Source organism: Drosophila elegans, unplaced genomic scaffold (assembly GCF_018152505.1).
Source record: "Drosophila elegans isolate 14027-0461.03 unplaced genomic scaffold, ASM1815250v1 contig_402, whole genome shotgun sequence".
Taxonomy (NCBI): domain Eukaryota; kingdom Metazoa; phylum Arthropoda; class Insecta; order Diptera; family Drosophilidae; genus Drosophila; species Drosophila elegans.
In genome coordinates this window covers 177998-322176 of record NW_024545789.1, presented here as the reverse complement: position 1 = coordinate 322176, position 144179 = coordinate 177998, and the positions used below count along the sequence as shown (strand labels likewise).

Sequence of the window (144179 nt, the reverse complement as noted above, 5' to 3'; positions counted from 1 at the left end):
TGTTTTGCAGCGGACAGTCTCTGAGAGCTGTTCTTCTGATGTTGTAGTCTACCAGTTTTTCCAGCGTTTTAAGACAAAACGAAGTTAAGCTGATAGGTCTGAAGGACTATGGGCTGGTGATGTCTTTCTTCCCGATCTTGGGGATGAAGACCACCCTAGCGCTGCACCATGCACTTGGGATATACCCAAGGGCTAGGCTGCTCACCATTAGTCTTCTTAGGCGGGTTAGGAGTAGTTCCTGCCCCTGCTGTAAGAAAGCTGGAGAGATCATGTCTAATCCCGGTGATTTAAATGGTTGGAAGGTTCCAATAGCCCATTTGAGTTTCTCGGGCGTAACTATAGATTTGGCTGTTGCCCAGTCACTGGCTACTGTCCTAGGGGTTCTATGTTGATCACGCCTTGCGTTTCCCATAGTGGGAGTATTCCCCGGGAAATGCGTGTCAAATAGCAATTCTAATTTCTCCCGATCCGTGGAGGTGAAGGTGTTATTCCCTTTCCTCAGGGCTAAATTACTATCCGCTGCACTTTTAGCCATTGCTTTTTGCAGTCTCGCGCCCTCGTTGACGTTACTTATTGCCTCACAGAAGTTCCTATAGTTTTTCCGTTTGGCGTTCCTGATCTCTTTGTTGTATAGTTCCCAGTTTCTATCAGTTTTTGGTTTGTTGAAAAGCTTCCGAGTGGTTACTCGTAGTCGTTCAAGACTAGCATTCCACCATGGTGCGTCTGTTTCCCGCCTCTGTCTACCTAGAGGACAACTGTCTTCAAAGGCATTTACTATCTTGTGGCCCAGGTTGTCTACCGCTCTGTCTAATTCCAAGGGATGTCTAGGGTATCCTGACGGTTCGTTGGAAAGATTGAGCTCTAGAGTTGACCTGAATTTGTCCCAGTTTGTTTTTCTGGGGTTTCTTTTAGGGTTACATCTTTTTGTTTTGAAGGCTACTTCAAACAAAATTGTCCTGTGGTCTGACATTGATTCTTCTGGTGACACATGCCAGTTCTTAATGTGGGGTTTAAAAGAATTGGTTACTAGAGTTATGTCTAGCACCTCTTCTCGTACCATAGTAACAAATGTCGGCCTGGCGCCGACATTACAGATCTCTAGGTTATTGTTTAAAATAAATTCTAGTAATTGCTCACCTCTGTTGTTGACATCCGTGCTACCCCAGATCACGTGATGTGCGTTGGCATCACATCCTATGATGAGGGGGGATCTTGTTCGTCCGGCAGTGGTCTACTAGCCCGGGTATTCCTGGCGGTGGACAGGCCTCCTCCCCGGCAAAGTAGGCGGAGGCCACTGCTAGTTTCGGGGCAGCTTCTGTGCCGTTGATGGTTACGGCGACGCAGTCTCTGCTCATGAACTCTGAAAAGATACTATAATTGATATCTTTCCTTATAACGATGCATGATCTGGGAGGTGATCCTCCTGGATCGCATATTACCTTAGTGTCCTTCGTGTACAGGCCTTTTATGCCATGGTGCCACCATGGCTCCTGTACAAGGGCTAGCCCGAGGTGTTGGGAGGTGAACATCCTCGCCAAGACAGCAGATGCTGCTTTGGCCCGATGGATGTTTACCTGGGCTAGCCGAGTGCTGCTTGTTGCAGCCATCACTCCGAGGTTTGATGCTCCGTGAGGTCTGGTGAAGAGAGAGAGCAAGTCTCTCCACCACCGGCTATCACGGTAACCTCGACTTCTTCGCAGCTTTCGTCCAGGAGGAGCTCCTGGGCCAGCTCTTGGGATGACATAGGGTGTCCATCCCCTTGGTCGTCCCCAATGTCCATGCTGGTGATGGATTGTTCATCCTGTTCACCACGCTGTGACTTTGGCTCCACATTCGGATGTTCGAGGGTATCCTCGACAGCCTTGCATGTGCCGTCATTGGGCGTCTCTTCCGGAGCTCTCTTGGTCTTTTTCAGACCGCTCACGGTGACGTGGCCAAACCGGAAGTTGAGTTTGTGGTCACGCTCCACTATCTCATCCCTTCCGGTCTGGTCCATCCCTACGACCAGGAGTGCACCAGCTCCGTCGTTCTTCCTGGAGATGACCTTCCAGGCGTCCGTCTCGACCCGGTTTTGGAAACCAATGAAGGCCAATATTTCCTCATTGGTCCGGTCGGAGCTCCTCGGGCAGAACAACGTGGCGTTGCATGCTGCCGGGATGTCTGCTCCCGTGCGGGTCTCTAGGGGTACTCCCTTCCACGTCCGCAGCTGAGGTACGGCAATCTTGAGCCACTCAGCTGAGCCTTCATCCAGGCAGTCGATAATCAGGTAACCCACCCTGAAGTGGATTCCCCTGAACACGACGGGACCGCTCCACGCTGACGTGAGCATCTCGTCCATGACCGACTCCTGAAGCCCGGATAGTTCCTCTGCGGTCAGGCTGGCCGCCGGGAAACCCTCCGGGAGTATAGCCACCCTGATGAGGGTGGCTTTCTTGGCAGCCTCCGCGTAAGACGGACGGGGTCCGATGACCGGCGGTGCCGAGCTAGAGGGTCTTCCTCCAGCGGTTGTCGGCTTCTGGTTTTGATGGGGCTGGGAAGGTATCTTCCTGGCCCGCACTTTTGCCTTTTCTGCCGCTGCTGCTGATGTGCTAGGCCCCTCTTGCTCAGGGACCCGTGAGGACGTCTCACTAGCCCCCCGGGCCGTGCCTAGACCTTTTGGGGGTGTCCGTCGTTGGTGTGCGGCTGGTGTTCAGCCGTTTACCAACCGGTGCTGTCCCCAATGCCGGCTGCTCCCTCGGCTCCTTTGCCTTCTTCAAGTCCTCCTCTGGTGTCATGCCCTGCATGAGGTACCTCAGGTACCACTTTACCTTTGACCCTGGCAGGCCACGCCTGTTGGGGTCGTCCAGTCCTCCGGGCTGTCCCAGGGCTGGAAGAGCGTCCTGCTTCTTCAGCTGCCTGATAGAGGTTGGCCTATCAGATGCGAGAGGTGGGCGTGCTGGCAGAGTAGCTCCTGCTGGCACCCCACGCTCCCTGGCTGGGAATGTCTGGGCTGCTGGTGTAGTCCTAGGCGGGTGCGCTGCCGCCTGGGGTCTGTCGCCTTCGAGGAATCTTTCCTCAAAGTGTCTTGCGACACCGGTTGCAGGGATATCCTGCGGGATTTTTATTGCTTTGTTTCTTTTCATTAGGTCCCACGAGCTGCGGAGAAGTATGTGGTCCGCCCGGGCAGAGATCCGCTGTACCCGGGTAAGGCGTACTTAGGACAGACGGTCGCCACTTGCCTGAACCCTCCGTTTGCGACTGGGCTATTTGTTAACTCGGGCCCCCAGCCAGGCTGACTATCGGCACGGGTCGAATGACACCTTAGTCCGGCACCGAGGTGAGATGTGGGGGGATAGGATGGAGGTAGGTAGTCGTGAGGGAGGGGGCGTGTAAGGCTACGGTGTTAAGACGGCCAAACAAGCGTCTTGTCGGTATACCTCCATCGGTATACCCGCTGTTTGTCCGGGGTTGCTTATTTGCTTACGCTTATTCGCAACTAACCTTCCCAGAAGGTCGTTCGCTATCCGCAACCTGCGACCCACCTGGTGGCCTCAGCTAAGCCTCCCTTCGAACCATCCCACTAGTTCTTGAGGACCAAGAAGAGATCCAATTTAGAAAAGAACAGTGAATACCAATTTTAAAAAGTTTTGCATGCAAGGCAAAGTGAGAAACCTTGTCAAAAGCCTTGGCGAAATCAGTATGAGCTGTGTCCACTTGCGAATGTAACTCAAAGGCTTGTATGCAATGTTTCCAGAAAATAGCTAAATTCGAGGTCGTAGAACGACCGGGCATGAACACGTGCTGATTGGGGTCAATATAAGTACGTATCAGGAAGGATAATTTTTTAACTACAATTCTCTCGAATAGCTTTGCATTATTGCTTATTTTAGCAATAGGCCTGTAATTAGAAACCTCAGACTTGATTCCGCCTTTATGAACCGGTAGATATTTGGCAATTTTCCTGAGAAAGCGAGGAAGAGAAGATCATCTTAAGGGGTTGAAGAAGACTATGATAACATTTTTCAAGAAAAAATTAAGAAACTCCATCAATGTCGTCAAAATGAGATATAGCTCATCATTTCGAGGGAACCAATATTACATATTTCTGGAATATTATATAGAATTTGCTGGTCATTCCAGTCACAAGCAGGCTCAAAATTGGCCGAAAAAAGGAAGCAAATAAGTTTACAATATTTGTCCCAGAATTAACGGTAATATTGTTATATGACATAGTTAACTGTTTGGAAGAATAAGATTTCTTTGAATTAATAAAACGTCATGACTTTAACCTTTTTTCAATGTCTGAAATGTATTGATTATATAGAAATTTTTTAAGAAACTCAAATTCCCGCTTATGTTGTCTATATCTATCACCAACCACTGGATTACGCCATCTAATAAACCCTTTGTAGAACTTGTTTCTTAGATGTATATATTTCTGGAGACCTTTAGTATACCAAGGATACCTAAAGGAACCCCGTGCCTTGGTTGAACAAGTGCTGTCAAGAGTATTTTTTAAAGCGACAAGAAAGTTATTGTAGTTGGTCCCAATGCAAGCATTTGATAGCAAGGGAACCCAATCTATAGACGTGAGGCAATCACTTACGCCAACCAATCTGGCATGATCATAATTATACATAGGAATTAAGTTAAGAACTGGTAAGAAATTATAAAATTCATTATTAAAGCATAAGGGCTTATGATTAACATCACAAATAGAAATATTAAATTCAGCAAGGCCGAGGAATGAACAATAGAATTGCTGAATATTAAATCTAGTATTCTATACAAATCATTAAAAAAATAATTTATCTGGGTGAGGCCCATACTTTAATCATCAATGACAATAATTTCATGTGGCTGGTATACACTGCCAGGCACCAAAGAATGGGATTGCGGATCCCATGACCATACAAAAGATACCAAATTAAAATCTCCTGCCACAACGAGACCAACAGAGTCATCTATGCTGACATGTAAGCTGGCAATGTTATTCATATGCGCCTAATAAAGCGTAAAGTCACTTCCAGGGGGAATACATACATATAGATTTACAGTATGGAGCGGTGGAACTTTGCACGCTCGAGCTGTTTTTATTTTAAAATTTTTCACTGGCTAAAAAGCAATTAAAAAGTTGAAGTGTTGAAATATTAATTGGGGGCCTGCAAGTAAAAAATTTTAATACTTTGAGCCCCTTGTTTCAATATAAGTATGCCTTCAGGATTGGTTTTTGGCAAAATTCAATGCGAATAATGTTATTGAAGAGACTAAAAATCAAAACCAACTCTTAACCCGGCTCGGAAGTTGCAACGTATTGTTTTCGATCACGCACAAGTGACCTGGACTTCAGAGTTACGTGCTGTCTTTTCGTACGAAAAAAAGTTTAGTTTGGGTGGCCCCGATGTCTACAGCTACTATTTTCATGATCTTTGAAAAGAACCACACCCTCTTGATAAGTTGCACAGCTGTGCTGTTGGTATTTTTTGGGGGGCTAAATATTATTTTGGCACCTGTGAGCTTAAATTTGTTCCAACCACCATGAATGCGTTGTGCTATAATGTTATAAGAGACCTTTCCAAAATCTTTTTGGAAATCTAAAATCTAAATTTAATATACCTACGGCACGGATTGTTAAATCGTATATAGCGAGCGAAAGCGTGGAGGTATTAAACTGGTCACCCTATCACCGGACTTTATGTACATACATATATAGATATTCGAGCGTTCCTGAACTAATTGCAGCTACCAAATCAGCATGAAGCTTGATTTCGTTGAAATATTTGACAAAATTGGGTGCATCCCTTCGAAATGTTTAAAGTTTTGGAGAAAAAAGGTCGCTATACACTATAAAAAAATATACGGGAAACAATATCCGTATGCTTTATCTGTCACCGACTTTGTGAATAGCGAAATCAGTAGAATGTTAAAGGAAGAAATTAAAAGGCCTAGCCGAAACCCTTACAACTCGCCAGTTCTGGTAGTCCCAAAGGAAGGAGAGAATCAAGACGGAAGCCGTAAGTTAAGACTCGTTATTGACTATATAAAATTAAATGAAAGTACCATACCTGACAGGTTCCAAATGCAAGACCCATCAGTAATACTATCTTATTTGGGGAAAGCAAAATATTTTTCAACAATAGATTTAGAATCAGGTTTTCATCAGATATTAATGAATGAAAAAACATCTTTTTCAATAAATAATGGAATAATGGAAATATTCTCAAATTCGATTGAACAACATAATGAAGACTTAAAACAAAATTATAAATATATTATTAAATGCAAGCATGAAAATTTCTTTAGACAAACGCGAAACCAGTTTTCTAGGATACATCGTATCTTATAACGTCATTGAGACAGACCCAAAAAAAATGGACACCATTACTTAATATCCGCTTCCAAAAAATATTTGGGAGCTAAGAAGTTTCCTAGGCCTTACGGGCTATTATAGAACATTTTTTTTAAACTACGCCTTTATAGCCAAACCTCTAACAAAATACCTTGGCGGTCATAATGGCAAAATTTCAAAAAGAATGTCAACAAAATGTTAAATCAGCTGGATGACCCAGCTATTAAAGCTTTTGACGAGCGGAAATAAAATCTCATTGCTCAAATAGAACTAGTTCTACCGGACTATAATGAAAAATGTACCCTAACCACAGACGCAATTGGTGAAGTTTAACCTCAAAAAGGTAATCGATTACTTTTATTTCAAAAACCCTATCTAAACCAGAACAATTTTGTGGAACTAATAAGAAAGCACTTTTAGCTATAGTATTGGCCCTTAAAAATCTCAGAAATTACTTATACGGAGTGATTGGAATTGAAATTCAAACCGATCATCAACCATTATCTTTCGCAATCTCTGATAAGAATCCTAGTATAGAAATGAAACGCTGGTATTCCTTCATAGAAAGTTTTACTCCAAAAGTCATATATAAACCAGGTACAACTAATGTAGTTGCAGACGCCTTATCAAGGATGCAGATTAACAACTTAACTATAAGTAACGAATTGGTCTCAGATCAAAACTCTCAGCATTAAGTAGAGAGTAGAGAATGTTATACAAGAAACCCGAAAACCCTTAAACCAGTTTAAGCAACAATTGCTAATAGCAACGGGGAGGTACACAATACATGAGTCGATTACAATATTCGAAAACACCAGACATATAGTACAATTTGACACTCCCGAAAATTTGATATCAATCTTAAGTGAATACATTCCTTCTAATATAACAGTAGGTATTCATTGTACTTTAGAGGACTTTTATAAAATTCAAAAACCACTTAAGGAAAGTTTTATGAATACATTTTTGTATAGAAGAATATTTGTCCAAGATGTGGACAATTCTGAAGACAGAGCACTTATAATCGAAGAAACACATTGTAGAGCACACAAGGGACTTGACGAAAATTATAATCAAATCAATAGATTGTATTTTTGGCCAAACTGGACAAAGACATCCAATTAAAATTCTAATTGAAGAAGCCCCAATCACAAGTAAAGAAGGGAAAATTTACACATTGACATATAATACGCGCAAAGTCTCACTTTCATAACTTGCATTGACGCTTACTCAAAATTTCTAGTAGTATCGAAAACAAAGTAATGGAAATACTACAGCAATTTCCACAAGCCAATGTAATAATGACCGATAATGAACCGAGCTTTACCTCGGCCCAATTTAAATCTTTTGCACAAAGATGCGGTTTAACTTTACTTTACGCCGACCCAAGGCACAGTACCTCAAACGGACAAGTTGAAAGGGCACATTCTACCTTAACAGAATTAGCTAGGTGCGTATAAGAAGAATTTAATTTTACCTCAAGAATATAATCAGAGCATTCTACAACGAAGCAAATACCTTTTGACGTACTTTATAATAAAATAGATCACGATAACATTCCTCAAATTTTAAAAAATACACAATTGAAAATGTTAGAAACACATAATGAAAACAGAAAAGAAAAAGTATATCATGTAGGACAGGTAGTTTATGAAAAAACACGGAGAAAGAAATAAACTTAAAACTAGATATAAAAAACAAGTAATTAAGTAAAATTTACCTAACAAAATAATAATCAACAGTATAAATAAAATTATTCACAAAGATAATATAAAATTCTAAATATTAATATATATTACCTATTTTTTTCCCATTCCAGAACATTTTTTATCAGGTGCTCACCTTATTTTATTTCCCAAATCAGAAATAATTGACTTTACAAGTCGCGAGTACCTTGTATTCAAGGACAATAAAGACGTATTGACGTATGATTCATACGCAGACTTATTCCACGTAACTAACTTAAGTTTTTATAAAGAAATAATAAAATTGGAATCAGATAATATAAAAAGTGAAATTAAATATGATTTAGAAGTAATCGAATTAATTTGATCACAATTAATTTCAATTAGTTCAAAAAAAGGAATAAATGAGTAAGGCACTGTGTGGAAATGGTTACCTGGAACTCTGGATCATGATGATTTTATTAAAGTTCAGAATAAAATCAATGAATTAATTGAAAATAATAATAAGCAATCTAATATCAATTCCGAATTGTTCAAAGAAATATAATCCCTTTCTGATGATTTTAAATTTGTTTTTATTGATCAATATTTACCACTGCGAAAACATCGCTTACGATTATTAACATTTGATCTGCAAAATTTAATTGACACAATCACACTTCCGAAAATTTACGTTTTTAATACCAACATTTTAAACAATGATGACATCAAGGAAATATTAAAACACAAACAAAAACCAGTAATTATCACTGACCTAATGGACATCTCTGTTTTTAAAATCGCACTTCATAAAGAACTTTTAATTATTTATATAAAATACCCAATAAAAAATAAACAGATGAAAAATATATCACGCCAGAGCGAATTCTCATATCGATGGGAAACTAGTATTAAGCAATCAAGTCGCAAAATGCGCAAATATGTTTTATGAAATGTCTAACCTTAAGAACGAACTTTTGAATAATTATTGCACTTTAATTAAGGAAAAAAAATTGTTTTAGCCGATTATTAAATGGAGAGAAATCCAAGATGGTGCCATTCTTATACATGGTGACAATATTGTTAACAACTTCCATTTAAACAGGTCATATTTAATAACATTTAATGTTACAACCAAAATTAATGTCTCGTATACCAATTTGGAAAAAAAAAATTCTCTTCAAAAATTATGAAATATCCGATTACATTTTATCAAATAACTCGGAACTATATTTAGATAATATAAATATCTTAAATCCTTTATTTTAAATAAATAATACTAAAATATCATTTACCTTTATATTATTAATTTTAATCATTATAATTTGATTTTTTTACTTATAAAATACATATATTTATATATTATTTGTAACCAAAAAACAATGGCCAGAAGCAGAAAAATTTATTTACCAAGAAAATGTTTTAAGAATTTAGAGATCAATTAAATGAATTTCATATTGAATCGGGACGATCCATTTTAGAAGGGGGAGAGTTATCCAACCCGTGAAACCAGGCCATTTATGGCTTTTATAAACAATAATTTCAATCTCTGCATTTGCCTTTGGCTTTGAGGTCCGATCTTGGTTCCCCAGCTCAGTTAAACAAATCAAATTTGAAGTAAACATCAGTTTCCATTCGAAGCCAAATCAATTGCGCCTTTTGTGTTGCCAGTGCCCACCAAATTGCATCGGTCAGCATAATTGAATTTCACAATGAGATGCGACATTTTCATCTTAAGCTTTTAATCTAAACATAATGTGAAGCTCTGAAGTTTAAAAGGAAAAGCTCCTGGCCGAGGTTCATTGGATTTGATTTAAGATTGGAGAGTCAGTCTTATTTTGATCGAGACCGCGATCGGTAAAGAAATATTACAAAATAATTTGTGTTTAATAATTTTATCAATAAAGGTTTAACATCATAAAATATTTGAAAATAAAATTTATATTTTTTTCTTAAAAATTTTTTTAAAAAAGAAAAAAAAATGTATATTTTTTTCTTAAAAATTTTCTTAAAAAAGAAAATTAATTTTCATGGTGTGCATGGAAAGTTTTGAGAAAGTTTCAACGAAATTTGTGAAGATAAGTGTATTTGCGCACGAACTCTACAGCAGTGGACGGCACACATACTGCAACATTTTTGCGCTTCTTTGTGTGAGTAATTTGGTCGACGGAACTTAGCAGTGCGTTATGCCTCAAGACGTGGAGAAACATCGATGTTTTCAAAACATCGGTAACATCGATGATGCACAAGTTGAGGTAGTGGAGTGGAGGCATAGACAAATATCTGAAACATAAGTAATATTGATATCAAAGCTTGTGAAATGTTGCGTTTATATGTGCAAATTAAATTTATCACTAGTAATATTGTTAAAATAATATATTTTTTATTTTTTGTAACTTGGTGTTAAACCTTTTTATTTAATTTCACAAGTACAATACACTTTGTTTTTCACAATCGAATTTCTTACTTCCGAACTGTTTCTTGATCAAAGATGGACTGCCGGAATTTATTTTAAGCGCTCTCTTAGTTTTGAAAAAAAAACATTCGTCGTGGATTGTATCTTTCCCTTTAAAAGTTTCTTCGTGGTTTGTATTTTCTTCTATTAAAATTTCTTCTTGGTTTGTACCGATTTCTAGTTCTAGCCGTTGTTTTTTGGTTACAAAAATTTATGTATATTATGTAAAGTAATAATATTAAAAATATAATGATAAAAATTAATAATATAAAGGAAACTGATATTTTGGTATTATTAATTTTTACAAATGGATTGATAATGTTTATATTCTCAAGAGTTAGCTCCGAATTATTTGAAGCAATATATTCGGAAATGTCATAATTTATGAATTTATGCTGAGCTATATAGTTTAATATTTTGTTTTCACTGTTAATGTAGGTGCTGTTATTAATGATAATTGAGTCATTGAACAAAATTAAATATGAACCTTTTGATTGAGTGTTGTCTACTATATTTGTTCCTGTTATTAAAATGGCACCATCCTGTAAGATATCTATTTTATTATTAATTTCCATTATCTTAGAGCGAAAAACGCCGTTTAATAATTTTATAAAACAATTAGTTTCAAAACTTAATTTACAATACGATAAACATTTATTTCTTAAAATTAGTCATTAGGTTATATTTGTTTTTGCAATTGGCAACTTCATTATTTATTAATATTTTTCCATCGGATTTTGCAATAGCTATTGTTTTGTAAAGGTCACATTTACTGTTAATCATGGGATATTTTATGTAAACTACAAGTAAACCATTATTTAATAAAATTTTAAAAGTTGATATGTCCATTAGGTAAGATAAAACTACAGATTGTTTTTCATGATTGTAAATTTCTTTAATTTCTTTAAAACGAGAAGTTTAAAATTTTTGTATTAAAATTTTTTGCTTTTGCTAAGATAATGGTATCTAATAAATTTTGTAAGTCAAATGTGAGTAACCGCAAACGATGTTTTCGTAAAATTGTTTCCTCGTTGAAAACTACATTTTTTAAACTTTCAGTAAATAATTTTGAATTTATTGTGAATTGCTTGTTGTTGTTTTCAATTAGGCTGTCTATTTTGTTCTGAACCGTTATGAAATCATCATGATCAGGATTACCTGCTATCCATTTCCATAAAGTTCCTGTTTCATTAATTCCTCTTTTTTGTCTTTTTGGCATTATTTCTGATAAAGTTAATTTAATGAGTTCCAAGGCCATTGAAATTCCCATTCTATGTCTGTTTTTGATGTTTTTGTCAAAGATCTGGTTTCCGTGTTAATTATTTCTTCATAAAAACTTAAATTAGTTATGTGAAATAAATCTGCGTATGAATCGTACGTCAATACGTCTTTATTGTCCTTAAATAATAAAACTTCGTGACTTGTATAGTCAATTATTTCAGAACTTGTTAAAAGTAATAGGTTGAGTATAAGTACTGAAAAAAACATTTTTCTGAAAAAAAAAAAATAAAATATTGTTGTTTATATTAGAATTTAATATTATCTTTATGAATAATCCTATTTCTATTGTTGAATATTATTTTGTTAGACCAAATTTCCTTTACAACTTGTTTTTTATATCTGGATTTAAGTTTGTTTCGTTCCCCATGTTTTTTTTCATAAACAACTTTGTCCTACATGATAATCTTTTTCTTTTCTGTTCTCATTATGTGTTTCTAACATTCTAGATTGTGTATTCTTCAAGATAATGGGAATATTATCATGATCAATTTTATTATAAAGGATATCAAATGGTTTTTCGTTTGTTGTGGAATGAATGCTCTGATTATAGTTTTGAGCGGTTTGTATAACTATTAGTTAAATTAAACTTCTCTTTTATGCAGCGAGCTATTTCTATTAATGTCGAGTGTGCTCTTTCTACTTGTCCGTTTGAAGTACTGTGTTTTGGGTCTGCGTAATGCAAAGTAATTCCACACCTTTGTGCAAATGATTTAAGTTGGGCTGAGGTAAAACTAGGTTCGTTATCGGTCATAATTACTTTTGCTTGGGAAAATTGTTGAAGTAGTTCCATTACCTTAATTTCAATGTTTAACTTATTTTGAATTTCTTTTACTTCAAGGTATTTTGAATACGCGTTTATACAAGTAACAAATGTTAAATTGTGCGCGTAGTATATATCTATATGTAAATTTTCTCCTTCTTTAGTTGGAATAGGGGCTTCCCCGATTGGAATTTTTATTGGGTGCCTGTTATATTTATTTTCATTACAAATCAGACAATTTTTATATATTCTTTTAATTTTTTAAATAAGTTTGGCCAATAATATAACCTACTGATTTGTTTATAATTTTCATCTAGACCCCTATGAGCTCGACTGTGTGTTTCTTCTATAATTATGGCTTTATCTTCATCGTTTTCTATGTCTTGAAGAAAGATTCTCGTAAAAAGAAATGGGTTAGTGAAATTATTTTGTAAGGGTAATTGAATGTGATATAAGTCCTCTAATGTACAATGAATTCCTACCGTAATGTTTGGTGGAATATACTCTTTTAATATAGTTATTAAATTTTCCGGTGTATCGTATTCAATTATGTGTCGTGTCCTGCCAAAAACTTCCAGTGACTCATCATGTATTGTAAACCTTTCCGTTGTTAATAACAGTTGTTGCTTAAACTGATTTAACGGTTTACGGGTCTCTTGTATTACATTTTCAAAACTACTGTCAGCAGAATGCTGTGTGTTTTGATCTGAGTCTGACTGTTTTGTTTGTTCTAAATCACTGTTTGTAATGTTATTTATTTGTATTCGGGATAATGCATCGGCTACAACATTTGTTGTACCGGGTTTTGAATATCAATTACCGCTCCTATTTTTTTTTTAAAGATTAAAACCTAAAAGTAAGTCGGACTCTAACCCTTCTATTTCATAAAATACTTGTTTTGTGTTAAATATCGTTATTAAATGATAATATTTTATTATTGTAAGCCCATTAATGGTTGAAATTCTTTTGTAAATTCCCCTTTTTATGTAACAAGATGTTGCTCCTGTGTCAATTAAAACTTTTAATTCCTTTTCGATTTTTTTGTTATTTTCATTAAGTAGGGTAATCCTACTTCGGATTCTGATCTAAAAAATGATCCTCTTCTATGTTATTTACTCTCATAATTTTTTGAGCAGGCTGATTAATTGAACCAGTTGGTTCCCGCTTTAACTGTGGATGTGATTCAAATGGTTTGTTTTGAGTGGCGCTTATATTTGTTTTTTGCGCTTGGTTTTGATTATAATTATTTCTTGGATAACAATTATTATAATTTTTTCTGTTATTATTACCCCTGATAAAATTATTATTAGGACGAATTTGATACTGAATTGATTCATCTATCTCCATGGGTTCAGGAGCAGGCTGTACCTGATTGTTATTAAAGTTACAATTATTATTTTGTCCCCACTGATTATTATTACTCTGACTCTGATTCCATTGATTATTTTTAACTTGTTGTGGAGATCTTTGATTGTATCTCAAATAGTTTGAATTATTGTAATTAGTGGTCTTTTGATTAAAAGAATTATTATTTTGTTCTGGGCCATTAGTATAATTTGAGTTATAATTGCGAGCGAATTACTTTCCATCTCCTTTACAAACGCCATTGCATTAGGCAAGTCAGTTGGATTCATGGAATAAAGAGTCGATGATATTGGGCCGTTAAGGCCAGCTATGAAAACTCTTAGTGCACTCTGTCTATGTCTATCATTAATTTCTGAAGTGATTAGCTTATTACGACCATATGTCATTATAGTTTTGTTAGTCAGTAATGTTAGTTTCCTGTACACTTGGTTATAATAGTCCATTACACTTAGTTTTCCTTGTGTAAGAATACTTAGTTCTTGTTCGATAATGTGTAGCGGTCTTCTATCGCTAAAAACGAAATCTAATCTGGCTAAAATAGCATCAAAATTTAGGACTGTTCCGTGGATGGTTAGAGCATCGTTTGCTTTTCCTTAATATTGATAGTGCTGCGAAATATCGCTTACTTTTTCGAATATACCGACTCATAGCGTTTTCTGCTGCTTCCCTCCAACTCACATAATTTTCAAGTTCCCCCGTAAATTCTGGAACTGATTTAATGATTTCATAGGATTCTTCACATTTTACCGAATTGTCAACTTCTTAAATTTTATAATCTTCTACTTTATTGACATTCGTTTGAAGTTCTGCTTTCAGTGTTTCTATTTCGTTTTTTAAAGAATTTACCTCTGTTGAATCAATCAGTTTTATTAATTCTTTGGTCAAAAAGGCTTGCTTTTCTAATTCTTGATTCGCCATTTTACTTGTGCTTGGCGCACTAATTTATTAAATAGATTCAAAAAATCTTCTAGATCTTCCAGGATGTATTAAATAATTTATCTTTCAAATTAAATTTTTACTTAAATATAATTGTTCATAATTCTTACGATATTTTAATTTTGAAGCTTATCTTCTTTGATGATGGCAAGGGAATGCCCTTCAGCTTCCTTCCTTCTTTGTTATTTTGGTTGTAGTCGTGTTGAATATTGGCGAGGGAATGCCCTTCAGCTTCCTTCCTTCTTTGTTATTTTGGTTGTAGTCGTGTTGAATTTTGGCGAGGGAATGCCCTTCAGCCCTTCCTTCCTTCCTTCTTTGTTTAAATGAAATATTTCTGTTTTTATTCTTCTTTCCCAGTTGATATATTTGTGTTTTTATTTAACTTTCTTTATTAATTGTGTTTTTGTTTATTATTCTTGATTTATTATTTTTGATTTATTGTTCTTTATTTATTTGCTTTTTGTTGTGTGTTCTTGTACTGTGAATTAATTTTTTCGGGCCACCTTTATTATATATTAGCAGCTATTTAAATGGATTATTTCATTAATTGATTTCAATTTAAATTTTTTAATCACGATCACTTTCACAATGTTGGGTGTCGTTGGTTTGTTGTGGATGTTTTAATTTTTCCACTAAAAATGGTTGGGTTTTTGCGGCGTAAGTTCCTTTTTAATATTAACTTGTTATAATTAGTAATTTTTTTAGAACTTTTTTATCACCGCCCCACGTTGGGCGCCAATTAAATTTATCACAAGTAATATTGTTAAAAAAATATATTTTTTATTTTTTGTAACTTGGTGTTAAACCTTTTTATTTAATTTCACAAGTACAATACACTTTATTTTTCACAATCGAATTTCTTACTTCTGAACTGTTTCTTGATTAAAGATGGACTGCCGGCTTAATTCTAAAATCTTATCCAACGAACCTCGGCCAGAAGCTTTTCTTTGAGCTTCTAGAACTTTTCCTTTTGTTTAGAATATAAGCTTAGGATGAAATCATGCCATCCTGTTGTGAAATTCAAATATGCTGACCGATGCAATTTGTTTGGGCTTGGATCGCAATAGTTTGAACTAAGAACGCAATTGATTGGACTTCGAGTGGAAACTTATGTTTACTTTAAGATTTGTTTGTTTATCTTGGTAGGGAAACCAAGAGCGGACCCCAAAGCCAAGGGCATGGGCAAAGACAAAGGCAAATGCAAAGGCATAGACAAAGATTGTTTAAATTGAATTTTGAAAAAATTGTTTATTAATTCCATAAACGGCCCGGTTTCACGGGTTGGTTAACTTGCATATGTGTATGATTGCACGAAAGGTCATGGTGTTTGTATGAAAATATTATTTTTTTAGGAACATCAAATTCAGAGGAATTTGTGGAGGAGCCAGCTCCGAAAAAGAAGCGCGAAACTTCAGTTGCTTGAGATCATTTTTTATAATTAAACAAAAACAAACGTTTGAACAAACTGTGATAAACAAAAACATTTTTTTTCCTAAACATCGATGTTTTTTGTGAAAACATCGCAAACATCGTTGTTTCTCCACCCCTAAATGTCTCCCTTACTACGTTGCAAGCTTTTGACTAAATGTTTTATTAGCTCCTGTGGGGGCCAGAATTTATAGGAAAATAAATTTCAATAAATTTAGCGAAATATATTTTGCCCTTCAAATTCGTATATTTCTCAAGCCACAAGTAGTGTATATCGCTGACATGATCGAATATCGCTTTCTTTTTCTCTCAGAACAGTAGCTTGCGTAGGCAGAGAATAAGCGAAAGAAGGAAAATTCCATTAAAGTTTGGCAACGTTGCGTTAAGCAGGCAGACGAGCGTCAGCTAGTCGCATCGTTCTCTCGTGTTGATGGAGTCGCATAGCGCAAATCCAAGAACAAAAACCTGGAAGGATTCCGTTATTTTAAGTTTCGCAACCTTGCTTAGTGCAGACAGCAGCGCGTGCCAGAATTTTCGTTCACTTCATTCCAAATCGTAAAACAATACACACGTCTACGCTGCGATCGCAGTTTTGAAAGTGAATAAAAATTGTAACGCCACGTGTAACTTGTGTAAAGTGTTTAATACCGGCGAGTCAGCCAATATTAAGTTATAGTGCTATACGTTGATTGAAAAACTACAGAAGGTAATTGTGGATAAGATAGGCAGGTCAGTAAGTGATAGTGTTATTTTGTTGCAGCAGGCCAATATCGTCGTGTTAGTAAAAGCCGGTCAGGAAGTACCGAGCTTGCTACAATCGCGCTCGATTACTGGTCGGCGGACAACTTGAGGATCAGCATTGTGAGGCAGCGTTAAATTCTTGTGTCCACATCGCTCGTTTACGTCACCGGAACACCGCACGCCACGTGCGGCTTGATCATATACATCTTGTGCTCATAAAAGACGCCCAAAAGGAGACTGAGCCAGCAAAAATATCTGGCCTCAAAACTTCTGCAACTAGCCCGCCAAACGGATACGACTCCTGACCGCAGCATGCCAAGTGCTGCGTGGTGATTATCAATATTACATATGTGTGGCCGAAAATAAAAACCGTCTACAAAACTATACACTGCGCTGACACCGCTACGCACAGCATGCCACGTGCGGCCACCATGATCTAGGATCACTCCAACATTGTGGAAGGCGTTGAGGCAGTCATTTGACTGCAGCTTCATAACCTCACCGGCACGAGCCACGCGCGGCATGAATAAAGTATAACTGACGAAACCCCGGGATTTAGCAAGTTGCCCAAGGACTAAGGATTGCTGGAAGATGTTGTTAATGTAAAAATGTGACGAACAGTCGAGTTTTTCTTTTGTTTTGTAAATATAGTTTAGATTCTTAAAAGCTCTTGTATTTTAGGTTTTTGATCATAGCCGCTTATTTAGAATCCATTTATACGAGATAATTATGTTATAAACCCCAGCCGTGCAAATCACACACATAGGCTTGAACGTGTATATATATATATGTATACATAATTTACTTTGTATTATGATCTGCTATGGAATAATGATAATGTTAAGGAAAAATATCCCGTTAATAACTGATCGTTAATAAGCTAAAGCTTATAGAATGAAAAGCACCGGACGCGTATATAATATTTTATATTATATTAAATCGAAAATTTTGATTAATTTGGTTAAATTTGTGAATTTATAAATAAAATCATATAAGGGATAACCGCCAAATTTCTCACGTGGTAGGGAGGGTACAGAACGGGGAGTGAATATCACCTAGCTACCCCGAACTCTTGATTAATCTTGATCTACTTAGTCTACATCGTCCGTCAGTTTATCAAAAAGTCTGTTTACATCACTATTTGTTTGGAACCTGTTAGATTACCGCTTAGCGCACTTAAAACTTTTTTTTGTTTTGTGTGACAGTGTTTATCATATAGAGGACGAGGAAAGAACCACCCCCCATCCGGCGAGTTTAGTACCGAGCAATGCTAGAAGTGCACGACTCCGACTCCTCTATACACTAGATGGAATATTTTTCGAACATCTAGTGCTGTCTACTACTGTACACTACACAAATAGGAAAATGGCGCCCAACGTGGGACAGCCAGAAGCTTAATGTTAGTCAAAAAGTATATTGGAAACCCTAGAAACCCTAGGAACCGAAACCACCGAGAAGTCTCTGTATTTCAAAGTGCACGACGCTAGGAGAAGCTTTTGCTTCACGGTATTGCTTTACTATTTTTGTTATTTTTTTTGGTAGATTCAGCTTAAGCTTAGTTTCATTTCTCAGTTGTTTGAGGCTTACTATAGATTTGTTGTTTGGAGACGCGGCCACAGTCCGAGAGCTTACGAATTGGGACGACCACACAAATCTAGGAACCAGCGCAATCTGCAGAAATCGGAATTAACATGAATCATAAATTTTCTGTGAATTAAGGTAAAGAGAACTACATAGGTCTCTAGGAATCGCGATTATATTTCGAGTTCTTACGGAATAGTCGACCAGAACCAACAGTTACTTTATACCTTGTTTTCAGCAATTTTTCGTTAAACTAGTTTCAAAAAGCTGATAGTCTATGCTTGGAAATGCAGAGTATAGGAGAGACTTCGATCTCTGACCAGTGTAGGAAACGTCACTTGAGAGGCAAGAATACAAAAGAATTTTGATTTAATTGGACAAGTGATCAAGATATAACTAGGAGTGTTTTATGTAACAAGCAGGCAGTTGTAAAAACAAACACGGACCAGAGTAAATCAATATTTTTGTAGCCAGACTTGAAAATTTTGTCGAAAAAGTCTGTACGTCACAGTAATCTCGATTTGTCACTCGCGGTGGACGCTGAGATAACATCCTGTACAATTTGTACACAACCATTGATCGCGAACGATTTAACAGCATCTACGCCGTGTCATACATTCCACCTGTGCTTGAGGCGAGTGGATGTCCAGTTTGCAATCGTGAGTGCACGGTGCAACAATTATCTTTGTCAAACAACAACCTATTAGCAGAATTGTCAGCTGCTGATAGAAGGACAGGAGGAGTTAATGCGACAAACAATATTTTACCGGCCGGCAGAAACGCAAGTAGAGATAGAGCAGCCGGTAGAAGAGGTAGAAATGCAGGACATCAGAGAGGTACAGCACTACGTGCTGAATGACACTTAGGTCGAACCGAAACCAGCTAGAGGATCGCCATGAACGAAGTTTAGACACAGACTCAGTGGTAGATGTTTCTAGAGCGGAAAATTTGGAGGATATAGAGAGCGTAGTTTGCACTGCTATGCAAGCACAGCAGCAAAGCTTTAGACAAGAGCTGTATGAGCTAATTAGAACGCAAATAGCGAGTCTACAGATTGGTAGTTCAGTTCAAACTCCGAATAGGAGGGTGGCCGATAATCAAGGACGACCAGCGGAAGCAAATTTTGAAGGAACTGTGTATCAGGATATTCGTCTGAATACTCAGCGTGTCGGTAGGTCAATTTCTTCGATTCAGCCAGATAAGGTGCCGAATATTATTCAGAGCTGGCACATCAAGTTTGATGGATCCAAGGCAGGTTAACAGGCTGAGGAATTTCTTTATCGAGTGCAAGCATTAGCTAGACAGAATTTAAATGGAGATCGTCAACTGTGCGATAATTTGCATTTATTTTTCGTCGGCAAGGCTAGTGAATGGTACTGGAGATTTCACCGGACGTATCATCAATTCAATTGGATAGAATTTTGTAGGGAGTTCCGTAATAAGTTTAAAGAGAGTGGTACAGATATGGATATTTGGGAATCAATAAATAGCAGACGTCAAACAGATAAAGAGCCATTTGAAGAATATCAATTACAAGTGGAAAAGCTTGTAGCTCGTTTGAGTAACCCAATCTCAGAAGAATCCTTGGTAAGACTTCTTATACGGCATTCTAAGCCTTCTCTTCAGTATGAACTTATGCATTTACGCATAAACACTTTAGCTAGTCTTAGAGAAGAAATCAGGACTCATGAGCAGTTTTGCAAGCAAATAAAAGCTCAACCAGCGAAGAGTAGTCTTCAGCAACGCTCGTTTGTCTCTCAGATAGAACAAGATTTTGGCGGTAGCGAAATAGCAGCGATACGCAAGCAATTTAAATGTTGGAATTGTGAGCAACTTGGACATCGTTTTGACGATTTTCTTGAAGTTCGCACTATCTTTTGCTATGGATGTGGGGCAAAGAACACGTACAAGCCCAAATGCCAAAAGTGCAACCCTGCGGAAAACTATCTGATGGATGCGCCGGTCAAAAACCCCGCGTCGCATCCAAGGCAGTAAAATCCGATAGTGGTACCCAGACATAACGATATATTGAATTAAGCACGGATATATCTAATAAACAACCGGACAGAACATTACCAGCTATCGTTCAATACCCCCCAGCCATATCATAATAGAATAGCGAAATACGCAGCAGCAAGAAAACGAATCTTTGGAGACGTTAGCTCTTGCAATCTTATTGAGAAAACCAGGCGTTCAACCAGTCGAATGCGCAGTTTCTGGAAAAAGGTTTGAGGAAGCCGAAAGAAATTGATCTCCGCAATTTTTATGAACTCTGACAATCGACTTTATACTGATATAAGCATAGCTAATCATCAATATGTAGCTTTATTGGACTCAGGTGCGTCCATAAGTTGTATAGGTGGTGCAGTAGCTAAAGAATTAGGCCAACAACCAAAAGTGAGTAAGCGTTCAGGCAGAATCCGAACGGCAAACAACGCCGAATGTTCAGTTACAGGAAAACTAACAGTTGAAATCAGTTATCGCGAGCTTACCAAGCCGGTAGAGTTCTTTATAATAACAGACCTCAAACAAGATATTTATCTTGGGATTTATTTTTGGCGAGACTTCGGTTTACTCAACAAATTAGTCGATGACAAACAAGCCGTCTTGGCGTTAGACGTAGGACGAGAAGACGATGTTATGGTTATGGCAAACGTGCATTTTCTGTCAGCAGGACAAAAAGAAAAACTAGAAGCAGTTATAACTAAGTTACCTTCTCAAGAAAAAAAATGGTCTTGGTAGAACTCATTTAATGGAGCATGTTATCGATGTAGCTGACGCGAAACCAGTTAAGCAACGCCACTGACCAATCTCGCCAGCCAAAGAGAATCTGATGTTGATTAGAAAATATGTTAGCGTTAGGCGTGATTGAAGAATCTAAAAGTCCATGGAGCAGCACCTGTGTTCTCGTTAAGAAAGGAACAAAAGTTCGCTTATGTCTCGATTCGAGAGAGGTGAATAAGTTAACTGTAAAAGACGCTTATCCACTACCTCATATAGACGGGATACGAAATCGACTACCTCCTGCGCGCTTTATCACTGGTCTTGATATGAAACACGCTTTCTGGCAAATACCGCTTAAGGAGAAGTCCAGACAATATAAAGCTTTTAGTATACCAAACAGGCCTCTATACCAGCACAAGGTGATGCCTTTTGATCTTTGTAATGCAGCTCAATCCTTGTGTAGACTTATGGATGTAGTTATACCTGATAAGTTGCGTACTAGAGTGTTCGTATACTTAGACGACCTTTTGATTTTGTCAGATGATTTCGAGTCACATATGGAACTTTTAGAAGAAGTCGCTTCGTACCTTCGCAGCGCAAATCTTGCAATCAGCATAGCCAAGTCGAAGTTCTGTATGAGTGAAATTAAGTATCTAGGTTTCGTCATAGGACACGGTAAACTGAAAGTTGACCCAGGCTAAGTAAGCGCGATTGAACAATTCCAAATACCAACCACCGTCAAACAGCTACGTTGATTTCTAGGTTTAGCGGGCTGGTACAGGCGTTTTGTGGATAACTATGCCACGATTGCCGTTCCTTTGACACACCTGTTGAAGAATAACAAAGTTCTTATTTGGTCTAAAGAAGCAAATGAGGCGTTTACTCAGCTAAAAGCCAAATTAATTTCATCTCCGGATTTCAAGAAGGCATTTATATTACTTTGTGATGCGAGCTTATACGGTCTAGGTTGCGTTTTAGCTCAAGAAAATGAAGATGGAGTCGAATTGCCTTTAGCATATATGTCGGAAAAGCTAACGAAACCGCAGCGAAATTACTCAGTCAGTGAATTAGAGTGCTTAGCAGTTATAAAGGGAATTAGCAAGTTCAGAGCGTATATCGAAGGACATGATTACTGATCATTCAGTATTGGCTGATGAGACAGAAAGACCGGACAGGACGTTTAGCGAGATGGTCGATTCATCTGCAGGGTTTCTTGTTCACGATCAAGCATATGTGGTTGCGGACGCATTGTCGCGTCGCGAAGAGGAATTAATTTCTGAGATAAATGATGGAGGACCTGTGATTGATCTGGCTTCAAAGGAGTTTCAGTCAGAACAGTATAATGAAATAAGGAAACAAATTCAAAGTAACCAATCACGCCTTCCTGATCTCAGGGTCGTGGATGATTTTGTGTATAAAAGGACCGAACCATCCAAGTGAAATTTATTGCAAAACGAGGAGTCATGGAAACTCTGGGTTCCCATGAACCTTGTAGGCGAAGTTTTAGCCCGAGCACATAACGCACCCGATGCTGCACATATCGGCATGAGCAAGATGATCGATAAGATCAGACGGTATCTATTCTGGCCAGGAATGGTAACGCAAATACGCAATTATGTGTCAGAATGTTCCGTTTGCAAGTCAACAAAGAGCTCAAACCGAGTTCTTAGACCACCCATGGGCAGTCCAGTAAATTCTGATCGACCTTTTCAGAAGCTTTATATGGATCTTCTTGGTCCATGTCCGAGGTCCAAGAAAGGAAATATAGGTCTACTAATAGTCCTTGATCATAATACAAAGTTTCATTTCTTGCAACCGTTACGGAAATTTACTTCTGATACTGAATTCTGATTTACTTCATGATATTTTAGAGCATTCCATAATCGATTTGGAGTAAAACACGTTTGTACAGCTATCTATTCGCCACAAGCCAACGCGAGTGAGCGAGTAAATAAATCCGTTTTAGCAGCAATTAGAGCATACGTAGGTGCTGACCATACGAGTTGGGATTCAAACATCGACGTGATAAGCGCTTCGTTAATATCGAGCGTACATAGGAGTACAGGATTTTTTTCGTATTTTCTTTGTTTTGGACAGAACATGATAATCAACGGGCGGGACTATGAGTGGCATTAAAGTCTGCCGACATGTTGCAAATAGCGCGCAAAACAGACTAAAAAGAAAATCTCGGAATCTCATTCAGCAAATGCTAGGCTATATAATTTGCGGAGTCGATCGATACATCTGAAAGTTGGAGACTGTATTCACTCGCAGTTTCGCTCAAAGCGAATATTATTTAAAATATATAAGGACGTGATATATTCGAGAGATAATGCACAATGCCCTTTTTCAGTTAACCCCTCGGCGAGATGTTACTCTGACTGAGTTAACTGTGGTTGTGGGGGCCAGAATTGATAGGAAAATAAATTTCAATAAATTTAGCGAAATATATTTTGCCCTTCAAATTCGTATATTCCTCAAGCCACAAGTAGTGTATATCGCTGACATGATTGAATAGCGCTCTCTCTTTCTCTCAGAACAGTAGCTTGCGTAGGCAAAGAATAAGCGAAAGAAGGAAAATTCCATTAAAGTTTGGCAACGTTGCGTTAAGCAGGCAGAAGAGCGTCAGCTAGTCGCATCGTTCTCTCGTGTTGCATAGCGCGATCTCTCGCGCGTCAGCAAAAGCGCGTAGGAGCTAAAAACAAGAAAAAAAACCTGTAAGGATTCCGTTATGTTAAGTTTCGCAACCTTGCTCAGTGCAGACAACAGCGCGTCACACGTCTACGCTGCGAGCGCAGTTTTGAAAGTGAATAAAAATTTTAACGCCACGTGTAACGTGTGAAAAGTGTTTAATACCGGCGAGTCAGCCAATATTAAGTTATAGTGCTATACATTGATTGAAAAACTACAGAAGGTAATTGTGAATAAGATAGGCAGGTCAGTAAGTGATAGTGTTATTTTGTTGCAGCAGGCCAATATCGTCGTGTTAGTAAAAGCCGGCCAGGAAGTACCGAGCTTGCTACAATTGCGCTCGATTACTGGTCGGCGGACAACTTGAGGATCAGCATTGTGAGGCAGCGTTAAATTCTTGTGTCCACATCGCTCGTTTACGTCACCGGAACATCGCACGCCACGTGCGGCTTGATCATATACATCTTGTACTCATAAAGACGCCCAAAAGGAGACTGAGCCAGCAAAAATATCTGGCCTCAAAACTTCTGCAACTAGCCCGCCAAACGGATACGACTCCTGACCGCAGCATGCCAAGTGCTGCGTGGTGATTATCAATATTACATATGTGTGGCCGAAAATAAAAACCGTCTACAAAACTATACACTGCGCTGACACCGCTACGCACAGCATGCCACGTGCGGCCACCATGATCTAGGATCACTCCAACATTGTGGAAGGCGTTGAGGCAGTCATTTGACTGCAGCTTCATAACCTCACCAGCACGCGCCACGCGCGGGGTGAATAAAGTATAACTGACGAAACCCCGGGATTTAGCAAGTTGCCCAAGGACTAAGGATTGCTGGAAGATGTTGTTAATGTAAAAATGTGACGAACAGTCGAGTTTTTCTTTTGTTTTGTAAATATAGTTTAGATTCTTAAAAGCTCTTGTATTTTAGGTTTTTGATCATAGCCGCTTATTTAGAATCCATTTATACGAGATAATTATGTTATAAGCCCCAGCCGTGCAAATCACACACATGTTCAGCCCACTGTAAAAACCAATTTTCCTGATAACTTTACATAATGTAGGTTGCTGCAGCATCTTCGATGGGCCCAACGAAACTGCGTCAACGGATATGTACGTAAGTCAACGAAAACCTTATATTGCATTTCATGAATATAATATTTTTGGGGATTTGATTGTGTGTCGTTTAATCGGATAGGCTTGAACGTATATATATATATATGTATACATAATTTACTTTGTATTATGATCTGCTATGGAATAATGATAATGTTAAGGAAAAATATCCCGTTAATAACTGATCGTTAATAAGCTAAAGCTTATGAAATGAAAAGCACCGGACGCGTATATAATATTTTGTTTAATAATATTGATTTGGATTTAAAATCGAAAATTTTGATTAATTTGGACCACATAAGTCCGTGTTTGAAATACAATGCTGCTTTTACATGAATTAAATTTGTGAATTTATAAATAAAATCAAATAAGGGATAACCGCCAAATTTCTCACGTTTTATCAAGGTAGGGAGGGTACAGAACGGGGAGTGAATATCACCTAGCTACCCCGAACTCTTGATTAATCTTGATCTACTTAGTCTACATCGTCCGTCAGCTTATCAAAAAGTCTGTTTACATCACTATTTGTTTGGAACCTGTTAGATTTCCGCTTAGCGCACTTAAAACTTTTTTTTTTTTGTGTGACAGTGTTTACATATAGAGGACGAGGAAAGAACCACCTCCCATCCGGCGAGTTTAGTACCGAGCAATGCTAGAAGTGCACGACTCCGACTCCTCTATACACTAGATAGAATATTTTCCGAACTTCTAGTGCTGTCTAAATAATAACGGCGCGCCAGCGAGCGGCGCGCTGTACACTACACTCCGCAATGGTATAAAAGAATAGAATTTAGTTCAGAGGAGCAATTATTTTCCTGTATTTGTAGATTTTAAATTTATATGATTTTACTTCATCTTCGCCGACAGGTTTAAATTGAGGAGTTGATTATTACATCAAATTACATTTGTGAGCTCGCCATAAGAACAACTTTTCCGAACTTTTCCGGCAGCTCTCTAATACAAACTGGTCTTCTTCATGATTCGCAGAAACTCCTCCTGGTTAACCTCGCCGTCGTTGTCCAAATCGGCCTCGTCGATCATTTCGCGCAACTCCTCGTCGGTAAGCGTTTCGCCCAGTTCGCGCGCCACCCTCTTTAGGTTTTTGAAGGAAATCTTTCCAGTCTCGTCATCGTCAAATAGCCGAAAAGCTTTAAGTATTTCTTCCCTAGTGTCCTTCTCGGCCATCTTCATAGTCATCAGGTGTAGAAAGTCGTTAAACGAAATCCGTCCACTGCAGTCCTTTTCTATCTCTGCGATCATCCGTTTGATCTCTTCCTTTTTCGGCTCGAAACCCAAAGCCCTGATGGCCACCTTAAGTTCCTTGACCTCGATGAAACCAGTGCATTCGTTATCAAATAAGTCAAAGGCCTCTTTAATGTCTGATTTCTGAGCCTCGGACAGTTCGAACTTGGGTCCAGACTTCTTGCGGCCCTGTTGCGTAGCCCGCTTTGAGTTAACGGGAACTGTCGAAGCATTGGCTACGTTGGCCACAGCAGTGGTGGTCTCCATTTCTGCAACTAATAGGGTAACCTTCTTAAACAAATCCGGAGGTTTCTCCGATATTAAGACTTCTTAATTTCATAACTCACGCAAATTTGGACTCTAGCAGCGTCGTAGTTTTACTTCACGTTGTTTATGACTAAGCGCACCTGAATTTGACTTGATGCGGTCAACCAACGAAGCTCTGCCTCTGTCGTGAGTTGTAGTGGAGGGTTGATGCGCGACCCTTGCTGCCTTGTTCAGCAGCTGTAACTAACGAGCAGCACTTCAAATTTCCGCTACAGAACCGTTTTGTTACTAGTGGTTACATTCAAATTGATTGCTTGCCGTTAACAGGCATTAGGTTACTAAGGTTTCAGCTCTTCCCATTAAACACAATTTCCATCGTTTAAAGAGAACAAATCGCTATTGGCGGCTAAGAAAGGACGAACAAATTTAAACGATAAAATACTAACAAAGTACACTATTCCGGACCATCGATTAATCTTTCACCATGTACCAAAATTCTATGTACGTCAAGATAGCGTCGGTGATTTAGCGGCGATTGGGGAATTGTGAAAACCGGTCGGTTTTTTTGTTTTTATATTCTCAGTATTAGCACACGTAATTTAAAAATTTTAATATTAAAATAAATTAATTATCTAACGACCTATATGTGATTTCAGAATATTAGAAGTCTTCAAGTGTTTAACACCTGCATTTGAAAAATCGGGTCAATATGTATGATAATAGCTTATTAGGCTCCGTCTACCGTTTACCTTTTATCGTCTACCGTCAATTTACCGTCAAAATATTCCACCGTCAACTTCTGGTGTTCCTATTGTTTGCCGTATCACCCAGTACATTTAGTATATTATGATCCCATCATCCGACTGCTCAAAACAAAATTAAATTCAACCAAATCTAGTAAATTCGTCAGTGCCCTGCACTACATTGTGCTGCTGCTGCTGATGCTCGGCGGCATTTAAAAAAAAGCCACAACCAATATAATTTCCATTTTTTTTTACTAATTGTTGGCTGAATTCGCTCTTCTTTGAGCACTCGGAAGAAGAAGACGTTGACGGTCTTCTCAACGTTCCTCCAAAAAATACTGTTATTTGAAATAACTAAAAACCACACTATTAGTTCAAGCTTCTTGTCAGAAAGTTTATTAATAGGAAACCGACAGCCAAAAAAAATGGCTCCAGAAAGCTTTTAAAACCCATTGTAGGTAATTAACTAGCGGATAAACAAATAAAAAAAAAAAAATGAAAATATTTTTTCAAATCTTAATTTGTTTTTTATTGAGTTCAAAAAAATGTTTGTTGGTGCAATATGTTATATAGAAATAAATGCAACAGAAATGAAGCAACTTTAGCCGAAGATACAAAATTTTATTCAAAGGGTATTTTATGCTATGCGTGGTATTTATCAAAATTTTGTGCTGTTCTAACTAAAAATTAATTTCTTTGTTATAAAACTCTGGTACACGTGTTTACTTCTTTGTATATGCGAAAAAAAATTTTCAGGCAAATCAGATAAGTGAAAATTAATTTTTTTTTCAAAATGTGACATACTAAAAATTTTGTTATGTGGCGTTCTTGAGCCCGGGTTGTTAAAATATTCCACTTTTTTAGCAAAGTTTAAAGACGCGTCTAATAACACATAAGTTGCTTAGATCGGATGCTCCGTTTAAAACGTATTAAAAAAATCCTTTTTTGTTAACCTTTTTAAACATTTCGCCCTTAAGATTCCTGAACTTTTTCTTTATAACAGTTTTTTCTGCATAAATGTTTTCGAAAGTTATTAAGCAAAAAAAACTGCACCTTTTTTCTCAGTTCAGAGCAGTTAATGAGATAAATGAAATAAAAAAATGGTTTCAGGTTAAACGACAAAAAACCTTTTTCTCTAAATATTTATTAAATTGTAATTATTTTCCTAATTTCTAATTTCCTAATCCTATTCCTAATTTAAGCAAACGTATATTAAATTAAATATTAAACACATATCCAACCCTAGCATCATCACTAGGAGAGACAAACTAGCTATATATATCCGTCTGTTTGGCCAATCAGTTTTGAAGCTATTAGTAGAAGTTAAAACGAGTAGGATCGGACGACTATATGATACAGCTCCCGAAGGAAAGACCTAGAAAATATATTCTTTGAAAGGGGAATAATAAATTTGAAACCTTAACTATTTTAATTCATTCATTTGCAACTGAAGAGAGCGGACTTGTTGAAGAATGTGGATGTTTTTAAGACAAATGAAATAAAATATAAAAAATAAACTGGTGTACTACAAAATAAGCGAAAAGACGGTAAGACAGAAAACTAGTTATCAACTCAAAAAATCTGTGATATGATTAAAACAAGTGCATAAGTATTTTATATTAGTGCTACGCTTTAAAAAAAGCTCAAGCACGATCTTACTCACCCTCTCTATTTACCCTCAGTGTAAAACCACCCACCATCAGTTCCGTCCACTGGCGCACCAACAACATGCAGCGATATCGTCGACTACAGCGCCAAACACAACGGCAATAAAAGCTTTGACAACTAAACCTAACCGAAAAAATATTCAACAAGCGGGCCTGGTCATACAGACTGGTATGGATCGCTACATCCAAATTAAGCGTAAACTACATCGCTACATCCAAATTAAGCGTAAGTTTAGACCGTAAAACACCTCGTTTGGTAACAAAACACAATAACCCGTGTCCAAAGAGACAATGAATTACGCGGGAGATCTAACGACAACAGATTTGCCCTCCTAGCTGAAAATGAACCAAAGCCCTCACCAATTTACTTTAGGCAGGATAGCTCAGCAAAATTGTTGCGCTGGTCGCGGACGGAAATTTTCGTGTTGTTCCGCTCACTAAATGGAATATTTACGAAACCAAACTTCATACCAAATCAGAAAAACATTTCCGAGCTGTGTTCAAATACCTTGAGGAAGCTAAGAAAAACGACTATACGTACCAACTAAAAAGCATCAAGGGCTTGCAGGCTGTATTAAAAGGAATCGAATCTTAAGTAACCCGCAATGAAGTTGTCGATGCCCTCAACGAAAGTAATGTAGAATTATAGATATTGCACAATCACCACCAAGTATTAAAGACACATTATTTGTACAGAATATTTAAGATTTTCTTTGTTGAATTTAAAAAACACTTATAGGTCTCGTTCAAGTCATGCCTATTTTTTTCTTGCAAATGATTCTTAATTCTTTTACATATATGATTATTTCCTAAGACCGCGAAGCTGCGTTGTCGGCTAAGCCAGCAGTGGAGCGGTCAGCGCCTATGTATCTATGTATATAAGTCAGCGGCGCCGGACGTTCGCTGCCGCAGAGAGGATGTGTTATGTTCAATTGATGAAAGAGCAGTCGCGCATCCCAGACATGCCGATCCAGCTTTTCCAGGCCCCACCCATACATTTATGTAAGGTCACATGGCCTGGCACTTATTGATGAATAATTTGTATGTATTTGACCAGATTGTTTCATTTAATTTATTCAGGTTTTTTGCACTAATATTGTTCAAACAGGAAGACACCTAGGGCCCCTACTGTTTGGAATTTTCATAAATGACTTGCCTCAAGTAGTTCTCTCTTTTCAAGTTATGATGTATGCTGACGACGTATAACTTGGTTTGCCGTTATAGAACCCCAATTCCCATGAAATTTGCTGTTTTTAAACAACTCGAAATGTAGCTTTATGTCCTTTTATCGGAAGAGGCTTCTCCTCACTTCATGTTCTATTGGGTCGAATGATCTTGAACGCATAAATTTCGTAACAGACCTTGGAGTGTTATTCAACCACAACTTATACTTCTCTGATCACATTGGCATTATAGTTAGTAAGGAATTTGAGGACCCCTATACCACGAAACACTTATATATTTCCTTGGAGAGTGTTTGGTCTGTGTTTGGTCTTCTTAATATACCAATTATCAGGACCTTATAAAATCGGTACAGAAACAGTTCCTTTTGTATGCTCTACGTGGTTTAAACTGGGATAATCGTCACCTACCATCTTACGTAGATAGACTGCGTCTACTGAACCTGCCCTCCCTCAAGGATCGTCGCACCTCCCATGGTGTCATGTTCCTTCACAAATTAATAACTGGACTTCTTCATTCAAGCTAACTACTGGGTCAAATACGGTTTTCCATCCCTGTAAGGTCTACTCTTCGCTTTCGACCTATTGCCCTCGATATTTGTAAGAGGAATTTCGAGGTACATGATCCATTTCGCGTTTTATATTCGCAATATAATGAACTGTATTTTTTGATATTTTCTGAATGCTCTGATAATTTAATTGTAACAAGCATCCTAACTCACCTGTCCTTGCACCCTCCCACTTGATGTGAGTCGGGTACTATGTTTATGTTGGCAGATATTTGCTAACTTTAATGTAATAAAAAAAAACAAATTAAGTATATGAGCTGAACATAGCAGCCACTTGAGTCAAACAAAATATATATACACATAACATGTGAAATGACCTCCTGCGAGTGGTTATAGAATGTCTTTGACCAAAAGTGATATCAGGGTAGTTGTGATCTCCCTTGTCGCATTTAAGAATGTTTTCCCAAGTTAGGGATAAACAAGCCACTTCGTGGGATATTAGAAATAAGATAATAAGCCCGATTATAAGATTTTATGAGCTCGTTGCATGTCATTTTTTCAATTAATAATTAGTAATTAGTAATTAGTTAACATTCTTGAGATAATACTGCACCAATTGCGACGTCTGCAACTAATACGAAGGAACTTTTAGCCATACGACTTTTATATAACTCAAAAATCACTTAAAGATAATTTTATGAATAAATTTGTATACACAAGAATATTTGTCCAAGATGTGAAAATTCTGATGGCAAATCACTTTTAATCGAAGAAACACATTGTAGAGCACACCGGGGACTTGAGGACTTGGCCAAACATACTAACAAAACGAAGAGAATACATTTTTATACCCTTGCAGAGGGTATTATAATTTCAGTCAGAAGTTTGCAACGCAGTGAAGGAGACATCTCCGACCCTAGCCAAAGTAATAATGACCGATAATGAACTGAGCTTTACTTCGGCCCAATTCAAATCTTTTACATTACGCAGACTCGACACACTACACCAAAAGTACCAGTTGAAAGGGCACATTCTACATTAACAGAATTAGCTCGATGCATTAAAGAAGAATTTAATTTCACTGACTATTCCGAAATAGTAATAAGAGCCGCTCAAGAATATAATCAGAGCATTCTACAACGAAGCAAATACCTTTTGACGTACTATAAGTTAAAACAGGCAGTTCCCAAGAGAAGAAACTGCCGAGTTGCGGACCATATCCGGTGGCCTGCACGCGCAGCGAGAAAACCGCTGACCGCGCGTTCCGGGTGCAAGTGCCCGGAGTCAGACTAAAGCACTCGCGGAGCGAGTGATCGCCACGGGCCGGGACAAAACGCTGACCCGGCACCTTGGTGACACCGCTGCAGTCAGGCAAAGGCCTGAAGCTGCAGTTGGATAGGTTCTTTAGTTTAGTCAAAAATTGTACTCCAGAGAAATAACTCTGCATGGCGTATGGAAATAAATAAAAATATACAATAAATACTTAACGGTTTTATAATTGTCGCCCAACTCAACGAGACTCACGTGATCCAAGTGCAACAAATTGCATGTGAAAGTAAAAAGTAAAATTAAAATCAACGACTCAAGCGATCCAGTGCAATAATGTGCAAGTGAAAATATAAAAGTGCGGTCAAGAACTGGCAGATGAAAAATACAAAAATCAAACCATATTATTTCCTAAAACTTTTAACAAAGTGAAGGAAAACTGAAAAAAATTCCTCTAAGCAAGAGGAAGAAAACCCAAAATCTGCAACTCAAAATCTAAGTTCTTGAGATAATACTGCACCAATTGCGACGTCTGAAGCGTTGGCGGTCAGGGTAAATTTTTTCATAGTCCGGTTGAACTAGTTATACTTGAGCAATGAGATTTTCTTTCTCTCCTTGGTGTCAATTTTTTATAAGATACGATTTATCCTAGAAAACAAAACATTGATTTTTCTTAAAAGATTTTCATGTTTGCCCTTAATAATATATTTATAATTTTGTTGAAGTCTATATAATGTTGTTCAATTAAATAAGAGAATTTTATAATGTCGTCCATGTAAACATAAAATGTTTTCCCATTTTGTTCTGTTAGGATGTCGTCCGTTGCTCTCTAAAAAATTCTTTGTGCATTTGTTAGTCCGAATGGCATTCTTAAAAATTCGTATTTCCAATTATTTATTGAAAATTATTTTTTTTCGACATCAGATTTTATTAATATCTGATGAAATCTGATTCTAAATCTATTGTTGAAAAATATCTTGCTTTTCCCAAATTAGATAGAATGATGGGTCTTGCATTATTATCAGGTATGGTACATTCATTTAATTTTGTGTAGTCAATGACAAGTCTTAATTTACGGCTTCCGTCTTGATTTTCTCCCTTCTTTAGGACTACCAGAACTGGTGAGCTGCAAGGGCTTCGGCTAGGCCTTATAATTTCTTCTGCTAACATTCCACTAAATCACTATTCACAAAGTCGGTGATAAATTTAAAGCATACCGATATTGTTTCTCGTATTGGCCTGTCGTGAATAAAATTTATTTCCCCCTTGATGTCTGTCCTAAAAGGAATTTGCATATTTATCTTTGAATGCTCTTTTTCAATATAGTGAACTATTTTTTTCTTAAGTCCGTCTAATTGAACAGTACATATATTATTTATCTGTTGCTTGTCGGATAACTCAACGACGGCGGGCTTTAAATCTTTACATTTCAAACGACTTTTATTTATTCGATTTTTGACGGTATTTATTTCGTAGGCACTCTCGGGTTTTTTAATTCCCAAGATATTTGTACTTTTATTGACGGATATTTCTACTTCGGCGCTCTCAGGATTTTTAATTCCCAAGATATTTGTATTTTTATTGACAGATATTTCTACGTCGGCTCTCTCAGAATTTTTAATTCCAAAGATATTTGTATTTTTATTGACGGATATTTCTACTTCAGCGCTCTCAGGATTTTCGAATCCCAAGCTTTTCTCACTATTTTTCACAAATAATAAATCTGTGTTTTTGCTACTTTTATCAGCAAAATATTGTTTTATAATAAATTCTTTTAACGGAAGAGTATTATTTTCTTTAATTAAACTTTTATATAACATATATTTGCGGACGGGCCCTTAAATTATTTTGTACTGGCTAAAGTTAAGCAGTAAGATATATAAAACCTTTGTACCTCAGCAATTTGGTAGAAGAAGATACAAACGAGTAAGTGAATTTCATGACTCAAGCAAACCTTAATATTATTCTCTTGTTGGACGACGTTATTACGAGCAACAGCTTGGTGACAATCTAAAAAGTAATAAAGAAATTCGACCTTCGGGCGAACTTACAGCTAAATAATTAATACAGAAAGATGCAATCGGATTCCTTTCGGAGCTATGATTGTCAGTGTACAAAGAGGAGAATCAGTATGGAATTCAAGTAGTCAAATATCATTGCTTTTACATTTTACAAGTGACGGGTGCTTACACTGAAAGGTAGATTAGAAAATTTGAATGACATAAAGTATGACATGAACGCTAATAACCCGATCCTACTGAGTAACGACCATCCAATAACAACGCTACTGATATATTTTTATCCCCAAGAAAATTATCACATTTTCATTTCCAATCTTCGAATGAAATATTAGATAGTTAGATGTAGCAAAACATAAAATGAAAGAAAATAATTCGTAATCCACAAACTGCTGTAATGGCACAGAGTTGAACCCACAGAAAAAGCTTTCCTGAAAGTTTTAACTGATTAATTTGGTCCGATCGAGGTTTTGGAGTCATGCTTAACGATATGGGGTAATTTTCACTTGTATGGCCACCCTGGCTGTTCATTTAGAAACAGCAGAGGACATGACTTGCAATGCGTTTATGAATGTATTCCGTGTATAACAGGACTGACTTTAAACGAGCAAGTGAAGATTTCAAGGTGATTACGGACAATTGGTGATCATGTTCATTCAATCCACCATTGTCGCCTCGCATGGGAGGAGCTTGTGAGAGGTGTTACGAACTGAATTTTTCCCTGTGGCAGTGCCGCCAGCTCAACAGGACTTGGCACTGCCGTTTCTGCCTTGTCGTTAGGTCCACCGGGTAAATGTTCACCACAAATCACAAAGGTTAACTTAAATAGGGTCCCCGGTGGGGCTAAGCTTTTAATAAACAAAAAAAGTTTAAGTGAAACGGCGGTTATCCTCAAATCGACCGCTCGGCTCTAATTTCCCTATCCCTATTCCCGCCATCGTTTTCTAAAACTCTCTCAGCGATCTAAGTCAGTGGCGAAATCCATGGCAGCCTTTCGGGTATTCTGGGGATATTTTTGAGTAAAGCCAAGTACTCAGATCGACGAAAACCGTTCGCCGCGAGAGGCAAATAACCGGCGAACACTTTAAATAAAAACAAGCCCAGCTGATTGACAGTATGACCGAGGCACACGTACTTGGTTGAACTCTAAAAACTTCGGTCTCACTGGAAAGAATAAAGTTCTTTTGCTGGCGAAACTGTTCGTCGATCTGAGTACTTGCGCCCTATTTTCGACTTCAACCGCAACAGCAGTTCATGAAAAAAATGTTTTTATTTACTTAAGGAGTATACTGTTAAAACATTGTTTTGTGAAATGGAATTCATGATAAATTGTCGTCCACTATTGTTTGTTCCGTCTGATTTACCTGAAACAGAGTTATTTATGCCAAATGATTTATTAATGGCCCAAAGTTTTCACTGTGATGTATCAGATAATGAATTACAATTTTTAAGCATGTGGAAGGCTTCTCAGAGACTTGCGGGTATTATTTGGTTTAAGTGTAGAAAAGAATACAGACAATTTATTTTGTAATGTCGTAAGTGGGTTAAGAAGTTTAGTAATTTAAAAGAGCGCGATATTGTTTTGTTCATGAATGCAGATTTACCCAAATGTCCAGCTAAAGATAGATCTGCTCGGGTTGTAGACGGTATGATTAAAGTCTTAAGCAATTGTTTTTTACTTAACAATTTTATAATGCAATACTTAAGAGTGAACCGAAATAATGCATCGACAACGGAACGTCCACTGAAATTGAGCCTGCGTGTTATTTTTGTCTTTCAAACCAGATATTAAATATTACAGCACCCAGTTAAGCCCCAACAGAAACTGTGAGAAAAGCGATCGAACAATCTTTCGACAATTTTCATTTCGGACCGCCGCTTAATTTTAAAAGAGGTCAAAGCGGTAACCTTTTGGAAATTATTCAACTTCAGATATGATTATCAAAATGATTGGCCAGATTGGCCCGGTGTTCAAACATGAACACGTCTTAATATAAGTATTGTAAGGATGCTCTCTGGCCGGGGTACAGATCTCAGTCAGATCCAGGAGTCCTTTACAAGAAATTTGTAAATCACCGAAACACCGGACTAGAGAGTATCACTTAAGTCACGTAAGTCACTTTCCACGGGCCGTAGGCCAAAATTTCACCGGGCAGGTCCTTGGGGCGAGGCCAAGCCAGACGAACGGTTTCACGAGTATGGAGATGCCGGGTAGTCCCGCTGATCACTTCCGCGATTGGGACACGTAAGTCGCTTTCCGCGTGTCGCAGGCCAAAAATTCACCGGGTTGGACCTTCCGACGAGGCCAAGCTAGGATACTATTTCGCGAGAGTAGGTCCGGGGGGGGGGGGTGTTGCGTCGCGCGCAAGTCCTTCTCGACTTATCGGATGCCAAAAATCCACCGGGCTGGACCTTCGGGCGAGGCCGAGCCGGATAGGATTTGTCGGACACGAGGGGGGATTGGAGGAGAAAAGATGGCGGTACGACCGCCATCCGAACGGGATGGGTGTCCACGTCGGGTCTCAAATGCTACGATGTGGGGAACCAAGATACTGGACCAGACGGGCCGGGTGTCCACGTACAGGTCCCAAATACTACGGGGAGGGAGGTTAGGATACTAGACCGGACGGGACGGATGTCCACGTACAGGCCCCATGCACTACGAGGGGGGAGGTTAGGGTACTAGACCAGACGGGACGGATGTCCACGTACAGGCCACATGCACTACGAGGAAGGGAGCTAGGATACTAGACCGGACGGGACGGATGTCCACGTACAGGCCCCATGCACTACGAGGGGGAGGGTAGGGTACTAGACCAGACGGGACGGATGTCCACGTACAGGCCACATGCACTACGAGGAAGGGAGCTAGGATACTATAAATAAAAAGAATCACGATCATGGAATTCAATCATTTACTTTGTTTTATTATTTTATTTTATTTTATTATTATTATTATTATCTTTTTATTTATCTACTGTCTTCCTACGAGTCCGCTACACCGTCTTTGCTTGACGGATAGGAATTTTGCATACACTAACCTCGAAAACACTCACTAGTCCACTTCTTCACTAACCGCGTGCCTTCGCGCGGTCGAGGCGTAACTCGGATTATCCGGCAAGCAAGTTAAGGGAGGCGCGTCCGCTCCGTTCTACTTTTCCGGCACGAGAGCCCCTTATTCATTTGTCGTCGCGCGGTCGAAGCGTTACTCGAATTACACGGAAAATTACTGCGGGAGACACGTCCGCCCCGTCTTACCATTCCGACACAAGAGACCGCCTGCTCGATCGGTGTGAGACCACCTTCCCCACGCTCCCTTTTTCCCGCTTTCGGGATTTCTAGTATATTTCTTAATTTCTAGTATTTTCTTTACTCACTAAATATCGGCTGGCGTTGCTTACTACTGCTTAATGTTCAGTTTCAACTTAATATGTATTATTCATTATGTGTCACTTACACCTATAACTTACATACTACTAACTTAATATTTAATATTCACGATCAGTCGCTTACACCTATAACCTTACATATTACTATTCAAAAATTGTATCGTACACCTAAGTGTGTACGTTACACCCCCCCCCTTTCTTCCCGTGGCGCGATAAAAAGGCGCCCGTCGCCGGTAAACTAACCTTCGAGTTCCCTACGTGACGGCGTAGCTAACAAAGGACTCGGTCTTAATCTATTATAATGGTTATACAATGGTTACTCGACTGGTTATACAATGGTTATGCAGTGGTTATACAGTGGTTATACAGTGGTTATACAATGGTTATACAATGGTTATCAGACTAGTTGTTATACTATTCTGCGGCTGTATGCCGCTTACTGTATCGGGTCGTTCGGTCCGGCAATACTATCGTCGTTCCTATCCGGAGTGACTTCTGCGTAGTACGGTTTGAGGTGCGATATGTTGGCGATCCGTCGCCGTCGATCTCCGGGACGTTGCAGGCGTACCAAGTTCGGAGATGTGAACTTCGTAACGGTATAAGGGCCGTCATACTTGGGAGCAAGTTTGGCGGCGAATCCCTCGGCTGCTTTCGATAAGGGATGCTGTCGCAGCCAAACTTGACCGCCGAGAGTGGGTCTCCATTCTCGCCTTCGTAGGTTATAATGTCTCGCTTGGTCTTGAGACGCTCGCTGGAGATTCGCTCGTACGATGTCGAAGATTCCTTTGAGGTGAGACGTCTTGTCTTCAGGACCTGTATGCACGACCGCCGATCAGGGGGTGAGTTCATCATACAGCATCGCAGGCAAGCGTGGTTCCCGTCCCTGAGTTAGGAACGCGGGACTATACCCCGTCGAATCCGATACACTGCTATTGATCGCGAGGGATATCTCTGGCAGCATATTATCCCACGAACTCTGGTCGCCTTCCGACAGCTGGGATATCAGCGTCTTCACAGTGCGGTTGGTCCTTTCTGTGGAATTCTCTTGTGGACAATATGGAGCCGTGTACTGGACTTCTACGCCGAGCTTGGTGAAATAGTCTTTTAGAACCCGGCTTGTGAATTGGGTCCCATTGTCGCATACGAACTTCCAAGGAATGCCCGCTCGTGCAAGTATGCGTTCCCGAAACGCTTTCTGCACTTGAGCTGCGGTGGCCTTCCGGAGTGGTATCAGTTCTATCCATTTCGAAAATACGTCGTGAAACACCAGAAGCATGGTATTTCCTTGTTTTGACCGGGGTAGCGGGCCTACAAAATCCGCGCAGAGAATGTCGAAAGGTTCGCTGACGACCCGGGTTAGCATCTTACCTGCCGCTTTGGTTTGTTCCGTCTTAAACTTTTGACAAGATTCACAATGGCGAACATGGCGTTTCGCGTCGCGATACATACCGGGCCAGAAATACCTCTGGGTCAGACGCGTGATCGTTTTTCGGACTCCCAAGTGTCCTGCGGTCGGGGAATCGTGACATTCATGTAAGACGCGGCTTCTACGGGAAGTTGGCACACAGAGCTTCCACGGGAAGTAGTCCTCGTTTTCGATCATGTAGTCAGCGAATTTCTCGGGTTCTTCCTGTATTTGGTCCTTCATCTTTTTGATCCAGTCGCAGTGGTCCTCGAGTTCGACAGCACCCTGCAGTATCTCACAAGGCTGTCGAGAAAGTGCGTCGGCCACGACGTTCAATTTACCTCGTCGATAGCGTACGTCGAATTGGAATTGCTGCAATTCTAGCGCCCAACGCGCTATTCGGCCAGAAGGGCTCTCAATAGAATTTAGCCACTTGAGAGCTAGATGGTCAGTAACGACCTCGAATCGGTACCCTTCCAGGTAGCACCGCTTCTTCCTGATTGCCCAGATAATGGCCAGACACTCTTTCTCCGTGGTAGTGTAATTCTGTTCCGCGGGAGTTAATCGGCGGCTAGCGTATGCGATGACCTTTTCTTGACTTTTGGAGCCCTGTGATAAAACTACGCCCAAGCCGACGTCACTCGCGTCTGTTTGCAAAATAAACTTCTGGTCGAAATCCGGACAGCCTAATACGGGAGCAGTAGTCAGGCATCTTTTAATTTCTTCTTCTTCTTCGGTTTGCTGTTCTGGTCCCCAGGTCCACTTCCGTCCTTTCTTTAGTAGCGCGGTCATCGGTTGCACGATAGTCGCGAAGCTAGGGATAAATCGCCGATACCACGAGGCCATCCCGATCCATTGGCGGAGTTCCTTTAAGTTAGAGGGGGCCTTCAACCCGTTGATCGCAGATACCTTCTCGGGATCAGTCTGAATTCCGTCACTGCTGATGACGTGGCCGAGGTAGACGAGTTTCTGCTTGAAGAAGCAACACTTCTTTGGATTTATCCTTAAATTCGCAGCCCGCAATCTGCGGAAAACTTCCGAGAGATGAGTAAAGTGCTGTTCTTCTGTCGCGCTTATGATAATAATATCGTCTAGGTAAGCGAAGGCGACCGGTTCCATTTCCACGCCGATTACACTATCCAGAGCGCGTTGAAACGTGGCGCTGGCAGAATGCAACCCGAAGGGCATGACCTTCCATTGATACAATCCTCTCCCAGGGACCGTGAACGCTGTATATTGGCGACTATCCCTAGCCATGGGAATTTGCCAATAGCCATGCTTCAAGTCCAACGTGGAGATATATCGGGCGTGGCGTAATTTCTCCAGAATGTGATTGATTTTCGGGACTGGGTAGGCGTCGGGCACTGAGTGTGCGTTTAACTGACGGTAATCTATACACATGCGCCAATCGCCAGTTTTCTTCTTGACCAATACGATGGGAGCGCTGTGAGGGCTTCTGGAGGGTTCGATGGCCCCGTCACGGAGCAGTTCGTCTACTTGGGCATCGATGACATGTTGCATCGCGGGGTTCCGGGGATAATATCTTTGTTTTACGGGCTTGTCGTCGCGCATGACGATGGTGTGCTCGGCGACGTGAGACACCCCGTGCAGTTTCTCGAATAAGGCCAGTTCCCGATCGACGAAGCTTTGTTGCACCGGACTCAATAATGTGCTCTGTCGCTGTTCTTCGTCTTCTACCGTCCCCATCCTAATGGGCGCACCGGCATTGATGTTCGGGGTTATAGTTCGCGTAGGAATAGGACTGGGTATCTCTGCTTCTTCTGGCCTGGCAGTTCCCAAATGGGCACCAACCGCAACAGGGTGTACCGTTTTCTCCTGGTTGCCCCGCGCCTTTACAAGTACTGGCTGTAAAAAATGGTCTCCCGCCGCTTGGGCTTCATTTTGCAAGTCGAGGGTAGCTCGACCACATCGCACCTGAGTTCCCGCTACTTTGAGGAAGTCCTTTCCAAGTATTATACGATCTAACATGGTGGGCATTACTAACATGGGTAAGAGCACCGTAGTGCCGGCCAACGTAACCGAGGTTCGCCAGAGCTTTGTCACATCCAGACATGACCGATCGGCCAACGCTATTCTAGTGACAACATCCTGTAACTCGTCTGCACGCGCGGCCAGTCGAGAAAAACTTTCACTGACGAAACTCCTCGATGCCCCTGTATCGATGGTGGCGTCCACACGTTGTCCTCCGACTTCTATCGCTGCTGTGATGAGCCCGCCGTGTAATCTCAACGGGGGTTTTACTGGGGTCGGGTTGCTGCTCCGTTCGTCTCCGCCGCACCCGGGTTCCGGCGGAGGCGTTCTCCGTTTCCCGACACATTTCGACGGCAACATTCTATCGTTAAAACTCCTGGTCGCCCACAGCCCCAACAGAAATCCCGACGTGGATTGGGGCAGTTCCTTTGGAGATGTCCGTTCTCTCCACAGCGATTACAAGCCCGCCTTATGTCTACTCGAGAGGTTCCTTGACCGATCATCTGATGGGTCACGTGTCCTGTCTGCGTTGAATTCACCGGATTCCGGAATGGGTTCGGCGATCGGCGAAGTTGAGGTTCTTCTTGGTTCCTGTCCGTGGTTACTTTTGGCTCGCGTCGAGTCGTCTCGAGTTGTTTGACACTCTCATATTCTGTGGCCATATGGGTCAATTGTGTCAAAGTCGCGAATTCACTGCGTTTAATATACAGTCGGTATTCTGGAGCCATGTTTTCATATGCCCGGTACAATTCTTCCTCTTCTCGATAACCGGCTTGCTGCATCTTGGTTCTGAGCTCGATCAAGTAGGTCTTGAAAGGCTCTCCTCTCCGCTGCACGTGGGTCCGTATCTCATCTTCCAACCGCTCGAAATATCGAGGTGGTAGGAAGAAGTCGAGGAATTCCCTCCTGAAAGTTCCCCATGAGGCCGACTGTAGGTGGCTCGTGCGAAACCACCGTGCCGCCGGGCCCTCCAAGATCTCGGACATAACGCGGGGTACCTCCTCTGGATTTATCCTGTAAGTCGTCATCTTTTCCTCGAGCGCGGCGATGAGAGTCAACGGATCTGAACTCCCATTGAACCGTAAATTCCATTTGTGCATCTTCTCGGGGAGCAGATGTTGAGTTGGAGCCGTGCTGCTCCGTGTGTCTTATGCTTGTAGGTCGGCGGGAAAGCGGGCGTCTACCGGTGGCATCCAGGTACCGTGCGTCGATCCTGGGTGGATCCCCCGATGGCGGGCTGGAGTCCCGATCGATGTAGCTCCGGACGTCATGGGAATGGTGAGGGATTCTGCAAACTGTCCCGTCTCACCGTTCCTGCCTGGAGGGTTCGGACTTGGGGCCCGGCTACTATATTGCTCCTGCAACTGAGCCAGTCGGTCCCACACACTTTGTGGGAACGACCCTGTGTTGACGAGGTTGGCGAATGCCTTCCTGGTCTCCTCGACGGTTCCGTCGGCTTTAAAACCAAACTCCAGGGCGAGAGAGCTGAGTTCGTCTTTTCGACGAGCGTATATCCAGCGGACTCCTATACCTGGATTCTTAACAAAATCGGCTTCTTCGTACTCACCGTCAGATTCCTTAGGGTTACTCATCATTGGTTATCCTCTTCGATTTAGTTTGGCGTGAACTTCCTTCTCAAGTCTTCTAGATCCTTCCGGAGATCGGTTCGGGTGACTCTACCCTTCTTTTTCTTCAGTGGGTCTTTAAGCCACTTGGGTGATTCTCTAGCTAGTCTCGGTGTCCTTGCTCGGGCGCCACTTGTAAGGATGCTCTCTGGCCGGGGTACAGATCTCAGTCAGATCCAGGAGTCCTTTACAAGAAATTTGTAAATCACCGAAACACCGGACTAGACAGTATCATTCAACGAGTGAATGAGTCGTTTGGGGAGTCACACCGAAGATTTTCATAGACGCCGGGAGAGAGAGAGTTGGTGTCGGAGTTGGTCGCGCCGTACCTTGTTCCTTGGTTAAAAATTCCACGGGCTGGACCTTGGGGCGAGGCCAAGCCAGGCAAACAGTTTTCGCGAATATGGGGAAGCCGGATAGTCCCGCTGATCACTTCCGCGATTGGGACACGTAAGTCACTTTCCACGTGCCGTAGGCCAAAATTTCACCGGGCTGGTCCTTGGGGCGAGGCCAAGCCAGACGAACGGTTTCACGAGTATAGAGATGCCGGGTAGTCCCGCTGATCACTTCCGCGATTGGGACACGTAAGTCGCTTTCCGCGTGTCGCAGGCCAAAAATTCACCGGGTTGGACCTTCCGACGAGGCCAAGCTAGGATACTATTTCGCGAGAGTAGTGCCGGGGGGAGGGGGGGGTTGCGTCGCGCGCAAGTCGTTCTCGACTTATCGGATGCCAAAAATCCACCGGGCTGGACCTTCGGGCGAGGCCAAGCCGGATAGGATTTGTCGGACACGAGGGGGGATTGGAGGAGAAAAGATGGCGGTACGATTGACCAGTCGGGAATGATGTCCGCGCGCAGGTCACACGCACTACGAAGAGAAAGCTATTGTACTAGACCAGACGGGCCGGGTGTCCACGTGCCGGTCGCATGCGCTACGAGGAGGAAAGCTAGGGTACTAGACCAGACGGGCCGGGCGTCCGCGTGTCGGTCGCATGCGCTACGAGGAGGAAAGCTAGGGTACTAGACCAGACGGGCCGGGTGTCCGCGTGTCGGTCGCATGCGCTACGAGGAGGAAAGCTAGGGTACTAGACCAGACGGGCCGGGTGTCCACGTACAGGTCACATGCACTACGAGGAGGGGAATCTAAGGTACTAGACCGAACGGGATGGGTGTCCACGTCGGGTCTCAAATGCTACGATGTGGGGAACCAAGATACTGGACCAGACGGGCCGGGTGTCCACGTACAGGTCCCAAATACTACGGGGAGGGAGGTTAGGATACTAGACCGGACGGGACGGATGTCCACGTACAGGCCCCATGCACTACGAGGGGGGAGGTTAGGGTACTAGACCAGACGGGACGGATGTCCACGTACAGGCCACATGCACTACGAGGAAGGGAGCTAGGATACTAGACCGGACGGGACGGATGTCCACGTACAGGCCCCATGCACTACGAGGGGGGAGGTTAGGGTACTAGACCAGACGGGACGGATGTCCACGTACAGGCCACATGCACTACGAGGAAGGGAGCTAGGATACTATAAATAAAAAGAATCACGATCATGGAATTCAATCATTTACTTTGTTTTATTATTTTATTTTATTTTATTATTATTATTATTATCTTTTTATTTATCTACTGTCTTCCTACGAGTCCGCTACACCGTCTTTGCTTGACGGATAGGAATTTTGCATACACTAACCTCGAAAACACTCACTAGTCCACTTCTTCACTAACCGCGTGCCTTCGCGCGGTCGAGGCGTAACTCGGATTATCCGGCAAGCAAGTTAAGGGAGGCGCGTCCGCTCCGTTCTACTTTTCCGGCACGAGAGCCCCTTATTCATTTGTCGTCGCGCGGTCGAGGCGTTACTCGAATTACACGGAAAATTACTGCGGGAGACACGTCCGCCCCGTCTTACCATTCCGACACAAGAGACCGCCTGCTCGATCGGTGTGAGACCACCTTCCCCACGCTCCCTTTTTCCCGCTTTCGGGATTTCTAGTATATTTCTTAATTTCTAGTATTTTCTTTACTCACTAAATATCGGCTGGCGTTGCCACTCGGGTTTGGAACTTAACTTAACTACTGCTTAATATTCAGTTTCAACTTAATATGTATTATTCATTATGTGTCACTTACACCTATAACTTACATACTACTAACTTAATATTTAATATTCACGATCAGTCGCTTACACCTATAACCTTACATATTACTATTCAAAAATTGTATCGTACACCTAAGTGTGTACGTTACAGTATGAACATATAAGCTGAACGGAGCAGCCACTTGACCTCCTGTGAGCGGTCACAGAATATTTTAGTTACAAGTGCTATCAGGGTAGTTGTGATCTCCCTTATCGCACTTTAGAATGTTTTCACAGTTTAGGGATAAACAAGTCACTCCATGGGTTATTCGAAATAAGATAATGACTTTAAATATAAGATTTTATGAGTTCTGTGCATGTCACTTGTCAATTGAGCCAGAGCCATAAATTACGATCTGTTACTTAAAATCCAAGGGAACATTTGTTTGCACTTGTAATCTGTACGTGCAGGCCATTTGAGCCTCTAAATATTATCACTTGAAATGTTTCCCACACTACACAAAGGACTTGAGCGGGGGTCAAAATATAGCTCTCCCGCTCAAGGCAAACATATGCGGTCTCTGCGTAGGCCAAAAGAATAAAATACGAATCACACCAATGTTACTTGCTAAGAAACTTTATAAAATAAAAACAGTTAGAAATGATAACTCAGTAATTGTAGACATGTCATTATTTGGGCGTTATTTTCAAACATTCTTGCCTCAATAAAGGAACCGACAAGAATCTTAGCATGTTATTTTGATGTATCTTTCTGTACTAATCTTTTCTGGCTTACGCGTTTGTAAGACTAATCGAAAGTTTCTCTTAATTTACGGATAAGGATAGTTGTTTGCTCCCACTCCACACTAAGATTTTGTCAATGTGTTTTATTTATTTGAAATTTTTAATATAAATATTTGTCCTAACATTGGGTGTGTTTATTTCCGAGAATATTTTGTTGTTGTACCTATCAATATGTTCATATTCAAAATCGACAATTGAAAGTGGCTCTTCAATATTTCGGATTATCGAAAATACCCTATTCTCAAAATCTGGGTTTTTATCTAACGTAATTCTTTTACACTCATTTGTGTCTATGTTTATTTATTTTTAATTATACTTATTTAATTAAAAAAAAATTAAATTAAATTAAAATGAATTAATTTAAAAAATTTTCTACTTGATAATCAAAATCTGGTTTATTTTTATTTATTTTATTTTTGAAAGATTTTCATTACACAATCAATTTAATTATCTTAAATAATTATTTCTTTGTGTACAGGTGAACATTCACTGTATCTATGAGAGATTTAATGTGTCGTAAAGCCGAGTCTAATATCTGCCTCATATGTGACCGAGGGAAATGTTCTTCCATTTCTTCCGTATCCTTACTATCTCCGAATACATTGTTAAATTGGTCGAATGTTTTAGGTACTGGAAGTCTTTCCCAATGGTCACGTCTCCGTCTATGATTGGTATGTAATTTGAGGCCGTGTAATCGGTGATATTGGCTGTTATTGATACGGCGATGTACTGTGAAGCGGCGGTGCATTAACGATTTGAACGTTAAATCGGTTGCTTAAAAGAGACCTAATTGTTTCGGATTTTATAGAGGGCTCATTATCGCAATATATTGTTTTCGGTCGCCGGTAGAAATTAATAAGCTGTAAAATCGCGGTTTGCTCTTCTGCAATGGTTCTGGAAGCGATTGGTTGGACAAATGAAAATTTTGAAATTTTGTCTACGCTAGTTAAAAAGTATTTTTTGTCTGTTGAAAATATGTCAATGTATATGATTTCGCTTGTGTACGAGGAAATGGTTGTTTCTCCGAGAATCTGTTTCTGAGGGTGTCTATCGTGTTTTGCCTTCTGGCATATTTTACAATTTGCGACCACCTTATTTGCCATATGAAAAAATAGTCTTTTTTGACCACATCGCATACTCTCTGTATAAGTGTTTCTCTATCCGAGAAATATAAGGGATGTTGAATTTTTTCACCAAACATAATGACCGTTCTTACTGAATCAGTTCTGATTTCTTCTATGGTTATCTGGTTCCGAAAGCGGTTGACCGGTTAGTCTGTGTTTTCAGTAGTGTAGGTGAGTGATAGCTCGCTATGTATTATGGCAATATCTGATTGGGCATCCTCCTCTAGCGCGTGGATGTGCTGTCGGGACAGTGCGTCAGCGACGTAGCTCTCTTTTCCTGGCTTATAAAAAATTTGGGCTTTGTGCTCGTCAATGAATGCTTTTCAGCGGTTAATGAGATGGCGAAAGTGAGTGGTCAGTAAAAATGTTTAAATTTTTACGCTGTATAGATAATTCCTGAGGCTTTTTAAGGCCCATACTATTGCTAATAACTCCTTTTCGTTAGTTGAAATATTTAGTTCCCTGTCCTTTAAAGTTCGTGATATCATGGTTATGGGTTTTTCGTCCAGTGACAAGACTGCTACAAAACCAAAAGACGAATAGCATTTTTAAATGCCTGTCGTTGATTTTCGTCGAAGCTAACAGGTATATTCTTTGATTGTCCTGCACTAACCTTGCCATTTTCTCCTTTTAGGATGCCACTTATAGGTTTTGCAATGATGCAAAGTCTTTAATAAAACACCTATAGTAACTATCTAGTCCGAGAAATGACCTGACATTAAATAGTGTGGTCGGTTGTTCGTAGTTACGGATTGCGTCTACTTTGTTAGAGCATGTTCTTATGCCTCCGCGTGAAACCACGAAACCTAAATACTCTACTTTCATGTTGGCCTCATATAATTTGTCTAAGACCCATGCTATGTGTTTCACATGCTCGTGCATATTTTCTGAAAAAAATAATTACGTCGTCAACGTAGACATAGCATGATTTCCCTATTTGTTCCCTGAGTACATCGTCAATGGCTCTCTGAAAAATGCTGCTGAAGAATTCTTCAATCCAAAGGGTAGTCTACAGAACTCATATTTTCCATTTCCTACTGAAAAACCCGTTTATTCTCTGTTGTTTTCGGCGAGTAGTATCTGGTGAAAACAAGACTTTAAATATAATGTGGTAAAATTGCCTTTCCTAAATTTGCCAAGATAAAACTACGTTCGGGATAGGGTATTTGTCATCTATTGTCTTCAAATTAAGCTTTCTGAAGTCTATTACTAGGCGTTTTTTTGTGTTTCCTTGTTCATCGGTCCCTTTTTTATCTACAATCCAAACAGGGTTGTTATATGGAGACCGAGATGGACGGACTATGCCGTCTCGTAAAAAACGCTTGTGTTTCTGTATTTACAAAGTCGGACACGCCCATTGGGTAAGGGTACAATTTTGAATATATCGGATCTTCATTTTCTGTCCGGATAGTACCAATAATGTTAGTATTGTACGGCAGCGCTTCGTTTGGCTCTGCAAATACACCCGTACGGTTTCCTAACATTTCCTGAAGTTTTTCCAATATTTCCTGTGGTACCACCATATCCTCAACTTTTATAAAATTAACATCTGCACACTTCAAAATTTTAATTTCCTCAGAGCTGCTATTAGTTATTAACTTTTTTTCTCTTAGATCAAGTACGACGTCAGTTTTTTTTATGTAGGTCCAGTCCAATTATTCCATTAATCGTTGTTAAGTTTGGTAGCAAGAATAATGTTGTATTTGCATTAAAAAAGTGTATTATATAATAAATTATTTTGTTTAATGTGTTGTGACCATGGATTGATTTTATAGAGAATGGTTTATTTAAGAAAATAACGTTTTTTAATTCTTTCATAGGTTTGATGTAATTCTTGGAAGCCTGCGATATCCCTTTCTATGAATGGGAGCAGGGAGTTATGCCTAACAAATTTATTTCATCATATTCTACTAGGTCATCGTCGATGTTCTCACATTCCTCCTAGGCTACTGCCGGGTATTCATCATTTGGTGGGTCGTTTTCTACAGCCAGATGGTTTATCCTCTAGTGCTTTGGTCCTTTATATCTAGCGCTACTACTATTGGGCCTTTTAATCGTCTGCCCCTGATTATTGTTACCGTTGGGTTGATTATTTTGGGATTTTGAATTTGCCTTGAAAACGGTCCACTTTGTTGGTTTTGGGTTGGTTGTCTAAAACGGGATAATGAGGGATCAACTTCCATTGGCTGTGTCGGATCCTGTCTGGGTGGTTGTCTTGGTGGTATTCTATTAAAGTGGGGATTTTTACCATTTGGGTTAAACTTAGCTTCTGTCTTTGCACTTCTTTGTTCAGCCCTTTGTTGTTTTTCCTCCGTGCTACGTGCAAAACTACTTGCGAACATGTATCGCTTATGATTAGCGTCTACTTCTTGGGCGGAAGGAAGATCGGTTGGTCTTGTCGAAAAAAGAACGTCGCTAAGCGATTTCCTTGTGCCCGAAATAAATACTCGTAGCGCGTCTGTTTTGTATTTTTCGTTCAGTGAGGCAGCTACGGTGTTGTCGAAGGTCATAATTGTTTTGTTTATTAGCAGAGTCAGTTTTTTCTCTAGTCATAGTACCGCAGAAGTGTCATGTTTCCTTGACGGAGTGTTGACATCTCCTGTTCTATTAAATATATCGGTTTGTCCGCGTATGTAAAGTCAAGCCTGTTAGTAATAACTTTAAAATTTAAAGGCGTGTCGAACGACGAAAAAACCATATCGGCTGAGCCTTTTATTTTGTTTCGGAGAATGCCTAAGCTTGGTAGTGTTTGAAACTACCATCATATTTTTCGAATACTTTATAGGCGGTATGCGCCGCTTTCCTCCAAGGGACGTATGTCTCATTCTTTCCCTCAAAGTCCGGCAGGAACTTCATAATATCTAACGTTTCGCAGCACGCAATACCTATTATGATTTCGGCATCCTTATACGTTCCTACTTCTGGTGTGCCGATATTTACACCACCTAATCGCTTCTGAACTTCTTGTAATTTTTTTTTTGTTTTGTTTTTGGTGATAAGCTGGGACTGACATTTGGGGATTTTCCGTTGGCCTTCGATTTTGGGCTCTTGTTACAAGGGTGTATAATTCTAGGGTAGTATAGGGTATATTGTGGATGCGTTAAGCAATGGGTATATTCAGAGTGTTATGGGACTGTGTATGTGTCGCTTAAATATATGCAGAGTCTTATAGGAATACTATATGTCCATGTCACTATATATACATATATATATTTTTATATTTTTATGAAAATTGTTTGTGCGTTTATTAAATTAGATCTGACCTAGATCGTAAGTTTGGTCTAATGACCTTTTTATTATCTCTCACCTTTCTTATATGTTTCTGATTTGCTTATTGCATCACTGTTCATCAAAATATATTGGTTACAACATTTTTTTGGTTAATTTTTTTTTTTATGTTTACAAATTATAAGCCTATCTTTAAAAAAATAGTCTTTTCGGGCCGTTCTCATGTACAGCTGAAAATTACAATGTTTTAATCTTATAGCTTCGAAGACTTCCTTCTTGGTGTCGCCGTTGTTGTCCGTGGCTCATATTTTCGCGGTGGCGGTGCCGGTGCAGGCTTCGCACAGGCAGGAACATTTATTCTAAGGATGTCTGGTGCTCACCTTGACGCAGTGATTATTGGGATATCAGCATTGTGGCGAAGTGCTAAAACGTGTTTATATTATTTAAGCATAACACTAAGTACAGTGTGCATTCGCTATGTGAACATTCATCTTGAAGAAGAAGAAAGAAAGCAAACTTCGGCAAGCCGAAGTTCATATACCCTTGCAGCTATTGCATGAATTAAATACTTTTGAAAACATTTAAATTATGATTTACTTGAGTATATGCTGAAAAACATTGAAACAATGATGATTTGCAGATCAATTATTAGATAGTAATTTTATATATTTTTATTATTTCTATGGGAGCTATATGATATAGACGTCAGATTTTGATCAAATTTAAACCATAATTCTGAAATAATTAAGCATTGTTATATGTCGAAGAACTAAACAAAAAATTTAAAAAACAGAAAAGTTATAATTCTTTTTCATTAAAAAATTAAAAAACAGCAAAGTTATAATTTTTTTTCATTTATTTTTCCGATTGTTCCTATGGGAGCTATATGCTATAATCGTCCGATCCGGCTCGTTCCGACTTATATACTACCTGCAATAGAAAGACAACTTTTGGGAAAGTTTCATGCAGATAGCTTTTAAACTGAGAGACTAGTTTGCATATAAACGGACGGACAGACGGACAGACGGACAGACGGACATGGCTAGATCGACTCTACTAGTGATGCTGATCAAGAATATATATACTTTATAGGGTCGGAAACGTCTCCTTCACTGCGTTGCAATCTTCTGACTGAAATTATAATACCCTCTGCAAGAGTATAAAAATTAAGTGCATCCTTTCTATAACCTGCAATACCTATTGCACCAAAGAATTACGGTGGAAGAGCCACATAAAAGGAACGGCCCAGTGCAATGCACAAATTGAAAGGAGTATGGACACACCAGGACATACTGCACACACAGTCTGTGTAGTTTGTGGAGACTTTCACAATTCCGGAAACTGCCCTGCCAGCAAGGAAGACCCCGAATGAAGAAATGTGGAAACTGCGAAGGAAATTACACGGCTAACTACAGGGGCTGCGGAAGAGCCAATAAAAGGAACAGCTCAGTGAACTTCCGTGGTGTAACTAAGCTTGGTGTTATTCAAAAATTGTTTGTGAAATTTATTATTTGTCAGTTGCAGCATCAATGTCGGTCTCTTGCCTCACCTTGTCCACATTACTTAACCAGGTGCCGATCCACTACCACAAATCGTGGTTTTCTAAATAAACAACAAACTAATGTTATCTATACCGATTTTAAGAAAGCTTTTGACTCGGTATACCACTCAGTACTAACTAAAAAACTAATATTAATCGCTTTCCTTCCGATGTTGTTATTGTGGAAATAATACTATCTCTCTAAACGTTTTTGAAAAGTAAAATTTAATAATACAATTTACAAAACTATCCAAGTTACTTCTGGAGTTTCTCAAGGAAGCCATCTGGATCCTTATTATCTACCACAAATTATTAATTGCGCAACTTTTTTGATGATTGCAGATGATGTTAAGCTTTGTGTGCCCATTTCATTGCCAGATTCTTTACCTCGCTTTCATCTTGACCATTTTCAAATTTTGGGTAAACTTAATGATTTATGTCTTAACTTTGCTAAATGCAACTTCATGACTTTTTATCATAGCAATCCGTTCTCAATTGATAACAATGTCCTTCAACGTATTTCCACAGTTCATGACCTAGGTGTTTTATTTGACCATTAACTTTGTTTTAACGATCATATTTCGACGATTTCCTACAAAGCTAGGAGCCTGTTGGCTTATATGAAACGTTGGTTAAAGGAGTTTGACGACCCTTACACAACTTTTATACGTTTCCATTCTCCGGTCATCGTTAGAGTATTGTTCGTGCACATGGCCTCCGCAGACTGTCACTTATCAAAATATGATAGAACAAAAGCAGTTTTTGTTATTTGCTCTAAGAGTTTTTAACTGGCACATTGACCGTCGGTTGCCATCTTATAGTGGCAGGTTACGTTTGATTGATTTTCCCCCCCTGAGCAATCGTAGAACTTGTCATGGTGTAATGTTCTCGCACAAATTAACCAATGGTTATGTCGACTCCTTTCTTAAGAGTTCGCTTTACTGGAATGTACCATGCAGATCAATTCGTCGTTTGCGGACTTTGTCTCTGCCATTGTGCAATTCCAACTATGCCCTTTATGACCTATTCCGTGCCTTGTTGTTTGGAGTTTCTTGAGCGTGTAATTATAAAAATGGTTAATTTTTGTCATATTCTGATTTGTGATTCTATGGTAGGCACCACTTGTTGTGAGCAGGGGCATATCGTTAAATAGTTCCCCGTATTGTGGCTTAGCTTCATAGAATTATATGAATTATAGCACTTCATTGCTAACAATAATAAAAACTAACCAATAAAATCAAACCTAACCCTGAACATTGTCGAGACAAATTTGTGGAAAATATTTATTCATCTGAGGGAAAACATTACATCAGATGCATTGACATTTATTCTAAATTTACCACACTTGAACAAATTAAAACAAATGACTGGATATAATGCAGGACTGCGCTAATTCGCATTTTTAATCAGTTAGTTAAACCCAAAATACCAAAGACAGGCTTGACTCTAAAGCGATGGCTTGATGCAGAAGGAATTGAATTAAAACTCAATACGGCAAAAAACGGTGCAGCATACGTCGAAATCTTATAATAAATTCATCCATTGATGAACAATTATGCAAGATAGATAAACATGACACCACTGGACAAACACCTGCTCAAATATTCCGCACTCAAAAAAATCAAATAGCCAACCCAGATTCCGAACTACCGGTAGTGTATAAACATCACTGTCTCAGAATTAATTTAACGGAAATCAATATCATTACTAAATCTTTTAGTAACAAAATCACAGACTCGCCCAGTATGAAGTATTTGTACAATAAACTATTAAAAGAATTAAATGGTATAACTATTCATCCAAAGGCACTATTTGACATTATAGGTTCAGCTTTTAAATATCTTTTTGGCACACTTAATGAAAACAATAGGGAAAGATCTAATTGCAGAAAATTCATTCAACTTTATAAATTAAAAGTGTAAGGTTTGTGAATAAAGGAATGCAGAAACTTACTCACTACGAAAATAACCGCAATAGCTTTGACATCCAAAATGTATTTTTAATTAAAACATCAACTTGGATTGCCCACAAAAATAATGAATTACTACTTATGTCACATATCCCTTTTAACCACAAAATCATTATAACCATTAAAACTAATTGTATTTTGAAGATGAAAATAAAATTTATAATCAAGACAATAAAGAAGTTAATGATAAATGCATTAACAATATAATTAGGCGCACGAACCCAACTAGTAATTTTATACCAACCATCTTAAATGAAATGATTCAACACGTTGAACCAAATATTATATTTACATGGAATCTAACTGAAACTACAATCTCACAAAATTGTCAAGAATTAAATGGTGATATACTATAAATGGAAGCAAAATTATAAGAATAAAACAATATAGAGTTAAAATTGAAAATGTTATTTTAAGCGAAAATTCGTTAAGTCCAGAATTGGATTTAAAACCATTTTATTCCCCGATTAATGTATCTAAGATAAAGATGGTAGAACACAATAACGGCTTAAAATTAATTTCAAAAAATTATTATATTTTTCTTAATATTTTTCTTGTCCTATCAACATTTTTTACACTAAATACACTTACCTTTTTATATACAAAATTTAGAAAACAAGCAATAAATAATAAAGAACCTCAACAAGAAATAAAGCCCTGAAATGGCAGCCCAGGCATGGGCAACCCTATTTAAGGGGAGGGAAGTGACATATTCACATATTCAGTTATGTGCCAAGAAATGAGAACATGCAGTGTAGGCGATCCCACGCTGAAACAATGTCAACAATCCACATACGGAGCAGACGACGCAGCTCTTCAATAATATAAATAATTCTTGCAATCACTAAGTGCCCTGAGTGGTACTCTTACTCTCAAGTTATTGTATACAATCAATATCCCAAACGGGCGATCTCGCTCCCAAACTTATGCAAACAAAGGGCTGCTCAAGTAAGATTTTTGTCACAAGAAATTAGTCTTAAGCTGAGATCAATCGAATAAACCCTTAAAACTTATTCTTCATTAATTTATTATCCTTATCGTTGTCCTTAGTCAAGTGACGGGGCATTAGTTCAACTCTATTAATAAATATTAAATGTTTTACCATATGTATGAAATTAAATAAGAATTGAAATCTTATAGTCCGCTCGCTACACCTCGATTAAAATTAATATCGTATATATATTTGTGGAGTCATTGTAAGATAAATGTAAAACATAAATATTATATATAAAATCGAATAAAATGGAATTAAGTAATATGAAATAATATGATAATGCTTTTATGAGTCGTGTTAGGCTATTTTTATTTCATTCTACTCAGCTACATTCAAACAGGAACGAAAAAAATTGTATTTACTACTATTTTCATAAATAAGTGTGAATAATTGATTATATTGCTTTAAAAAATAAAAATATAATTATTTATGTTATTGTTATTCTTATTCTTATTAGTATTATAATTATTATTACTTTTACTTTTCTTTATTTTTTATATGTTAAATTAATAATCTTTGTTTTTTTATTTCACTTTTTATTGTGATAGTTTAAAGATTTCGTTCGTAAAAGTAAGTGTGTTTTTTTATGTTTTTGGAAGCCTTTTTTATAGACGAATAGCCGACACGAAGAATTGACGTTCAGAAACTAGGCAAATAATAATGTTCGTTCGTCGAGAAAAAGTTAAGTTTATATTTTCTATCAAATATATTTCTCTTATGTTACAATTATTTTTTAGAAAGAAATTTTTTAGAAAAAACAACAAAACAAAATAGCGTTAAGAACAATCAAAACAAAAAATATATGTCAACTACATACGTCCCGGCATTATCCGAACGTGTAGCGAAATCGGAATGCTACGACAAAGAAAACATAAGTATCGCACATAAGCCGGACCACATATTAAAATCTATATACAACAGAACAAAATCAAAGATAAATGAAATAGACAAAAAAGACGTGATATATAAAATACCGTGCAACGGCAACAACAACGAAATATGCAACATGATATATATAGGAACAACAAAATCGAAACTAAAAACTAGACGAGCACTGCATAAATCGGACTTCGAAGCTAGACACCATACGAACGCGCAAAAAGCAGCACTCTTGTCCTACTGTGCCAAGAATAATAACTCTCCGAACTTCGAAGAGGCGAGTATCTTATCACTAGAACAACACTATGCCAAACGATTCACCATAGAAATGCTACATATCATAAAAACACCTACAGACACTGATAATTGCGCTCATTTATATAGACATTTACTAGGGAAAGAAAAATTAGTTAACAACTCCACGTCACCGGATGCAGACGTGTAAATTAAATGTATGTCAAATGTAAATTGTTTTCTGTTTGTTAAGAATATTAATATCGTTGTTATAATTTTATAGTTGTCCTGAAGCGGTTGCCGAAGAGCATCCGAAATATATTGACAAATAAACAAAATTAAAAAAATTGTGTTATTTTTTCAACATCCTGACCTCGAGCCGGCTAACAATTAATATGAAAGAAATTAGAGTTCGAAAAACTAACCATTTCGAAAGACTTATATAATTTATTGTACTTGTACTTGTATTCTAATGATGCTTATGAGAACACATGTTTTGCCAGTTGCTTTAATTATGTGATTGTTCCATGCCAGTGTGTTTTTGAACGAAGTACCTAATTTTTTGCGTTGTAAACAAATTCAATTGTCACTTAATAAGGCAATAATTCTAAATTCAATCAATTTCTTGAAGATAACAAGAGAATTACATATGCTAAGATTAAGACTGAGGCAGTTATCACTGTAGCATTTCAAAATATTGGAATTATTTTCCAGGCCCTTGGAAATACTGATGTTGTAAAGGCAGTGTTAAACAGGTCAGGTCGCAGGTAATGGTGACTCCGAATCCGTTTCCATTATCTCAACGTGGCAGTGGTTCAATATTTGTTTTGAGCTTGGGTCATTAATAGAAAATAAATATATTAATGGACCTTGATCAGTTTTAAGACTTTAGTTCAGACTTTTAAAAATATGATCCTTTAATAATTTTTCAAAATTCCTAAACATTTAACGCGTTTTTCTCGAAACTATTTTTGTTAAGGTGGTTGACATGATATTTCAAGTTCTACTGAAACGATTCCTTTGAAATTTGGTATATATCTTGTTTATACAACTCGCGTCTGCCTATAAGCAATTTTTTTTGCAAGGCACAAGGGTGGTTCCACCCATAGGCAAAAATTCAATAAACACAATCAAATTTTTTAATTCCATGTGCACAATTTGACTTGAAAATGTCTTTTTATTTCCAAACCGGGCTTTGCTGGAAATCTAACGCTACTTTCCAACACTAGAATCAAAAGCATGAAGAAATGTTAATTTCCGAAACACAGCTGTTCTTTGCTGAATTATTGCGGTTTAGTTATTGTTCATGTTCAAAACTTAAATTTATTTTTAATCGATTTTGTAGCTACAAATATTTTCTTTATCTTGTGTAATAATTTGTTGTATATGTAAAATTTATGTTTTGTGTAACCAGGATTTTTGTGCCTTTTTGTGCGTCTTCAATTTGTTTACCTAAGGTTTTACTTGTGTTCCCCCCAAAATCCCCTAATATTTCATCACAATATATTTATTAGAGATTTACGTTGAAAAGTTAAGTTTAGCTGCGGAAAGTTGCTGACTTATTTGTTATCGACAATATACTAACATGCCTTCCTATTTTTTAATGTGAAATTTGCCCTGGAAAGCCTCTGTGGCGTCTGTTATTTATGTTGTGTCATTGCCGAAAACAATGTTGTCTTCCTGATGGTTTGCAGTTTTCAGTTATCATTTATTTAATTCTTATTATTATTGCATTTCTGGTTTTATAACAGGCAATTCAAAAATTTTAAAATTGAGAAGTGTTACGTCGGTCTATTAGTGTCCAGTCCAAAGTACTTGGGCCGAGGGAGTTGCGTCCTGGGTAGGCACACTGGGTGCCGATTAATTATGTTAATTGAATTAATTATGTTAAGAAAAAAAAACTCGCGATGATTGACGGTAGCACTTCTAGCAGTAGATTTTCCTGGTGGTTCCAATTACATATAAAAACTTTGGTCTTTTGCTTGTATTTAATTGTTCATTTATTATTGATGAGTGTTGTTGATTGTTCAGGCGAGTTTTATAGTGCCGAAATTGAAATAATTAGTAATAAAGTAATTGTTATTTGTGCTCGGGTTGATATTTTAGTGCTGTCCTCCTTGTGATCTACAATTTCGACGTCGTTTACCACGTTTGTGGACCTAACGCGGAAGTGGACCTAACACGGTTCCGCGGTCGTTTCTGTTTCGACTCCCGATTCTCAATAATCCTGGACTGTCTTCTCGATCCTAAGGTGGGGGATCTTTTATACCGGTGGTATTGCTTCCGAGTCGTCTAAGTGTTCCCACGTAGGTACAGCATTTCCCCGTTTTCTGACTTAATAGACAACTTCTCGATTCTGCTAAGTTTCGTATTAATTGCTGCTCACACCCATTGCCTCCCTTATGTTCTTGTGAATGGCTTACTCTGATCAATTCGTTGCTGGTTACTGTATTGGCCGATTTCGGTGTTTCGCCACCTGCACTTCACAGTGTCTTCTGTATCTGGTTATTTTATTTGTTACTTTTTTTTGTATTCCTTAACACGTATTCCGTAACATGCTCGAGGGTCGGCGATGCTGATTCAGCATGGAATGCACTCGAAAAAAACTACGAAGAGCAATTGCAATTATGTTGTTATTGCCCTTACGTGTGGCTCGACCCATACCCCTGGAGTTAGAGGTCTCACGCTCTATTGTCTGAGATAGCCGGGCTATTGCAGGTCCCGCTATGTAGCGTCCCTCAGCCGTACTAGTTCGTTAAGCCGTACGTAGTCGGCCTTTATCCTCGCCATGGTCTTTTCGTTTTCTCGCTGCGTTGACCGCAGCGTATCTTCTAGGGCAATATCCGTCCACGCGAGTCTCTCCCGATCGTCCACTGCTTTTGTCCACTTTTCTTTTGCTTTGTCACACGGGCACAAAATGTTCCTCCTTCTCTGGGTAGTACAATTGCACTGATCGCTGGTAGTTTTTAACCGGCTTCAAACAGTGAATAGGTCTTTGGCGTTTAGTTCGAAGAACTAAACAAAAAATTAAAAAATAGCAAAGTTATAATTTTTTTTTCATTTATTTTTCCGATTGTTCCTAAGGGAGATATATGCTATAGTCGTCCGATTTTGATGAAATTTAAAACGTAAATCGGAAATATTTGACCATTACTATATGTCGAAGAACTAAACAAAAAATTAAAAAACAGCAAAGTTATAATTTTTTTTCATTTATTTTTCCGATTGTTCCTATGGGAGCTATATGCTATAGTCGTCCGATCCGGCTCGTTCCGACTTATATCCTACCTGCAATAGAAAGACAACTTTTGGGAAAGTTTCATGCAGATAGCTTTTAAACTGAGAGACTAGTTTGCATATAAACGGACGGACAGACGGACAGACGGACAGACGGACATGGCTAGATCGACTCTACTAGTGATGCTGATCAAGAATATATATACTTTATAGGGTCGGAAACGTCTCCTTCACTGCGTTGCAATCTTCTGACTGAAATTATAATACCCTCTGCAAGGGTATAAAAATTAAGTGCATCCTTTCTATAACCTGCAATACCTATTGCACCAAAGAATTACGGTGGAAGAGCCACATAAAAGGAACGGCCCAGTGCAATGCACAAATTGAAAGGAGTATGGACACACCAGGACATACTGCACACACAGTCTGTGTAGTTTGTGGAGACTTTCACAATTCCGGAAACTGCCCTGCCAGCAAGGAAGACCCCGAATGAAGAAATGTGGAAACTGCGAAGGAAATTACACGGCTAACTACAGGGGCTGCGGAAGAGCCAATAAAAGGAACAGCTCAGTGAACTTCCGTGGTGTAACTAAGCTTGGTGTTATTCAAAAATTGTTTGTGAAATTTATTATTTGTCAGTTGCAGCATCAATGTCGGTCTCTTGCCTCACCTTGTCCACATTACTTAACCAGGTGCCGATCCACTACCACAAATCGTGGTTTTCTAAATAAACAACAAACTAATGTTATCTATACCGATTTAAAGAAAGCTTTTGACTCGGTATACCACTCAGTACTAACTAAAAAACTAATATTAATCGCTTTCCTTCCGATGTTGTTATTGTGGAAATAATACTATCTCTCTAAACGTTTTTGAAAAGTAAAATTTAATAATACAATTTACAAAACTATCCAAGTTACTTCTGGAGTTTCTCAAGGAAGCCATCTGGATCCTTATTATCTACCACAAATTATTAATTGCGCAACTTGTTTGATGATTGCAGATGATGTTAAGCTTTGTGTGCCCATTTCATTGCCTGATTCTTTACCTCGCTTTCATCTTGACCATTTTCAAATTTTGGGTAAACTTAATGATTTATGTCTTAACTTTGCTAAATGCAACTTCATGACTTTTTATCATAGCAATCCGTTCTCAATTGATAACAATGTCCTTCAACGTATTTCCACAGTTCATGACCTAGGTGTTTTATTTGACCATTAACTTTGTTTTAACGATCATATTTCGACGATTTCCTACAAAGCTAGGAGCCTGTTGGCTTATATGAAACGTTGGTTAAAGGAGTTTGACGACCCTTACACAACTTTTATACGTTTCCATTCTCCGGTCATCGTTAGAGTATTGTTCGTGCACATGGCCTCCGCAGACTGTCACTTATCAAAATATGATAGAACAAAAGCAGTTTTTGTTATTTGCTCTAAGAGTTTTTAACTGGCACATTGACCGTCGGTTGCCATCTTATAGTGGCAGGTTACGTTTGATTGATTTTCCCCCCCTGAGCAATCGTAGAACTTGTCATGGTGTAATGTTCTCGCACAAATTAACCAATGGTTATGTCGACTCCTTTCTTAAGAGTTCGCTTTACTGGAATGTACCATGCAGATCAATTCGTCGTTTGCGGACTTTGTCTCTGCCATTGTGCAATTCCAACTATGCCCTTTATGACCTATTCCGTGCCTTGTTGTTTGGAGTTTCTTGAGCGTGTAATAAAAATGGTTAATTTTTGTCATATTCTGATTTGTGATTCTATGGTAGGCACCACTTGTTGTGAGCAGGGGCATATCGTTAAATAGTTCCCCGTATTGTGGCTTAGCTTCATAGAATTATATGAATTATAGCACTTCATTGCTAACAATAATAAAAACTAACCAATATAACCCTGAACATTGTCGAGACAAATTTGTGGAAAATATTTATTCATCTGAGGGAAAACATTACATCAGATGCATTGACATTTATTCTAAATTTACCACACTTGAACAAATTAAAACAAAAGACTGGATATAATGCAGGACTGCGCTAATTCGCATTTTTAATCAGTTAGTTAAACCCAAAATACCAAAGGCAGGCTTGACTCTAAAGCGATGGCTTGATGCAGAAGGGATTGAATTAAAACTCAATACGGCAAAAAACGGTGTAGCATACGTCGAAATCTTATAATAAATTCATCCATTGATGAACAATTATGCAAGATAGATAAACATGACACCACTGGACAAACACCTGCTCAAATATTCCGCACTCAAAAAAATCAAATAGCAAACCCAGATTCCGAACTACCGGTAGTGTATAAACATCACTGTCTCAGAATTAATTTAACGGAAATCAATATCATTACTAAATCTTTTAGTAACAAAATCACAGACTCGCCCAGTATGAAGTATTTGTACAATAAACTATTAAAAGAATTAAATGGTATAACTATTCATCCAAAGGGACTATTTGACATTATAGGTTTAGCTTTTAAATATCTTTTTGGCACACTTAATGAAAACGATAGGGAAAGATCTAATTGCAGAAAATTCATTCAACTTTATAAATTAAAAGTGTAAGGTTTGTGAATAAAGGAATGCAGAAACTTACTAACTACGAAAATAACCGCAATAGCTTTGACATCCAAAATGTATTTTTAATTAAAACATCAACTTGGAATGCCCACAAAAATAATGAATTACTACTTATGTCACATATCCCTTTTAACCACAAAATCATTATAACCATTAAAACTAATTGTATTTTGAAGATGAAAATAAAATTTATAATCAAGACAATAAAGAAGTTAATGATAAATGCATTAACAATATAATTAGGCGCACGAACCCAACTAGTAATTTTATACCAACCATCTTAAAAGAAATGATTCAACACGTTGAACCAAATATTATATTTACATGGAATCTAACTGAAACTACAATCTCACAATATTGTCAAGAATTAAATGGTGATATACTATAAATGGAAGCAAAATTATAAGAATAAAACAATATAGAGTTAAAATTGAAAAAGTTATTTTAAGCGAAAATTCGTTAAGTCCAGAATTGGATTTAAAACCATTTTATTCCCCGATTAATGTATCTAAGATAAAGATGGTAGAACACAATAACGGCTGAAAATTAATTTCAGAAAATTAATTATTAATTAATTATTATTAATTAATTAATTCTAATAATGGTAGTTATTATATTTTTCTTAATATTTTTCTTGTCCTATCAACATTTTTTACACTAAATCCACTTACCTTTTTATATACAAAATTTAGAAAACAAGCAATAAATAATCAAGAACCTCAACAAGAAATAAAGCCCTGAAATGGCAGCCCAGGCATGGGCAACCCTTTTTAAGGGGAGGGAAGTGACATATTCACATATTCAGTTATGTGCCAAGAAATGAGAACATGCAGTGTAGGCGATCCCACGCTGAAACAATTTCAACAATCCACATACGGAGCAGACGACGCAGCTCTTTGTATTTGTATTTATTATAAAATTTCATCCTAACGCTACAAGTTTGGAACTTATAAGTTAATGCGCTAGTCACTACGAGTTTGCAAATATCTAATTGTTACATTATACTTAAAACTAATTTTCATAAAAACTAACCTAAGTCGCCTTCTATTTTTACTTTAGTTTACGTAATACTGTTTTTAAGGTGTGTGAATAATTTTATCTTGAATTGCGTGGCACTGCTAATATTTTTAAGATGGTTTGGGAGCTGATTCCAAGATCGAATAGCATTAATTAAAAATTGTCTTTCGGATGTCAATGATCTAGGTCTTATGCAAGTAAGGTTGTTTGCTCTTCTAGAGGATGTAAATTGAAGTTTTTCGAAAAGATACAAAGGTTCTTTTTGGAAAATATTTTTTTGCAGAAAAATTAAGTTCCGCATCTTTATCCATTCATTTAGCGAGATATCGAATATTTTCAGCGAAAATTCGGATACGTGATCTGTACGTGGTTGGTTGAATATATACCTCGCTATGCAATTAAATAGAACTTTAATTCTGTTCTTACTGGTAGTGTTACAGTTTGAAAAAACTTCTACTCCATAAAATAGCGCTGGAACAATGCAGGTTTTAGCTATTAGTAAACGTATATGGGTGGGCAGGCAATTTTTAGTTACGGATAATATCCTTATTATGCCATATGTTTTCCCTACAGACTTTTTAATATGATCATTCCAGGTAAGAGTTCTGTTGAATGTAAAACCTAAGTTTACAGCTGTATCAACGTACTCAAGTGGCGTGCTATTCATACTCAGTGGCTGCAAATTGTTAAAAATCATCTTTCTTTTACTTATGACAAGACATTTTGATTTTGATGGGTTGATCCCAAGTCCATTGTTGCCGGCCCACTCATTTACACGTTCAAGTTCTCTGTTACAAACATCTATACATTCATTTATTCTGTTTAAAGGACGACTCACATACATTTGGACATCATCAGCATACAAGTGTACATTACATTCAGATAACGCATTGGGAAGGTCATTAACATATAAGGTAAACAATAAGGGACCAAGCACAGACCCTTGGGGTACACCACGATTAACATTTTCGTATGAGGACGAAACGCTAGACAGTACAACAGATTGACGACGATTTTGTAGGTACGAGGACACAAGTTTGACAGAACTTTTAGAAAACATAAACATATTACGTAGTTTGGCACAAAGGACATTATGGTTTACTGTATCGAAGGCCTTACTATAGTCCAGTAAAACTAAGAGTGTAACATTGTTTTCGTCTATTTGTTCCCTTATGTCGTCTGCAATTTTTATAATAGCTGAGGTACAGCTTCTGTTTTTCCTAAAACCAGACTGATTATTAGTAAGCATTGCATTGTCGGACATAAATTTATTAATTTGATCAGCCATGAGATTCTCAAATACCTTTGATAGGTATGGTAAAATGGAGATGGGTCTGTACTCATTATTTGATTTAGGAATCGGAATTATTTTTGCCGCTTTCCAACAGTCCGGATAAGTAGATTTTGTCAGTACAGTATTAAAGGTATAGGTTATGTATGGCATTTAGGGTTTATGTTGTCAGACCCAGTGACGTCACTCTTAATTTTTAGTATACTTTGTAGGACATCACACTGATTAACACACAAAAACCTAAATCTAATATCACAGACAGTTTCGGATACAAATCGTGGGTTCAGATATTTATTTTCAGTGATTTCAGGTACTTTGCAGCTTAAGAAATTTTTATTAAGTTCATTTACATTAATGTCTTGTTCAAGTCTTGGTTTAACTTTGCATATTCCCAGCTTTTTAATTATTTTCCATGTCTGAGCAGTGGAAGATGCGTTGTTGAATTTATGGGAATAGAAATTTGCCTTGGCAGTGTCAGTAAGTTTGGTCACTTTTTTTCTCAATGACTTGAACACTGCGTAAGCTTGAGGTGTCCTGTACCTTCTCCACTTATTGAACGCCCCGTCACGCTGTAATATTGCGTCTTTGATGTTTCTTTGGAACCATGGTTTTTCAGAAAAACGAATAACTTTGCTACGAACAGGTACGACACAGTTATATAAATAACAAATATTGTTTTGTAAAAGGTTAACTTGTTCGTCTACTTCGGAAAGGGAATATATGTCATTCCAATTGCACAAACTAAAGGTGGAGTCCAAAAGGTCATAGTTGATATTTCTAAAGTCCCTAAAAACTATTGGATGGTCAAGGTATTGTAGGTCAAGTGCGTAAGTCAAGTATATGAGGTTATGTTTTGAGAACGATGGGACAATAAGTTGGTCATATGTAGCTACTTTGTCTGTATTAGACACAAAAAATAAGTCTAAAAGCGAGTTGCGGGTTTTGGTAAAATGCGTAGGGGACACAAAGTTAAGCAACTTCATCCCCAGAGATTTCATGTCCTCTGCAAGGTGGGAATCCCTTAAAATATCGCTATTAAAATCGCCTGTTATAATGCCGTCTGAATAATTAATTGACACGTCAGGAATGATGTTTAAAAATTGTTCATAGTCAATACGGCAGTTAGGTCGGTATACATACCCAGTTAGTAGCTTATCAGCATATCTTTGGCATCTAATTTCTATAAATAAGTATTCAATTGCACTTCTGGTTGAGTGTTTACATATAAACGTGGAAAATAACTTTTTACTAACATATATTGCAACCCCACCCCCATGGCTATCACGATCAGAGCGATGCAAATTATAACCATCACATTCAACTAAAACATCACATAAATTAGGAACAAACCAAGTTTCAGAAACACATATAACATCTACACTCGAATTGACAAAGAGGTATCTAAATTCTTCAATTTTTCGTGTGAGGCTTTGAGCATTTATATGACACACATTAAGACCAGCTCTCTTCTCTCCGAGAACCCTTAACATCGCATGGCTATTTGATCGATTTGGATTTATCTTTATGTTATTGTTGTTGCTGTCACCCATTTTAAATTATTTAATTGTAATATTAGCTGCGCTCGCAGTCTATAAATATTTATGACATAAAGACACACCACACCAAGAAACAAAATAAAATTAATGCGACTGATACTAATCCTAAATAAATATAATAAAACTACTGATAATTTCACAACAATGGTATATAAATATAAGCGCCTCTTAGGTGCGAAATGAATTATCATTTAATGTCCCAGAACTAGCAGCTTCCAGCGCAGCTAATTCCTCGGGGGTGCAAATCTCCATTTGAGCCAGTTCGCCCAGACTTTGCACGCAAATGGCCTCCCCTCCCTCTCTCTCCTTTACGAAGATATCTCCACGGCGAGAGAAAACAGCTGTTAGGCGCTTCAGCCTCTTGAGATGCATCGCCCGCTTGAAAATTTCATATTTTGTTTTGGTCAGCTGTTCGTTTATATATATAAACGCTGGCGAGTCTAGGCCGATGAGCTTTAAGCTCAGTTGCGTTTTGTTTTCTTTTCGGTATGCCCCGAACGCACGCAGCAGTGTCGCCTTATCGTGCACGTGTTCCATTTTAATAATTATAATTGGATCCACTACTGTACGGGTCGATTTTCGCGGTCGCGTTCGAAAAATCGTACGTACTTTAGGCGGCGGGGTCAGTTTGAGAGAGAAGCACAGTGCGTGAAAAAGTGCTTTCACATTTTCCCCCTGGACTTGTGGGACCCCATGCCAACGCAAGTCACAGGCGACTTCAGACGCCGCCTGTGCGTTGCAGGAGGCCACCCACTTTGCCTCCAACTCGTCAACGCGCTGATCCTGGCAGTTTTTAGACAGTTTCGCTTCCAGCTCCTGGACCCGCTGCCTCAGCATCCCCATCTCTCTCACCTCGCTCTCCAATTGAGTGACTCTCAGTGTGAGTTTGTTGCAGTCAGCTGCTATTAACTTAAATTTTTCTTCCAGAGTGCCTGTTATACGTGCCTCGCCATCACGGATCTCACCTGCAAGACTTTCCTTTAGTTCAGAAAATCTGAGGTCGATCGTGTGAAGCAGTTGAGCATCGGAGTCACGGGCTCCCTTCAGATCGGAGTGAGTTTCCTTCCTAAGTCGCTTTGCTGCTGAAGACATTATTGTGTTGGTGCCGAGAGGGTTGAGTGTTTTTATGTGTTGAGTGTTTTGATGTGCTGAATGTTTTGTCTCTGTGCTCTTGTGTTTTGCTATGCACTGTTTCTTTATTGTATTGTTGTTGCACTTAATTGTGGATTTATTAACAAGCGATTTAATGCTTAAAACCGATTTATTCCGGGCAACAAGAACTTTATCGTGTGGTACTCTTATTAATGATGCTGCCGTAAGCAGTTTTTAATTTTTTAAGCCGAGTTTAAGTTGTTTTTCGGTGTTTAAAGCGGAGCTTCACAAAAGTGTGTCTATTTCTCTTTCACGGTTATCGATTTTCAATAACATAAATAATTCTTGCAATCACTAAGTGCCCTGAGTGGTACTCTTACTCTCAAGTTATTGTATACAATCAATATCCCAAACGGGCGATCTCGCTCCCAAACTTATGCAAACAAAGGGCTGCTCAAGTAAGATTTTTGTCACAAGAAATTAGTCTTAAGCTGAGATCAATCGAATAAACCCTTAAAACTTATTCTTCATTAATTTATTATCCTTATCGTTGTCCTTAGTCAAGTGACGGGGCATTAGTTCAACTCTATTAATAAATATTAAATGTTTTTCCATATGTATGAAATTAAATAAGAATTAAAATCATATAGTCCGCTCGCTACACATCGATTAAAATTAATATCGTATATATATTTGTGGAGTCATTGTAAGATAAATGTAAAACATAAATATTATATATAAAATCGAATAAAATGGAATTAAGTAATATGAAATAATATGATAATGCTTTTATGAGTCGTGTTAGGCTATTTTTATTTAGTTATATGGTTTATTTATGGTTTATTTATTTTATTTTAGTTTTGTTTAATGTTAATTATTGAAATCTTCAAAACAAAAATATTGATATATCTTTGTTCTTTGAATGAATCTTATCATAGCGCTTAAAGAAAAATCTTAAAAATAAATGCCCTAATCATTCTACTCAGCTACATTCAAACAGGAACGAAAAAAATTGTATTTACTACTATTTTCATAAATAAGTGTGAATAATTGATTATATTGCTTTAAAAAATAAAAATATAATTATTTATGTTATTGTTATTCTTATTCTTATTAGTATTATAATTATTATTACTTTTACTTTTCTTTATTTTTTATATGTTAAATTAATAATCTTTGTTTTTTTATTTCACTTTTTATTGTGATAGATTAAAGATTTCGTTCGTAAAAGTAAGTGTGTTTTTTTATGTTTTTGGAAGCCTTTTTTATAGACGAATAGCCGACACGAAGAATTGACGTTCAGAAACTAGGCAAATAATAATGTTCGTTCGTCGAGAAAAAGTTAAGTTTATATTTTCTATCAAATATATTTCTCTTATGTTACAATTATTTTTTAGAAAGAAATTTTTTAGAAAAAACAACAAAACAAAATAGCGTTAAGAACAATCAAAACAAAAAATATATGTCAACTACATACGTCCCGGCATTATCCGAACGTGTAGCGAAATCGGAATGCTACGACAAAGAAAACATAAGTATCGCACATAAGCCGGACCACACATTAAAATCTATATACAACAGAACAAAATCAAAGATAAATGAAATAGACAAAAAAGACGTGATATATAAAATACCGTGCAACGGCAACAACAACGAAATATGCAACTTGATATATATAGGAACAACAAAATCGAAACTAAAAACTAGACGAGCACTGCATTAATCGGACTTCGAAGCTAGACACCATACGAACGCGCAAAAAACAGCACTCTTGTCCTACTGTGCCAAGAATAATAACTCTCCGAACTTCGAAGAGGCGAGTATCTTATCACTAGAACAACACTATGCCAAACGATTCACCATAGAAATGCTACATATCATAAAAACACCTACAGACATATGGAAGAACTACAAAACGGACACTGATAATTGCGCTCATTTATATAGACATTTACTAGGGAAAGAAAAATTAGTTAACAACTCCACGTCACCGGATGCAGACGTGTAAATTAAATGTATGTCAAATGTAAATTGTTTTCTGTTTGTTAAGAATATTAATATCGTTGTTATAATTTTATAGTTGTCCTGAAGCGGTTGCCGAAGAGCATCCGAAATATATTGACAAATAAACAAAATTAAAAAAATTGTGTTATTTTTTCAACATCCTGACCTCGAGCCGGCTAACAATTAATATGAAAGAAATTAGAGTTCGAAAAACTAACCATTTCGAAAGACTTATATAATTTATTGTACTTGTACTTGTATTCTAATGATGCTTATGAGAACACATGTTTTGCCAGTTGCTTTAATTATGTGATTGTTCCATGCCAGTGTGTTTTTGAACGAAGTACCTCAATTTTTTGCGTTGTAAACAAATTCAATTGTCACCTAATAAGGCAATAATTCTAAATTCAATCAATTTCTTGTAGATAACAAGAGAATTACATATGCTAAGATTAAGACTGAGGCAGTTATCACTGTAGCATTTCAAAATATTGGAATTATTTTCCAGGCCCTTGGAAATACTGATGTTGTAAAGGCAGTGTTAAACAGGTCAGGTCGCAGGTAATGGTGACTCCGAATCCGTTTCCATTATCTCAACGTGGTAGTGGTTCAATATTTGTTTTGAGCTTGGGTCATTAATAGAAAATAAATATATTAATGGACCTTGATCAGTTTTAAGACTTTAGTTTAGACTTTTAAAAATATGATCTTTTAATAATTTTTCAAAATTCGAACTATTTTAGGAGACACAGTGCGAGCCGTGATAAATGATTCCTAAATATTTAACGCGTTTTTCTCGAAACTATTTTTGTTAAGGTGGTTGACATGATATTTCAAGTTCTACTGAAACGATTCCTTTGAAATTTGGTATATATCTTGTTTATACAACTCGCGTCTGCCTATAAGCAATTTTTTGCAAGGCACAAGGGTGGTTCCACCCATAGGCAAAAATTCAATAAACACAATCAAATTTTTTAATTACATGTGCACAATTTGACTTGAAAATGTCCAGTCTTTTTATTTCCAAACCGGGCTTTGCTGGAAATCTAACGCTACTTTCCAACACTAGAATCAAAAGCATGAAGAAATGTTAATTTCCGAAGCACAGCTGTTCTTTGCTGAATTATTGCTGTTTAGTTATTGTTCATGTTCAAAACTTAAATTTATTTTTAATCGATTTTGAAGCTACAAATATTTTCTTTATCTTGTGTAATAATTTGTTGTATATGTAAAATTTATGTTTTGTGTAACCAGGATTTTTGTGCCTTTTTGTGCGTCTTCAATTTGTTTACCTAAGGTTTTACTTGTGTTCCCCCCAAAAACCCCTAATATTTCATCACAATATATTTATTAGAGATTTACGTTGAAAAGTTAAGTTTAGCTGCGGAAAGTTGCTGACTTATTTGTTATCGACAATATACTAACATGCCTTCCTATTTTTTAATGTAAAATTTGCCCGGGAAAGCCTCTGTGACGTCTATTATTTATGTTGTGTCATTGCCGAAAACAATGTTGTCTTCCTGATGGTTTGCAGTTTTCAGTTATCATTTATTTAATTCTTATTATTATTGCATTTCTGGTTTTATAACAGGCAATTCAAAAATTTTAAAATTGAGAAGTGTTACGTCGGTCTATTAGTGTCCAGTCCAAAGTACTTGGGCCGAGGGAGTTGCGTCCTGGGTAGGCACACTGGGTGCCGACTCAGCTCGCCGGACGGCGAACCCACTTTGGAAACCACTCCCTCCCCTACATAACGAGAATAAATTTAAAAGATAGAGCTCGTTCAGTTCGTTTTGTCATTTGTCTCGCTGCCCACAAGCTTCTCAAGTAGCTATCTCAAGCGCTTGACCGAATTTCGATCGGCAGCGTGTGTCTGTTTTACCTTGCCCCTTCATACGTTCTGTTTGCCGATGGATCGCTGTCGGCCACTGCAATGCGATCCCCTATTGTCAATGTCGTTAGACGAAAGTTACGTCATTGTTCTTGACTCGAGTTTTTCCATTTGCGCCAGCTCCCCCTTTTATAGACGCTTACCATGACATTATTGCTTCTGCTTCACATTATAATTTATTTAAAAGATTTTTCATTAAAAAACAAAAAGTGCACATTTAATTGACAATTAAAAGTGTAAATTTAGGTGCCAAATTAATTAAATTGAGAAATATTGAATAAAAATGAATATAAATTTAAGAATAATATTTGAAGTTAATTATAAAAATAATAATATGGATATTACATGACTCTAAATTTAATGTATGAGGATTATATATAGGTATATGCGCATATATATATATATATATATTTTATAAAAGTTCGCTTGACAGTAAATCGAACGCAACTCACTTACCCCTTTTTATTTCCATCGACGAGAGCTCTCATTGTGGTATTCTGGGTTTGGAAAATTAAGTATACTCATATGGAAAAATATATATATATTAGTGCAAATTCACTTAATATTATTATTAAATTATTGAATTAATGTATTTAAAAATAATTATGTTAATTGAATTAATTATGTTAAGAAAAAAAAACTAGCGATGATTGACGGTAGGTCTTCTAGCAGTAGATTTTCCTGGTGGTTCCAATTACATATAAAAACTTTGGTCTTTTGCTTGTATTTAATTGTTCATTTATTATTGATGAGTGTTGTTGATTGTTCAGGCGAGTTTTATAGTGCCGAAATTGAAATAATTAGTAATAAAGTAATTGTTATTTGTGCTCGGGTTGATATTTTAGTGCTGTCCTCCTTGTGATCTACAATTTCGACGTCGTTTACCACGTTTGTGGACCTAACGCGGAAGTGGACCTAACACGGTTCCGCGGTCGTTTCTGTTTCGACTCCCGATTCTCAATAATCCTGGACTGTCTTCTCGATCCTAAGGTGGGGGATCTTTTATACCGGTGGTATTGCTTCCGAGTCGTCTAAGTGTTCCCACGTAGGTACAGCATTTCCCCGTTTTCTGACTTAATAGACAACTTCTCGCTTCTGCTAAGTTTCGTATTAATTGCTGCTCACACCCATTGCCTCCTGTATGTTCTTGTGAATGGCTTACTCTGATCAATTCGTTGCTGGTTACTGTATTGGCCGATTTCGGTGTTTCGCCACCTGCACTTCACAGTGTCTTCTGTATCTGGTTATTTTATTTGTTACTTTTTTTTGTATTCCTTAACACGTATTCCGTAACACGCTCGAGGGTCGGCGATGCTGATTCAGCATGGAATGCACTCGAAAAAAACTACGAAGAGCAATTGCAATTATGTTGTTATTGCCCTTACGTGTGGCTCGACCCATACCCCTGGAGTTAGAGGTCTCACGCTCTATTGTCTGAGATAGCCGGGCTATTGCAGGTCCCGCTATGTAGCGTCCCTCAGCCGTACTAGTTCGTTAAGCCGTACGTAGTCGGCGTTTATCCTCGCCATGGTCTTTTCGTTTTCTCGCTGCGTTGACCGCAGCGTATCTTCTAGGGCAATATCCGTCCACGCGAGTCTCTCCCGATCGTCCACTGCTTTTGTCCACTTTTCTTTTGCTTTGGCACACGGGCACAAAATGTTCCTCCTTCTCTGGGTAGTACAATTGCACTGATCGCTGGTAGTTTTTAACCGGCTTCAAACAGCGAATAGGTCTTTGGCGTGATATACTCTAAAACTTTTTTCAACTAAATTTTCTAATTCGTACAGCGACTCTCTTTTGCGTCCAAGTATGAGACACCGTACCCGATTGGGACCTAGCTTTGCATGTACCCTTCTACTCTGCTTGTAGTTTTTTCGGTATACTGACCTACTGCATATTCAACTTCCTTACTGCAGGTATTATACGTCAGCTTTCAGCTTTTTCGTGTGACCGGCAGATATTAAAGACACAAATAGCTTACCGTTATCGGAGTGAATGCATTCTGGCACTCCAAATTGATCAAAGATGTTTCTTTCGAGGAAGGTTACTACAGCTGTTGCGGTTGCTTTTCGCCTCTAGCCAGACGAATTTGGTGAAATGGTCCAGACACCCAAAGATCACGGTGTTTCCTGATTTGGTCCGGGGATACGGTCGAATGAAATCAATGTAAACTCTTTGCCCTGGCCGTTTACTGACCTATCTTCTTATTTCAAGGTTTTGGCCCGTGCCGAAATAATGAAATATCAATCAACCTTGATTGTACCAAACGTCTGCCACACTTTTTTTGTTAAATCAGAAAAACATAACATTAAAAATATTTGAGGTAAATCTTCAAATTACCAATGAATGACGATAAAGCACTTGAGCCAAGACGTTACTCAAAAAGAATGGACAACTATATGTGCTGCTTTTATGTTGCTTGATTCTTTTTGCATACAACAGCAGTTTTATCTGACAATTATACTATGAACAATATACAGCAATTTTTAAATCGGGGTTATGGGTCAAAAAACCGTTCGAAATTAAGCCCACAAGAAGTTATTAAAAGGTTAGTGACCTTACATTAGTGAATTATATGATAGAACTCAACTGGTCTCCACCGGAGATACCAGTTCCATTCGTGTCCTTCTGACCTCTTCCCATTTTGTCATTTGTCGTCGCTGCCCACAAGCTTGCGATCGATTTCGATCGGCAGCGAGTGTCTGTTTTACTCTGCGCCTTCATACGTTCTGTATGCCGATGGATCGCTGTGGCCACTGCAATGCGATCCCCTATTGTCAATGTGGTCAGACGAAAGTTACGTCATTGTTCTTGACCCGAGTTTTTCCATTTGCGCCAGATCCCCCTTTTATAGACGTTTACCAAGACATTATTGCTTCTGCTTTTCTGCTTTACATTATAATTTATTAAAAATATTTTTCATTAAAAAACAAAAGTGCACATTTAATTGACAATTAAAAGTGTAAATTTAGGTGCCAAATTAATTAAATTGAGAAATATTCTAAGCGGTGTATATAATATTTGTATTAAGAATGAATATAAATTTAAGAATAATATTTGGAGTTCATTTTAAAAATAATAATATGGATATTACATGACTCTAAATGTAATGTATGAGGATTATATATAGGTATATACGCATATGTATATACATATACGCATATGTATATACATATATATATATATATATATATATATATATATATATATATATATATATATATATACTTATATGTTTGTCACTCCGGTTAAATAAAAAAATATAACTTTATTTTATTCAACATGTGGTTTACAGAGTTTTAAACTTATTTGTGAAGAACACCGACCGATTACTTTGAGGTCTCAAACTGAACTTAACTTGCTGATCTGATTTTGTTGATGATCAAGCCTCGGTCTCGAGCTTTTCGGGATTTGAGTGAGTTGTGAAATTGTTCTGAGAACTTTCAGTTTCTTTTGAGTGAAACTTTAATTACTCTTGGATTCAAGTGTCTTGACTCTTGGATACAAGTGCGCTCTTAGATTTTACGACTTTGAAATGTCTTTGGATTGAAATAGGAGTTTATGTGTTTTTGAAATAGGAGTTTATGTGTCTGCGAGCCGAACTTTGATTATCTTTGAACGTGTGAACGTGACCATTGGGGTGAGTTGTTTAGTCTACATTTTTGGGTGATAACATTGGGGACTTTCCGTTGGCCTTCGGTTTTGGGCTCTTGTTACAAGGGTGAATAATTCTAGGGTAGTGTAGGGTATATTGTGGATACATAAAGTAATGGGTATATTCAGAGTGTGATGGGACTGTGTATGTGTTGCTTAAATATATGCAGAGTCTAATAGGAATATGGACATGTCACTCCCCCAACCTTTGAATTTGGCCTGTCCTCAGGGCGATAATGTAGGGTATAACATAATATTTTGTGTTACAATATTTTCTTCATTAATTTTTACATTCTTATTTTCTATGATTGGTTGTTCTTCACGTTTAGAATATTTTACAATAAGTTTCTTAGGAATATTTTTAAATTTGTAAATTAAATATAATGTCAAACTTATTATAGTTATTACAAATGTGGTTAAACATATTACTTGAAATGTATTGTAATATTTTATATGTGATTCGACTATTTCTTTTGTTTGAATATATGACAATGGTTCGATTTTTGTGATATTGTTGTTAACATAAATTGATTGTGTATAGTCTGCTATGTTGTTGGATATTATAAACTCATCTAGCTGAATAGTACAATTTTTTATTTTAACAATATTATTACCAACGATCGAAACTTCTGTGCTTATACAATTTTGATTTATAATTGATTTTTGTATATTCCATGTTAACAAAATATTTGGTTCGATATAATTTATTTGGAAATTTTTATGGGTTTTTACATATTTGCAATTTGTCGGTTCTTGTTTTAGAATTCCAATTATGCATCTATCGAAAATAATTTGACCTGTATTTTCATTGAATACTTTATCATCATAAATGTAATATTTATCAAATGTGTTTTCTGTTAAGATATTATCAAATTCATCTGGATATGGAATAATTTCATATACAGGAGTTTGCGTTATTTCTTTAGGAATTTGGGAAATTATCAGGACTTCGTTCGTGTCTGTTTTAAGCCAAGTTGATGTTTTTACTTTTAACAACTTTTCTGAATTAACCTGTTTCAAATAATCGTGTTTTAATAATTTTGGGTTAAATATACCTAACCTAGTTAGTTGCATTCCTAATTCTATGTCCTCTATGTATTCTGTAAATTGTTGAAGATTAAAAATCAGAACTGCAGCTTGTTCCTGCTTATTTTTAGATTCTTCAAATTTGTTTATTAGGTCAAGTCCGTTATTGACAACGTCAATAATTATATTTAAATCATGATTCTGGATGGAATTATCTGCTAGATTATTGATTTTCATTTCGAGTTCTTCCTTATCGTCTTCATCAAGTGTGCCAAACAAATATTTATAAACTGAACCTACCACGTTTAAAAGCCCGCGTTTACTTCTTCTGACTATTCTTAACCCATTCATTTCTCTTTTTAATTTTTCAACTAAATATTGGATTTGAACAATGTGTTGGAATTCTTTAGCTTCTTCCAATAGGTTGTCGAATGTTATTTCGGTCCTTGTTAGATTTATACTTAAATGGTGGTATTCAAAATTCGTTGGGATTTCCATTGATCCGGTTCTAAATATCAGATATCCGTTTTTTGCGTTTATTGGACTTATTTCTATACTTTGTGCCGTGGTTGTACTTATAAGCGAGATTAATATCAGGGATAATATTGGGATGACTTGGTTATGTTTCATCTTCATCAGTTTGTCTGGAATTATCATATTTGCTCTTATTAATCTTCTTTTGCTTTTTGAATTTTGACTTATAATGTGTGATTTTCCTGCCTCTATTTGTTTCTTCAAAGTGTTTGTTGTCAACCTGTCTTATTAAACCTGTTTTCTTGAAAGGATTGGTAATTTTAGTTTTAACTAATGGTGCCTGTCTATATTTCGTATTAACTTCAAAATCATGTCTATTTTCATTTAGCCTGTCTATTTTATTGATTTTGTTTTGTTGAGTGTTAATATCTGGTGTTCCTGCGTATAAGAAAATATCTGCGAGAGTTCTATTAGTTGTATTGTGTTTTGTTTTATGATTGTAAACGTATAAGATTACTTCGAATTTTGTACATCGGTCTTCTATATTGTTTTCGTTACTAATAATTCTTAATTTTTCATTTACTGTCTTATGAAACCTTTCTATGTCAGATACACCATTTTTGCTGGTTGTTACTGATATATCTACTCCTTCAGATTTTAACCAGTTTTGCAGAGCTATACACATAAAAGCTGAGTCTTTGTCTGCTTTGATTTCCTGAGGCTTTCCCATATCGTTAAATACCTTCATTATGGCTCTTTTTGCTTCTAGCCAATCTCTACTTTTCACTTCAATTAAAGTAGCGAATTTCGAATAAATGTCGATACAAGATAAAAATTGTTGGTTACCGACCATATAGAAATCAATTACATATCTTTCTCTTGCGTTAAGTATTTCTGGAGTTATTTCAAATGATAGTTTTGTACTTCTGTGTTCTGTCTTTGCAATGTTGCAGATTTCACATTCATTAATTATATTTTGTATTAACTTCTGGCTATCTGGATAGTAATGTTCTTCTTTAAACCAATTGATAGTTTTTTCGATTCCTGGGTGTAAAAGTTCTTTATGCATTTTTAATATTATACTTTTGAATTCGGCATAAGTTAGAATATCTTTTAATATAAGCGTGATTTTTACCAGTTTTGTTAAATTGTTGGGACTTATTATTTGTACGAATGCTCTTTGGAATGTTAAGAAATCTTCATCGTTATGGAAATAAATTGCGCTTTTCTTAGTGCATACATATTCCTTAATGATGTTTTTAGCAAAGTCATCTGTCATTTCTTTGTAAGTTATTTTGATTTTTAATTTGTGAAAATAATGCTTTACCTCAGTTTCATCGCTATCTCCTTTCTCTAATTCTATTTGTCTAGAGAAATAATTGAATGGTCGTTCGGTGATGGATATATAGTTAAGATTATCTTCAGAAGCGCTGTGTATAGTTGCATCTACACTATTGGCAACTTCGCCAAGCATTAGTTCTTCTATTTTAGTACGCGATAATGCATCTGCTACATAATTTTCTTTTCCGGGAAGATACTTAATTTTATAATCAAATTCGTTTAATTTAATTTTCCATCTTTGAAGTTTCATATTTGGTTCTTTAATATTATTAAGCCAGACAAGTGGTTTATGATCACTAAGTATTTCAAAAGATCTCCCAAATAGGTATGATCTGAAATATTTTGTCGCCCAAACTATAGCTAGAAGTTCTTTCTCTATAGTGGCATAGTTTATTTCGTGCTCATTCAATGTCCTACTAGCATAACAGACGGGTTTATGATTTTGAGATAAGACTGCACCGATGGCAATATTACTAGCATCAGTAGTTAAGGAAAAAGTTTTATTAAAATCAGGGTAGATTAAAATCGGATCTGATGTAATAAGTACCTTTAACCTTTCAAATGCTGCTATGTAATCTTTATCTTCTGTGTCTATTGTTGCTCCTTTTTTCAATTTAATGGTCATGGGTTTAACTATGTTAGCGAAGTTTGGAATGAACTTGCGATAGAATCCACATAATCCTAAAAATGATTTAATTTGTTTTGGAGTCTTTGGTAGTGGAAAATTTGTGATAGCATTAGTTTTATTTGGATTGGGTTTGATACCATTAGTAGTAACAACATGACCTAGGAATTCTGTTTCTTTTTTCATGAATTCACATTTATCCAATTGTAATTTTAAGTTTGCATCCCTAAGTTTTCCAAAAACTTTCTTTAGAGATAAGATGTGTTCTTCCAATGAAGTGGAAAAAATTATTATATCGTCTAAATAAACTAAACAATCTTTGTAGATTAAGTCTTCCAAAAGGTTGTTCATACATCTTTGAAAAGTTGCGGGGGCATTCTTAAGGCCGAATGGCATTCGAGTGTACTCGTAATGACCATGTTTCGTAGAAAATGCAGTTTTTGCGATTGATTTGCTGTCCATTTGGATTTGATGAAATCCTTTAGCTAAATCTATGGTTGTGAAATATTGGCATTTTCCTAATTTGTCAAGGATCTCGTCCATTCTAGGAATTGGAAATTTATCATTGATAGTGATTTCATTTAAATTCCTATAGTCTACAACCAACCTAAATTTCTTCTTGCCAGATGCGTCTGCTTTTTTTGGAACGACCCAAATAGGTGAACAGTAAGGAGATTTCGACTTACGAATTATTCCCTGCTCTATCATTTCTTTGATTTGCCTATTTACTTCTTCGTCAACGCTCTGGGGGTATTTATATGGTTTACGATAAACTGGATCTTCATGCTGAGTTTGGATTGTATGTTTAATTGTACTTGTGAAAGTCAAATTTTCGCCTTCTCTGTACTGAATGTCACCATATTCAAATAGAACTTTCTTAAACTTTCAATCTCTTCGCTATTCAGATGTTCGAGCCTAAATTCATTGTTTTTGCATAAATCATTGTGAATCGCGAAATTTACCGATTGATCTTCTGTAGAAGGTAGATTAAGGCACTCCTGTGCGGTCTTATCTTCTTCCATATCTTCGTCGTTGTATCGGAAATTATATGTTTTTGGGCCTAGTTTAATTGTTTTGTTTTCATAATCAATTTTTGCTTTAGCGGCTTCTAGGTAATTTCGACCTAACAGGATATCATAATTGTCGGAGAATTTATGTAAATAAAATTTCTGTTCTGATGGACATGTTACGCTTGGTTTTACTATGATACTTTTATGTATTTTTACCGGGCCTCTAATTGTATACACTTTTAGATCTTCTTTCGTCTCTTCTAATTTAGCAAAATTTTTATTCATTATATTGATTGATGATCCTGTGTCTATCATTCCCTTATAAAATTTATTGTGAAAAGCAATTTTTACATATGGATTGTGTCTTCGGTCTCCGAGGCAGTTTGATGAAAATTTACATCCATCCTATTTTGGCCACTTTGACTTTCCCTTTGTCTTTTTACAGGGGCACCACTAAATCTATTTGTATTAGCCTGATCATTTGAATTTTGATGGTTATTCGGATTCTGTAATCTGGCTTGATTCAACTGTTTCTAAATGTTTGGTAATTGCCTTGCAAATGTGGGGGAATGGGACGTTGTTGATATTGATTTTGGTTATTCTGAGAAGTTGTTGCATTAGAATTAGAATTTGAATTGTAATACGAACTTAGATTTCTTTGATTATCGTAATATCTTTGATTATTACTCTGATATTTTCCTCTGTTCCTATGATTTTTAAGGTTACTTTTATTTTGTGCATATTCTTCTTCTGGATTTGCATCATAAAATCCTAATTCCATAGAAGCTTGCTTTAATTTTGGAATACTGGTTATATCTTTTCTTGCTAATGACATATACATGCGATCGGGAAGTTTTCGATCAATGGTAATATGAACTGTTCTATCCAACATTCTCGTATAGTTTATTTTATCTGATGGATCAGATTCTAATTCTAATTTATTGAACACATTTCTATATTGTTTTTCTAATTCGCTTATAAACTTACTAAGACTCCCTTTGAATTGTGTTGATGATTGTTTCGTAAGGCCTATGATCTTTGAAGGCGGTGATTAAAGCTGTCTTCATTGTTACCCAGTTGTTGGCTCCAGATTGTGCGACGATTTCGGCTGCTGTGTCGACTATCACTCTTCGGATGGCTCCAAAAATGACGTGTGCCTGCCTTGGTTCTTGGGTGGGGTACAATTGTAACAAGTACTCGACTTCGTTGATGAATCCTGAGAGTTTTCCTGGTGTTCCGTCGAAGTATTGTAACTCCTTGATCTGACCCAGTAACTGGTTCAGATGGATCTCTGATAATTGTTGGACTGCCATCTTGTCTTGAGTTTTTATTTGGGCTTCTTAAAATGTTTATAACTGTACGAATTGGATTTTTGGATATTTTATTTAGGTTTTTACGTCACGTTATTTTATTTTCAGAATGTTTTTCTGACCGAATTGGATTTTTTCTTAAATGTCTTATGACCACTCGTAGGTTTTATGTCACATAGATTTTATTTTCAGAATGTTTTTTATTTCTGACCGAACTGGATTTTTTTAGATATCTTATGACCACTCATAGGTTTTACGTCACGTAGATTCTTTTGCGGATCTTTTTAAGTGCACTTTGTTCAATTCGCTGATCAAGATAACTAGTTGTGTAGTATATCTTTTTGTTGATCAGTACCGTATTTAAAAGGACTTTTATTTTAGATCCTACCGACTGCGCCAATTATATGTTTGTCACTCCGGTTAAATAAAAAAATATAACTTTATTTTATTCAACATGTGGTTTACAGAGTTTTAAACTTATTTGTGAAGAACACCGACCGATTACTTTGAGGTCTCAAACTGAACTTAACTTGCTGATCTGATTTTGTTGATGATCAAGCCTCGGTCTCGAGCTTTTCGGGATTTGAGTGAGTTGTGAAATTGTTCTGAGAACTTTCAGTTTCTTTTGAGTGAAACTTTAATTACTCTTGGATTCAAGTGTCTTGACTATTGGATACAAGTGCGCTCTTAGATTTTACGACTTTGAAATGTCTTTGGATTGAAATAGGAGTTTATGTGTTTTTGAAATAGGAGTTTATGTGTCTGCGAGCCGAACTTTGATTATCTTTGAACGTGTGAACGTGACCATTGGGGTGAGTTGTTTAGTCTACATTTTTGGGTGATAACATTGGGGACTTTCCGTTGGCCTTCGATTTTGGGCTCTTGTTACAAGGGTGAATAATTCTAGGGTAGTGTAGGGTATATTGTGGATACATAAAGTAATGGGTATATTCAGAGTGTGATGGGACTGTGTATGTGTTGCTTAAATATATGCAGAGTCTCATAGGAATATGGACATGTCACTATATATATATTATAAAAGTTCGCTTGACAGTAAATCGAACGCAATTCACTTACCGCTTTTTATTTCCATCGACGACAGCTCTCATTGTGGTATTCGGGGTTTGGGAAATTAATTATACACATATGGAAAAATATATATATAGTGACATATCCATAATCCCATATTACTCTTATGCACATGTCCACACGCCTACACACACATACATCCTTTATACCAGCCAATATCTAATTGCAAATGTACCCAAGCCTTAGACTAAACATCCAGAACGAATCAGCCGATATATAATTGCAAATGTACCCAAGCTTTAGACTAAACATCCAGAACGAATCAAATTACGTTATCAGTTCGTTCCCACACTTTCGGACCCAATGGAAAATTACCATACGAGCAAATCCCCAAGGTTCTAGACTAAACAATCGGATTGAGTGGCTGGTGCATTATCAATCAACAATCCAAAGGGCAATTAGAAAACTCACTCAATTAACGCCAACTCCACTCATAAAAAGCTCTAAAGCTCAAAACCGAGCTATGATCGTGAAAGAAGTTTAAGTTAAGAAGCGAGTTCAGTTTGAGACCTAAAACAATTAGGACGTGTTCTTCCAAAAATAAAAATTGTACTAGTTGATATATAAAATTAAATAAAGTTTTTTTTATGTAAAAGTTATAGTACGAATATTTAATTGGCGCAGTCGGTAGGATTTCAAGTGAAAAAGTTAAACGTCGGTTTAAACTAGTCTTAGGGATTATACTACACAACTAGTATATCCTGACCAGTAAGAATAAATCAGAAATCGTTTAAAAACACAAGTGAAATCCGCAAAAGACTCTACGTGCAAATCGTCGCGTAAACCAGTGAAAAAATCCAATTCGGTCAATACCACTAAAGTGAAATATTGAAAAACCTATTAAAAACATAAAAATCCAATTCGGTCAATATCGCTTAAATAAATAATTCAAAGTGAAATATTGAAACTTTAAATAAAACCAGAATGGCAGACCCAATCCAATTATCGGAGATACATTTGAACAAATTAATTGGTCAAATTAAAGAGTTGCCCTACTTTGATGGCAATCCCGCCGACCTAGGTGGCTACATTGGCTACAGCTATATCCAACTTAGGATGCCCGACAAGTTCACATACTATATGGAGCCATCGAACGGACCATCGTGGACACCGCCAAAGCCGTCATTTCCGAAAAAAAAATGTGAATTGGTTGTCCACAAAAGCAGTCCTAATCCGAGCATTTAAGGATCACAGACCCTATGAAGACCTCGTAGCCATCACCCATCAGACGACCTACAAAGGAAACATCAGTAAGTTCGTAGACGAACTAAGGAAAAAATCTGCAAATATAATTAATAAGTTAGAATTAGAAACAGACCCCACATACATAACAATTCACACTGCAGCTTTGAATAAAACTATTAGAAATTGCATAGAAAGGAAACTTCCCGACAGATTATATAATGCTTTATCAAAAAGAGATATTTCCACCATTAATAATTTGAAAGAAATAGCAATGGTGTTAGGACATTGGGATGCGGATCCTTTTGAAAGCTATAGACCTGTGCGTCATGATAATCATAGGAATTCCGGAAATTCTCATCAAAATTACTACTATCAAAAACACAACTCCTATTTCTACCCAAGACACAGTAACAATTATAATCATTTCAATTCAAATTCAAATTCAAATTCAAATACAAATTCAAATTCAAATACAAATGCTCAGTCTTGTCAAACCAAAATCGCATTCAACAAGAATTTAGAAATTCTCTAGCACAAGGTAGAACCCAAAATTCATTAAATTACCAAGCTTCAACATTAAACCATTCTCAAAATGCTCCAATAAAAATAAAGAGAAAGTGAGAGCACACAAAATAGAATGAATGTAAATTTTCAGCAAACAGCCTCGGAGCCAGAAAATACTACCCTTATGTTAGAGTAATCATAAAGGGAAAAATTCTTAAAGCCATGGTTGACACGGGTTCATCCATTGATATAATGAGAGAAAATTTTGGGAACCTCGAAGTCAAAGATGAAAATTTAAAAGTTTATACTATAAACGGATCGATGGAATTAAATAAAAGTGTTATGATAAAACCAAGTAAAGTTTGCCCAGTAGAACAGAAATTCTATTTACATAAATTTTCAGACAATTATGATGTTCTAATGGGAAGGGATTATCTTAAAGGTTGTAAAGCTAAGATTAATTTTGAAGATGGAACAGTAACTTTAGGTGAAGATAAATTAACAGTCATGTATGGTGACGATGATAAAAAGGTAAGACCGCAATAAAATGCCTTAATCCTATATCATCAGAAAAGAAAGGTGGAAAAGATAAGACCGCCGTAAAACGCCTTAATCTCAAATCACCAAAGAAAAAAAAGATGGAAGAGGATGAGACCGCAATAAACTGGCTCAATCCACCCTCATCTGAGGATCAATCTTTTACTTTCGCCATTGAAAACGAACTTCGGGAATGCAATGAATTTAGACTAGAGCATTTAAACGAAGAGGAAAAATAATGTTTGAAAAAAGTCTGATTTGAATATAATGACATTCAGTACAAAGAAGGTGAAAATCTGACCTTCACAAGTACGATCAAACAATCTATCCAAGCCAAACATGAAGACCCTATCTATAAGAAACCTTATAAGTACCCTCAATCATTCGATGATGAAGTCAATAAACAAATGAACAAAATGATAAAACAGGGAATAATTCGTAAATCGAAATCTCCCTACTGTTCACCCATCTGGATGGTTCCTAAGAAAGCTGACGCTTCAGGGAAACCAAAGTTAAGAGTAGTAATAGACTACAGAAGTTTAAATGAAATAACAATTAATGACCAATTCCCAATACCCAGAATGGATGAAATATTAGATAAGTTGGGAGATGTCAATATTTCACTACAATTGATTTAGCTAAAGGATTCCATCAAATTCAAATGGACCCTGAATCAATTGCCAAAACAGCATTCTCCACAAAGAATGGTCATTACGAATATACACGTATACCATTCGGACTTAAAAACGCGCCCGTCACCTTCCAAAGATGTATGAACAATTTACTAGAAGACTTAATTTATAGAGATTGTTTAGTTTACTTAGATGATATAATAATTTTTTCCACTTCATTGGAAGAACATATTTAATCATTGAGGAAAGTATTTGGAAGACTTCGAGACGCAAATTGAAAATTACAACTAGATAAATGCGAATTTTTGAGAAAAGAATCAGAATTTCTAAGTCATGTAGTCACCACAACAGTCATAAAAACAAATCCCAAAAGATTAGTGCAATTATAAATTTTCCTATACCAAAAACGCCAAAGGAAATAAAATCATTTTTAGGACTATGTGGATTCTATAGGAAATTTATACCAAACTTTGCAAACGTAGTTAAACCCATGACCATGAAATTGAAAAAAGGTGCCACAATAAACATTAAAGAACAATCATACATTGATGCATTTGAAAAAATGAAAGTTTTAATCACCTCTGACCCCATATTTATTTATCCCGACTTTGATAAAACATTTTCTTTAACTACAGATGCTAGCAACATAGGAGCAGTTCTATCACAAAACCATAAACCAATATGTTATGCTAGTCGAACATTAAATGAACATGCAATTAATTATTCAACAATTGAAAATGAACTTTTAGCAATTGTATGGGCCACGAAATATTTCAGATCATATCTTTACGGCAGACCTTTTGAGATCTTAAGTGATCATAAACCTTTAGTTTGGTTAAACAATATCAAGGAACCAAATATGAAATTACAACGATGGAAGATTAAATTAAATGAATTCGATTATCAGATAAAATATTTACCAGGAAAAGAAAATTATGTTTCCGACGCACTATCAAGGGTTAAAATAGAAGAAAATATGTTCGAAGACATCCCCGAAGAAAATTTATTAGGAGAAGCTGCAAATAGCATAGATGCAACGGTGCATAGCGCAAGTGAAGATAATCAGAATTACATTGCAATCACAGAAAGACCAATCAACTATTATTCTCGACAGATCGAATTTATTAGGGGAAATGAAGAAATTAGAGATGTACAACATTATTTTCATAAACTAAAAATCAAAATAACTTACATAAACATGTCAAACACCTTCGCAAAAATCAAAATAACTTACATAAACATGTCAAACACCTTCGTAAAAGATATCATCAAAGAATATTTGTGCACAAAAAGAATGCATTATACTTTCAAGATGATTCAGATTCTCATATTCCAACAAGCATATCTAGAAATAATCAATCCAAATCACTTAACAAAAGTAGTAAGCTGCACCCAAAAGTTAGAAGATATCCTCACTTATGCAGAATTCAAAGAAAAAATATTAAAAAGACATAAAGACCTATTACAACCAGGAATTGAGAAAACAACTAATTGGTTTAGAGACGAATATCTATTCCCTGACTATCAAAAATTAATGCAAAACATAATTAACGAATGCGAAATCTGTAACATCGCAAAAACAGAACATAGGAACACGTATTTAACTTTCGAAACTACACCAGAAATAAAAAATATAAGAGAAAAATTTGTCATAGATTTCTATATAGTAGGAAACCAACAATTCTTGTCCTGTATTGATATTTACTCCAAGTTCGACACTCTCTTAGAAGTCACAAGTAAGGATTGGTTGGAAGCTAATAGAGCTATAATAAGGGTATTTAATGAATGGGAAATTGTGTAGCCTTACACAATTGGTTAAATTCAGAAGGAGTAAAAATTCAAGTAACTACGAGCAAAAACGGTATATCTGATATAGAAAGGTTCCATAAAACAGTAAACGAAAAATTAAGAATATTAGGAAACGAAACAGACATAGAAAACAGGTATACTAAGTTCGAATTAATTCTTTACATTTACAATCACAAAACTAAACATAATGCGACGAATAGAATACCAGCTGACATATTCATGTATGCAGGAAGTCCGAAATATAATACACAAGAAAGAAATGAGAAACGACATGATTTTGAAATAGACACTAGATTTAGACAATCACCGTTAGTAAAATCGAAAACTACAAACCCATTTAAAAAAACAGGAAATTTGAGGAAAATAGACGATGTTTATCGTAGAAGAAACTAATAGAGGTAGAAAGATAACTCATTATAAATCAAAGTTTAAAAAGAAAAAGAAAATTAATAAAAGTAAATACGATAATTCCAGGGAAGCAGAAGGAAACCAAAGAGCACAACAATCTGTTTAAAATTATCTCTGTCGATAATTTTATTGACTATAACTAAAATGGCAATGGGACAAAACATTGAGATAAATCCGATTAAAGCACAAAATGGATACCTTGTATTCAAAACCGGGTCAATAGATACTCCAACCAATTTTGAATATCATTATTTAAGCATAAACATAACCAAAACTGAGCAAATATTTGAAAGTCTTTTAAAAGAAGCAAATGAATTTAATGACATTTTACAAATTCGGTATTTAGCAAAAATACTCAAAAGAGAAATAAATGGAATTAAATAAATGGAATTAGCCAAACGTAACAAACGAGGATTATTTAATATTATTGGCACAACTTACAAACATTTATTCGGAACATTAGATCAAGATGATAAGGAAGAGTCAGAGCAGAAAATAAATAACCTATCAGAAAATAGCATACAAAACACAGATTTAAATATGATTATTGATGTAATAAATAATGGCATTGAAGTTATTAATAAGTTAAAAGAAGATGATGAAAGAGAGCAACAAGCTAGTGTTTTAATATTTAACTTACAACATTTTACGGAATACATAGAGGATATTAAGTTGGGAATGCAGTTGACGAGACTTGGTATATTTAAACCAAAATTATTTTATTATTATTTTTTAAATAATTCCGCATCCAGATGATAATAATACCATTCTAACAGAAAATATATTTGATAAGTATTACCTTCATGAAGAAAAAGTATTTAAAAAAGAAACAGGAAAAGTAGTATTCGATGAATGTATAAACGGAATAATCTAACAAGAATCCACAAGCTGTAAATATACGAAAACACATAAAAATGTCCAAATTAATTATGTTGAACCAAATATTTTATTGATATGGAATAACCCTAAAACATTTTTAATTCAAAATTGCATTAATAAAGAAATTTCTATACTTGGTAATAATTTTATTAAAATTCTTAATTGTTCTGTACAGCTCGATGAATTCATACTTTCAAATACCAATTTAGAATATACACAAAGCATTTATATAAACAATAATGTAACAAAATTAGAACCGCTGTCATATATCCAAAGAAAAGAAATTATAAAAGCACATACAAAATATAATAATGTATTTCAAATAATAACAGCAACTACTTTTGTAATTACAATCATAAGCATATTATTGTATCTATTCTATAAGTTTAAGAACCTACCAAGAAAATTAATTGTAAAATATGTAAAACCAAAGGAAGAAACACCAAAAAGTACAGAAATTTTAAACGATCTACCAAACTCAGTTAAGATAGAAAAAAATATAATATTATATCCAACCCTTTCCACCTGAGGACAGGCCAAATTCAAAGAATGTTGACGAGACTTGGTATATTTAAACCAAAATTATTTTATTATTATTTTTGAAATAAATCCGCATCCAGATGATAATAATACCATTCTAACAGAAAATATATTTGATAAGTATTACCTTCATGAAGAAAAAGTATTTAAAAAAGAAACAGGAAAAGTAATATTCGATGAATGTATAAACGGAATAATCTAACAAGAATCCACAAGCTGTAAATATACCAAAACACATAAAAATGTCCAAATTAATTATGTTGAACCAAATATTTTATTGATATGGAATATCCCTAAAACATTTTTAATTCAAAATTGCATTAATAAAGAAATTTCTATACTTGGTAATAATTTTATTAAAATTCTTAATTGTTCAGTACAGCTCGATGAATTCATACTTTCAAATACCAATTTAGAATATACACAAAGCATTTATATAAACAATAATGTAACAAAATTAGAACCGCTGTCATATATCCAAAGAAAAGAAATTATAAAAGCACATACAAAATATAATAATGTATTTCAAATAATAACAGCAACTACTTTTGTAATTACAATCATAAGCATATTATTGTATCTATTCTATAAGTTTAAGAACATACCAAGAAATTTAATTGTAAAATATGTAAAACCAAAGGAAGAAACACCAAAAAGTACAGAAATTGTAAACGATCTACCCAACTCAGTTAAGATAGAAAAAAATATAATATTATATCCAACCCTTTCCACCTGAGGACAGGCCAAATTCAAAGAATGGGGGAGTGACATATCCATAATCCCATATAACTCTTATGCACATGTCCACACGCCTACACACACATACACCCTCAATACCCCAGTCAGTCAATATCTAATTGCAAATGTACCCAAGCCTTAGACTAAACATCCACAACGAATCAGCCGATATCTAATTGCAAATGTGCCCAAGCTTTAGACTAAACATCCAGAACGAATCAAATTACGTTATCAGTTCGTTCCCACACTTTCGGACCCCAATGGAAAATTACCATACGAGCAAATCCCCAAGATTCTAGACTAAACAATCGGATTGAGTGGCTGGTGCATTATCAATCAACAATCCAAAGGGCAATTAGAAAACTCACTCAATTAACGCCAACTCCACTCATAAAAAGCTCTAAAGCTCAAAACCGAGGTATGATCGTGAAAGAAGTTTAAGTTAAGAAGCGAGTTCAGTTTGAGACCTAAAACAATTAGGACGTGTTCTTCCAAAAATAAAAATTGTACTAGTTGATAAATAAAATTAAATAAATTTTTTTTTTATGTAAAAGTTATAGTACGAATATTTAATTATATATTAGTGCAAATTTACTTAACATTATTATTAAATTGTTGTATTATTTATATAAAAAAATTATGTAAATTGACATTTCTTAGAATTGAACAATGTTGGTCATTTTTCACAAACAGAAAAAAAAGGTATTCGCTTTATTGCTATATGAATTGCGAGGAAGAGAAGAGTGAATACGGCACTCGCGATGATTGGCGGTAGCACTTCTAGTAGTGGTTTTTCCTGGTGGTTCCAATTACATATAAAAACTTTGGTCTTTTGCTTGTATTTAATTGTTCATTTATTATTGATGAGTGTTGTGGATTGTTCAGGCGAGTTTTATAGTGCCGAAATTGAAATAATTAGCAATAAAGTAATTTTATTTGTGCATGGGTTGATATGTTACTGCTGTCTCCTTTCTGGCCAATTGGTGGTGACAGCTACTATTTTCTCCAGTTCGGTCCGTGGTCCCGACGAATCTGCAACGATCGCTTGTACATCCGGAGGAAATGCAGAGTCAATATAAGGATTAAGAGTCCAGTAATGAGGCATAAAACATTGGTGATGTCCTCCTTGTGATCTACAATTTCGACGTCGTTTACCACGTTTGCCGTATTGTCGGATGCCTTCGAGGTTGTAGATCCCATAATATATAAATAGTGTGTTTCTATCGGGTTCTAAATTCGATCACTCGGGTAGGCCCTTCGCAATTACTGTTTTCGCCGGTAGTGGACCTAACGCGGTTCCACGGTCTTTTCTGTTTCGCCTAAATTTTCAATAATCATGGGCTGTCTTCTCGATCCTAAGGTGAGGGATCTTTTATACCGGTGGTATTGCTTCCGGGTCATCTAAGTGTTCCCACTTAGGTACAGCATTTCCCCGTTTTCTGACTTAATGACTCATTTCACGATTCTGCTAAGTTTCGTATTAATTGCTGCTCACACTCATTGCCTGCTGTATGTTCTTGTGAATTGCTTACTCTTATCAATTCGTAGCTGGTTACTGTATTTGCCAATTTCGGTGTTTCGCCACCTGCTCTTCACAGTGTCTTCTGTATCTGGTTATTTTATTTGTTACTTTTTTTTGTATTCTTACCCCGCCTTAGCCCGCTCCCGTAACAGAAGTTCCATATTTTTTATTAATTTTTTTTTTATATTTTGATTATTCCTTAGAATATCCCAATATTCTAATTAAATAAACACAAAAGGGCAGCTAATGTCCGTCTGTCCGTCCGTCTGTCCGTCCGTTTCTATACAAACTAGTCTCTCAGCTTTAAAGCTATCTGCATGAAACTTTCCCAAAAGATGTCTTTCTATTGCAGGTAGTATATAAATCGGAACGAGCCGGATCGGATGACTATAGTATATGCATCCCATACGAACAATCGGAAAAATAAATTAAAAATAAATTATAACTTTGCTGTTTTTAATTATTTTTTTTGGTTCTTCGACATATATGTGAGATAGGGATACTTAGTAGATTTAGTTGCCCCCTGTCCGTAGTTGGTATGGGGACACACTGTTTTGAATTTCACAATAAATGCAATTGATGTCATCAGCCAGATTCGCAAACCGCATTCCATCCCTTTTTATCAGGTTGATCTATCGCCATCACTCTCTTCCCTAAAGGCCCATTCCAAGAAATTTCGCAATAAGTCAGTCGGTTGCGAAGATTTGTCGAAGGAATGTCATGGTCTCCATGGAGTGCGAAAGTCGTGAAACTTAATTTGTTCAGTTTTAATTAAATAAACTCTACCCGGAATAAATAAATAATAACTAATTTGTTATATCCTACAAATTATTGGGGGCTCGTCCGGGATATAAAACTCAAGAACAATTAGAACTACTGTGCGTTAACACATAAAGATCAAGACACGGCAGAGTGATGTGGAAGTAAATTAAAAAGTGAAAACCCGAAGAAAATCTAAGTTGTTGCAGAAATTTAGACGATATAAAATTCAAGGTGGAAAATTCTTTTCATAAAACGCAATTAAAAGCTTGAGTGTGTGCGAACAGTGTGAATACACGGATTCACAGAGTGCAAAAGCAAATGCAAAAATTTGAATGTATGCGTGTGCGGAAGTAAACAGTTCAAATACGCAGCAACCAAAAGATGATGAAATCGATGGAAAACTTCGAAGACGATTTACTGAGCTTGTAAAATTTTTTTGATGAGGCGATCGCAGGTGACGACGAAGTAAGCGATTACCTGTACGAGGGTGAAGCAAAGTAATCCTAGCAACGACGGCGAAGGAGAGAAGAGAACGTATTGGATAGTCAAATCCAATTGGGTTCGTAACGAAGTCAAAAAAACAGAGCTGTGACGACATCGTTGAAGAGAACGAGTTGCAAGAGAAGAGAGCGAACTGGACTGGAGGAGCTGGCAAGAGGACAAGAAGAGAACGTATTGGATAGTCAAATCCAATTGGGTGCGGTGAGCGACAGGAAGATTCATTATAAATTTCTTATTTGAAAATCTTTTGATTGAATTCGTTTAACGTAAATTAAATATTTTCTGTGTTAAATTGAATTTTGGAAAACCATTTGCAAACGGCTTAGACGCATTACCATGGATGCTAAAACGATCCTAGAAATGACTGTTCCCCTGCTTAGAGCAAAGTGTTCCGAACTGGGATTGGAAACAAATGGGAGAAAGAGTGCTTTGCAGGATCGCTTGCTTGATAATTTTGGGGTGGATGTGGGCGGCGATGCAGATGAGGATGCTGTAAGCGTCAGTGCTTCATCCAATTACCAAGAGGCCATGCCACAAAGTAGCTCAAGATTTACTTTACGCGATATTCAGGACAGTGTGTCTTCGTTTTCGGGCTCCGAACAAGAGGACGTCAATCACTGGCTGTCCGAATTCGATGATGTGGCTATTACGGTAGGCTGGGATAGTTTGCAGAAGTTTATTTATGCCAAACAGCTTCTGATTGGAGCAGCCAAGCTTTACGTCAGAAGCATAAACGGTGTTAGGAGTTGGAACGAGCTAAAAGAAGCATTGAAGGAAGAATGAGAAAAAAAAAAATTTTGTTCGGCGAAGATTCATAAGACATTGCGGCAGAGGCAGAAGCAGCAAAAAGAAACATGCATTGAATATCTTTACAGTCTTATGGAGATAATCAAGCCGATTAAGCTCGATGACGAAAGTTTTCTTTCATACTTCGTAGATTGTATACCAAAGTAAACAAGGCAGGGCTGTATCGCGCAAAATCCATTAGGGAACTGAAGACGAAATATATATTTACGAGAAGATGTTAACAAGGAAGCGGCAAATAAGCAGACTCACGGCAATTTTCAAAGAAAATGTTTTAAATGCAACAGCGAGGGCCACATTGCAAAAGACTGCAAGGGTGAAGTATTTTGTTACAACTGCAACAAGAAAGGACACATCTCGAAACAATGTCAAGAGAATAAATCAAAAGCTTGCGTTAAGCATGAGCCGGCTAGACATGATTGACTCAGGATGCGATTTGTGCTTGATGAGAGAGGACATTTTTAAAAGTTTTGACGGTCTGAAGCTTAAACCTGTAATTAAACACCTGAGAGGTATTGGCAAGGGCGAGTTGGTAACAATAGGATCTTTTGACGTCGACCTCGAATCAGACGACGTATGCTTTTCGGTGACTTTTCATGTGGCCAAACAGCATGAACTGGAGTATGCTATGATAGTAGGAAACGATGTTTAGCAATCCTTCGACCTTATGTTCACCTCAAATGGAGTCAAATTTATATCGAAAGAGAGAGAGTTCGAATCTACATTTAAAGGTATGTGTGTCACTGAGATCGTCGAGGAAACTTCTGTTTTAGACAAAGTTGACTTGTCTCACCTGGATAAGAGTCAAAAACTAAAGGTAGAGCAGCTTGTTACAGGGTATAAGCCGGTCAATTGATTCACCTGTGAGCATGAAAATTGTTTTGGAAGACGACAATCCAGTTTATCAGCGCCCAAGACGCACATCGTATAAGAACAAGTGCTTTATTGAGAAGCAAGTGCAGGAATGGCTGGCAGAAGGAATTATTGTTCCCAGCTCCTCAGAGTATGCATCACCAAATCAAGAAAGAAAATTTTCCGATGAGTTTAATTGACGACGTTCTCGACAGGGTGCAAAGATTAAATCGTCAATTTTCCAATTCCTCAAAGCAGACAAGCTTTGCAGCGTTACTTGGGTCTGACGTCTTACATGCGCCGATTTATAAAGTATTATGCCTTAGCAGCAAAACCATTGAGCGACTTGCTGCGAGAGAAAAATAGAAAAAACGACAGGAATTTAACGTTGACTGAGGAAGGCTTAATTCCCTTCAACTCTCTGAAGCAACTGCTAGTATCAGCACCAGTACTCAAACTGTTCGATCCGCTAGCAGAAACCGAAGTGCATACAGATGCAAGCAAGTATGGCTTTGGCGGCGTTTTAATGCAAAGGGACTTAGTCGAAAGACGAATGCTTCTGAGGAAAAGTACAGTTCCTATGAGCTTGAGGTTTTAGCGATTTTTACAATCGCGCTGAAAAAGTGGAGAGTCTACCTGCTCGGAAAGCGATTTACAGTGATCACCGACTGCAAAGCCTTTAGCTGGAACCAAAATGAGGCACGTGGATGCTTTAAGCCGATTGTCATGTTTTTTAATCACAAAGTCACGATTGTTAAAGGCACAAAACAACGACAATTGGATTAGAGCTGTTAAGTCCGTATTGAGCAGCAATGACGTATATGAAGACTTCTTATTAAAGAATAATATTATTTACAAAGACACAGTAAACGAATTACTGGTTGTTCCTGACTCAATGGAAATCATAAGCATTGCACATAAGGAGCGACACTTTGGTATCAAAAAGACTCGTGATATTTTAGAAAAGAGTTATTATATTCCTGGAATCCAGCCAAAAGTCGAAAGAGTAGTGAAAGGATGCGTCGAATGTCTGATCATTGAATCCAAGCGAGGAAAAAAAGCGGGGTTGCTCAATCCCATTGACAAGGCTCAAGAACCTCTTAGAACGTATCATATCGACCACGTTGGACCTTTAACTGATACAAAGAAGAAATATAATCATATTTTGGCGGTCGCTGATGGATTTTCCAAATTTGTTTGGCCTTATCCAACAAAATCGACGGGATCAGAAGAAGTTTTGGAAAAGCTTGAAAAGCAAGCAGCAGTCTTCCTCGCCGAATTGTTACTGACAAGGGAACTACATTCACTTCTGGACTGTTCAAATAGTACTGCAGCCGCGAAGAAATTCAACTACTTCACATCACCACCGGCATGCCTAGAGGTAACGGTCAAGTGGAAAGAATCCACACTATTGTCATACCCATGTTGAGCAAGATGTGCCAAGAAAATCCCGCCAATTGGTATCGCACCGTAGACAGGTTCAACAAATAATAAACAGCAGTCCACCTCGAACTACCAAGTATAGTCCTTTTAAAATTTTGACTGGACTCGATATGCGGAAAAAAGACGATGATTTGAGAAAACTATTTGAAGACTTAGGTATAGAAGAGTTAAATGACGAGCGAGAAGAGATACGTGAAAAAGCTCAGGAAAACATAGAAAAAGTGCAGCAAGAGAACAAAAAGAACTTTAATGAGAAAAGAAAGGTTGAAACTGATTATGCTATAGGGTAATTAGTAGCAATTAAGAGGACACAGTACGGTACTGGTATGAAACTTCGCCCTAAATTTTTTGGACCGTACAAAATTACCCAAAAACTTAATCACGGACGCTATGAGGTACAGAAAGAAGGCAACCAGGAGGGGCCAAAACATACTACAACAGCCGCAAAATATATGAAAAAATGGGGTTCATTCAGGGGCGAATGAAGATGCAGGATGGCCGATTGTGGGGTAGGGATACTTAGTAGATTTAGTTGCCCTCTGTCCGTAGTTGGTATGGGGACACACTTTTATGAATTTCACAATAATTGCAATTGATGTCATCAGCCAGATTCGCAAGCCGCATTACATCCCTTTTTATCAGGTTGATCTATCGCCATCACTCTCTTCCCTAAATGCCCATACCAAGAAATTGCGCAATAAGTCAGTCGGTTGCGAAGATTTGTCGAAGGAAGGTCGTGGTCTCCATGGAGTGCGAAAGTCGTTAAACTTAATTTGTTCAGTTTTAATTAAATAAAATCTTGTAAACTTTACACGGAATAAATAAATAATAACTAATTTGTAATACCCTACATATATTAATCTTTAAATATTTCAGAATTACGGTTTAAATTTCATCAAAATCGGACGACATATAACTCCCTAAGAATAATCGAAAAAATAAATGAAAAAAAATTATAACTTGGCTGCAAGGGCTTAAAAATAAAAACCTCGTAATTTTTTTAAGAAATTCTTTTTGATTAATTAATATTTTTTGACAGTTCAGAATTACGCTTTTAGTTTTATTAAAATCGGAAAAAGATATCGAATAATTAAGCTGCAAATAATCATAATTTTTTTAAACATATACGCCAGTAAATCATAATTTTAATGTTTTCAAGAATATTTAGTTTTCGCAATAGCTGCAAGGGTATATGAACTTTGGCTTGCCGAAGTTTGCTTCCTTTCTAGTTTTTAATTTTTTTTAGTTCTTCGACATATAGTAATAATTATTCATAATTATTCATAATTATTCATATTCCATTTAAAAAAAAATCCTTTTGAATTATAAGTAATTTGGTAGTTCAGAATTACGCTTTTAATTTTATTCAAATTAATAAACGATATCATATAGCTGCCATAAGAACGATCAATTAATTGAGCTGCAAATCATCATTGCTTCAATGTTTTTAAACATACACGCAAATAAATCATAATTTTAAAGTTCTTGAGAATATTTAATTTTTGCAATAGCTGCAAGGATATATTAACTTCGGCTTGTTGAATATTTTTATTTTTAATATTTTTTTTGTTCCAATGGGAGTTTTATGTCGTAGTCGTCCGATTTTAATGAAATTGAAACCTTAATTCTGAAATATTTAACTATTACTATATGTTGAAGAACTAAAAAAATTAAAGACGGCAGGTTTATAATTTTAACCGAAAATTCACCGAACCAAGTATTTTCGAGGAACAGCGCCAACAGTCTACAGCAATTCATTCTCAATTCATTCTTTATTACACTCAGAAAACTAAATTCCTTTAATTAAGGAGAACGTGTTCTAAGTTTAGGAATAATTGCCTTAAATTTGTGCTTTTCTTACAACATTTGGGAATATATGACCTAAAACTAAGTTTAAGGCTATATTGGCCTTGGGTCCCGTTTTAGCTCACGATTTTCCCAAATTTGTATGGAGTATGGATGGCAATTTGCGGTTTTTGCAAGACCTCTAGAAACAAGCCTGACGCGCGACTCAATGGAAAAATTCTTATAAAAGAATTTCAATGCGCTCTACGTACCTTAGAAAAAATAGTGCAAGCTTAGGTATTTTTAATGGAGATTGCCAGATTAAAGGCATACAAATCACGTTCTAAACACAGTGCCTTAAGTCAACTCTGCCCTTACTTAGATGATAAGTAAATTATGCCAGTTACCGGGCGGCTCAAAAACGCTCGTCACTTATTGACAAATGAAAGAAACTCAATTATTTAACCAAAATCGCATCACTTCACGTATTTTTGATCTTTGTTCATCAAAATTTAAAATTATGTCCGGCATGTAATTTTTCAGATATGCCCTACATCCGGTATTCCGATTTTGAAATAGCCTTTGAAATAACCTTTAATACGTAAAACAAAAAAATCTTCAGATGTCAAACGTCCTAGTTCTAAGTATGCGAAGAATTCTTCGTTGGGCGCCAATTCTGTTACGTCGGCGTATAAGTGCCAAGTCCAAAGAACTTGGGTCGAGGGAGTTGCGACCTGGGTAGGCACACTGGGTGCCGGATCAGCTCGCCGGACGGGGTGGGTTCTTTGGAAACCACTCCCTCCCCTACATAACGAGAATAAATTTATCGTGCCTTAGGAAAAAGATACAGCTCGTTCAGTTCGTTTTGTAATTTGTCGTCGCTGCCCACAAGCTTCTCAAATAGCTATCTTAAGCGCTTGACCGAATTTCGATCGGCAGCGAGTGTCTGTTTGTTGTTGTATGCCGATGGATCGCTGTCGGCCACTGCAATGCGATCCCCTATTGTCAATGTGGTCAGACGAAAGTTACGTCATTGTTCTTGACCCGAGTTTTTCCATTTGCGCCAGCTCCCCCTTTTATAGACGTTTACCAAGACATTATTGCGTCTGCTTCTGCTTCACATTATAATTTATTAAAAATATGTTTCATTAAAAAACAAAAAGTGCACATTTAATAGACAATTAAAAGTGTAAATTTAGGTGCCAAATTAATTAAATTGAGAAATATTCTAAGCGGTGTATATAATATTTGTATTAAGAATGAATATAAATTTAATAATAATATTTGGAGTTAATTTTAAAAATAATAATATGGATATTACATGACTCTAAATGTAATGTATGAGGATTATACATATATACATAAAATATATTAAATATACATAAAAAATATAATACATATATATATTATAAAAGTTCGCTTGACAGTAAATCGAACGCAACTCACTTACCCCTTTTTATTTCCATCGACGAGAGCTCTCATTGTTTTATTCTGGGTTTGGGAAATTAATTATACACATATGGAAAAATATATATATAGTGACATATCCATAATCCCATATAACTCTTATGCACATGTCCACACGCCTACACACACATACACCCTTAATACCAGCCAATATCTAATTGCAAATGTACCCAAGCCTTAGACTAAACATCCAGAACGAATCAGCCGATATATAAATGCAAATGTACCCAAGCTTAAGACTAAACATCCAGAACGAATCAAATTACGTTATCAGTTCGTTCCCACACTTTCGGACCCCAATGGAAAATTACCATACGAGCAAATCCCCAACATTCTAGACTAAACAATCGGATTGAGTGGCTGGTGCATAATCAATCAACAAGGGCAATTAGAAAACTCACTCAATTAACGCCAACTCCACTCATAGAAAGCTCTAAAGCTCAACACCGAGGTATGATCGTGAAAGAAGTTTAAGTTAAGAAGCGAGTTCAGTTTGAGACCTAAAACAATTAGGACGTGTTCTTCCAAAAATAAAAATTGTACTAGTTGATAAATAAAATTAAATAAAGGTTTTATTTATGTAAAACTTATAGTACGAATTTAATTGGCGCAGTCGGTAGGATTTCAAGTGAAAAAGTTAAACGTCGGTTTAAACTAGTCTTAGTGATTATACTACAACCAGTACGAATAAATCAGAAATCGTTTAAAAACACAAGTGAAATCCGCAAAAGACTACGTGCAAATCGTCGCGTAAACCAGTGAAAAATCCGATTCGGTCAATATCGCTTAAATAAATAATTCAAAGTGAAATATTAAAACTTTAAATAAAACCAGAAGGCAAACCCAATCCAATTATCGGAGATCCATTTGAACCAACTAATTGGACAAATTAAAGAGTTGCCCTACTTTGATGGCAATCCCGCCGACCTAGGTGGCTACATTGGGCGTGTCGAATACCTACTACAGCTATATCCAACTTAGGATGCCCGACAAGTTCACATCGACCATCGTGGACACCGCCAAAGCCGTCATTTCCGAAAAAAAACTGTGAATTGGTTGTCCACAAAAGCAGCCCTAGTCCGAGCATTCAAGGATCACAGACCTTATGAAGACCTCGTAGCCATCATCCATCAGACGACCTACAAAGGAAGCATCAGTAAGTTCGTAGACGAACTAAGGAAAAAATCTGCAAATATAATTAATAAGTTAGAATTAGAAACAGACCCCACAGACAAAACAATTCACACTGCAGCTTTGAATAAAACTATTAGAAATTACATAGAAAGGAAACTTCCCGACAGATTATATAATGCTTTATCAAAAAGGGATATTTCCACCATTAATAATTTGAAAGAAATAGCAATGGTGTTAGGACATTGGGATGCGGATCCTTTTGAAAGCTATAGACCTGTGCGTCATGATAATCATAGGAATTCCGGAAATTCTCGTCAAAATTACTACTATCAAAAACACAACTCCTATTTCTACCCAAGACACAGTAACAATTATAATCATTTCAATTCAAATTCAAATTCAAATTCAAATACAAATTCAAATTCAAATACAAATGCTCAGTCTTGTCAAACCAAAATCGCATTCAACAAGAATTTAGAAATTCTCTAGCACAAGGTAGAACCCAAAATTCATTAAATTACCAAGCTTCAACATTAAACCATTCTCAAAATGCTCCAATAAAAATAAAGAGAAAGTGAGAGCACACAAAATAGAATGAATGTAAATTTTCAGCAAACAGCCTCGGAGCCAGAAAATACTACCCTTATGTTAGAGTAATCATAAAGGGAAAAATTCTTAAAGCCATGGTTGACACGGGTTCATCCATTGATATAATGAGAGAAAATTTTGGGAACCTCGAAGTCAAAGATGAAAATTTAAAAGTTTATACTATAAACGGATCGATGGAATTAAATAAAAGTGTTATGATAAAACCAAGTAAAGTTTGCCCAGTAGAACAGAAATTCTATTTACATACATTTTCAGACAATTATGATGTTCTAATGGGAAGGGATTATCTTAAAGGTTGTAAAGCTAAGATTAATTTTGAAGATGGAACAGTAACTTTAGGTGAAGATAAATTAACAGTCATGTATGGTGACGATGATAAAAAGGTAAGACCGCAATAAAATGCCTTAATCCTATATCATCAGAAAAGAAAGGTGGAAAAGATAAGACCGCCGTAAAACGCCTTAATCTCAAATCACCAAAGAAAAAAAAGATGGAAGAGGATGAGACCGCAATAAACTGGCTCAATCCACCCTCATCTGAGGATCAATCTTTTACTTTCGCCATTGAAAACGAACTTCAGGAATGCAATGAATTTAGACTAGAGCATTTAAACGAAGAGAAAAAAATAATGTTTGAAAAAAGTCTGATTTGAATATAATGACATTCAGTACAAAGAAGGTGAAAATCTGACCTTCACAAGTACGATCAAACAATCTATCCAAGCCAAACATGAAGACCCTATCTATAAGAAACCTTATAAGTACCCTCAATCATTCGATGATGAAGTCAATAAACAAATGAACGAAATGATAAAACAGGGAATAATTCGTAAATCGAAATCTCCCTACTGTTCACCCATCTGGATGGTTCCTAAGAAAGCTGACGCTTCAGGGAAACCAAAGTTAAGAGTAATAATAGACTACAGAAGTTTAAATGAAATAACAATTAATGACAAATTCCCAATACCCAGAATGGATGAAATATTAGATAAGTTGGGAGATGTCAATATTTCACTACAATTGATTTAGCTAAAGGATTCCATCAAATTCAAATGGACCCTGAATCAATTGCCAAAACAGCATTCTCCACAAAGAATGGTCATTACGAATATACACGTATACCATTCGGACTTAAAAACGCGCCCGTCACCTTCCAAAGATGTATGAACAATTTACTAGAAGACTTAATTTATAGAGATTGTTTAGTTTACTTAGATGATATAGTAATTTTTTCCACTTCATTGGAAGAACATATTTAATCATTGAGGAAAGTATTTGGAAGACTTCGAGACGCAAATTGAAAATTACAACTAGATAAATGCGAATTTTTGAGAAAAGAATCAGAATTTCTAAGTCATGTAGTCACCACAACAGTCATAAAAACAAATCCCAAAAAGATTAGTGCAATTATAAATTTTCCTATACCAAAAACGCCAAAGGAAATAAAATCATTTTTAGGACTATGTGGATTCTATAGGAAATTTATACTAAACTTTGCAAACGTAGTTAAACCCATGACCATGAAATTGAAAAAAGGTGCCACAATAAACATTAAAGAACAATCATACATTGATGCATTTGAAAAAATGAAAGTTTTAATCACCTCTGACCCCATATTAATTTATCCCGACTTTGATAAAACATTTTCTTTAACTACAGATGCTAGCAACATAGGAGCAGTTCTATCACAAAACCATAAACCAATATGTTATGCTAGTCGAACATTAAATGAACATGAAATTAATTATTCAACAATTGAAAAGGAACTTTTAGCAATTGTATGGGCCACGAAATATTTCAGATCATATCTTTACGGCAGACCTTTTGAGATCTTAAGTGATCATAAACCTTTAGTTTGGTTAAACAATATCAAGGAACCAAATATGAAATTACAAAGATGGAAGATTAAATTAAATGAATTCGATTATCAGATAAAATATTTACCAGGAAAAGAAAATTATGTTTCCGACGCACTATCAAGGGTTAAAATAAAAGAAAATATGTTCGAAGACATCCCCGAAGAAAATTTATTAGGAGAAGCTGCAAATAGCATAGATGCAACGGTGCATAGCGCAAGTGAAGATAATCAGAATTACATTGCAATCACAGAAAGACCAATCAACTATTATTCTCGACAGATCGAACTTATTAGGGGAACTGAAGAAATTAGAAATTTTCATAAACTAAAAATCAAAATAACTTCCATAAACATGTCAAACACCTTCGAAAAAAATTATCATCAAAGAATATTTGTGCACAAAAAAGTGTGCATTATACTTTCATGATGATTCAGATTTTCTCACATTCCAACAAGCATATCTAGAAATAATCAATCCAAATCACTTAACAAAAGTAGTAAGATGCACCCAAAAGTTAGAAGATATCCTCACTTATGCAGAATTCAAAGAAAAAATATTAAAAAGACATAAAGACCTTTTACATCCAGGAATTGAGAAAACAACTAATTGGTTTAGAGACGAATATTTATTCCCTGACTATCAAAAATTAATGCAAAACATAATTAACAAATGCGAAATCTGTAACATCGCAAAAACAGAACATAGGAACACAAATTTATCTTTCGAAACTAGACCAGAAATAAAAATTATAAGAGAAAAATTTGTCATAGATTTCTATATAGTAGGAAACCAACAATTCTTGTCCTGTATCGATATTTACTCCAAGTTCGCCACTCTCATAGAAGTCACAAGTAAGAATTGGTTAGAAGCTAAAAGAGCTATAATAAGGATATTAAATGAAATGGGAAAACCACAAGAAATTAAGGCAGATAAAGATTCAGCATTTATGTGTGTAGCCTTACACAATTGGTTAAATTCAGAAGGATTAAAAATTCAAGTAACTACGAGCAAAAACGGTATATCTGATATAGAAAGGTTCCATAAAACAGTAAACGAAAAATTAAGAATAATAGGAATCGAAACAGACATAGAAAACAGGTACTAAGTTCGAATAAATTCTTTACATTTACAATCACAAAACTAAACATAATGCGACGAATAGAATACCAGCTGACATATTCATGTATGCAGGAAGTCCGGAATATAATACACAAGAAAGAAAAACGAAAAAAATAGACAGGCTAAATGAGAAACGACATGATTTTGAAATAGACACAAGATTTAGACAATCACCATTAGTAAAATCGAAAACTACAAACCCATTTAAAAAAACAGGAAATATGAGGAAAATAGACGATAAACATTTTGAAGAAACTAATAGAGGTAGAAAGATAACTCATTATAAATCAAAGTTTAAAAAGAAAAAGAAATTTAATAAAAGTAAATACGAAAATTCCAGGGAAGCAGAAGGAACCCAAAGAGCACAACAATCTGTTTAAAATTATCACTCTGTCGATAATTTAATTGACTATAACTAAAATGGCAATGGGACAAAACATTGAGATAAATCCGATTAAAGCCCAAAATGGATACCTTGTATTCAAAACCGGGTCAATAGATATTCCAAACAATTTTGAATATCAATTTTTAAGCATAAACGTAACCAAAATTGAGCAAATATTTGAAAGTCTTTTAAAAGAAGCAAATGAATTTATTGACATTTTACAAATTCGTTATTTAGCAGAAAAACTCAAAAGAGAAATAAATGGAATTAAACTAGCTAAACGTAACAAACGAGGATTATTTAATATTATTGGCACAACTTACAAACATTTATTCGGACCATTAGATCAAGATGATAACGAAGAGTCAGAGCAGAAAATAAATAACCTATCAGAAAATAGCATACAAAACACAGATTTAAATATGATTATTGATGTAATAAATAATGGCATTGAAGTTATTAATAAGTAAAAAGAAGCTAGTGTCTTAATATTTAACTTACAACATTTTACGGAATACATAGAGGATATTGAGTTGGGAATGCAGTTGACGAGACTTGGTATATTTAATCCAAAATTATTAAAACGTGATGATTTAACAAGAATAAGTTCTGAGAAATTGTTGAAAATTAAAACTTCCACTTGAATAAAAACAGACACTAATGAAATATTGATAACTTCACACATTCCTAAAGAAATCATAAAGCACCAATTTTTGAAATAATTCCGTATCCAGATGATAATAATACCATTCTAACAGAAAATATATTTGATAAGTATTACCTTCATGAAGAAAAAGTATTTAAAAAAGAAACAGGAAAAATAGTATTCGATGAATGTAAAATGGAATAATCAAACAAGAATCCACAAGCTGTAAATATACGAAAACACATAAAAATGTCCAAATTTATTATGTTGAACCAAATATTTTATTGATATGGAATATCCCTAAAACATTTTTAATTCAAAATTGCATTAATAAAGAAATAAAGAACAGCAACTACTTTTGTAATTACAATCATAAGCATATTATTGTATCTATTCTATAAGTTTAAGAACATACCAAGAAAATTAATTGTAAAATATGTAAAACCAAAGGAAGAAACACCAAAAAGTACAGAAATTGTAAACGATCTACCAAACTCAGTTAAGATAGAAAAAAATATAATATTATATCCAACCCTTTCCACCTGAGGACAGGCCAAATTCAAAGAATGGGGGAGTGACATATCCATAATCCCATATAACTCTTATGCACATGTCCACACGCCTACACACACATACACCCTCAATACCCCAGTCAGTCAATATCTAATTGCAAATGTACCCAAGCCTTAGACTAAACATCCACAACGAATCAGCCGATATCTAATTGCAAATGTGCCCAAGCTTTAGACTAAACATCCAGAACGAATCAAATTACGTTATCAGTTCGTTCCCACACTTTCGGACCCCAATGGAAAATTACCATACGAGCAAATCCCCAAGATTCTAGACTAAACAATCGGATTGAGTGGCTGGTGCAATATCAATCAACAATCCAAAGGGCAATTAGAAAACTCACTCAATTAACGCCAACTCCACTCATAAAAAGCTCTAAAGCTCAAAACCGAGGTATGATCGTGAAAGAAGTTTAAGTTAAGAAGCGAGTTCAGTTTGAGACCTAAAACAATTAGGACGTGTTCTTCCAAAAATATAAATTGTACTAGTTGATAAATAAAACAAGAAAGAAAGCAAACTTCGGCAAGCCGAAGTTCATATACCCTTGCAGCTATCGCAAGAATTAAATATTTTTGAAAACATTAAAATTATGATTTACTTGCGTATATGTTTAAAAACATTGAAGCTATGACGATTTGCAGCTTAATTATTTGATTGTTCTTTTATATATTTTTATTATTTGTATGGGAGCTATATGATATAGTCGTCCGATTTTGATGAAATTTAAACCATAATTCTGAAATATTTAACCATTGCTATATGTCGAAGAACTAAAAAAAAAATTAAAAAACAGCAAAGTTATAATTTTTTTCAATTATTTTTCCGATTGTTCCTATGGGAGCTATATGCTATAGTCGTCCGATTTTGATGAAATTTTAACCATAATTCTGAAATATTTAAACATTACTTTATATCGAAGGACAAAACAAAAAATTAAAAAACAGCAAAGTTATAATTTTTTTCAATTATTTTTCCGATTGTTCCTATGGGAGCAATATGCTATAGTCGTCCGATTTTGATGAAATTTAAACCATAATTCTGAAATATTTAACCATTGCTATATGTCGAAGAACTAAACAAAAAATTAAAAAACAGCAAAGTTATAATTTTTCTTCAATTATTTTTCCGATTGTTCCTATGGGAGCTATATGCTATAGTCGTCCGATCCGGCTCGTTCCGACTTATATACTACCTGCAATAGAAAGACAACTTTTGGGAAAGTTTCATGCAGATAGCTTTAAAACTGAGAGACTAGTTTGCATATAAACGGACGGACAGACGGACGGACAGACGGACAGACGGACGGACAGACGGACGGACATGGCTAGATCGACTCTACTAGTGATGCTGATCAAGAATATATATACTTTATAGGATCGGAAACGTCTCCTTCACTGCGTTGCAAACTTCTGACTGAAATTATAATACCCTCTGCAAGGGTATAATTAAATAAATTTTTTTTTATGTAAAACTTATAGTACGAATATATTAGTGCAAAATCACTTAACATTATTATTAAATTGTTGTATTAATTTTGTGAGGAGTTAAATAACTCCTTACAAGTTAAGAAGCAAGCAGAGTAAGCGCATGCAAGCAGTGGCCTACCAGTTACCAGTTACGCGGCGAACTCGTCCGTAGTAACGGTAGTGCGGAGAGAGAGAGTGGTGCACTGAGCACCAGACAAGAACAAGGAGAGTCCAAGAGGGACAGCAATACAAGAGAGCGGCGAAGGGCCGTGGGCAGAGGGAAGTAACGGGACGGCATCGGATCCTGATATTGGTGCCGTGCGCAGAGGGCGAAAGGTCGAACGGTAAAACCGTGGACTTTGGACCAGGAGGCAAGGAGACGCCGATAACTAGCGGTAAATGGAGGCCTATATAATCCGGCCGAGCGCAGGAAGCTGGATCAGTCGATTTCTACCAAGTCAACAAGTAACAGTCATCAAGTGAACCAGTAACCAGTGGAACAACGTGAAGGAGCAAGTAAAGCCGTGCGGAGTCATCAAGGAAACAAGATCGCTACGTCGAGACGTTCGGGACTTAGAGCTAAAGTCTCCGAATTAAGACACAGGTAGCTGAGGTCCTTACGGCATCACACGGCTAAGTCCAGGCGCTTTGTCACAACTTCTGTCCCGATTTGAGCTTGGCATCCCACCCGGCGTGTCCGGCAGAGTTGAACAAATAGAGTCCTTTGACAAAGAACCGTGGGCTCAGAAGGAAAGTTGTCTAGAACTAGCTGCCTGCCTACAAGGACTGCATTGGCGAACTCCGGCGTATGCCTGATCGTCCTGCAGGAGCTGTACAAGGTCCTGGTGCGACTGGCCCGGAAGGACGCGCGTTTGTTCAGCTGGTATATCGAAAGGCGTATGCGTCAAGAGCACAGCAGTCCACCGCTAGAGTCCCAGAACGGCAGCTTACCGAGTCGCCAACAAGGAGGGGAGCCTGCCTACAAGGACTGCATTGGCGAACTCCGGCGTATGCCTGATCGTCCTGCATGAACTGTACAAGGTCCTGCTGCGAATAGCCCGGAAGGACGCGCGTTTGTTCAGCTGGTGTCTCGAAAGGCGTATGCGTTGAGAGCACAGCGGTCCACCGCTAGAGTCCCAGAACGGCAGCTTACCGAGTCGCCAACAAGGAGCGGAGCTGGTCGATATAGCTGGAGGCAGAACAAGGACAACGAGGACCCCAGGACGACGAAAACGAGCGTCGAGCGAGCAGCCTATACTTCGAATTCTTAAGCCTGCGGCAGAGAGGGTAGGGTGGAAGCGTTCGTCTAGAACCTGGCGTTTGACCCAGGGACTGCGTTGGCGGCTTCCGGCGTACGCCTAAACCGTCAAGTAGAAAGTGAGCCGACGTCCGGTGCGACCGGCCGGGACAGAGCAAGGGACAGGAGGCTGCGGCTGCGAAAGGCGTACGCCTTGAGAGCACAGTGCCTGTTCACCCTTGTCTGGGAACGGTGACGCGTCCCTAATCCCTATAACCCAGCCGAGCCAAGGGCAGCAGAGGACATCACAAGCCAACCCGGCGAGAGAGACACCATTTCCGGCGAGCCAGCACAATCCAGCGAGACGTTCAACGTGGGAAGGAGACGACCGAAGAACGTAGTTCTACATTGTCAATATATCACCCCGGCCGAGGGTCAAGTCGGCGAATAAAAGATCACTGTGTACTCCCAATCTTCTGTGCGCTTTTCACTGATCAACAGTGCGGTCACGTATATATAAATTTGGTGGGACGAACACTTACATCTTCTGAGCTAGCCGCACGACATTCATAGCGAGCAGATAATAAAGAAAATCAGTTCGTTACATCTGGCGCCCAACGTGATTGTCCTGACAGTGAAAATACAGCTATAAACAGAAATGGGGAAAAATTGGATCTATCTCCTCAAGAAAGAGGATTTCCCATAAGTGGCAGCCAAGCTTGGCATTATCCTGGAGGACAGTCGGACGACATGCGAAAGGCCCTTTCAGAGTATGTTACGAAGACACAAAACGACCCAGGAATGGCGGAAATTTGGGCCGAGCTGGAGGAATTGTACGACAAACCAGGCTCGAGCGGCAAGTTACAAGTCCCAGACGCCGAACAGCTCATAGCTAGCCTGGGCGTGGAGATCATGAAGGAGGCAGGAAGATCCAGGGGCCCTAGCCAAGAAAGAAGAACCGAACAGCAAAGGCCCAGCGCACCAGACTATGCAAAAGTCGCAAAGCAAGTCAGGGAATGGTCGTTCAAGTTTGACGGCACGGAGAGTTTCTGGAACAAGTGGAATGGTCAGCAAACACATACGGTTTGAACCTGAACCTCATTCCCCGAGCCATGCTTGAATTGCTGCAAGGCAAGGCCCTAAAATGGTTCATATCAAACAATAAACATTGGAGGACATAGGGAGAGTTCAGCGACAGTTTTCAAACGTTTCCTGCCAAGGGGTTTCTTCTCAAAGCTCGCAGATCAGGTCAAACAAAGGAAACAGGGCTTTAGAGAGTCGTTCAAGGACTATATGGTTGACATGCAGACCATGATGAGACCCCTCAGCTACTCTCCAAAGGAAACACTCGAGCAGATAAAGGAAAACTGCACGCCTGACCTGAGGATTTCCCTGAGGACGTATAAGATAGACGATCTATAGTCTCTAATGGTGCTGGCTGACGAGTATGAAGAACTCGAGAAAGAGCGAGAAGCATTTATTCAAGAAAACAAATTCTCGCGAAGCAAAGCAACAGCATCACAACAAGTCACGTGTAGAAGGTGCGAAAAAGAAGGCGGACACCAAGCACCTATCGACGGTCCAAGCCAATGGACTCCAAACACCTACAACCACCAGAGCACGTTATGGAGGCCACCCAATACCAATCAGAGACCACCCAGCGCAGCACCAAGAGCCCACAGGTCGCAGACACACATCGTGAACCCACACGAAGCTTGTAGACGGTGTGGCTGTCAAGGACATTGGGCAAGAGGATGCCAAAACCAGCGGCTGCTTTTCTGCTGGACTTGCGGCAAGGTGGGGTGAGGAGTGTAGAGTGCTGCCAGAGATCGGGAAATGGCCTGCGATCCCAGCCGCAGAGAGGCGACCTCACACAAAGCCACAATCGACACCGGGGCAACAGCGAGCTTTATAAGCGAGGAGCTGGCGGAAATACTGGCTGCTTATGGAAAGATTACAAGGACGAGAAGGCAAGTTAGGTTGGCAGATGGCAGGGGCAGCGGGATAAACACGCAGCTCGAGGTGACAATCGAATTCGGCAATAAGCGATTGCCCATGAGCCTGCTGATCCTACCAGGAGTGGTAGACTCGCTGGTGCTAGGATGGAATTTCCTCACGGGAGTCGGCGCCAAAATAAGGTTTGCCGGACATACGTTGGTGATCCCAGGAAGAAGAAGGCACAACGGGTGGTTAGAGGAAAAATTGTCCGTGGCGGTGGTGCAAACCAACTCTGAGGAATACGACGTTGAAAAATTCCTAGAGCAGGAGCTCGCGGAATTTCGAACAATGAGTGGAACGTCCAAAATAGCCGAGCACCGAATCACCATGAAGGACGAAAATCCAATCAAAAAGAGATACTATCCGAAAAATCCAAAGGTTCAAGGGGAAATCAATGCGAAAGTCGACGAGTTGCTGGAGAAGGGATGCGTAGAGCACTCGACAAGCCCGTACAGCTCCCCGATAGTCATGGTGAAGAAAAAGACAGGTCAGTGGAGGCTTTGTGTCGACTTTAGACAGATCAATGCCAAATCCATCAAAGATGCTTATCCGATACCAAAGATAAATTAAATATTGGACCAGTTGAGGGAGGTGATATACATAAGCAGTCTGGATTTGAAAGATGGATACTGGCAAATTCCTCTGGAAGAAAATAGCAGGCCATTCACGGCGTTCACAGTGCCAGGAAAGGGGCTTTTCCAGTGGAAAGTAATGCCATTTGGCTTACACTCCGCCTCGGCGACTTTCCAGAGAGCACTGGACCAGGTTATTGGACCGGAGATGTCACCACATACGTTTGCATACCAAGACGACATCATCGTGATCGGACGGACACTGGAAGAACACAGTAGGAACCTGAGGGAAGTTTTCCGACGCCTTAAACAGGCTTACCTGAGAATGTCATTTCTTCAAAAGCAAAAAATGTCATTTCTTCAAAAGCGAACTCCTTTACCTGGGACACCGCGTTACGGACCAAGGAATCGGCACCGATCCCGAAAAAGTAGCAGCCATAGCCGAGCTGGAACCACCCACAACCATCCGGGAGTTGCGCCAATACTTGGGGGTAGCATCGTGGTACAGACGATTCGTGCCCGATTTTGCGCGAATAGTAAAACCACTAAATGATCTATTGCGGAAAGGCACGAAATGGACATGGACTTCAGAGCACCGGCAGGCATTCGAGGAGGTGAAGGCAAGGCTAGTGGCCGATCCTGTGCTGGCATGCCCAGATTTCGATAAACCATTCGTACTGCAGACGGACGCAAGCGATTATGGTATAGGGGCAGTCCTGACGTCGGAAACTGAAAACGGCGAAAAGGTCATTTCATATTCAAGCCGGACCCTGAATGACGCGGAAAAGAACTATTCAACCAGCGAAAAGGAATGCCTGGCAATCGTGTGGGTAATCCGGAAGCTCAAACCATACTTGGAAGGATACCACTTCAAGGTGGTGACGGACCATATGGCGCTTAAATGGTTGAACAGCATCGAAAATCCCTCAGGAAGAATAGCGATTAACGTGGTCGCTGATGCACTGTCAAGACAGCCTCTACCAGAAGCCTTTAGGCTAGCTAAAGAAACTCCGGAGGACACGCAGGGAACATGCAGCTGGATCAAGGATATGTGTGAGAAGATTAACAAACAGCCACAGAAGTTTCCGGACTACATCATGGAGGGAGGCGCGTTGTACAGGCATATCCCGCACAGAGCAGGCAGCGAAAACGTGGCAGCATGGAAGCTCTGTGTCCCACGGGGGCTGAGGGAAACAGTCCTGAAGGAGAATCACGACTCACCAGCTGCTAGATACGTGGGAAGTCGGAAAACGATTGCAAGGCTGGCGGCTCGATAGTAATCGCCAGGCGAGACATGCCTCAAGTACAAGCCCAACCAGATGCAGGCAGCCGGGAAAATGCTGACGCAAATACCCGAAGAACCATGGGCAACGGTATGTGCAGACTTTGTCGGACCATTGCCCAGGTCGAAGCATGGCAACCAGATGCTGCTTGTGCTGATAGATAGGTTCTCAAAGCTGACTGAATTGGTGCCAATGCGATCAGCAACGGCAGAAACACTTCAAAAGGCGTTGCGAGAAAGAGTCATCGCTAGGTTCGGAGTCCCGAAGGTGGTAATAACGGACAATGGAGTTCAGTTTGCCAGCCGCGCATTCAAAAAATTCCTCAGCGAAATGGGCATTAAGCAACAATTCACGGCACCATATACACCGCAGGAAAATCCGACGGAAAGAGCAAACCGGACAGTTAAAACCATGATAGCGCAGTTTGCGGGACAGAACCAGAGGAATTGGGACGAGAAGTGGCCGGAGATTATGCTAGCGGTAAATTCAAGTACGTCGGAGTCAACAGGGTACTCCCCGTGTTTCCTCACGCAGGCTCGAGAGCCTCGACTGCCCAGCGCCCTGTACGACAGGGAAACCACAGGCACAGGAAAACAGACGGAAACACCGGAAGATAAGGCCAATAAGATGAAGGAGATCTTCGAAATTGTGCGCCGGAACATGGAGAAGGCTGCTCAGGACCAAGCCAGGCATTACAATCTACGAAGGAGGCAATGGAATCCAACAGTAGGGGACACGGTCTGGGCGAAGGAACACCATTTGTCAAAGGCAGCCGAGGGTTTCGCGGCAAAGCTAGCGCCGAGATATAACGGACCGTACACGGTAATAGACTTCGTCTCACCAGTCATTTGTAGAATCCGCCACAAGGATACACAAAAAGAACGAACCGTCCACGTCAGTGAGCTCAAGCAACAAACACAAGAACTCGGTGCAGACAAGCAAGGACAACACGAGCATGCAACGACAGAAAGTACAGGCTATATCGTCGGGCATAAGCCAGAGTCTATATAGACCACAGAAACACACGAGCATTCAACAACAACAAGGAGTGCGGACTATAGCGTCGGGCCTGGGCCAGAGTCTTTATAGAACGCATGACAACACAAGCAGCCAACAACAACAAGTAGTGCGGACTATAGCGTCGGGCATAGGCCAGAGTCTATATAGAACGCAGATAAACAGTGACCCAGACAACGAGGCAAACAGATTCTGCGTCGGGCATGAAGCCAGAGTCATCCGTTAATACGCCGCGAAGATGCACAGGACAAAAACCGAAAAGGCCGCAGGCCAACAACAATCCGTAGCGTCGGCAGACTCTGTACGAATCGAGGAAGACCACGACCAGATCTTTGTTTCCCGAGGAAAGAGGGGAGACGGTACAGCTCGCGAGCTTTACCATAGCATGCCTAGCCGAAAAACACTAAAATAACGCGCACACACATAAACGGCCACAGTTTAATTAATTAGCATGCCAAGCCGGAAAAACACGAAAATGACGCGCACACACATAAACGGCCACAATAAAAAAAAAAAAAAAGGAAAATACACACACATGAAATGCACTATGGATGATCCGGCAATCTGAAATGAGAAATATACATGAAAACCGGGGTCGCAGGGAAACAAACCACTTGCCAACTAAATGCAGAACGACGCAAGAAAGCGATGAGCAGGGTCATTGACACCGGCCCCAAGGGCAGGAAAGGTCAACTCTGCAATCCTGGGCCAAGCTTTGGGGGAAAAGAAAATAAATTAACATGAAATAGATAGGAAATTGCGCTTACCATAGCATTGTGCGGAGTCACTATAAACAAGGGATGGGGGCACTTCGATTCATGGTGGCCGATTGGCCCTACACGATAGTGTCGATCGGTGGGCACAAAATACTGGAAATATCGGCACAAGGAGTGGCAACGCCACGTTGGGTCACGGAACCGATAACAATTGGACCCGATCGGTTGGGCGGAGAGTGACCATACAACAGAAAGTCACACGAGAGAATATCGATAACACCGATAACGACTGGAGACCGATCGGCACGACGTAGAGTGACCATCCGACGGAGAAAGCAAATCACGGAGATCGAGAAAATCATCGGGGGAAACGTCTGGGCGGGAATTCAAAAGTCTTTGGGGAAAACGTCTGGGCGGGAATTCAAAAGTCTACGGGGGAAACGTCTGGGCGGGAATTTAAAGTCTACGGGGGAAACGTCTGGGGCGGGAAATTCAAAATCTGGAAGGAGGATCGGCGCTGTGGAACTCAAGAAGGAGCTGTGAGCGTCGTGGGAACCGTCTGGAGGAGCAAGTGGACTAGAAGACTACAGGCGAACTAGGACAAGTACGAGGAGAAGACACGTCGAGGGAAGGATGTCAGAATGTGGAGTATACCAAGGCAGAGAGAACAGCGAGTCTCTTTTTCATTCCCGAAGTAAGGGGAGAATGTGAGGAGTTGAATAACTCCCCACAAGTGAAGAAGCAAGCAGAGTTAGCGCATGCAAGCAGTGGCCTACCAGTTACCAGTTACACGGCGAACTCGCCCGTAGTAACGGTAGTGTGGAGAGAGAGTGGTGCACTGAGCACCAGACAAGAACAAGGAGAGTCCGAGAGGGACAGCAATACAAGAGAGCGGCGAAGGGCCGTGGGCAGAGGGAAGTAACGGGACGGCATCGGACTTTGGACCTTGATATTGGTGCCGTGCGCAGAGGGCGAAAGGTCGAACGGTAAAACCGTGGACTTTGGACCAGGAGGCAAGGAGACGCCGATAACTAGCGGTAAATGGAGGCCTATATAATCCGGCCGAGCGCAGGAAGCTGGATCAGTCGATTTCTACCAAGTCAACAAGTAACAGTCATCAAGTGAACCAGTAACCAGTGGAACAACGTGAAGGAGCAAGTAAAGCCGTGCGGAGTCATCAAGGAAACAAGATCGCTACGTCGAGACGTTCGGGACTTAGAGCTAAAGTCTCCGAATTAAGACACAGGTAGCTGAGGTCCTTACGGCATCACACGGCTAAGTCCAGGCGCTTTGTCACAACTTCTGTCCCGATTTGAGCTTGGCATCCCACCCGGCGTGTCCGGCAGAGTTGAACAAATAGAGTCCTTTGACAAAGAACCGTGGGCTCAGAAGGAAAGTTGTCTAGAACTAGCTGCCTGCCTACAAGGACTGCATTGGCGAACTCCGGCGTATGCCTGATCGTCCTGCAGGAGCTGTACAAGATCCTGGTGCGACTGGCCCGGAAGGACGCGCGTTTGTTCAGCTGGTATATCGAAAGGCGTATGCGTCAAGAGCACAGCAGTCCACCGCTAGAGTCCCAGAACGGCAGCTTACCGAGTCGCCAACAAGGAGGGGAGCCTGCCTACAAGGACTGCATTGGCGAACTCCGGCGTATGCCTGATCGTCCTGCATGAACTGTACAAGGTCCTGCTGCGAATAGCCCGGAAGGACGCGCGTTTGTTCAGCTGGTGTCTCGAAAGGCGTATGCGTTGAGAGCACAGCGGTCCACCGCTAGAGTCCCAGAACGGCAGCTTACCGAGTCGCCAACAAGGAGCGGAGCTGGTCGATATAGCTGGAGGCAGAACAAGGACAACGAGGACCCCAGGACGACGAAAACGAGCGTCGAGCGAGCAGCCTATACTTCGAATTCTTAAGCCTGCGGCAGAGAGGGTAGGGTGGAAGCGTTCGTCTAGAACCTGGCGTTTGACCCAGGGACTGCGTTGGCGGCTTCCGGCGTACGCCTAAACCGTCAAGTAGAAAGTGAGCCGACGTCCGGTGCGACCGGCCGGGACAGAGCAAGGGACAGGAGGCTGCGGCTGCGAAAGGCGTACGCCTTGAGAGCACAGTGCCTGTTCACCCTAGTCTGGGAACGGTGACGCGTCCCTAATCCCTATAACCCAGCCGAGCCAAGGGCAGCAGAGGACATCACAAGCCAACCCGGCGAGAGAGACACCATTTCCGGTGAGCCAGCACAATCCAGCGAGACGTTCAACGTGGGAAGGAGACGACCGAAGAACGTAGTTCTACATTGTCAATATATCACCCCGGCCGAGGGTCAAGTCGGCGAATAAAAGATCACTGTGTACTCCCAATCTTCTGTGCGCTTTTCACTGATCAACAGTGCGGTCACGTATATATAAATTTGGTGGGACGAACACTTACATCTTCTGAGCTAGCCGCACGACATTCATAGCGAGCAGATAATAAAGAAAATCAGTTCGTTACATCTGGCGCCCAACGTGATTGTCCTGACAGTGAAAATACAGCTATAAACAGAAATGGGGAAAAATTGGATCTATCTCCTCAAGAAAGAGGATTTCCCATAAGTGGCAGCCAAGCTTGGCATTATCCTGGAGGACAGTCGGACGACATGCGAAAGGCCCTTTCAGAGTATGTTACGAAGACACAAAACGACCCAGGAATGGCGGAAATTTGGGCCGAGCTGGAGGAATTGTACGACAAACCAGGCTCGAGCGGCAAGTTACAAGTCCCAGACGCCGAACAGCTCATAGCTAGCCTGGGCGTGGAGATCATGAAGGAGGCAGGAAGATCCAGGGGCCCTAGCCAAGAAAGAAGAACCGAACAGCAAAGGCCCAGCGCACCAGACTATGCAAAAGTCGCAAAGCAAGTCAGGGAATGGTCGTTCAAGTTTGACGGCACGGAGAGTTTCTGGAACAAGTGGAATGGTCAGCAAACACATACGGTTTGAACCTGAACCTCATTCCCCGAGCCATGCTTGAATTGCTGCAAGGCAAGGCCCTAAAATGGTTCATATCAAACAATAAACATTGGAGGACATAGGGAGAGTTCAGCGACAGTTTTCAAACGTTTCCTGCCAAGGGGTTTCTTCTCAAAGCTCGCAGATCAGGTCAAACAAAGGAAACAGGGCTTTAGAGAGTCGTTCAAGGACTATATGGTTGACATGCAGACCATGATGAGACCCCTCAGCTACTCTCCAAAGGAAACACTCGAGCAGATAAAGGAAAACTGCACGCCTGACCTGAGGATTTCCCTGAGGACGTATAAGATAGACGATCTATAGTCTCTAATGGTGCTGGCTGACGAGTATGAAGAACTCGAGAAAGAGCGAGAAGCATTTATTCAAGAAAACAAATTCTCGCGAAGCAAAGCAACAGCATCACAACAAGTCACGTGTAGAAGGTGCGAAAAAGAAGGCGGACACCAAGCACCTATCGACGGTCCAAGCCAATGGACTCCAAACACCTACAACCACCAGAGCACGTTATGGAGGCCACCCAATACCAATCAGAGACCACCCAGCGCAGCACCAAGAGCCCACAGGTCGCAGACACACATCGTGAACCCACACGAAGCTTGTAGACGGTGTGGCTGTCAAGGACATTGGGCAAGAGGATGCCAAAACCAGCGGCTGCTTTTCTGCTGGACTTGCGGCAAGGTGGGGTGAGGAGTGTAGAGTGCTGCCAGAGATCGGGAAATGGCCTGCGATCCCAGCCGCAGAGAGGCGACCTCACACAAAGCCACAATCGACACCGGGGCAACAGCGAGCTTTATAAGCGAGGAGCTGGCGGAAATACTGGCTGCTTATGGAAAGATTACAAGGACGAGAAGGCAAGTTAGGTTGGCAGATGGCAGGGGCAGCGGGATAAACACGCAGCTCGAGGTGACAATCGAATTCGGCAATAAGCGATTGCCCATGAGCCTGCTGATCCTACCAGGAGTGGTAGACTCGCTGGTGCTAGGATGGAATTTCCTCACGGGAGTCGGCGCCAAAATAAGGTTTGCCGGACATACGTTGGTGATCCCAGGAAGAAGAAGGCACAACGGGTGGTTAGAGGAAAAATTGTCCGTGGCGGTGGTGCAAACCAACTCTGAGGAATACGACGTTGAAAAATTCCTAGAGCAGGAGCTCGCGGAATTTCGAACAATGAGTGGAACGTCCAAAATAGCCGAGCACCGAATCACCATGAAGGACGAAAATCCAATCAAAAAGAGATACTATCCGAAAAATCCAAAGGTTCAAGGGGAAATCAATGCGAAAGTCGACGAGTTGCTGGAGAAGGGATGCGTAGAGCACTCGACAAGCCCGTACAGCTCCCCGATAGTCATGGTGAAGAAAAAGACAGGTCAGTGGAGGCTTTGTGTCGACTTTAGACAGATCAATGCCAAATCCATCAAAGATGCTTATCCGATACCAAAGATAAATTAAATATTGGACCAGTTGAGGGAGGTGATATACATAAGCAGTCTGGATTTGAAAGATGGATACTGGCAAATTCCTCTGGAAGAAAATAGCAGGCCATTCACGGCGTTCACAGTGCCAGGAAAGGGGCTTTTCCAGTGGAAAGTAATGCCATTTGGCTTACACTCCGCCTCGGCGACTTTCCAGAGAGCACTGGACCAGGTTATTGGACCGGAGATGTCACCACATGCGTTTGCATACCAAGACGACATCATCGTGATCGGACGGACACTGGAAGAACACAGTAGGAACCTGAGGGAAGTTTTCCGACGCCTTAAACAGGCTTACCTGAGAATGTCATTTCTTCAAAAGCAAAAAATGTCATTTCTTCAAAAGCGAACTCCTTTACCTGGGACACCGCGTTACGGACCAAGGAATCGGCACCGATCCCGAAAAAGTAGCAGCCATAGCCGAGCTGGAACCACCCACAACCATCCGGGAGTTGCGCCAATACTTGGGGGTAGCATCGTGGTACAGACGATTCGTGCCCGATTTTGCGCGAATAGTAAAACCACTAAATGATCTATTGCGGAAAGGCACGAAATGGACATGGACTTCAGAGCACCGGCAGGCATTCGAGGAGGTGAAGGCAAGGCTAGTGGCCGATCCTGTGCTGGCATGCCCAGATTTCGATAAACCATTCGTACTGCAGACGGACGCAAGCGATTATGGTATAGGGGCAGTCCTGACGTCGGAAACTGAAAACGGCGAAAAGGTCATTTCATATTCAAGCCGGACCCTGAATGGCGCGGAAAAGAACTATTCAACCAGCGAAAAGGAATGCCTGGCAATCGTGTGGGTAATCCGGAAGCTCAAACCATACTTGGAAGGATACCACTTCAAGGTGGTGACGGACCATATGGCGCTTAAATGGTTGAACAGCATCGAAAATCCCTCAGGAAGAATAGCGATTAACGTGGTCGCTGATGCACTGTCAAGACAGCCTCTACCAGAAGCCTTTAGGCTAGCTAAAGAAACTCCGGAGGACACGCAGGGAACATGCAGCTGGATCAAGGATATGTGTGAGAAGATTAACAAACAGCCACAGAAGTTTCCGGACTACATCATGGAGGGAGGCGCGTTGTACAGGCATATCCCGCACAGAGCAGGCAGCGAAAACGTGGCAGCATGGAAGCTCTGTGTCCCACGGGGGCTGAGGGAAACAGTCCTGAAGGAGAATCACGACTCACCAGCTGCTAGATACGTGGGAAGTCGGAAAACGATTGCAAGGCTGGCGGCTCGATAGTAATCGCCAGGCGAGACATGCCTCAAGTACAAGCCCAACCAGATGCAGGCAGCCGGGAAAATGCTGACGCAAATACCCGAAGAACCATGGGCAACGGTATGTGCAGACTTTGTCGGACCATTGCCCAGGTCGAAGCATGGCAACCAGATGCTGCTTGTGCTGATAGATAGGTTCTCAAAGCTGACTGAATTGGTGCCAATGCGATCAGCAACGGCAGAAACACTTCAAAAGGCGTTGCGAGAAAGAGTCATCGCTAGGTTCGGAGTCCCGAAGGTGGTAATAACGGACAATGGAGTTCAGTTTGCCAGCCGCGCATTCAAAAAATTCCTCAGCGAAATGGGCATTAAGCAACAATTCACGGCACCATATACACCGCAGGAAAATCCGACGGAAAGAGCAAACCGGACAGTTAAAACCATGATAGCGCAGTTTGCGGGACAGAACCAGAGGAATTGGGACGAGAAGTGGCCGGAGATTATGCTAGCGGTAAATTCAAGTACGTCGGAGTCAACAGGGTACTCCCCGTGTTTCCTCACGCAGGCTCGAGAGCCTCGACTGCCCAGCGCCCTGTACGACAGGGAAACCACAGGCACAGGAAAACAGACGGAAACACCGGAAGATAAGGCCAATAAGATGAAGGAGATCTTCGAAATTGTGCGCCGGAACATGGAGAAGGCTGCTCAGGACCAAGCCAGGCATTACAATCTACGAAGGAGGCAATGGAATCCAACAGTAGGGGACACGGTCTGGGCGAAGGAACACCATTTGTCAAAGGCAGCCGAGGGTTTCGCGGCAAAGCTAGCGCCGAGATATAACGGACCGTACACGGTAATAGACTTCGTCTCACCAGTCATTTGTAGAATCCGCCACAAGGATACACAAAAAGAACGAACCGTCCACGTCAGTGAGCTCAAGCAACAAACACAAGAACTCGGTGCAGACAAGCAAGGACAACACGAGCATGCAACGACAGAAAGTACAGGCTATATCGTCGGGCATAAGCCAGAGTCTATATAGACCACAGAAACACACGAGCATTCAACAACAACAAGGAGTGCGGACTATAGCGTCGGGCCTGGGCCAGAGTCTTTATAGAACGCATGACAACACAAGCAGCCAACAACAACAAGTAGTGCGGACTATAGCGTCGGGCATAGGCCAGAGTCTATATAGAACGCAGATAAACAGTGACCCAGACAACGAGGCAAACAGATTCTGCGTCGGGCATGAAGCCAGAGTCATCCGTTAATACGCCGCGAAGATGCACAGGACAAAAACCGAAAAGGCCGCAGGCCAACAACAATCCGTAGCGTCGGCAGACTCTGTACGAATCGAGGAAGACCACGACCAGATCTTTGTTTCCCGAGGAAAGAGGGGAGACGGTACAGCTCGCGAGCTTTACCATAGCATGCCTAGCCGAAAAACACTAAAATAACGCGCACACACATAAACGGCCACAGTTTAATTAATTAGCATGCCAAGCCGGAAAAACACGAAAATGACGCGCACACACATAAACGGCCACAATAAAAAAAAAAAAAAAAGGAAAATACACACACATGAAATGCACTATGGATGATCCGGCAATCTGAAATGAGAAATATACATGAAAACCGGGGTCGCAGGGAAACAAACCACTTGCCAACTAAATGCAGAACGACGCAAGAAAGCGATGAGCAGGGTCATTGACACCGGCCCCAAGGGCAGGAAAGGTCAACTCTGCAATCCTGGGCCAAGCTTTGGGGGAAAAGAAAATAAATTAACATGAAATAGATAGGAAATTGCGCTTACCATAGCATTGTGCGGAGTCACTATAAACAAGGGATGGGGGCACTTCGATTCATGGTGGCCGATTGGCCCTACACGATAGTGTCGATCGGTGGGCACAAAATACTGGAAATATCGGCACAAGGAGTGGCAACGCCACGTTGGGTCACGGAACCGATAACAATTGGACCCGATCGGTTGGGCGGAGAGTGACCATACAACAGAAAGTCACACGAGAGAATATCGATAACACCGATAACGACTGGAGACCGATCGGCACGACGTAGAGTGACCATCCGACGGAGAAAGCAAATCACGGAGATCGAGAAAATCATCGGGGGAAACGTCTGGGCGGGAATTCAAAAGTCTTTGGGGAAAACGTCTGGGCGGGAATTCAAAAGTCTACGGGGGAAACGTCTGGGCGGGAATTTAAAGTCTACGGGGGAAACGTCTGGGGCGGGAAATTCAAAATCTGGAAGGAGGATCGGCGCTGTGGAACTCAAGAAGGAGCTGTGAGCGTCGTGGGAACCGTCTGGAGGAGCAAGTGGACTAGAAGACTACAGGCGAACTAGGACAAGTACGAGGAGAAGACACGTCGAGGGAAGGATGTCAGAATGTGGAGTATACCAAGGCAGAGAGAACAGCGAGTCTCTTTTTCATTCCCGAAGTAAGGGGAGAATGTGAGGAGTTGAATAACTCCCCACAAGTGAAGAAGCAAGCAGAGTTAGCGCATGCAAGCAGTGGCCTACCAGTTACCAGTTACACGGCGAACTCGCCCGTAGTAACGGTAGTGTGGAGAGAGAGAGTGGTGCACTGAGCACCAGACAAGAACAAGGAGAGTCCGAGAGGGACAGCAATACAAGAGAGCGGCGAAGAGCCGTGGGCAGAGGGAAGTAACGGGACGGCATCGGACTTTGGACCTTGATATTGGTGCCGTGCGCAGAGGGCGAAAGGTCGAACGGTAAAACCGTGGACTTTGGACCAGGAGGCAAGGAGACGCCGATAACTAGCGGTAAATGGAGGCCTATATAAACCGGCCGAGCGCAGGAAGCTGGATCAGTCGATTTCTACCAAGTCAACAAGTAAAAGTCATCAAGTGAACCAGTAACCAGTGGAACAACGTGAAGGAGCAAGTAAAGCCGTGCGGAGTCATCAAGGAAACAAGATCGCTACGTCGAGACGTTCGGGACTTAGAGCTAAAGTCTCCGAATTAAGACACAGGTAGCTGAGGTCCTTACGGCATCACACGGCTAAGTCCAGGCGCTTTGTCACAACTTCTGTCCCGATTTGAGCTTGGCATCCCACCCGGCGTGTCCGGCAGAGTTGAACAAATAGAGTCCTTCGACAAAGAACCGTGGGCTCAGAAGGAAAGTTGTCTAGAACTAGCTGCCTGCCTACAAGGACTGCATTGGCGAACTCCGGCGTATGCCTGATCGTCCTGCATGAACTGTACAAGGTCCTGCTGCGAATAGCCCGGAAGGACGCGCGTTTGTTCAGCTGGTGTCTCGAAAGGCGTATGCGTTGAGAGCACAGCGGTCCACCGCTAGAGTCCCAGAACGGAAGCTTACCGAGTCGTCAACAAGGAGCAGAGCTGGTCGATATAGCTGGAGGCAGAACAAGGACAACGAGGACCCCAGGACGACGAAAACGAGCGTCGAGCGAGCAGTCTATACTTCGAATTCTTAAGCCTGCGGCAGAGAGGGTAGGGTGGAAGCGTTCGTCTAGAACCTGGCGTTTGACCCAGGGACTGCGTTGGCGGCTTCCGGCGTACGCCTGAACCGTCAAGTAGAAACTGAGCCGACGTCCGGTGCGACCGGCCGGGACAGAGCAAGGGACAGGAGGCTGCGGCTGCGAAAGGCGTACGCCTTGAGAGCACAGTGCCTGTTCACCCTAGTCTGGGAACGGTGACGCGTCCCTAATCCCTATAACCCAGCCGAGCCAAGGGCAGCAGAGGACATCGCAAGCCAAACCGGCGAGAGAGACACCATTTCCGGCGAGCCAGCACAATCCAGGCGTTCAACGTGGGAAGGAGACGACCGAAGAACGTAGTTCTACATTATCAATATATCACCCCGGCCGAGGGTCAAGTCGGCGAATAAAAGATCACTGTGTACTCCCAATCTTCTGTGCGCTTTTCACTGATCAACAGTGCGGTCACGTATATATAAATTTGGTGGGACGAACACTTACATCTTCTGAGCTAGCCGCACGACATTCGTAGCGAGCAGATAATAAAGAAAAATCAGTTCGTTACAATTTATATAAAAAAATTATGTTAATTGACATTTCTTAGAATTGAGCAATGTTGGTCATTTTTCACAAACAGAAAAAAAAGGTATTCGCTTTATTGCTATATGAATTGCGAGGGAGAGAAGAGTGAAAGCGGCACTCGCGATGATTGGCGGTAGCACTTCTAGCAGTGGTTTTTCATGGTGGTTCCAATTACATATAAAAACTTTGGTCTTTTGCTTGTATTTAATTGTTCATTTATTATTGATGAATGTTTTTGATTGTTCAGGCGAGTTTTATAGTGCCGAAATTGAAATAGTTAGTAATAAAGTAATTGTTATTTGTATACGGGTTGATATGTTAGTGCTGGCTCCTTTCTGGCCAATTGGTGATGACAGCTACTATTTTCTCCAGTTCGGTCCGTGGTCCCGACGAATCTGCACCGATCGCTTGTACATCCGGAGGAAATTCAGAGTCAATATAAGGATTAAGAGTCCAGTAATGAGGCACAAAACATTTGTGATGTCCTCCTTGTGATCTACAATTTCGACGTCGTTTACCACGTTTGCCGTATTATCGGATGCCTTCGAGGTTGTAAATCCCATAATATATAAATAGTGTGTTTCTATCGGGTTCTAAATTCGATCACTCGCGTAGGCCCTTCGCAATTACTGTTTTCGCCGGTAGTGGACCTAACGCGGTTCCGCGGTCTTTTCTGTTTCGACTAAATTCTCAATATACTTCTCCGCAACTCGTGGGACCCCATGAAAAAGAACAAAGGTATAAAATTCCCGCAGGATATCCCTGCAACCGGTGTCGCAAGACACTTCGAGGAAAGATCCCTCGAAGGCGACAGACCCCAGGCGGCAGCGCACCCGCCTAGGACTTCACCAGCAGCCGAGGCGAGAAGACCTGCACTGCAGTCATTCCCAGCCAGGGAGCGTGGTGTGCCAGCAGGAGCTACCCTGCCAGCACGCCCACCTCTCGCGTCTGATAGGCCAACCTCTATCAGGCAGCTGAAGAAGCAGGACGCTCTTCCAGCCCTGGGACAGCCCGGAAGACTGGACGACCCCACCAGGCGTGGCCTGCCAGGGTCAAAAGTAAAGTGGTACCTGAGGTATCTCATGCAGGGCATGGCACCGGAGGAGGCCTTGAAGAAGGCAAAGGAGCCGAGGGAGCAGCCGGCATTGGGGGCAGCACCGGCTGGCAAACGGCTGAACACCAGCCGCATACCACCAACGGACACCCCCAAGAGGTCTAGGCACGGCTCAGGGACTAGTGAGACGTCCTCACGGGTCCCTGGGCAAGAGGGGCCTAGCACATCAGCAGCAGCGGCAGAAAAGGCAAAGGTGCAGGCCAGGAAGATACCTTCCCAGCCCCACCAAAACCAGAAGCCGACAACCGCTGGAGGACGACCCTCTAGCTCGGCGCCACCGGTCATCGGACCCCGTCCGACATACGCGGAGGCTGCCAAGAAAGCCACGGTCATCAGGGTGGCCATACTTCCGGAGGGTTTCCCGGCGGCAAGCCTGACCACAGAGGAACTATCCGGGCTCCAGGAGTCGGTCATGGACGAGATGCTCACGTCAGCGTTGAGCGGTCCGGTCGTGTTCAGGGGAATTCACTTCAGGGTGGGTTACCTGATTATCGACTGCCTGGATGAAGGCTCAGCTGAGTGGCTCAAGATTGCCGTATCTCAGCTGCGGACGTGGAAGGGAGTACCCCTAGAAACCCGCACGGGAGCAGACATCCCGGCAGCGTACAACGCCACGTTGTTCTGCCCGAGGAGCTCCGACAGGACCAATGAGGAAATATTGGCCTTCATTGGTTTCCAAAACCGGGTCGAGACGGACGCCTGGAAGGTTAACTCCAGGAAGAACTACGGAGCTGGTGCACTCCTGGTCGTAGGGATGGACCAGACCGGAAGGGATGAGATAGTGGAGCGTGACCACAAACTCAACTTCCGGCTTGGCCACGTCACCGTGAGCGGTCTGAAAAAGACCAAGAAAGCTCCGGAAGAGACGCCCAATGACGGCATATGCAAGGCTGTCGAGGATACCCTCGAACCACTGAATGTGGGGCCGAAGTTGCAGAGTGGGGAGCAGGATGGACAATCCATCACCCGCATGGACATTGGGGACGACCAAGGGGATGGACACCCTATGTCATCCCAAGAGCTGGCCCAGGAGCTCCTCCTGGACGACAGCTGCAAAGAAGCCGAGGTTACCGTGATAGACGGTGGTTGAGAGACTTGCTCTCTCTCTTCACCAGACATCACGGAGCACCAAACTTCGGAGTGATGGCTGCAACAAGCAGCACTCGGCTAGCCCAGGTAAACATCCATCGGGCCAAAGCAGCATCTGCTGTCTTGGCGAGGATGTTCACCTCCCAACACCTCGGGCTAGCCCTTGTACAGGAACCATGGTGGCACCATGGCATAAAAGGCCTATACACGAAGGACACTAAGGTAATATGCGATCCAGGAGGATCACCTCCCAGATCATGCATCGTTATAAGGAAAGATATCAATTATAGTATCTTTTCAGAGTTCATGAGCAGAGACTGCGTCGCCGTAACCATCAACGGCACAGAAGCTGCACTGAAGCTAGCAGTCGGACGAACAAGATCCCCCTCATCATAGGATGTGATGCCAACGCACATCACGTGATCTGGGGTAGGACGGATGTCAACAACAGAGGTGAGCAATTACTAGAATTTATTTTAAACAATAACCTAGAGATCTGTAATGTCGGCGCCAGGCCGACATTTGTTACTAGGGTACGGGAAGAGGTGCTAGACATAACTCTAGTAACCAATTTATTTAAACCCCACATTAAGAACTGGCATGTGTCACCAGAAGAATCAATGCCCGACCACAGGACAATTTTGTTTGAGGTAGCCTTGAACACAAAAAGATGTAACCCTAAAAGAAAAAAAGCAATGGCTAAAAGTGCAACGGATAGTAATTTAGCCCTGAGGAAAGGGAATAACACCTTCACCTCCACGGATCGGAAGAAATTAGAATTGCTATTTGACACGCATTTCCCGGGGAGTACTCCCACTATGGGAAACATAATGCGTGATCAACATAGAACTCCTAGGACAGTAGCTAGTGACTGGGCAGCAGCCAAGTCTATAGTTACGCCCCAGAAACTCAAATGGGCTATTGGAACCTTTCAACCATTTAAATCCCCGGGATTAGACATGATCTCTCCAGGCTTCTTACAGCAGGGGCAGGAACTACTCCTAACCCGCCTAAGAAGACTAATGGTGAGCAGCCTAGCCCTAGCCCTAGCCCTAGCCCTAGGTGCAGCGCTTCATCCCCAAGATCGGGAAGAAAGACATCACCAGCCCAAAGTCCTTCAGACCTATCAGCTTAACTTCGTTTTGTCTTAAAACGTTGGAAAAACTGGTAGACTACAATATCAGAAGAACAGCTCTCAGAGACTGTCCGCTGCAAAACACACAGCATGCATACAGAGCAGGCCGTTCAACAGACACTGCACTTTATCAACTATGTCGCACCCTAGAAGGGGCAATTGACAGTAAAGAAATAGCGATCTGTGCCTTTCTAGACATAGAGGGAGCCTTCAACAACACATCACATTATGCAGTTCGAGCTGCCCTGTCCAGAAGGAACATAGATGTTACTACGAGCAAATGGATTGGCAACCTACTTGAATCCATGTACACTGGGTTCGGATAGAGTGAAAATTGCAACCAGCAGAGACTGCCCGCAAGGAGGAGTACTGTCCCCTTTGCTATGGACATCGTGATAATCGCCAGAGGACACCGATGACATCGTGATAATCGCCAGAGGCAAATTTGAAGCGACACTGTGCGACATTGTCCAACTCGGACTAAGGACAACGCTAGACTGGTGCAGGAAGGTTGGACTCAACTTAAATACTGCTAAGACAGTCATCGTTCCTTTCACAAGAAAGTACAAACTACAGAGAATGAGACAAATCTCACTGCTAGGAACTCCTATAGAAACTAGCCGAGAGGTTAAATATCTAGGAATCACCTTGGATAGTAAGTTGAACTTCGCTTCCCATGTCCAAAAGATATTGGAAAAGTGTTACAGAGCACTCTATACCTGTCGCAAAATTGCTGGGAAATCCTGGGGAACCAGGCCTCAGATAATACGATGGCTATACTTAATGATCGTGAGACCAATCCTCACTTACGGAGCACTTGCATGGGGCAAACGAGCTAAGCTCATCAGCATGCAAAACCAGCTAGGAAAACTACAAAGACTTGCCTGCGTATGCATGACAGGGGCAATGAGAACCTGTCCTACAGCTGCCTTAGAAGTTTTGATGGAGCTAACACCACTCCACTATGTGAGTGATATCCAACGCAAAGCTACACTCCTGAGAATAAGCACTGAGGGCACAGGTAGTGGTTGCATTCTAAATAACAGGGATGCGACTAATCTGTTAGGTGAGGTGCCCCTAATACTCCACCCTAGGGATGAAATGACAGTCGAATTAATCTTCGAGCAGAACTTCACAGCACACCTAGGCAATAAGAAAGATTGGACCACATTGTCTGAAGTGCACCCTATGGCTAAACACACCATAGCATGGTACACAGATGGATCCCTGACACAACAACACGGGCCTTGGAGTTATAGGGCCTCGCATAAAATACCATGAATCCCTTGGCCAATACACCAGCATATTCCAGGCTGAGGTATGTGCCATTGGACGTTGTGCAGAGCTCAACATACAGCGTGGATACAAGGAAAAGGACATATCGATCCTTTCGGACAGCCGAGCAGCAATTACTGCTTTACATAGTAACAAAATCACCTCAAAGCTAGTCCTAGAGGTGAAGAGTAAGCTAAATATACTGGGCAGCCGAAACAGGCTGGCCCTCAGATGGATTCCGGGACATAAGGATATATCCGGAAATTAACTTGCCGATAAAATGGCAAAACTAGGAGCCGAACAGCCCCTGGTAGGCCCAGAGCCCTACTGTGGCATAGGGAGGCACACTATAAAAGAATACCTTAGAAAAGCGGAAGGCGCCATGAGACAAGAACACTGGAGAAATACCCCAGGCCTAAGGCAAGCCAAAACTCAAATAAATAACTACAACAAGAAGAGGTTCAAGGAACTTAATCAACTGGGGAAAAATTCACTTAGGGTCGTTACCGGATTACTAACCGGGCACTGTAGACTGAAAAGTCACCTAGGTAAGATGGAAATAACCAGCAGTAGAACTTGCAGATTCTGCGACATAGAGGACGAAACCTCTAAACACATCATCGCAGACTGTCCGGCGTTAGCAAGTATAAGATGTAAAATCTTAGGAACCAAAACTCTTACACCTGCGCTCCTAGGAAGAATCAACCCATTAAAACTCCTCGACTTTATTCGAGGAAGTGGGTTGATATCTGAGCTGTAGGCTCTGAATGGGGGTACAATAGATCTTACAGGTCGCGGTACACTGAACACCCCGATATTAATAATAATGCTAAATTCTCAATAATCATGGACTGTCTTCTCGACCCTAAGGTGGGGGATCTTTTATACCGGTGGTATTGCTTCCGGGTCATCTAAGTGTTCCCACTTAGGTATAGCATTTCCCCGTTTTCTGACTTAATGGCCCACTTCTCGATTCTGCTAAGTTTCGTATTAATTGCTGCTCACACCCATTGCCTGCTGTATGTTCTTGTGAATTGCTTACTCTTATCAATTCGTAGCTGGTTACTGTATTTGCCAATTTCGGTGTTTCGCCACCTGCTCTTCACAGTGTCTTCTGTATCTGGTTATTTTATTTGTTACTTTTTTTGTATTCCTTACCCCGCCTTAGCCCGCTCCCGTAACAGAAGTTCCATATTTTTTATTAATTTTTTTTTTATATTTTGATTATTCCTTAGAATGTCCCAATATTCTAATTAAATAAACACAGAAGTTAGGGCAGCTATAGGATATAGCCCAGTGTGCAAGGGTTAAAAATGTCAGCGAGGACGCATTGATTTTTTTGAGAACCCCACTCCCCCGGCCTTCATCTCGGTAAATTTCGGTTTTATTTTGTTTTATTATACCCTTGCAGAGGGTATTATTATTTCAGTCAGAAGTTTGCAACGCAGTGAAGAAGACATTTCCGACCCTATAAAGTATATATGTTCTTGATCAGCATCACTAGGAGAGTCGATCTAGCCATGTCCGTCTGTCCATCTGTCCTTCCGTCTGTCCGTCCGTTTCTACGCCAACTAGTCTCTCAGTTTTAAAGCTATCTGCAAAAAACTTTCCCAAAAGTTGTGTTTCCATTGCAGGTAGTATTTAAGTCGGATCGGACGACTATAGCATATAGCTCCCATAGGAACAATCGGAAAAATAAATAAAAAAAATTATAACTTTGGTGTTTTTTTAAATTTTATTTTTTAGTTCTTCGAGATATAGTAATGGTTTAATATTTCAGAATTACGGTTTAAATTTTATCAAAATCGGACGACTATAGCATATAGCTCCCATAGGACCAATTGAAAAAATAAACAAGAAAAAATTATAACTTTTCTGTTTATTAATATTTTTTTTAGTTCTTCGACATTTAGTAATGGTTAAATATTTCAGAATTACGGCTTAAATTTCATCAAAATCGGCCGACTATATCATATAGCTCCCATAGAAACAATCGGAAAAAAATACAAACAAAATTATATCTTTGCTGTTTTTAAATTTTTTTAGTTCTTCCACATATAGTAATGATTAAATATTTTAGAATAACGGTTTAAATTTTCGTCAAAATCGGACGACAATATCATATAGTTCCCATAGAAATAATAAAAATATATAAAATAAATATCTAATAATTGAGCTGCAAATCATCATAGCTTCAAGTATTTAAATATATACGCAAGAAAATCATAATTGTAATGTTTTCAAAAATATTTAATTCTTGCAATAGCTGCAAGGATATTTAAACTTTGCTTCTTTTGCTTTTTCTTGTTTTTTTTTTTTTTTTTTTTTTATATATATTCTCGAAATGTTAAAAACACCCAAAACTCAGGCTTCTAGACCGGAATAGCCCCTTAATGAATCTTATGTAGTAATTGGAAAATGCGACGGATCGCCTTGCTTTGTCGTAATTTTTTATTGCTTCGTATTTATTCTCATCTGGTAATATTCAGACCAGGACTTCATGCATGAGAAAGGAGCACTTTTTGGGTTGTAATCAAATTAAATTTTCGACATAAATCGAATACCTTTGTTAAATTTTTAAGCATATATATTACCACTTAGTTGTCCAAAGTAAAGATTGAGAAGGCTCCAGGCCTGGGAATGCTAGTGTCATTATGCGCATGAATAAATTTGGTGCTACTTTTAGCCTATATGGTAATCGAGTGTAGCGACACCACACATTGCTCGTAGAAAAAGATGTTTAATTTCTGGACCTTTCACATAACTTTATTTTGTGAAACCCAGACATAAGATCAAGACACGAAAAATATTTGGCTCTTCCTAGTTGGTCCAGGATATTGTAGCGCTTGGTGCAGCTGCAGATGGTCCAACGCCATCTAGATGCAAAGTAAGAATCAGTGGCGCCATCTAGATCTCGCTGGATCGTATCGGTGGTCTGGCAGGGTTAGATGAATCGGAATAACAAGGCGAATTGTCAGACTTTCCCTAAGTGAGAGAATTTCTCCAATTAGGTGGAGAGATAGGTTGGCGCCTTTATTGCAGCGTCTTTAGCAGCTATTCCTAGTTTTGCATCCAAAGTGATTAGTTGGTTTACGAAGTGGTGTTTAATATAAAGCTCACCAACAGCAGCAGCCAGTATCTCGGCAAAGGAGCATAAAAGAAATAGCCCAGCATTAGTGGCATAACGGCCAAGTCCAGGGGTGAGTGAGAAGCGAATGAGGTCTGTTTGATTTTCTAAAGGGGCTCATTTTATTGCATAGATGTAGGCCCCAAATCCCAAGAAGCAACACTCTTAATCGGCGAAGGCAAGTGCAACCCGTGAAATCGGCGAAGGCAGGCGCAAAAGCCACCAAAATCGCCGCTCCAAAAGGAGAAGACCACGGACGGGCGGCCAGCAGAAGCGCAAAAGAAACCGGCGATCAAAGCAGTGGCCGGAGCGAGATCGAGCGTTTCGCAAAAGTCTTCGGTGGCGTTGAAGGTTTCGGAGTTGCACCACGGGAAGGTGCATAATAATTGCCTATAGTTTAATCCTCAGCCCCGACCAGAAATTAAGCAGCAAAAGCTGCAGCAATGTGGAAAAAGCAATGGAATTAAATTAGTCTTAGTGTGTTTTTTCTATTAATCTTTGGTGTGCGAAGGGAGCGAGTGATCCAGTGAGTGAGTGAAAATAAGGAATCTGTGGCGATTTTAGATTTTTTTTGTAGTTTTAGATATGAATTAGGCTTAAAGTAACAAAAGAAAGGTCAGAAAAAAAGAAAGAAAAGAAAAGGAAAGAGAAACTTCTGCAAAAGTACGAGCGTTCCTTTAGCGTTATCGGGAAATGTTTAAATAAATACAGTTTTAGGTTCATCCCAAATAGCAGGCTACCGTCGCCGAAAGAGCTTTCATCGATGGATGCTTAAAGGAAATTGGTGAGTGATGAGCTCAAGAGGGCGTTATGAACTCAATTTAATATAAATCCCAATATTACCCCTTTATGAATGTTCCTATGTTACGTGTATTTATTTATTTGAAGCAAACCTCTAAATTAATTCATTTAGAAAAAAAGAAAATAAATCATACGCTACCGTTTGCTAGGGCCTTTAAAAAAATGAACACAAAAGCAGAAAAACTAAAAAAATGTTAATGCATTTATATGTTTTTACGAACGCAACCGAATCGCCGTTTTAAAGTCTTCCACACTTCCGCACTACGTCCTTCAAATACTCTGCCTTAAGCAACTAATTTCACCAAGTTGAATTTTATTGTGTCATGATTAACTGTTAATTTTATTGATCGCACTTTGTTTATATATTTTTTGTAATTATACCCTTGCAGAGGATATTATTATAGTCAGAAGTCTGCAACGCAGTGAAGGAGACAACTCCGACCCTATAAAGTATATATATTCTTGATCAGCATCAATAGGAGTGTCGATCTAGCCATGTCCGTCTGTCCGTCCGTCTGTCCGTCCGTCTGTCCGTCCGTCTGTCCGTCCGTTTCTATGCAAACTAGACTCTCAGCTTTAAAGCTATCTGCATGAAACTTTCCCAAAAGATGTCTTTCTATTGCAGGTAGTACATAAATCGGAACGATCCGGATCGGATGACTATAGCATATAGCTCCCATAGGAACAATCGGAAAAATAAATTATAACTTTCCTGTTTTTAATTTTTTTTTAGTTCTTCGACATATATATGGGATAGGGATACTTAGTAGATTTAGTTGCCCCCTGTCCGTAGTTGGTATGGGGACACACTGTTTTGAATTTCACAATAAATGCAATTGATGTAATCAGCCAGATTCGCAAGCCGCATTCCATTCCTTTTTATCAGGTTGATCTATCGCCATCACTCTCTTCCCTAAAGGCCCATACCAAGAAATTGCGCAATAAGTCAGTCGGTTGCGAAGATTTGTCGAAGGAAGGTAGGAATGTGAAAGTCGTGAAACTTAATTTGTTCAGTTTTAATTAAATAAACTCTACCCGGAATAAATAAATAATAACTAATTTGTTATACCCTACAAATTATTGGGGGCTCGTCCGGGATATAAAACTCAAGAACAATTAGAACTACTGTGCGTTAACACATAAAGATCAAGACACGGCAGAGTGATGTGGAAGTAAATTAAAAAGTGAAAACCCGAAGAAAATCTAAGTTGTTGCAGAAATTTAGACGATATAAAATTCAAGGTGGAAAATTCTTTTCATAAAACGCAATTAAAAGCTTGAGTGTGTGCGAACAGTGTGAATACACGGATTCACAGAGTGCAAAAGCAAATGCAAAAATTTGAATGTATGCGTGTGCGGAAGTAAACAGTTCAAATACGCAGCAACCAAAAGATGATAAAATCGATGGAAAACTTCGAAGACGATTTGCTGAGCTTGTAAAATTTTTTTGATGAGGCGATCGCAGGTGACGACGAAGTAAGCGATTACCTGTACGAGGGTGAAGCAAAGTAATCCTAGCAACGACGGCGAAGGAGAGAAGAGAACGTATTGGATAGTCAAATCCAATTGGGTTCGTAACGAAGTCAAAAAAACAGAGCTGTGACGACATCGTTGAAGAGAACGAGTTGCAAGAGAAGAGAGCGAACTGGACTGGAGGAGCTGGCAAGAGGACAAGAAGAGAACGTATTGGATAGTCAAATCCAATTGGGTGCGGTGAGCGACAGGAAGATTCATTATAAAATTCTTATTTGAAAATCTTTTGATTGAATTTGTTTAACGTAAATTAAATATTTTCTGTGTTAAATTGAATTTTGGAAAACCATTTGCAAACGGCTTAGACGCATTACCATGGATGCTAAAACGATCCTAGAAATGACTGTTCCCCTGCTTAGAGCAAAGTGTTCCGAGCTGGGATTGGAAACAAATGGGAGAAAGAGTGCTTTGCAGGATCGCTTGCTTAATAATTTTGGGGTGGATGTGGGCGGCGATGCAGATGAGGATGCTGTAAGCGTCAGTGCTTCATCCAATTACTAAGAGGCCATGCCACAAAGTAGCTCAAGATTCAGGACAGTGTGTTTTCGTTTTCGGGCTCCGAACAAGAGGACGTCAATCACTGGCTGTCCGAATTCGATGATGTGGCTATTACGGTAGGCTGGGATAGTTTGCAGAAGTTTATTTATGCCAAACGGCTTCTGATTGGAGCAGCCAAGCTTTACGTCAGAAGCATAAGCGGTGTTAGGAGTTGGAACGAGCTAAAAGAAGCATTGAAGGAAGAATTTGAAAAAAAAAATTTGTTCGGCGGAGATTCATAAGACATTGCGGCAGAGGCAGAAGCAGCAAAAAGAAACATGCATTGAATATCTTTACAGTCTTATGGAGATAATCAAGCCGATTAAGCTCGATGAGGAAATTTTTCTTTCATACTTCGTAGATGGTATACCAAAGTAAACAAGGCAGGGCTGTATCGCGCAAAATCCATTAGGGAACTGAAGGACGAAATATATATTTACGAGAAGATGAAGGGTAAGGGAAATATAAAAGAAAATGTTAACAAGGAAGCGGCAAATAAGCAGACTCACGGTAATTTTCAAAGCAAATGTTTTAAATGCAACAGCGAGGGCCATATTGCAAAAGACTGCAAGGGTGAAGTATTTTGTTACAACTGCAACAAGAAAGGACACATCTCGAAACAATGTCAAGAGAATAAATCAAAAGCTTGCGTTAAGCATGAGCCGGCTAGACATGATTGACTCAGGATGCGATTTGTGCTTGATGAGAGAGGACATTTTTAAAAGTTTTGACGGTCTGAAGCTTAAACCTGTAATTAAACACCTGAGAGGTATTGGCAAGGGCGAGTTGGTAACAATAGGATCTTTTGACGTCGACCTCGAATCAGACGACGTATGCTTTTCGGTGACTTTTCATGTGGCCAAACAGCATGAACTGGAGTATGCTATGATAGTAGGAAACGATGTTTAGCAATCCTTCGACCTTATGTTCACCTCAAATGGAGTCAAATTTATATCGAAAGAGAGAGAGTTCGAATCTACATTTAAAGGTATGTGTGTCACTGAGATCGTCGAGGAAACTTCTGTTTTAGACAAAGTTGACTTGTCTCACCTGGATAAGAGTCAAAAACTAAAGGTAGAGCAGCTTGTTACAGGGTATAAGCCGGTCAATTGATTCACCTGTGAGCATGAAAATTGTTTTGGAAGACGACAATCCAGTTTATCAGCGCCCAAGACGCACATCGTATAAGAACAAGTGCTTTATTGAGAAGGAAGTGCAGGAATGGCTGGCAGAAGGAATTATTGTGCCCAGCTCCTCAGAGTATGCGTCACCAGTTGTACTAGTTACAAAAAAGGACGTATCCAGAAGATTGTGCTGTGATTTCCGATGACTAAATCAAAAAATCAAGAAAGACAATTTTCCGATGAGTTTAATTGACGACGTTCTCGACAGGGTGCAAAGATCAAATCGTCAATTTTCCAATTCCTCAAAGCAGACAAGCTTTGCAGCGTTACTTGGGTCTGACGTCTTACATGCGCCGATTTATAAAGTATTATGCCTTAGCAGCAAAACCATTGAGCGACTTGCTGCGAGAGAAAAATAGAAAAAACGACAGGAATTTAACGTTGACTGAGGAAGGCTTAATTCCCTTCAACTCTCTGAAGCAACTGCTTGTATCAGCACCAGTACTCAAACTGTTCGATCCGCTAGCAGAAACCGAAGTGCATACAGATGCAAGCAAGTATGGCTTTGGCGGCGTTTTAATGCAAATGGACTCAGAGGATCAACAGTTTCACCCAATAGAATTCATGAGTCGAAAGACGAAAGCTTCTGAGGAAAAGTACAGTTCCTACGAGCTTGAGGTTTTAGCGATTTTTACAATCGCGCTGAAAAAGTGGAGAGTCTACCTGCTCGGAAAGCGATTTACAGTGATCACCGACTGCAACGCTTTTGCAATGACGATTAAAAAAGACGACCTGCCACCGCGAGTTGCAAGATGGGCCATGTCATTGCAAGAATTCGGGTTCAAAGTGCAGCACAGAGCTGGAACCAAAATGAGGCACGTGGATGCATTAAGCCGATTGTCATGTTTTTTAATCACAGACTCCACAAAGTCACGATTGTTAAAGGCACAAAACAAAGACAACTGGATTAGAGCTGTTAAATCAGTATTGAGAAGCAATGACGTATATGAAGAGGAAATCATAAGCATTGCACATAAGGAGGGACACTGCGGTATCAAAAAGACGTGTGAAATTTTAGAAAAGAGTTATTTTATCCCTGGAATCCAACCAAAAGTCGAAAGAGTAGTGAAATGATGCGTCGAATGTGTGATCATTGAATCCAAGCGAGGAAAAAAGAGGGGTTGCTCAATCCCATTGACAAGGCTCAAGAACCTCTTGGAACGTATCATATCGACCACGTTGGACCTTTAACTGATACAAAGAAGAAATATAATCATACTTTGGCGGTCATCAACGACCACAAGATCTTACCCCATTAACGGCAGGCGAAGTGAAAGTCAGAACCTTATTCGTCAATTTTGGCAGCGATGGTCGTCAGTTGCAAGCCGGCCGCAAAATCGAGTTTCATCCAGGAGACGACAATTTAGCTCGTGTAATCCCTTTAGGTCCGGCCTCTACAAGCGATCACTTGCTCTGACCTTCACTTCACACTTCATTATAAGGAATGTTAATGGGGTCAGATCTTGTGTATCGGCTGTTACCGGCAGATCGCCCACCAACTGAGAGGATGCAATGGGACGATGCCTGAAACCTTGGACGCAATGACTCAGAAATTTCTTTTTGACATGCTTTCCATTCAGAATCCAAAAGGTTTGCCGAATTGTCGCCAGGGTGAGCTCCGTGCCTCCGTAAAGCGTGTTCAGGTAAGCGTTTAGAATTACCAGATTCGTGAAGTGATGCGATTTTGGTAAAATAATTGAGTTTTTTTCATTTGTCAATAAGTTACAAGCGTTTTTGAGCCGCCCGCGAACTCGCATAATAAGTTCTTGCAAAAACCGCAGAGCGTAATCCACACACCAAACAAATTTAGAAAGTCATGACCTAAAACGAGACCCAACTCCATTATGACCTTAAACTTAGTTTTAGGTCATATGTTCCCAAATCTTTTATGAAAACACAAATTTAAGGCAATTATTACTAAAATTAGCCTATGTTTTCATTATTTCAAGGAATCTAGTTTTCTGAGTGTATTAAAGAATGAGTACATGGAAATGAGTACTTCGGAACCTCTGTGAATGTGTATGGCGATGATCCCGGATTTTTATACCCTTGCAGAGGGTATTATAATTTCAGTCAGAAGTTTGTTTTTTTATACGTTTTATTTGTTTATCTTCTCTAGAAGATACTTACAATAAGTATTCAAATCTTAACCTTTACTGTATTATAATTGTTAATTGGTTAATGGCCCTAAGTTGGGCAGGAGTGGACGGTCGTTGCGCTGTAACCGAGAGTTACTGGTTACTGAGCCGCCTGAGCTGCCTGGCTAGTTGGTTTGGATGTATTGATAGTCTAGCTTCTTACTTCGAAACTTTACTATCAATTTCTTCTTTAACTGGTTTTATATCCAGGTCCCTATGGATATTTGCGTTGCGAATATACCATGGGGCCTCAGTTATTGGTCGCAGTATCTTCGACTGCATTCGTTGGATGATTTCTATGTTGCTACTGCCTGCGTTTCCCCAGAGTTCAGACCCGTACACCCAGGTTGGCTTTAAATAAGAGTTGTAAATAAGTACTTTGAGTTCCAGTGGCAGGGGTGAGCGGGAATTTGATGAGTTTTAGGGAAATCTTCTTCGCTTCAATGTGCTTTCTCCAGGTAAGCCGCCTGTCTAAGTGGATCTGCTAGCCATTTTTCTACGGCACCCAGGTGGTTTTTTAAATACGCTGTTGCTGTTTTTAGACATTTTGAACGACTGGTTGTAGCTGTGTCATCAGCAAAGGTTGATAGAGTTGTCTGACTGCTTGTGGGAATGTCAGTCGTGTATAGGACATACAAGATCGGGCCGAGTACAATTCCTTGGGGTACTCCAGCTTCGATTTTGTTGTTGGCGGAGAAGAAATTTTTGCTTCTGACAGTAAATACTCTGTCTTTAAGATTCAAGTAATTTGTGCGTTTTTTGTGGTAGGGCAGTCTTGATTTTATGAACCAGACCGTCAATCCAAACTCGATCGAAGGCTTGGGATACGTCTAGGAATAAGGCACTGCAGTATTCCCTGCAGTTCCGTGCTTTTCCCTGAAGCCGAACTTATGCAGGAGGATCGCTCTGTCGTTTTGGAGGTGTGTTCTGAGGTGGCACAAAAGCAGTTTTTCAAATGGCTCCGATAGGTACGGAAGGAGATTAATGGTCCTGTAGGACGAAGGTTGGGATTTGTCTTTGCCTGGTTTTGGCATCATTGCAATAACAGACTTTTCCAATGTGTGGGAAAATAGCTCCATTTAAGAATTGAGTTGAATATGGTAGTTATGCTTTTGACTGCGCATAGAGGCAATTCAACTACCATTTTAGGCGAAATAAAATCATGGCCAGGGGCTTTTTTTGGATTCATCTGTTCTGCAATGGCTTTTATGACTGTGCTTGTTTCAAGAATTATTGTGGAGGAAGGCTCCGCTGGTGAGATGTTTGGTAAAGTGGATGAGGTTTGCTTTGTCGGCGGATGAGGTCGGAAGACATTTTTTAAGTAAGAGGCGAATATGTTGGCCTTTTCCTCGTCACTACGGGCCTACCCAAGTGTTGATGATCGAATTGGAAAATCGGGTTCTATTGGTGGTTGAATGTTTGGGTGCGCTCTCCAGAGTGGACATTTGTTGCTGGTGGGCGAAAGTTGCGCTATATAGGCAAGTTCAGTCTTCTTCTTTTCAGTGAGTAAAGTTTTGCACAGCTTCCGCCAAGCTTCTTTAAACCTTTGTTTAGTGACTGGGAAGCGGTGTGCCTGCCAGTATCGGCGAAGTCACCGTTTTTCTTGAAGGAACGACTGGATCTGTGTTTTTGTACGTGTAGTTTTTAAGGGGATGTGGCTGAACGTTTGGGTGTAGAGTACTTGGCAGAGGTACGGATGTACCGATATATGCTTAAGTGAGTATGCAATATCAGCTTCACAGGAGATTTTAGGTTCTTTTTCAAAGTGTGAGCTTACATATTTTTTATTCTTTAGCCAGTTTCTTGTATTGGATGTCAGAAATTGTGGTCGTTCTACAAACTGTGGATATTCGGATAGACAGAGTAAAACAGGTGAGTGGCCAGATGACAGTTCCGCCAGGTTTCAACATGTGTCAGCCTGGACGGCACTTTTCTAGTTACAGCAAAATCGATAATGTCTGTGGGGGACAATACACAGTCGCTGGACCGCTGGTTATGATGATTCGTAGGGATTTGGCCTGTACGTGGTTGTAAGCAAACGCCTCCAGAGGGTGATGCCTAATGCGGTGTTTGATATGGATTCCGGTGCCTCCGTGAGCTTTGCCGTCTGGGTGGTTGCTCGCATAGAAGATGTAGCCGGTGAAATGGAAATGGCATGATATCGATGTCCTAGGTGTTTAAGAACTGAAGAAGTTCAAGTCTGTGCTGCGAAGCACCGTTAGCGTTCCAAAAGCATATAAGCAGATGCTACATTTTCTCAGTGCTGGGTCTTCTTTGTAACCCGTGCAAGCTTCTATACAGTGCAGGTCGCCACAGGCAACACAGACCAGTCGCAAAGTGCAATAACTTTTTGTGTGCCCAAACTCCTGGCAGTTTGTACACTGTACCGGGCCGTTTCGTTTATGCGGCTCCTCTACGGTTATTCTTCGATGGAGTAGGTATTGCAGTTTGTACACGGTGCATTGCGTTTTTCTTCAGAGTAGTGGCGTCTGGTTTGAGTTCAATCTTGAAGAGTGGCTGAGGAATTTTTGCCCTTTTGGTTATGTTCATTACGTTTTTAACGTCAAAACCATTTTCTTTCAAGTCCTTCAGCTAAATCAGCTGCCGGGACGGCTGACTCGATACCATTTATTACAACTTGAAGTCCTTTTCTATTTTTGAGTTGGTAGGTGTGATAATTAACACACTCACTGTCCAGGAAGTTTGTTACAGAGCGGTAGTTGGCTTCATTGGTGATCTGGAGCTTGGTTTCAGATATAGTATCTCTTTTAAAATAGTAATATAAATGTTGTTTTGCCCAATTTTTTGCTTAAGTTTATTTATTGGATCTGAACAATTTTGATCCTAATGTACATAGGTGGTGGCTTTACAATTTTATTGGCTTTCGGTGGTTGACCCTCATCTTTTTCGAGCTCGCCAAGTATGGCAAATTTGTTTTTAGAAGTTGCCTTAGTGGTGTTGTTTGAAGTTTTCGTAAGTTTAGGCAAATTTGCGTTTTTAACTTTTTGCGGACTAAGTTTTCTTTTTATTTGCACATACCGATGCATCCCAGTCTATACAAGCGTAGATCGACAGTTGTTATTGAGGGCACCGTATTAGTGACCGCACAAGCTGATGTAGTCGGTGCGTCTATAGGTGGAAGGGGGGAAGAGTATTGCCAACTCCATGACTGCGCTGGAGCAGCGCAGCTTAAGTTGGTAAATAGTGCTGGCGAAAGAGACCGAGCTCTCTCAGTAGCGGGTGGCGACATTGTTGTTGTTTTATTTACTGTCTCCGATGAGACAATTGCTAAGTATGCATTATTTTTCGAAGACAGTTGAAGCGAAGACAGTCGACGCACGTCTTGCTGTTGTTGTTGTTGTACGCGCGGCTTGCTGTTGGCACTTTTCAATAACGTACCCGCAGGCATTGTTATTTAGTTTAATTTATTTAAATCTTTGTATTTGTTATTAGAATTGTTAGGGCGCCCTTGTTGTTTGGCATTGCTGCCAGCGTCTTTTCGCTATTTATTGGTGTATTTTTATTTTTAAATAAGTTAGTTTTCCCGTTCACTCGGCGGACCGATCGGAAACACGTCTACCTCGTGTGAATGCTTTACAAAAATCCTGGATCCTGGATTTGAGTTCATATTTTTGGCTGTTGGCGATGTTTCTCAAAAATACTTGGTTCGGTGAATTTTCGGTTGTTTAGGCCAAGGTGGGCCTGATAGATCTTAAGTTATCCATTTTGACTAGTGCAGTAAATATAAATATATGATATAAATAATTAAAAAATTAAATATTAAAACAAATTGAAATTAAAATAATACAATAATATAAAAACGTGGAAACGATTGAGAGCTAGGACTTTCCAATGATGGGACTTTCCCTTACCTTGTATAGTGTCGTACTGTGTATTTGCCATTGGGTTGTCGGAAATGCGTGTGTTTAAAATGGTCCGTACACCATTGCTTCTCTACAGTGAGTTCTCGGATCCAAAATGGTCCAACTCAAAGAACTTGCTGATAAGGGAGTCCAAGCTAGTTTAAACCACAAATGTTGACAAAGTTGGCACTCGCTTCTTTGTCTTGCCCAAACACTATTTATCGCAAGAGCGTGAGTTGAGTGGTCGGTTGAATTGGTAATCCTTTTCGTAGGTCAGGTAACAAGATATGTTATGTAGAATCAAATCAAAGCCGAGTAACACATCAAACCTATTGGGACTTGTAAAGGTTAAGTCTGCAAGTTTCAAGCCGTTCAGATAGCGACAAGCTGTAGTTCAATACTTGATTTTGGCAGATGCGACCTTAAGGAGTGCAGAACAAATGCTGGTCGTACAAAATGAGTGATTTGTGGATCAGTACAGGAACTGATAGAAAATGCAGTACTATGTTTGCATTGAGTCCTAGAATTGTCACCTACTCCGGTGAGTTCGGCTGAAACTCGATGTCGACGTAGCCAAAATATCTGAACAGCGCGCTTGGTGATCATAGAGCCTTCGGAGCCGTGTTCAATCGGTGCTGGAATCACTGTTGTTTGAACGGTGATGTTGTTGTGGACTTGCACAAAAGCGGTTGCGAGAAGAATGTTTTGCACGGTATGAGACGCGGTGGCGGTCATCAAGGTGGTTGTTTCTGTGGTCATCGACAAGTAAGGTGCTGCAGACGATGGCAGTTGGCTGTGCGAGCTAGCGGTTACACATGGAAAATGTAGCACTCTAAGAAATTCCTGCTGTTATTGCACTGAGAAGAGGATGTTATATGGTCAAACAGCTAAATAATGCCATTGTACGATCGACGATTGGTTTACGCGCAAAGCTGTCTTTGAAAATGAAGTCTGGGCATCGACGCAAAATGTGGGAGCCATTGCAATGTGTACAACAGGTTGGGGTTGTATAAGCTGCACATCACATCGTGAATCGCAGGCTAATTCGTGTATTTGCCGGGGAGGAGGGTATCGGCAGTTGAACTGTGGATCCGAATCCAGGTGAAATGCTGGGTGCATGAGGCGGCGTCTAGTTGACGGGTTTGCGGGGTAGCAAGCCTCAATTACCCAAAATGCTGTAATAAACTTTTCCTAAAATACCGATGAGAAGGGTACCCTTTACACCACTAAATTCTTGATGATTTTCGTTGAATTGCTTGGTCAACTGTTCGAGCTTGTTCAAGAGTAATTGAAAATATTGCTAGGTTTTTCAGGATGCACTGTTTTTTTTTTAAGTTTTTTTGCATTTGCTTAATATCACTCTGGAGCGCATATACTCTGCTACCAGATTCGTTCTTATGTATGTATAGCTTCTCCATTGCCTTCAGACACCAACAACCTCACCACAAAACACTCACCTTTTTCATTGCTGCTGAACCGGGGCTCCGTTTGTCCACAGGAAAATTACGATGAAAGGCGGAATTTGATAGGGCGCAAGTGCAGATTCTCTGTCTTTCCACCGCTGTTCGTTTCCAGGGGCTCTGCGTTGGACAACTTGGACAATGGTGCGATACGCTTATGTAACGCTTGAAAACGAGTTAAAGGAAACTGCCGAAGTCGTGATTGGATTGTTCCCCTCATGGGCCACCAAAATTGTTCTGCCAATTTTATACATAGTATCTTTCTCGGCATTATAACCGTTTCAGCCCGGTTTTCACAAAAAATGTATTCTTAAAACTCAATTAATACAAGACACTTTTAATACTAGAGTATCAAAATAAGACCACTTCTTCATTTCTTAATCTGATCCAATGAACCTCGGCCATGAGCTTTTTTTTGAACTTTTCTTATTGGTTAATAGATTTTACAAGTTCTGGCCGTTGTTTCTTGGTTTCTTGGCGAGACAGCGCGTCTGCCAGGTTTATAAACTAATTTTTCGCCGTGATCGTCGATAATCCCCTTCCATCGTTTTAGTTTCGCGTTAGGGTTTTTGTCCGAGACGGCAAAGGTAAGTGGCTGGTGGTCGGTAAAAATCTGCAAGCCTTTTACTCCGTACAAGAAATTTCGGTGGTTTTTCAGTGCCCAAACTATAGCGAGGAGCTCTCTCTCTTGCCAGGATTAAAAACTAATTTTGCCCCGTGATCGTCGATAACCCCCTTCCAGCGTTTTAGTTTCGCGTTAAGGTTTTTGTCCTAGACGGCAAAGGTAAGTGGCTGGTGGTCGGTAAAGATCTGCAAGCCTTTTACTCCGTAGAAGTAATTTCGGTGGTTTTTCAGTGCAAAAACTATAGCGAGGAGCTCTCTCTCGTTGGTTGCATTATTTTTTTTGTTGTCCCGCAGCGCACGTGATATCATAGTGTTTCGGCGACCATCTTGCGATAGTACCGCTCCCAATCCAGAGCATCAGTCGTCAAGTCAAATGGCTTTTTGAAGTCCGGGTAGGAAAGCAGAACGCCTTCTGAAGCCAAGATCTCTCTCAGCCTGTCAAACGTTTCTCTCTGTTCCTTGGTCATATTTATGTCAACTTTTCTCGACTGAATTTGCTAGTTTAACCATATTCACCCTTTAGGATATTCGTTAAGGGTCTTGCGATAGTCGCGATGTTTTTTATGAAGCACCTATAATAGCTTGCTAGTCCCAGGAAAGATCTAAGTTCGAATAGCGTTCTAGGCGGGGGGGAATTGTTTTATTGGTTTGACTTTCTCAGGTGAAGTTCGTAGCCCTGTTTGAGACACTATGAATCCCAAGTATTCGACGCTTTTTTTTAAAGAACTTTGACTTTTCTTGGGAAACTCTCATGCCCGCTTGCTAAGGCCCAAGGAAAATATTATAAAAATATCGACATAAACATAGCATATCTTTGAAATTCCTTCCCGAAGGACATCGTCGATGGCCCTCTGGAAAATGCATTCTTAAGTTCGTAGCCCTGTTTGAGACACAATGAATCCCAAGTATTCGACGCTTTTTTTAAAAAACTTTGACTTTTCTTGGGACACTCTCATGCCCCCTCTAAGAGTTTTGTTAAGGCCCAATCCACGTCCCTAACATGGTCCTCTTTTGTTTTGGAAATTATTATAAAATCATCGACATACACATAGCATGCATGTCTTTGAAATTCCTTCCCGAAGAACATCGTCGATGGCCCTCTGGAAAATGCTCGGAGCATTCTTAAAACCAAATGGCAGTCTACAGAACTCGTATTTGCCGTTGTTTATTGAAAAGGCTGTCTTTTCCCTGTCCTTTTCTGCAGCTCTATCTGATGAAAGCCTGACTTGAGGTAGAGTGTCGTAAAAAATTTCGACTCGCCCATATTCGACAGTATTGTCGAGATGGTAGGGATTGGGTATCTATCGTCTACGGTTTTTTTGGTTTAGTTTCCTAAAGTCGATAACTAATCGCTTCTTTTTAACCCCAATTTGGTCAGTTCCTTTTTTATCCACAACACAGGTAGGGTTATTATATGGGGACTTGGATGGCCGTCCGCAAGAAGTTGTTTAACTTCTGCATTGACGAATTCGGTTACACCCATGGGGTGCGAGTATGACTTAGAGTATACCGGTTTCCCATCCGTTTTAATCGTTGCCAATGTGTTTATATTGAAAGGTATCGCTTCGTCCGGATCGGCGAAGGCTTTGTGGTTTTTTACAATAATTTTATCGAAGGTGGCTTTAATTACCAGGGGAACGTCCTCGTCATCGATTTTTATGAAGTTAACGTTTTCCACTTTAGCAAACTGGATCTTTTCAGTTCCATTGCTAGTGTGCAGAACATTTCTGGTAAAATTGAGCTTCGCTTTTACTAGTTTAAGTAAGTAGAGTCCGATAATGCCGTTAAAGTCTTTAAGGTCGTTAAGAATGAAAAAAGTGTGTTTACGTTGAACACTTAAAATAGACATTTTCTATCTATTTTAATAAAGCCATGGATCGACTTACTGTGAAGGGTGTATCCGCTGCCACGATGCCTTTCAGCCCCGGGAGTGGAGTAATTTAATTTTTGGAGGTGCCTGTGTCGATTACTAGTTTTATTTATTTTCCTGCCACCGTACGTGTAATGTAAGGCAGCAGGGATTTTATTCTAAAACAAGAAAGAAAGCAAACTTCGGCAAGCCGAAGTTCATATACCCTTGCAGCTATTGCAAGAATTTAACATTTTTGAAAACATTAAAATTATGATTTACTGCGTATATGTTTAAAAACATTAAAGCTATGATGATTAGCAGCTCAATTATTTGATAGTTATTATACCCTTGCAGAGGGTATTATAATTTCAGTCTGCGTTGCAAACTTCTGACTGAAATTATAATAACCTCTGCAAGGGTATAAAAATTGCAGGAGTCTTTTACAGCTAACTCGTCCTCTATCTCCGTGGTGCTTGCTTTCGAACGAAGTCATATTCCTCTTCGTCGGTTTTTTTCTTTCGGCATGAAGTTTATTTTTTGTCGGGATCGTGTCGACCTCCTTTGCCTAAATTTCATCAAAATCGGACGACTATAGCATATAGCTCCCATAGGAACAATAGGAAAAATTAATGAAAAAAATTATAACTTTTCTGTTTTTTAATTTTTTGTTTAGTCCTTCGACATTTAGTAATGGTTAAATATTTCCGATTTACGGTTTAAATTATATCAAAATCGGACGACTATATCATATAGCTCCCATAGGAACAATCGGAAAAATAAATGAAAAATATTATAACTTTGCTGTTTTTTAATTTTTTGTTTAGTCCTTGGACATTTAGTAATGGTTAAATATTTTCGATTTACGGTTTAAATTATATCAAAACAAGAAAGAAAGCAAACCTCGGCAAGCCGAAGTTCATATACCCTTGCAGCTATCGCAAGAATTAAATATTTTTGAAAACATTAAAATTATGATTTACTTGCGTATATGTTTAAAAACATTGAAGCTATGACGATTTGCAGCTTAATTATTTGATTGTTCTTTTATATATTTTTATTATTTGTATGGGAGCTATATGATATAGTCGTCCGATTTTGATGAAATTTTTAACCATAATTCTGAAATATTTAACCATTACTTTATGTCGAAGGACAAAACAAAAAATTAAAAAACAGCAAAGTTATAATTTTTTTCAATTATTTTTCCGATTGCTCCTATGGGAGCAATATGCTATAGTCGTCCGATTTTGATGAAATT

General features: G+C 39.3%; 1 protein-coding gene across 2 annotated transcripts; it reads right to left on the bottom strand.

Annotated features, from left to right (window-relative positions):
* Positions 1-25871: 25871 nt before the first annotated feature.
* Positions 25872-27026, bottom strand: LOC108147319 (caltractin). 2 transcript variants are annotated; one of them, XM_017273955.2, is made up of 3 exons: positions 26886-27026; positions 26667-26829; positions 25872-26607 (listed from the first exon to the last, which is right to left on the bottom strand). In XM_017273955.2, exon 3 carries the CDS (start codon positions 26584-26586, stop codon positions 26032-26034), a length of 555 nt encoding a protein of 184 aa, XP_017129444.1. In that variant the 5' UTR covers positions 26587-26607; positions 26667-26829; positions 26886-27026; the 3' UTR covers positions 25872-26031. The 2 variants fall into 2 exon arrangements, with proteins under 2 accessions (XP_017129444.1, XP_017129272.1); XM_017273783.2 differs by having other exon boundaries at positions 25872-26594; positions 26667-27026.
* Positions 27027-144179: the final 117153 nt, after the last annotated feature.

Bases quoted from the DNA above. Each gene is read 5' to 3' on its own strand.
- LOC108147319 (XM_017273783.2), bottom strand. From the start codon at position 26,586: ATGGAGACCACCACTGCTGTGGCCAACGTAGCCAATGCTTCGACAGTT.